The 117,204-nt window shown below is 38.1% G+C and overlaps 2 protein-coding genes across 4 annotated transcripts; both read right to left on the bottom strand.

The window, feature by feature from the left end:
* Positions 1-5,677: 5,677 nt before the first annotated feature.
* Positions 5,678-66,488, bottom strand: LOC131427269 (arrestin domain-containing protein 4). Its single transcript, XM_058590292.1, has 5 exons — positions 66,125-66,488; positions 33,169-33,506; positions 32,925-33,107; positions 32,679-32,864; positions 5,678-6,823 (listed from the first exon to the last, which is right to left on the bottom strand). The coding sequence occupies exons 1-5, from the start codon at positions 66,243-66,245 to the stop codon at positions 6,626-6,628; spliced, it is 1,026 nt and encodes a 341-aa protein (XP_058446275.1). The 5' UTR covers positions 66,246-66,488; the 3' UTR covers positions 5,678-6,625.
* A 1,896-nt stretch (positions 66,489-68,384) lies between these two features.
* On the bottom strand, positions 68,385-111,293 carry LOC131427880 (protein ELYS). Of its 3 annotated transcripts, none has more exons than XM_058591439.1 (10): positions 111,061-111,293; positions 110,887-111,007; positions 110,533-110,831; positions 109,673-110,479; positions 109,089-109,616; positions 108,569-109,034; positions 98,377-98,488; positions 96,219-98,320; positions 68,585-70,518; positions 68,385-68,526 (listed from the first exon to the last, which is right to left on the bottom strand). In XM_058591439.1, the coding sequence occupies exons 1-10, from the start codon at positions 111,167-111,169 to the stop codon at positions 68,477-68,479; spliced, it is 6,528 nt and encodes a 2,175-aa protein (XP_058447422.1). In that variant the 5' UTR covers positions 111,170-111,293; the 3' UTR covers positions 68,385-68,476. The 3 variants fall into 3 exon arrangements, with proteins under 3 accessions (XP_058447422.1, XP_058447423.1, XP_058447424.1); XM_058591440.1 differs by having other exon boundaries at positions 111,100-111,293; XM_058591441.1 differs by lacking the exon at positions 111,061-111,293 and having other exon boundaries at positions 110,533-110,691; positions 110,883-110,998.
* Positions 111,294-117,204: the final 5,911 nt, after the last annotated feature.

The raw sequence follows: 117,204 nt of genomic DNA, 5'->3' as shown, positions 1-117,204 counted from the left end.
GATTATGAGTCAGTGTACACCAGATGCCCAAAAGTGCCTGAGCGGATGGTAATACTGTCAAGGATCAACCGTAGACAACTAAATGAGAACATGCTGTAGTAATACTTATGGCACAGACTAACAGACAGGACACTGAAATTAGATTCTTCAATCATTTTAACGGTAATTTCGAACAAGGATGGCTTTTATCGTATCAAAGAACGTTCAATCTTCACTCTTCACACGATTCAATCAGTGCCATCAAAGAGAAATGGAAAACATCGCAACAACAAACACCCGGTATGGCTCATTTAACATAGAATAGCCACCAGTGCGAGAGTGAATTTCTCTCGATGACATTTCTGAGAATCAAAGGTTAGCACGCCGCTGTGGAGATCCTCTCTGAAGCAACAAACGGTCGCTTATTCTCGTTTCGCGATCCGATTCTATACAGACAGTTGATAATTGCGATAGAATCATTTCACTATTGCCGCTTATTCTAACTATGTGCATATAACCTTTGTATAAGTTGTGTCTATGAAAATGTATGTGAATGCTCCACACAAGGGTTTTGAAATATTGCAACCTAGTATGAGAAACATCAAGATGAACCATCGATTCGATTTTCTGCGATAATTGTCAACTTGCGATTCTCTCTTGGCAAATTCCACACAGCAACGATCATTATCAGACTGTATATTTTTTCATGGGCCGTGAAATACTCAGAGTATGAAGTGGAGCGAAGAAATGTAGAAAAATTCTCTCGCGGTTCATGTATTGAGAGACTCGAGTTCTTATAGCATCTTCTACCGGATTTAAAATGTTGTATACAATATAGATAGCAATATAGAACAATTGAATAGAACACTAGAATTAAGGTAAAGCAAAATATAAACTAAAACCAAAGGTAAGAGAACCAACATGAATAAATAATAGAAACTGTTAAGTAATAATATAATTTCCTCATATTGAAAGAGGCGTTTATATGGCGCGCATGCGCTAATTCGCCCTGATGCAAATTAACGGGAATGAAACACATTTTGGACAGGGCTGTAAAGCTGATTGGATCTCTTTCCCCACCAAAATGCGATATAAGGATAAGGAAACTATTATTATTATTATTATTAAGATATTCATTGATTTATCTCCGTAAAAATACATTGGATTATTAACTGTTATGTTTGTAGTATTTCTTAAAGTCCAAAATGTATCACCTCCCCGTTAGTTTGTATCAGGCCGAATTAGCGTATACGCGCCATATAAACGCCTCTTTCAATTTGAGGAAATTATATTGTTACCCAACAGTTTTTATTATTTATTCATGTTAGTTTTCTTTCCTTCGGTCATAGTTTATATCTTGTTTTACCTTAATTCTGGTGATTCTATGCAACTGTGTTTAGTAAGTGTATTTTGTTGCCATTCTACTTTATTTTCTCTCCGTACTTTTACTGGCATGTTATCTTGTTTCCCTAAATGTAAAAGTTAGTTGTATGCAGTGGTGCTTTTGTTCCTACCAATAATCCATTTCGTGTCCTAGATAGTATTCAAATTATTTTCTAATTTTTCAGCTCTAATTTTCTAATTTTTCAGCTTTCGTTTGCTCAGTCATCCATTTCCACAAAAAAAATGAAAAGGAGACAAAAAAGGCGTTTGGGTAATGTCAGAGACATAACTGGATGTCGTTAATACGAAAAAACTTACACGCTCCCATCACTTTTCCGAATATGAGTTAGTTGATTGATTGTATGAATTGTGCAAGCTTACATCTTTTTCACTAATAAAGTTTGAAGCGATGCACCTACATTAAAGTACAGATTAGTTACATTAAACAGCTACTTCTATATATTCCAAACTTGAACAATTCATTTTAATTTGCTAATATAGGAGGCTATGTACGATAAATTTGTAGTTTATTTTTATTGAAGCTATGAAGTTCGAAGATATCTGATTCTTCTCGAAATTTCAGTACGAGACAATTGCAATGGCCTAGTCTGAAATGTATCGACGATCATCGGTATGCAAGAGTCATTCTAATAATAATAATAGTAATAATGATAGTAATAATAATAATAATAATAATAATACAGATTAACCTGTATATATGGCAACCCTGTTTCGCATGGCATATTTTCACTCGACCCTATACTAGTATAAAGATGTGTTCAACATCATCACTTTCGCTTTCGCATTGCCGTTCGTAATTGAATGTGTTAGTGACGATACAAATCTACCGGTTTTCGGTACCATCGTGCGGTTCTCGTACGTTCAGAGTAGCTGCTTTAACTTGAATGACGCTATTTCTCACATCACATTTCATTTTATACCTGCTAGTGGCAACGGTGGACGGACGTCCCCTTTGTTAAAATATCGCAGAATAGAGAGTTAGCAGAGCGGCAGCTAGTAATACTGAATTGGCTGTCTAGCTGTTAACAGCATCTTGTGGATTTTTTACGCAGAAACACGCACACAGGAGGAACAGTTAAAGGCAAGGTAAAGTCCCAATCAAATCGTGCTGGTCTGCAGTTCCCAGTTGGCAAAATCCATTGTCTGCTCCGGAAGGGAAACTACGCAGAGCGTGTCGGTGCCGGTGCACCGGTCTATCTGGCGGCAGTGATGGAGTACTTGGCTGCCGAAGTGTTGGAATTGGCCGGTAATGCTGCCCGTGACAACAAGAACACGAAAATCATCCCTCGCCATCTGCAGCTGGTCGCCATCTGCAGCTGGTCGACGAGGAGTTGAAAACCCCTTCCTTTTCAGGACGACCACATCACTGTGATAAAGAAATATTTAGGATTGCTTTAAGTTTAGCCAGTTCTGATACGCCTGGAAGGTAGAATGCGCAAATCAAGTCGAAACATTTGTTCATCTCTTTCATTTGTTCAATTTGTTCAACTCTGTTTCGCACGGCATATTTGTATACTAGTATAAAGATCTGTTCAAAATCATCACTTTCGCTTTCGCATTGCCGTTCGTAATTGAATGTGTTAGTGACGGTGCAAATTAATTTAATTTCCATCTTGATGAATCTTTTGGTAGGAAATATTGAGATCTGAGATGGTTCTCGTGTGTGTCTTGTTTCGGCAATGGGCCTTGCTGGACTTTTTGGCTGCCTTTCTACCGATTTTCGGTGTCATTGTGCTGACGGTGTCTCGTGCATTCAGATCGGGAAACAGTGAGACGACAGGTCCTCGATGTTGCTCTCGTGTGTCTTCTTTCGGGAACAGTTGATCAGCAAATGGTAGGCAAAATGAACCACTCAACTTTTATATGGATGCTCTTGTATAGATGCAGACGTCTCGCGTTCTGATTGGCTGGTGCTGTCATGAGTTAAATCAAACAGATTTTTCAATAGTGTACTATTGAAAAACTTCAATGTTGTTGCAATACACGTTCAAGTGGAAAATTTTCGATTCTATTGGTATATAAATCCTTCTACAGATCACTGAGCTATGAGCTTTCAAAATACGAGAAAGGCAAACGCGCCTTATGAATTATCCTCTTTGATACTCGTTTATACCAAACATTTCAGAAAAGTTTAGTTTTGTATTATTTTAGATTATGTCACACAACTAAAAATTTTATAATAAAATTGTGATCATATTTCCGATGGCATGTAGCAAGAATTATGTTGATTCATTAGATACAACAGGAGATATTCACGATCAAAAACTTATCACTCTCCCAGAGGGTAAATTTTGAAAAGGCGCCCCATAGTAAAGTAAGTCGTATTCACGACAAAAGTATTAGTGGTTTTTTTTAATGACATCTTTGTAAGGCCGCTCATCATGGTTTGACGGAACTGAGAATATGCGTTTTTATTTAAATGATATTAACACTATTTTCTGCCTTTCTCTATAGAAAGGTATTAGAATTGCTGGAAAAACCGACTTTCGAACGGAGCCTCGGAGACCCATAGTGTTGTATACCATTCGACTCAGTTCGACAAGATCGGAAAATGTCTGTGTGTGTGTGTATGTGTGATTTTAACAAACTTGGGCTCGTTTGAAAGCGACTGTCGGGCCATTGATCAAGTTCGAAGATCAAATGGCTGTGACTTTTGGTTCCAGAGATATGATTGTATAAGTGACGTAACCGACAAAACACATTGATTTTTACCTCTCTTATATATAAGGGTGCCAAAATTTTGGGATCACCTCTATTTTCGTTGAGCTCTTGTGCTCAAAAGTTTAAGCACCTCGAAAAAAGCCTTCATGCAAAATTTGAGCTAAATCGGACATGCGTAAGGGGTGCTACCCGGTGGTAAAGGTTTGACAATTTTCGATCTTGAAAAAGCATGAAATTTCCAAAATCGAAAATTTTTTTTGATGCCGAAACTCTTAAAACCGCATGAAACATCGAAATTTAGTGTTATCTCAAAAAAAAAAATTTTTTCGAGATGACACTAAATCTCGACGTTTCATGCAATTCTAAGCCTTTTGGCATCAAAATTTTTTTTTCGATTTCGAAAATTTCATGGTGATTTTTCAAGATATATGAAAACTCCACTAAGTGGACTAAGAAGGCTTTTTTTAGATTAGCACCACTGTTCTCATACAAATAGGCAACGCAAATGTCTAGCACTAGTTTGGAAAAATGATGCTGACTGTGTGACATAAACACTGAAGCATGCTTTTGTGAACTACTCGAATCAATCTGAATCAATTGGTGTCAAAATTGGTATCCGAAATTATTTAATAAAAGTATGAAATATATTTTCATGAGACTATTAAGAAAAAAGAGAAAGGCATTATCACACCACTTGGTGGATTAAGAAGGGTTTTTAATTTTTATTATTTTTCAAAATTATGTTAGTAATATTGAAATACTAACATAATATGTAGTAAATTATGAGTATTACTACAGCATGTTCTCATGTCGTTATCTTCGGTTGATCCTTGACGGTGTTACCATCCGTTCAGGCACTTTTGGACATCGGGTGTATACTGACTCACAATCGAAATGTATCACAACCAATTTCTATCTCTTCTAATGGTCGATCGTTAGTCCTGAGCTGAAACGGTAGCCTTCATTACCGTTCTTGCATGCACTTACTTATACATTTCACTCACACATCATCTCACCCATCAGGTCACAAACGACACATCCTCACAAAATAAACTGGATGAACATCATTTCACAGTTATCAGTAGTTTACTCACATCTTCATTATATATTGTTTTACTCTACTTCACAATATTACATATCATTCCACAGTATTCTATGGTACACAAACTACCAATAAACATCAAAGATGAACTTGATGTACCGTTCAACTGTTTCGTTATCGTGAGAAATCTGACTTGGGTACGTTCATTTTATTTAATTTCCACTTCATACTGGTAATAAGGGCCGGTAGTATGAAAATGAAACATAGAAAAGAGCTCAGCTAAGCCCTACCAGCCTCTTCAACCCCGAATGTTGGAGCGTAATGCAATCAACATCTTATCCAAATTGTTTCATATCTCATTCGATAAACTCAATAATTAAACTAAAAGTTTTAACACATATTTATATTGAATTGTAACAATAATTAATCGTATTTGATTATGTTTGCAATACCGTCAAGTCCACCAACCATGGGAGGGACAATATCATTTGCAGACTTTATATATTGAAATATATATACAAATACTTTTCATTTTCTTCTATAGTTCCGAGCAAAATCAGGGAAAGAATAAATGTATGATGGAAATATATATAGAGTTTTACTTATTTATTGGGTTATTTTCATTATCAAATATATTCACGAATTTCACCTTAATTCGAACAAGTGTTTGGAGCACCTTTTCAGATTTCGTTGAATCACTTCATACATGTAGAGGCATACCTGGTTTTTCCAAAATTGATCAAGACTGTCTTTCGAAAGGGCTCCAACTTTGTTCTTTACCGATTGGATTTAAATGGAAGTAATGGGTAAACGACATAGCCTACGAAAATGTATTGTGTGGGTGAGTTTCTCTACATTTTCGAGTGATAATTGTGAACAAATAAAGCAAAGTTAAGTCTTACAATTACATTCCTTTTGTAGAATTTACCCTTTCTTTTTCAACAGACTTCGCAGTCGATTCATAGCGTACAGAATCATTGCATGGCTAGTACTATGATCCTATTGACACTAACAATCCTTCCAGGTCGGCACTCGAACATACGACAACTGGCTTGTAAGACCAGCGCCCTAAGCATTGAATCGCCAACCCGGGCACGATATTGAAAAATAAGAAACATTAAATTTTACACTGAAACAAATCGAGTTTAATAATTGAAATACGATGTACCAAAAATACCATTTTTAATTTGGATTAAATTTTGACTCCAGTTGGGCAATGCAAGGGAAACAAGTTTTCTACCCAAAACTGTTTTTGAAACTTTTGCAGTTGGCACTTTTTGAAAAACAAAATATAGTAACTTGTTTTCTGTGACAAAGTGACAACATTTGTTGGAATTGAAGCGAAATTCGTTACACTTTATTCATTTATGTTTACAGAACACTTACTTAAAATACTTTACGCGCATTAAACTGATTACATGTGCATATGGCACTAGTTTAAGTTAGTTTCGCCCGAAATATAAACTACAAAATGCATAACACTATGTACTAATCTATCACTTAAAAAATTGAAAATACTAAATCTCGTGCCGGTGAAATTTATTTAAGATCAGCTTTATCGTGCAACCAAGGTCTGAAAATTGGTAGTGTCGATGGGTAGTGCGTTTCCGGTTTGAAGACAGTTTCAGCCCATTCATTGGTGTCCTCTCCGTCACCAGTCTTAAATGGATATGTTCCAAGCGTAATTGGCAATTGTAGTTTAACTTGTTTTTCAAGTGATTTTGGCTCGATCAAAAACTGAAATTGAAAAAAAATCTTAATAAATAATCAACCAGATAATAACATATTATAATCAAACATAATCTTATGAACTACACGTTGACTCAAAAAGTTTTAAAATCATGATACCTAAGTAGGGTGGAAAAAAATTGGCTATGACAAGATTGCATTTAGATCTGATATATTTAAATGATACCTGAATATAAGTTTTTGCTTGAAGGGCAATGTGCATTATGATGATCGTTACATTGCCAGTTATGTTAACATGCAACTAGTTTGATGTGCTGTTCTACTTAGAATTTATTAGGTCTGTTAAGACAAATAAGATGAGATTGTTAGTTGACGAAAGAGTAAATCTTTCAACTCTAACTTTGTCCACCGATCATCGACTTCGGAATGGTTTTCAAGGAAAATAGAGCTTCATCATTGCTACTGCACAGTTCGAATGTTTTCAGTAACGCTGCTTCAGTCTGCTTACGCTTCAGATTCCCGATAATCCGCGTGGTTGCAAGGCAAACTGATTCGGTCCACCTAGTGATGTGATGATGCATTTCATATAAATGTATTTTGGAAATCTGAACATAACCATAAATGTATCTTTATGTAAAACCACTAAATAGGCATAATATTCCAAAGCAGTTCTTTCCTTTGTTGCTTGCTCAATCTTCTTAAGCAACAATTTATGCATTTTAGTTAATCATATCAATCTATGCATATTCTGACTCATTTCAGGAAGATCAAACAAGTGACATTGGGAAAACCTTCCTTCGAAAAATCTTCTTACCACCAGTGCTGGCTGAGATTGATATTAGGGCAGGACTATCATTTCTGATCAGTGTTGCACACTTGTCACCTAGTCAAATATCTCCGCTGAGTATGGGGAAATTTTCATTCCTTTCAATATCACTACAGTAATATTCTGTAAATACACACATGATTATGAATGATCATTCTCACGATTATCAGCCATGCAGCGATTTACACTAGCAGATGATGATATTCAGATGTCGGAAGTCCAGTACGCAATAGCAATATGTGATGCAAATACAGCGAAACAACAATACATTCTGAATATGGTTTATAGAGACAAAGAACTTTGTTTTAATTCTAGGGTTGATCTTTATTAACTTCATTAAACGCTATTTAGCATAACTTTGGTTTATAGAAGTAACAAGAGTGCAGAGTTTTGCACAGCACTTGAACCAGCCCTCTACTGAGAAGCCTGTTAGCTACGATAGCACTTGGTACAACACTCTTCCACCCACCATATTGAATATCAGCGTTTTCAGTGAAAATCTCTGCATGACTAATAATAGTGAGAATGTTTTTGAATGATTATCATTTCATTATCACGTGTGAGTATATGGATCATCACTTCTTGTCCACTACTGATACTTTTTAATGTGGAACACATTTTTGTTTTCTATATAACGGTGCAAACTGGAAACTCAAGAAAAATACACGTAGAAATGTGGTCAGGTTTTGAACAATTACAGATCAGTCAATTTTGTGTCAATGATTAATATTATGTCACCATTTGATTGGAAATATTTCTACGTATTGATTTGATTGTTCATAGCCATGTATTTTTAATTTTATATCATTGAAATGTTGATTAATAGCTAGCAGTGCCCTATTTTGGCTGCAAAAAATCTCCGGCATACCGGATTTCCCTGCCATAGTCGACGGTTTTGAAGGAGTAAGCGATATATCAAAGGGAAAGCAGCGCTCTGATTGGTCAATCGAAGCAAAAACAAAGCTGTTGGAAGCACGCGAATCTACAAATAGAAGCGAAATTATAGCTAACGTTTCAGTCTTATGCGTAGCTTGCTAGAGGTAGGTTGTTGCTACACAGCAAGATAAAAAGTGCCATAAACGATTTGAAGCTTTTATTGGTATGCTCTGATCTTGTGTCATGCAAGATTGGATTAAATATCGATATCCGTATCGCAAGCATGTACAAACATTTAATTGTATACATTTGGGCTATTGATGTAATTTCGTTGGCTACAAAACAAATACAAATCACGATAGAGTCTATATTCTGGGTTCGCGTGTTCGGTGTTGACTCCTAATAAGGATCAATCTAAGCAGACTCTTGTGTACTTGCGGATTCAAAAGTTTGACGATTAATTGAAAATGTCAATCATTGGAAATTTTGGTTGCCTTGTTCCACATCAACGGCTCGAACAACCCCATGGGGCTGATCCTTGTAGTTTTTTGAGTTTCATTGAATTTTAGGATGATTACGACATTCTGTTCAGTTAAGTTTTCATAAAAAGACATTGACATAAATTAGTTTTAATAAGAAAAGGTTTGGTTGGAAAACTTTATTTCCTTAGTATTATTAAAAAAACACAATTACCCATATTGAGACAAAATTTGACGTTTTTTTGCAAATCATGATACAGAAAAAATCGCACACTACTCTATCTTGAGTTTATCTTTGGTAGCAGAGCTACCATGTTCACTGATTTTCCAAAGCATTTTACGCTCATCGATTTTACGTCACCGAGCACATTTACCCATGGTTTTGAATAATTCACAGAATTATAAAATATGTATATAACATTTTCTTACAGTTTACTAGAATTTTGCATTTGTCTTTATTGACCATTTCACAAATTGTGAAAAAAATTTTTAAAGAAATTTCAAATTGGCAATACTGTTGCACCGTATTGCCAATTTGAAATCTCAGTTACAAGTATGCGAAATGAAATTAGAACAATCACCAGATACGATCATCTTCTGTGATTTCTATGTTTCTGGTGATCACCGCTTGATCACCAAGACTTCATAATCACTTATCACCGTACATGATTCCACCCCTGATGCCCCAGAGGACAAATTTAATTTCACTTAAACAACACCATAATTGACATATTAGACGAAAATTGGAAACAACTCTACGATCTTCGAATTTTAATTTATTGGGTGGGTTGGAACTAACTTCCACCAAGCGACTATCTTAATAATTTTAGACTATTAACAAATCACGATTCAGGGTTTTAGATACAAGGAATAATATTGTTAACAGAATATTTCCGCTGATTTGTAAAACAAGTCTAGTTTAAATGTTTATTATTTTGGATAGCGCCGGATTGCAGAATCGGGGTGAAGAACTCTTATGGCCTCGTTGAGAGCTGCATTCCAAAATATTCGATTTTGGTAAGAAGAGCTGTTTGTCATATCCAACTGTTATCGATTCTGGATCGAAAATAATATGCATAGGTAATAGGTAATCAGTTGAAAATGTTAGTTCCTTTCGGCAACTGTCAAGCCTCTACAGAAATATAGCACATCAAGATACTACAATTACCTGAAAATACGGAATTTTAAAGTTTCTAGATGAGCGGGCCACTAAAAACAACTAATTTGCCTAATTGCGGCTCGTTGTCTGTGCCGACTCAGCAAGATGCGAATCCACGTCGCGCGGGCGAAACAATACGATGGTACGAACTCTGAGCCAAGCACTCAAACACTAATCGTTTAGTGACATCTAGTTCAATAATCGACTCAAAACTAGAGAACAACGATCATCGACGACTAGTGCTGGCTAGGTTGCAGTACTTCGCCCACCCAGGAAGTAATTATTTAACTACAATCCAAATAACCTACAATTAAAAAAGTGCGGCCTAGAGCCCCCACCCCAGGATGACTTTCCTATATTACTCCCCAGCAGTTCTACACCCTCGTTCATACAGAACGGAGATGAAATCGACACACACGTTCTACTGTTACGAGCTATCAACATCGCGAGGAACCCCGAAGACGACATCAGGACATGTGTACAAGAAACTATGATTAATAAAAAATCTAGGCTACGGATACCCAGTCGAGATCATCCCGCACCCGACTCACAACAAAGTCTAAATAGTAAACAACGACATCAATACAATTCCCATATCATCAGAAGAAATGCTAAAAGAATTAAAGAGCCAAAATGTAACAGAAGTACGAAGGAAAACCGAACTTGTCAACAACAAACCTACTAATACCCCCGTCATTTAACAGAACCAAGTTACAAAAAAATTATAGGGTTGTATGCAAGACACGACCGAGCACAATTACATTAAAAATTAAACAATTCAGAGATTGTTATAACAAAAACAAAAATAAAGATGATGGTGGATGTACTACACTAAAATTAGCACCTTAATCTAGTGTAAGTGCTTAGATTGTTTGCGAATGATTGATTAATGTACTCTTTGAATGATTGACCAATCTATTCTTTCATAATATTTAGTTTTTTACGCTTCCCACATTTTTGTCTTGTAAAGATTTTAAAATATATCCTTCAACTGGAAGTAAATGATGATGATTTCAAAGCTAGATCAATTTTAGATACGTAAAACCGTAGATATAAACCTGGACAAAAAAAACGGTTTAATATTATGACGATAACTTTCGAGAAAGAGAATTTTCATCGAGAAATGTTGAATCTATAACCGTGAACCAGTAAACTTAGTAATAGTGTAGTTCGATTGATCCTTCGTTGAAAAGCGTTGATAATCTTTGGAAAGTGTCGGTAAATACTATGGTAACAATCCAAGGAAGAAAACACGTGAAACAGTCCGCACAAAATATGTTGTTCCTTCCATTTATTCTCACATTCGCATACTAAGAACTATTGAAGACGCAGCAAAGTTTCGCAATTTCGTTCACATTTAAACTTGATAATCACATGAATGAACATTGTCATAGTTACAAAGCGTGTAGCGATCAGAAGCTTGTTGTTTTGATGCACATAATAATTGAACTGAAACCTAACTGAGTTCATCGGTTCCTATTCAAATTTTTAATTGATCAGACCATGTCAGTTTCTAACCATTCAGTTAGATTACACGATTGTTGTTCGGTTCAATAATAGTACTTATGGACGAATACTAAAAGATAATTGTGTCTTTGCCATATTTAATGAAAAATAAGTATCTATGGTTATCTTCACATCACAACTTTGAATTGACACCGTCGACAAACGAATTTATTTTTAAGCGTACAATATCGAAGTAATGTTTTCGAATCGAGTTGAATGTGGCAAATTGATCAACAAATCACCGAGATACAAGCGAATTGGATGCCGGTTAACCAATCTATCGTCGAAAATTTTGAACTGACCTGTTAGTCCCCGGAACATCAATATCCATTGAAGAGTCCGATCGCACGTTTCGTGGTTTGATTAATATTTATGTAGAAATCTGTTATCAAATCTGAGAAATTCTATATGTTTAAAGTTCTATATTTATTGATAATTGATTGAAAATTGATTCTATAAGTCTATTTGAGGGTAATCATGTTTTACCACTTAAATCAAATCTGTATGTGAACTGGTAATTCCATTCGAGTATATAGGACAGTTTCAAATCATACGTTTGATGACAACACATTAATAATCATTTTGTTATCCATATTTGTAAGGTTTTACTACCTGCATTCGTTCAACCTCAAGGAAATAGAAAAACTCGTGCAAAAATTGCTAAATACATAGGATATGTCAAAAAAAACCACTATCACACTATCTCGTGGTGAACACATTGATTCGATTCTTCAATGGTTAAATGATATTTAATATACTCAAGTGAACACGGTGTGCAGCATACAGCAGAAAATTACACCGACACACAAAACAAAAGCGACAATCCAGCTAGCGAACGCAAATACTTTACAATCCAGTCATCACCTCACTGGACAACATTGTTCACAGGTAAGCACCTACTAAGCAAAAAAATATTATCCAGCATATATTTACAGATTCCTCTTTGTGCGAAACTTCATACTACACAGTGCGATGCGGTATTTGCTTATGCATTACGCAAAGCCTCCCTATGTCGAACGAAGCAGATCTGCTACTAAATAAAAATCAACGTACGAAACCGTCGTTCGTGCACGAAAAATCAAGAGGATGACATCATTGGCTGTGTTTGGTTCGTGAAAACATAGATCGATTCTAACCAATTTTTCAATGGTATGCTATTGAAATATATTGCCATACATGTTTAAGTTAAATGTTCTCGGATCGATTGGTGGTTATGTTATATAAATCCATCTAGAAATGACTGAGTTATTATCGTTCAAAATTATGACAGCAAAAGGTTACGCGGCTTTTTTTTAGCTTTTAATTGACACCCGGGCCCGTATAGTGAATAGTAAGGTATTTTTAATGCCAAAATACATAGGATTAATCAGAGTAATCAGAAGAAAATCTACCTGCACTGCAGTGAGGAGCACGGAACATTCCGTGAAAACCCCTACCGATTTGAATCTTGAAGAAAAGTGGATGAGATCTTGAAGAAAAGAGGATGAGATCCTCTTTGCAGTTTATGATCATTATACCCCATATTTTCGAAATCGGATACAGATGACCGGAATAGCCAAAGTTGGTTCGTTTGCCACCTACAAATTGGAACAGTTTTACACAACCTAGACTTCTCTATTTCGATTGAACCAATTAAACGAAATCTAACAAACGAAGCGAACCTACGTTTCTGTTACTTTTGCATGTGTAAGTCTAGCTAAACAGCATTAATCAGCAACATAAAACATGTAGTAGAATTATTATTATTATTATTAAAAATTTCACAGTAGCTTTTGAGACAATATAAATTTAAATTTAAACCAAGATTTGTGAAAATCGTTTCAAGCGTTACTGAGAAATCGAAGTGAGTTCTACTTTTGGAGTTTTTCTTCAGTATTGTCGAATAACATGCCCACAACAAACTAACAAGTTTTGCAAACTAGAAGAATTTATCAGACAGTTTTATGGGATTTATTCCTGTTTTTGACCATCGTTTGTGAAAAAATACTCATGAAATTGGTGATTTTTCACTTATCACACTTTAGTTCCGAGACCGGAGGTCGCATCCGGACAAAATGTTCTAGAAATTTTAGGAAACTATAAGACCTTTCATTTGAATATAAATTTGTAAAAAACGATTCAGCCTACTTCGAGAGAATTTAGTGACATTAATTTCACATTTTTGGTGCATATGACCTTGTAATTTCGAAGCCGGGAGTAAGATCCAAATGAAATTCAGGAACTTTTTATATGGGCCATAAGACGTTTCATTTGAATATAAGTTTGTGAAAATCGATTCAACCTGGTTTTGAAAAGTGAGTGACATTATTTTCACATATTTGGTGCATATCAACCTGTAATTCCGGAACTATAAGTCGGATCCAAATGAAATTCAGGAACTTTGTATGGGACCATAATACTTTTCATTTGATTTGATTCTAAGTTTGTGAAAATCGGTTCAGATATCTCCGAGAAAAATGAGTGACAATATTTGTCACACACATACATACACAGACAGCTGAATCGAATGGTATATGAGATTCGGCCCTCCGGACCTCGGTTTAAAAGTCGGTTTTTGCAGTGATTGTATAGCCTTTCTATGTGAGAAATATAAGAACTGTTAGGACATGATTATTTAAAACTGCGTTTGCATATAAATTTCAGCGAATTGAAGTTGTGACTACTTATTACTACTTATTATATACTCTAGTAGTGTTTTGATCGTACTTTCAAACTTTGTTGAAATTGTTTCCACATTTTTAAGATATTGATACTTCATTATGTGGTATTTTGCTATTGAACTATTAAAAAACTTTTTAGTTTGTAAACTAAAAATACTCAACCTTTGACAAAAATGTGTATATAGATTTACAATATAATTGTGGAACATTTGAAAATTCTCAAAATTCATTGAAGAAAGCTTCAATGGAAAAGCTTTTTTTTATTTATTTATACCCGACTTTAACCTAGTTGCGGTCGTTCGCCGGGCAAGATGAAAAAACTTGATTTTGGGGCTATAACTAGGGGAATGTGCCACTTGAGCCAATTAGTTCTGATTCCTGATGCATGTCTTCGACATGTTTTCTTGTTCGAACACTTTCCTAAAGACAAAAATTCTCTATCTCGTATTGTATCCAAAATAATTTTAACTCACTTGTAGGGGATTGATGGCAACTTTGATTATATTAAAAGAAGCGGACTATTCTAAACAGAAATCCTTCTAAAGACATGAAAGCACCTAAATCAACCCCTGAAGCACAAATAAAAAACGCGTGTTTCGACATACGACCATACCATCAGCATCCGGATCTTTACACAAACTGACACTTCAGTCTTCTTCGGCATAGCTTTTCTATCCGTTTACACCGTGCTGTGAATCTACCAGTTTAACCTCGAATCCCAATCAAAATCTTATACAATGTCATGGACGTCTGTCACGACGAGGTTAGAAATTTGAAGAATGTCGTGGAAATCCGTCGCGACGAGGTTAGAAATAAAACAATCCTTCAGCGTTGTTCAATCTAGCTGTAAGCTGTAAATTTATTCCTAATTATTTTGAATTTTGTTTAATTTCAAGAAACTTACATTTTGGGATTTATTTGAGGTGACCATGGAAGTGAGCCACATATGGCAACAAGGAAACCGCCTACCCTCCCACTCCACCATCCGTTACTTTCCTCTGCTCTTAGCATTGAATACATTTTTTCTACGCGTAGGGGCAAATATGTTGCATGGATTTGCTACTGCAATTTGTAAACTATCAACTACGAAGAAAGACTTGTGCAAAATTTTTGCGGAATATCATTATTTTCAGAATATTATTATTTTACACACATTTCAACATTCCAACTGGTTTTATAACTCAATGGCATAAGCAATCTATATGACACACAAATCACCTTTTTCGTCACCGATAAACTTATCCTTTGATCTAAAAATTGTATTAGAAAACCTTTGGCAAACTCCAATTTGTGATTTTGAAACTTTCCAAAAATTCGCAACATAAAGTTTGGCGGCGTGCTTTAGTGTTGGTAATACCAATAAATAAACAAGCAGTTCAAGTATTGCATTTTCTTTTCAAAATGCCTTGTCCATCTAAACAACAAAAAGCAGCGCTAATTCGCGAAAATCGAATGAAAAATAGATGGAAAACGCTGATAGAGTGTGTTTCGGATAGTTAGTACGTGCGGGACTCATCAGTTCAACCAATTGAAGGACTGCTAGAAGTACCGGTTCAAAACAATTGTAGGGAACTTTGAAACTCTACTTTGCAACCTATAATTTAGTGTCAATAAGTAAAGTTCTAAAATATTTACGCTAATATATGAATTTGTAGCTTCAAAATTTTCTGATAACTTTACTTTTACTTTTACCTTTTGCTTTATAGTGTATGTAAAATGTCAAGAAGCAAATATAGGCAAACAGTAAACTATCTCCTTTGGCACATTCATAATATTCTTTTGGTTGCATAATGATTGAAAATTAAAGAATGACTCAACATTTTTCTGATAGGTGATTTGAATAGTTTCAATGTTAACATTTTTTTCTTGTAGTTGTATTCGTTTATGTAGAAAAATATCATTACTTTATCCCTCTATACTCACAAATATTATTACGATATGATAAAGTATTGTTTCACCAATACTTTTACATTTATTTTCTCTGGCTTCTAACCATGGTCACCTTAACTAACAAATATAAGAGCACGAAATTATAAAATTTAATGAAACTGTAGCAATTAAATTTCAACGATTGTGTGGCCTCGTTTCATACTTGTGTCCTAAATGAGTCGTTGGTATTACTGGTTTTAACAGAAACGTTGTCATCAATCACTACCAGGGGGCGTTTGCTTCCCCATCAATTTCATCTGTTGTGTTGTTATATTTTTTACTTAATGTAATTTCGAGATTAACGAATTAATTACGCTAGCAGGATAATCTTGTTTTGAGTTGAATTTTTAAAGTTTATATTTTTAAATATTTAAAAAATGTAAAAATGTCCTAAAATAGTTTTCTCTTAAGAGCAAATTCAGCAGCTGCAAGATTCATATGGGCGATCTATAATAGAACTAAAACTTGAACAAACGTATTCCCAGCCAGCCGTTTTAGTATTATTTATTCGAACAGTTCTACTGTCAAATTTAAAACTAATATACACTGCCGTTTTATTTTTTTGTATTTTTGAAACACGAGTAAAACGCTGACGGTGCTGCCAGTTTTTCATGTTATAATTTCCAGATTCAAATTTTAAAACTGACATAAATTATGTATCTAGAACTGGAATACTCCTGAAGGTTTAATGAAAAATGAAAGCAGTTCGAGACTGCATTAATTTTCGGAAACCGCAAAGATTGGACTGGATCTCTACCTCTGGACCTCAGGATAATAAGTTGATTAGGTGAGTTGAAGGATCTTTAAATGATCCTTAAAGGACTCTTAAGGTCCGTATCTAAGTGCAGTGAAACAAGATAACTGGCGACGAGGATAAACGAATAGTGCTAATTACAGCGCCGTACGACGGTATATTTTTTCTCTTTTTTTCGACGGAAAAGCTAATTTGTGTGACGAGGTGACGATTTAAATGAAATTAATAGTGAAAGGAAGCCATTTCACGTGGTTTGGTCATGCGTGGTCGATTGAATTCATCTCCAACAATAGGTTTAGCGTGGTTTGGGTGCAAAAGTGCAGTGGCGCCATTTTGAAATTTTCGTTTTTGGTATTTGTGAGTGTTGAGTAAGTGGTATAGGGTAACCAGCAAATTGCGAACAATATGAAAAGCCTACAAAAATCTTTTGTTCATATGAAAACAATTTGGCCGTGCTTTGTTAAAGAAACAAAGGAAAGTATGAACAATAATTTGAAAAGCCTTTTCTAAAAAAACCTTTTTTCATATGAAATCAATTTTACTGTTCGAAGTCGTAGATTTGTTAAAACTACAAAGAATCATTTTTTTACAAAATATCGTTTATATATTTATTATTCCAATTGAAATTTTATTATATATCGGAGTAATTGAAGTTTTATTTCTTTATTTTTTAATCCGGTTTATCAACAAATGCGAGGGCGTATAAATTGAAGGATTCTGGTTGAAAAATTTTATAAAAAAGAAGGCAAAGGCGCTTGAATTCCGGTTGATTATTACGAGCAAAAGGAGGCAAAGGCTCTCGTGGATTTTTTTAAACAAAACTGATACTGATTAACACAAATAAGTAATACAGGACGCGTGGGGTTAGTTAACCTGTTTTGTCGTGAATACGACTTACTTTACTATGGGGCGCCTTTTCAAAATTAGCCATATGGAAGAATGGGCAGAGCTTAATCGTGAATATCTCGACTTGTAATAATGGCAGCAACATAATTCTTTCACTATTTCATCAAAAACATGATCCGAAATTTAGGATAATATTGTGAACAGTATGAAATCACCACAAACAACTCAAAAATGAGGTTTTCTCAAAATTTCAAAACAACGCGGAATCTTCAGTTGGGCAAGAAAAGAATCAATCTCCGATCTTCAGTTGGGCAAGAAAAGAATCAAAAAAGAAAAAGTTAAAACGTTCATCTAGTGCTGGACCCGCCGACGGCATTCCATCCGTGGTGATAAGATATTGTTCTAATGGTTTGTTGGTTCCACTATCCAACATTTTCAATTGCTCTTTGCGTTCTGGACTTTTTCCTGAAATATGGAATGTGTTGTGTGTGTTGTGTCCTATGTGTTGCCAATTAACAAAAGTATCCAAATGTAATGTGAACCTTTAAGACTAAATCTCCTCACACATCCCAGACCATGTAATATGAATATTTAAGACTAAATCTTCCACACACCCCAGACCACACGCACTTAACAAAAACCCTTAAAAGCACCCTTCCACGAAAACCTAGAAACCTACATAAAATAAAAACATTACCTACATGAAGCCAACTAAAATGTCAGCACTTGCACTTTTCAGTGACCCAGCGAAAAACGCCGTGGTCGTAAAATTCGACTACAGAAACAAGGAAGCATCAAGTTTCAAATTGTTATGTCATCGAAAACAGAACACAAAATAAAATAGCCTGGTCACGTCCCTCTTCTACACGTCCCTCATGTCCCACCGACGACCACAATCGATACCGGTCAGCACGACCTAGAATGACAGTAACTCAGCAATACACACACACACACACACACACACACACACACACACACACACACACACACACACACACACACACACACACACACACACACACACTAATTCAAACCGACACTCACGAGAATAATCCAACATGCTATCGCCCTCTCCTCTCCATATCACACCCGCTCACGCTCTTCAAGAAGCTCACTATTCAACTCCCAAACGACTTTACTTTCTCTCTTACCCACAAAATATACAATGGCCGACACGACACAACGAGTCCCATTGGTTAAACCCGATGTACATTGCGCGTTCTAACTCCTCCTTCCGGATCTACTCAGAGATCCTAACTGTTAGAAATAATTAGCTAGGCTAGGAGAGGATGGACTATATAAGTGAATGAATCTCTGATAATAAAGCAATTTTTGGTGAATAACCGACCAAATAGAGTGTTTAAAATGTTTACACAATTACCGTAGAATTGCTGCTTTGTGCGCTGTATCGAAGTTGTTTGGAATTATATTGATTCAAACCAAAGTTCAACTTCCACAAACCTACACTTTAATAAACTACACTTCTTTCATCACACGTTCTTTACAAGCACAACTAACACATGGATCAATAATTCCCGAGACTAAAGCAGAGATGGCGCTCGTAATAAACCAGTAACCACGTCTTTCTAGAGTACTAACCTTTGCTTGAAACGGGTCAAAATTTTAAGTCGATCCGACCAGAAACAGCTGAGTTATCGAGGTTGGAGTAAAGTCGTTTTGTAGTTTGTTTAAAAAATGGAAAAAACGAGTTTCGTGTTTTGATAAAACATTGTTTTAATGGGTAAAAACACCGTGCAAGCGAAACAATGGATTGAAAAATGTTATCCGGACTCTTGTCCATCAAAAGCAACGATTTGTCGGTGGTTCGCCGAATTTAAACGTGGTCGTACCGACACAAATGACGCGGAACGCTCGGGTAGACCTGTGGAAGCCGTTACTCCGAAAAATGTGAGTGAACTTAAAAAAATTATAAAGAAAGATCGTAAAGTGAAGCTCCGTGAGATTGCTGAGATGACACAGAAATCATATTGAAGTGTATTTTCTATCCTTCATGAAAAAATGAGCATTAAAAAGGTTTTTTTCCAAGTGGGTGCCGCGATTGCTTTCGATGGAACAAAAACAGCAACGAGTCGATTATTCAGAAAGCAGTTTATCAAAAAAAAAAAACGTTGGAACCATTGATCACCCTAAAAGGTGATTATGTTGATGAATAAAAAAAAAATTTGCAAAAAAAAAGTTGTTTCCATTGTATTCAAGTTCGATTATAATATTTCACAAACTGTTCTCAAATGCATATCGTCTGTTATGGACTTGGGTGTTCTTCTGGATTCCAAGTTAAATTTTAAGAAGCGCATAGAGTCCACTATCTCCAAAGCCTCGAAGCTATTAGGATTTATTTTCCGCGTTACTAAAGAATTCTCTGATGTACATTGCTTGAAGGCTCTGTATTGCGCTTTAGTTCGTTCAACTCTCGAATATGCTACTGTTATCTGGTCACCTTATTACCAACACGATATCCAACGCATTAAAGCGATTCAATGCAAATTTGTTCGATTCGCTATCCGACGTCTTCCATGGAGATATCCTTCTAACTTAGCGAGTTACCATGTCCGCTGCGAACTGATTGGTCTCGATTTATTATCTGTTCGTCGCGATGTTTGTAAGGCTAGTTTTGTGGCAGACCTACTTCAGTCGCGAATCGTGCAATCGTTTCTCATGTTATTGTCTGATTAGATTTATTTACTGTAGAAGCACTAGATTTAGGGAAATGTATAATTTGGATGACTGTAATCTGTTGATGCAAGTGGTCTTTTCCCTGCTCCAGAGTAAAATCCGACAACACGAGAAGGCGCTGTCTCAGTAAACAAAAGCTAAACAGGAGGCGATAAATAATTGAAACTGAAACTAAAAAGAATCAATCAGATCATCCTGATGTGGTCCACAATAAAATTCTTCTTACCGAGAAAGAAAAGCTTGCCGAGCAAGAATATGTTGAAGCAAAATAATTGTCGTCGCAGAAATCTGTTCAACTTCCTTCAAAACCACAAAATTGTAAGCAATTTTATATTCACTGTTACATTTTCCGTACATCAGAGAGTTTATATTAACTAAGGACATGAAAAATGAAATCGTTCTCATGAGGTTTCTCAAAGTGACGTGCTGTAAGCGGACTTATTCATTGAGTTTATATCACAAACTTTTGCAGATTTTTAGATTATAATCAAGTGGATTTTCGAGTTCTGCAGTAAGTATCACCTGCATAAAAATAATGGTGTAAACGCTTCGCTCGAATATCGCGCGTTTTAGTTTTCAACTTCGCAGATTTTTCGTAACAACCCTGCTAGTACTACGATCCTATTGAAATGAAGAATCCTAGGTTGGGGCTCGAACATGCGACAGCTGGCTTGTAAGACGCATTAAAACCGCACAAGTTGGCATACTAAAAAAAGCTCATAGCTTTGAAAGTACACATAAAAAACCTTTTTGCCTTTCTCACCAGGCCTTATGCACGCGCGCTCTTTATTTTGCGCTGAGACGAATTAATTCTCATTCTCATAAGACAACCACGCGCATGCGACGTACTTTTGCCGCTCTCAAGAGAACTCTGTGGCACATTTACGTACCGCACCAGAAACTGATGCACGCTTCGTTGTATAGTCTCATCGCATTCTGCCAAGAGCGAGGCTCAAGCGCTCTCGTCGCATGAGATAGCGCGGCGCGCTCGTTCCATGTGATCTACGAGCGGTTTGTACGATATTTTCATCCTCTTCATCTCTTCCTTTAGGATAGGACACAAGTCGCACGAACCGCTCTAGGCACGAAAAAATAATTATAACAGCAGCTTTTACTATGGCTCACATATCACACGCACGACACGCGACACACACATTATCGGTGCGCTCTCGCTGTCGCATTTGTGCACGCATGAGCATTCGGAAGGCCTATTTCTCACATAGAAAGGTTATGCAATCACTTGAAAAACCGACTAGTTAAAATTGGCCCGGAGGACCAAGTGTCATATACCGTTCGACTCAGTTCATCGACTCTCTCTCTCTCTCTCTCTGTGTGTGTGTGTATGTGTATGTATGTGTGTCAAATAATCTCACTTGGTTTCCTGGAGATGACTGAACCGATTTTGAGAAATTCAAATTAGATTCAAATGAAAGGTCTCGTGGTCCCATTGGGAATTCCTGAATTTCATCCGGATCCGACTTGCGGTTCCGGAAATAGTGGTCATATATACCAAAATGGATCTCACTCACTTTTCTCAGCGATGGTTTGACCGATTTCCACTAGATTCAAATGAAAAGTCCTCCGGCCTCATATGGGATTCCTGAATTTCATCCGGATCCGACTTCCAGTTCCGGAGTTATAGGGTAAAGTGTGTTCAATATTGTACACCGTCACTTAAACTGGCGGAACAAAAACCGTAAAAAATGTTATAAACTGGACTCCAAACAGTTATTCCCAATCTTAGGGTCAATTGAAAGGTCTTATGGTCCTACCAAAAATTACTGCAATCAATTTCGGATGCAATAAACATTTAAGTCGTAATTAAGAGTGCGTACTTGTAGTGTTTGTATGTCATGTTAGTTGGTGGCCGTACGAACCGACTTTGATTATACCGGTTCTCGGGTTCCGGTGCCGGAAGTGCATATAATAGTGAACCCAGTCACGTACCCAGAGGGGGGGCCCGAGAGGCCCAGGCCCCTCCCGAAATCAAAAACATATAATTATTTAGAATGTCTCAGATATGTGTTACAGAAATAACAAGACAGTAAACGTAATGAAATGTAATACAATATCGGTTCCAGTGAAAAAAGTTAAAGTGTATGTTAAAAACAGCCGTAAAAATCACACCGAGAATTAGGTACATAAGCAGTAACATTATTTTGTAATCTTTGGGCCCCTCCCGAAATGAAATCCTGGGTACGGGCCTGAGTGAACCCCGTTCGTTTTCTTAAGGATGACCTACGCAATCAAAGCACTGTTTTATTCTGTATGTTATACTAGTTAATGCACAAACAATCTCTTGGTTTCTTTCAAAATCGAAGAGAAAAATTTTGAATAGAATATCACAATATTATATGTACATGAGAAAGGCATCATTACACCACTAGGTGGATTAAAACAGGTTTTAATCCATCTAGTGGTGTAATGATGTCTTTCTCATATTACTCGTTGTGTGGTTCCAGACCACAACTAAACTAAATGGAAATGTACTGGTTGCTAATGATCGCGGACATGTGGTAATGTCACTTCAATCCGCGATCATTAGCAACCAGCACATTTCCATCATAGCAATCATTTGTGACCCTAATTAATTTATTGGACATAATTAAGGTAGGAACTTTTTCGTGTCAGTCAGATTGTGTTGGAAAGGACCAAACTAGGAACTTTGAAAACACACACTCGTATTTCCAAAAATATCACTAGTAGCTTTTGTCAGGATTTTTTTTTCAATCTAGAACAAAAACAAGAAACTTTCTTTGGGTATGAAGTAACATAACCCCTTGTATTTTGTAAACAGCTATGTCAAGTTAATAAGATTTCTTCTTTTTTTGCATCGTCGCACTAAATTATCAAACACACTTTACCCCATATATCTGGAACCGGGAGTCGGACCCGAATTAAAATAAACTGCAAGATTTTCTAATTTACATTTCATTTTCACCTGAAAAATATAGATTTAAATGTGGCAAGCCTGCACGCTATAAGAAATGCAAGCTTGCTCGCTATAGCCCTATAATTCCGGAACCGGAAGTCGGATCTGGATGAAATTGCACAGTATATTTTAAGACAATCAGAGCTTTAATTTGAATCATGATTCGTGTTAATAGTTTTAACCGTTGCTGAGAAATCGAAGTGAGTTCCGTTTTTAAATCGGTGCCTTCGGAAGCGGAAACCGAGGACTAGTTGTCCCAAAGTAGTTTATTTAACAAACAAAATCTGCCAACTAGATGAATTAAGGAGTAAGTTTTATAAGAATATGCACCTCGTTTCACCATCGCTTGTGAAAAAATGCTCATGAAATTGAAAATACAAAGAAAAATATTAACGATTTTTCAAAAGTGTTAGACCCTACCCGCACCTTAATGACGATGACCACTTTTCCTCCTTTGGTAATTGTACTAAATTGGGTAATCAATTGCGTTCCGCAGTTTTGTTGTCATTCAAAAATGGCGACCAGCGGATCGGTTGTTTACAAAACGCCTTTGTCGAATCTTTGTGAACTAATCACGCTTCGGGCTCGATTTGTTTGTAGATGGATGATCACGATCGCAGTTCACACATTTGACTCCGATGTCTTTTGGCAGGCTTTAGTTGTTATTGTGGGGCTCGAACAATTTCATGCAACTACTTTTGATGTGGTAATGTGTGTAAAATATTCTGTGTGTAAAATATTCTGCTTTCATCTGTTACAGGCATGCCCTCGGCATCTTGTAGCTTAAGCAGTGTGGCTTCAAACTTATATTACTAAATTATTAAAACTGTTACATGCAGTAATGCACTGCTTTGTAGTTGTTTAATCCAGAACATAACCGCCATTATTCTGAATAACGTCGTATCGATTTTACGATCGTATTTCATTTGTATTCCTAATAACGCTAGCAAAATCAAAGGTAGGTAGGATTCGATCGAACCACCTCAATACGTCGTTATCAGAACAAGGGCGAACGTGGGAAGGTAGGTGATAGGAATTAAAGCGAGAAAGTCGTAGTAGTTTTTCGTCTATCCACAGTAAGTGATACATGAGGAATATGAAACCATTTTCATTAAGGTACATACAGAATTTTGATGTTTATTATTTCATTTCGAATTTGCATATTTCAGTGGATCGTAATACTATGAGCTCCGTTCCTGGCCTTTTGAAGTGCCGAATCGCTAAATCTTTGATATTTAACACTGTTCGGTGCCTTTTTCTCGAATGCTCGAATATTGTTTGTATGTACACTTGTTTGGTACGAAGTTCGAACTGCAAACGGTGCACTAATTGCAGATTTGCACTAAACCGCTAATTTGCAGTTTTCCTCTATCTATAGAAAGGATATATGATAGCTGGGAAACCGACTTTTGACAGGAGCCACAGATTTGTATGTGTTCCTTTTCATATCTTTTTTCTACACGCTCATTTATCTCGGAGATGGTTTAACCGATCTCAACAAATTAGGTTCGTTTGAAAGCAACGATTGTACTGTGGATCAAGTTCGAAGATCAAGTGGCTGACATTTACGCTTCTGTAGACATGGCGTAGAAGTGTCAAATCTGCACTTTTCCTGTACGCTCAATTTCAGCTATCTCCGAGAAAAGTTAGTGCACATATTTTCATTATTTTGTACACATAACTCCGAAACCGGAAACCTCTCATTTGATATCTCCGAGAAAAGTGAGTGCAACAGAATATTACATACACACAGACATTTTGCGTATTCGACGAACTGATTCGAATGGTATTTGACACACGGCCCTCCGGGCCTCGATTCAAAATTCTGTTTCCACAGTTGTAGTATAACCATTCTTTATGAGAAAGGCAAAACAACACAATGATACTTACGACTTACTTTACTATGGGGCGCCTTTTCCAAATTTACCTTCTGAGAGAGTGATAAGTTTTTGATCGTGAATATCTCTTGTTGTGTCTAACGAATCAACATAATTTTTGCTACATGCAATCGGAAATGTGATCACAATTTCATGATAAAATTTTCAGTTGTTTGACATAATCTCAAATAATTCAAAATTAAACTTTTCTTAAATGTTTGGTATAAACAAGTATCAAAGAGGATAATTCATAAGGCGCGTTTGCCTTTCTCGTAGTTTGAAAGCTCATAGCTCAGTGATCTGTAGAAGGATTTATATAATCTAACTACCAATAGAATCGAAATTTCTCAACTTAAGCGTGTATAGAAAAAGCATTGAAGTAATTCAATAGTACAATATTGAAGAACCTGTCTCATTTGACCCATGTCAACACCAGCCAATCAGAATGCGTTCTGAGGAAGAGAACAAAATATCTGCTGCTGTACAACAAATCGTTCGAGAAAAATGTTCCGAACAGTGCTTAATATCGTAGTGAGTTCCACAATTTGGTCCTTCTGAAAGGCAGGAATGAATCTCGCACAGCATCCTGATCCTTTCTTTCAATGAAATGCAAATCCAAAATGAAATAATCGACAATAAAATTCTACATGCTGCTATTTTTATAGACGTTATGATCGCCCATTAGTGAAAAAACTACAAACAAAATCACGTAAAAAGAAACCTCTTAACAAAAATTGGATCAGTGTGGATGGTATCGCCACTGCGAGCAGATGTACTGTGTGTCGTTTGCAAAACTAGTTTCGCTTCCGACAAGAGCGATTACGTCACAGCTGCCAGTTGTTTGCATTGGCGAAAATACAACGAAAAGAGGAAAACGGTGGAGAGCATCACACAAAATCAGCCGTTCTAATGGCTCTAAAAGTTTTCTAAAGAACTTTTAGGATTTCTTGCTCGCAAATCGAAGGTAAAAATCCTCAGTTTAGTATAAATCTAGAACAGTTTGATTAGACTTGTGCACTTTTCGCTTTGTGAAATTCTCACAGTAATCGAGATCAAGTGAAGCCTTCTTTGTTTTTGCGAAAAATGTGAAAAGGGGGAATGCTTGCATAATTCATACAATTGATGAACTAACTGATATTCGGAAATGTTATGAAACATGTCAGTTGTTTTCGTATTCACGATATCCAGTTATGTCTCTGGCATTACGTTAAAAAGAAACGTTTAACAAATGTTCAAACATTATATCAAACACTGATAATTCGCACGTTCAAAATTTCAACACCAATTTTTGTTTTATTATTGTAAAAATCCATTACCAACATCTACAATCTCCTCTGCGAAACAAGAGGTGTTTGTGCTTTTCAAGTAATATTGTTCCACACCAAAGTCGATAAATTTTACCTTAGATAATCAAACCACACTTCCGATACATATGTGTATGTATTATCCGCTTTACGAGCACGAAAGCATGCACAAACAAATTCAAGTTGCTCGGATAGGATCACATTCATGTATAGCAATACCTTTATGAATTGCATGAATTTTACATATAAGAACAAACATGTATGACATTTTGTAAAGCGGCTTTCGATTAATTCACAGAACATGTCGACAAGTCTTTTTCATTGATTTTATGAAACTACAAGGATCAGCCCCATGGGATTGTTCGAGCACTTGATGTGGAACAAGGCAACCAAAATTTCTAATGATCTACAATCAAACAGTTCAATCAATCGTCACACTTTTGAATCCGCAATTGCACGAGAGTCTGCTTATGTCGTTTTCGTTTTTAAATTTCACTACACCGGCGTAGCGAAAGCTGCACTGAAACCGTTTATCAATTGCACTACACCAGTGCTATACTTATTCTGCACCGATACCACTGATGTACCACTCATCAAAAGTTCGGTGTAGCTCTGTGCAATGGAATCGTTTTTTTTAGTCATGGGTAACTGTTTATGTTTTCATCATTTTTATTCGTTTATTCATGCCATGGTGTAGCACTGCACCGGTGTAGTACAGTTTAAAAACGAAAACGACATTAGATTGATCTTGATTCGGAACCAACACCGAAAATTGTATGTTTTATAACCGACGAAATTACACCAATATCCCAAATGTATGCAATTATATCTTTTCACATACTTGCGATACGATTTTGATAGTTTCTCTTCGCCAAGCTTGTGTTCAAGTTTTGTATGCAAGCAGTTATTTTTATAGTGTTAAGTTTCTTTACCATTCTGCGATTTCGGTTGAAGCGATAAACTTTTTTCATCATCAATTGAGTTCATCTTATATAAATTAAAAATTAATCTTGAGCATTCATTTACCCTGGGAAGTCGTCAATATCTCAGGCGAAACGACATTACATGGAATTTCATCAGAGCTTGCATGACACAAGATCAGAGCATACCAATTAAAGCTTCAAATCGTTTTATGGCACTTTTTGTCTTGCTGTCTAGCAACAACCTACCTCTAACATGCTACGCGTAGGACTGAAACGTTAGCTTTTGTTTTTTTTGTGTGTATTACATCAACATTTTTCAGTACAAGTGTTTTGACCCTTTGGCCTTTCATCTTTGTTGTTCATACGATTCGTTATTAATATTAGGTGTTTTAGTTACTCTTGTTTTACATACTAATGTTTAATCATAATATTTATTTTAATTATTTATAAAATGTCTACCTACTTATAACTATCCCTAACCTAATACGTACAAATTTTGAATTATTTGTATTTCAGAGATTGAGCACCTCTCTTCAAATTTCGTGCAGTATTGTTCGAATTTTTGTTCTAGTATATCCAGTGAGGCAATCTCATGTACTTCACTAGTCCTTGTCCAAGGGGGTAGATTTAGAATCATCTTTAAGATCTTACTTTGAATGCGTTGAAGCCTAAGTTTGTGTGTTCGTGCACAACCCCGCCAAACAGGGACTGCGTATTCAATTGCGGGGTAGATGATTTGTTTATAGACAGCCATCTGATTCTTCAGGCATAGTTTAGATGTTCTACAAATCAGCGGATACAGAGACCTAATGAGTATGCTGCATTTTTGAACGATTTTGTCAACATGTGACCTAAATATCAGATGTCTGTCAAAGGTGAGTGCTAGATAGATAACTTCATCGGACCATTGAATGACCTCATCACCGAATCGTATTCTGCATTCGTCTGATGGAACAAGTTTTGGAGATCTTGAATGCGGAAACAAGATGACCTGAGTTTTTGCTGCATTGATCACAATTTTCCAGCTTGTAAAATATTCCGTTAAAGCGTCCAGACCTGTCTGTAGTTTATTTTTCAGAGCATTAATGACACGACCTTTGTAAAGAATGGCAGTATCATCAGCAAATTGTGACAGAACACCACCACCTGGAAGAGGTGGGATGTCTGATGTGAAAATGTTGTATAGAATGGGACCTAGGATACTTCCCTGGGGTACACCAGCAGGAATAGTAAATCTTTCTGAAAGTGCATTATTCAGAGAAACCTGGAATGCTCTATCTGCAAGATAATTTTTGATAATTTTAATAAGATACATGGGAAAATTATACCGATGCAGTTTGAACACCAGTCCATCGTGCCACACATTATCGAATGCCTTTTCAATATGCAATATTGCCATGGCAGTCGTTTTGGACACTGATTTGTTTTGCTGGATGACGTTGTTAACCCTTGTGAGCTGGTGGATGGTGGATCTTCCTTTCCGGAACCCAAACTGTTCTTCCAGAAATATATCCTGTTCATCTGCAAAAGCAAGAATTCGCCTTTGTATTGACTTTTCAAACAGCTTGGATAGGGCAGAGAGTAAGCTGATGGGCCGATAGCTCTTGGAAAAGGAAGGATCTTTCTTCGGTTTCAAAACTGGGATAACTTTAGCTAACTTCCACATTGAAGGGAAGTAACCAAGCTCCCAGCACCTGTTAAAAAGTTTAGCTAAGAAGACAAATGAGCGAATACTCAAATGTTTCAGCTCAATGTTGAATGTGTTGTCGAAACCGGGGGCCTTCATATTTTTGGATTTTTTTCACAAAAGCCATCAGCTCATTCGCAGTGACTCTACTTTCCTCAGGAACCAAGCTGTCTGATTGGTCAACCTCAGCTACGCTATCAGCAACGGCTCTTTCATATGGACTAACAATGTTGAGTCCTAAATTGTGAGAACACACAAACTGCTGGCCTAGCGCATTTGCCTTCTCTACTGGTGTGATTAAAGGTATTCCTTCAGCTGCGTCCTGGGGTGACATCAGAGGAGGAATAGGCTTCGGTTTTTTCTTAAGCACCTTCGTTAAGGACCAGAGGGGCTTTGAATGTGGGAGAATTTCTCGAAGCTTTTGCTGGAAGTTCCTGTTGCGAAGCTCAGATATCCGTTCCTGGATTATCCTAGTTAAGTTGTTATAAGTAGTCTTCCTATCTAGGATGCCAGTTCGTTGATACTGCCTCCGGTAGATATTCCGAAGTCGGATGAGTTTCTTGGTGACACTGTCGATTTGAAGAGAGGAACTCGGCATATGTTGTACTGGAACCGTCCTATCACGAGCGACTGTGATTGAATGCTGGAAGGAAGATAGGGCTGCATCGATTTCCATCGGGGAATCAAGTGGCAAATCGATATTAATAAGTTGGTCGGCGATTTGTTGAAATTGGATCCAATCGGTGCGATAATAGTTCCTCCGTGGTTGAATAGGCACTGTTTCTGGTGAAGATCCCAACGTCAATATTACTGGAAAGTGGTCAGAAGAGAGCTCGTAGAAGACAACCGGAGAGCTGTCTATGGCGATGTTGCTGATGAATATATCCAAAATGGAATGAATTCTCGATCTGGAAAGTCGCGTTGGTTGATCCGGAGCGAAGATGTTGTATTGTCCAGCTTCGTAATCTTCGGCAAGTACGAATCCGTTTCGATTCTGTCTTCTGTTTCCCCACAGCTCATGCCGTGCGTTCAGGTCCCCAGCAATGATGAATTTGTTCTGTCGTCGAGTGAGCATAGCCAGATCTCGCTTCAATGATGCACACGTACCATCTCGAAGATTGGTTTGTTTGGGGCAGTACGCTGCAATGATGATGATGGGTCCCATCGTCGTTGTAATCTCAATTCCGATGGCTTCTATGAGTTGCAATTTAAAGGCTGACAGAAGCCTGTGCTGAATGGATCGTTTAATGGCAATGGCAACTCCCCCTCCTCTGGTAGTTGCCCTGTCGAGCCTGTGAATCCTGTAATTGGAAATAAAAATAGAAATTTCAGGTTTAAGATGAGTTTCAGTTAAAATAGCAATATCGGCATTCTTCTCTTGAAGAAAGTCGGACAATTCAGCAGTTTTGCTCCTGAGTGAGCAAGCATTCCAATTTACTATAACCAACTCATTATATTGCATATTCAATGATGAATTTGCCTAAGGCGTTGATTTGATCTAACCGCGTTCTGCAGTTACGTAGTTTTGTTGTCATTGTTTCAAAAATGACGATCAGTTGTTCAGCAGAAAATAAAACACCAGAGTCATCCTTTGCTTGTGGTTGATTATTGTCCCATCCAGGAGGGATTTTTGAGGAAGATTCTTTTTGTGATCCAGCGGCTGAATCTTTTGGATTGCTGCGAGGAAGTGGCGGCAAATTCGGAATATCCCTCTTCGGTGGGAGCCGTGGGAAATTAACTTCATCCTTCTGTGGAACATTCTTGCGCGTTGATTGTTTACGGGACGCCTGTTGTCGAATTTTTGTGAACTCAGCACGTTTGGGACACGATTTGCTAGTAGATGGATGGTCGCCATCACAGTTCACACATTTTACAGCGATATCATCTAGTAGGCAATCGTTGGTATTGTGTGGTTCGGCACATTTTCCGCACCGACTTTTCATGTGGCAATTCCTCGCTCCATGGCCGTAGTTCAAACAGTTCGTGCACTGTGTGACATCCCGATGTACCGGTTTATACTTTTGCCATTCGATGATTATGTGAAATAACGATTTAATCGTTTTCAGTTGACTCATGGTGATGGAGCCCTTCTCCAGGTGAATCAGGTACAGTTGATCTCTAAACTTTTTGTCGGTATTATGTCGCTTCATTTTAAATACCATCAAAGGCTTTAGTCCAGCCTCTGACAGTGCCTGCTTTAGTTCGGCTTCCATCATGTCGGGTAGTCCTCGAAGTACAACCTTCATAGTTTTGTTGGCGGCAATATCGTGTGTGAAGTATTCCGCTTTTGTCTGCTTCAGATAGCATTCCACTCCTTTGTAGTGGTTCAAAGCCGGAACAGTTATTTTGTAGCCTTCAGTACATAAACGGATTGTTGCCTGTAGTCCTATGCTGATCAGTGTGTTGAAATCCGAGCGTAGAGTTGGTGGAAAGCCCTTCAGGTAGAAAGGCGGCATTTTTTCCTTCTTCTGCAGTTCCTCTTCGACATCTACTGGCAGATCAGCATATTGGTTTTTACTCAGCAAACGGTCGTTTACCTGTACATCACTTGGCTTCAGACGCTTAGCATCCTTTGGATCCTTCTCGGATCTATGGCGGTTTTTACCCATAGCTTGGGTAGGTAGACAACTGCGAATAAAAAATAAAACAAAATCGAAATTAGTCGTAGTAGGTTATTCGTCTATCCACATCGAGTGTTAGATGACGAATGTGAAACGTTAGCTATAATTCCGCTTCTATTTATAGATTCGCGTGCTTCCAACAGCTTCGCTTTTGCATCGATTGACCAATCAGAGCGATGCTTTCCCTTCGATACATCGCTCACTCCTTCGAAACCGTCGTCTATGGCAGGGAAATTCGATATACCGGAGATTTTAAGCAGACAAAATAGGACACTGCTCTCCACTAATCGAAATTTCAATCATTTATAATTGAAAATACGTGGCTTGATACATTCAAATCGAATCTTAGAAATATGTCCAATCAAATAAAGTAATAATATTAATAATTGATACAAAATATACTGAACTGTAAGTGTTTAAAACCTGACCACATTTCTACGTGTATTTTTCCTTGAGTTTCTGAATTGCACCCTTATATAGCAAATAAAAATGTGCACCACATCAAAAATACGGTCTGATTTTATGAAAATACGGCCTGAACACAAGGCGAAACCTTTAATATTGTTTTCTTTTTAAATTTCAGTTTAAAATTGGGATTTGCATCAAATTGATACAAAACTCCGATTCGGAATAAGTAATAAACGTGATATTGATAACAATCTTGAAACCTATTCCTTTGGTTTAGTGAAATATTTGAAGAAAACAATAAGACAGGGAAAAAGTTATTTAAAAATCAAATCTGGAGTATTTTCGTAACGCTCTCGATGTGTGTTTTGAAAATGCTCCCTGGTATGTATAGCAAAGAAAAATGTGAAAGGATTTCGGCTTACACAAACATCATATTGTATCCTTATTAAGTGACATCCTCGTAGGTTGGTTGGTGGGAGCGGTGGGACGTATAATGACTCATTTTGCCAATCATCTCTACATCCTGGGCGAATTTTCCCACGAGCGATTACTGCTAATTCTCGTTTTTCCGTTTGTACCAATTTGTCATGAGCAAAGTATTGTATGGTCTTTTAAAAATAAGAAAGATGATTTTTTTTGGATGAATTCAACAATACTATTACATTTACCTCAGTTAGTGCCGCCTTCGTACTTTTAATGGTAACGTTGCTTGAATTTATCACGGCAGCTGTGATCATTATAGATTCACCAGGTACGTACCCACCTCTATCTAAAATTATCTTGCACTTCACATAACCTCCTCCCACACAAGTTACTCCTAGATTATGTTCGATATTACATTTGAAAGGGTCCTATAGAGTAGAAAAAAGAATCCAGAATATCACGAAATAAAATTATCAAACATTTACTTACCGCTAAGTAGGGTTGTTCAGTGTTCAGATTAATTGGATTCATAACAATAAAGACCTGATGATTTTTGTGTATCAATCCCGACGGTTCACGAAGAGCCGCTTTGCAATAATATTGAACCCAACCGTAACGACCCAGGAAGGTTGAAGGTAAATCCACTGGTAAACCTAGTTTGAATGGAAAGCTATGTATTCCGGGTGAAAGAACGGTTGGTCCTTGATGTTCGCTATCACCCAACAATCGCATCCTAAAGTCTATGTAGTTCTCCTTGTCATAAAAGCGGTTATGTCGACCAGATCTCACACGCACTACACACTCACCCACGACATGAAAATGTAAACCTTGAAAGAAAATATACAGTAGATTGAATTAATACTTCGAAATCAAGAATCTAGAATTGCTGGAAAACCCGACTTTCGAACGGAGCCTCGGAGATCCATAGTCTTATATACAATTCGACTCAGTTCGACGAGATCGAAAAATCTCTCTCTCTCTCTCTGTGAGTGTGTGTTTTTCTATAGGAAAAATTGTAAACTTACTTATATTGTGTAATGGGGAAGGAACTTATATAATAACTTACTAACTAATACAGAGAGCAAATCGATTCAATTGAAGATAGCATCGATTTTTGTCGGAATTTGCTTATAATATTATGTGACATTACATCTAATGTGATCCTTGAGAGTAAGTTTTTTGTGCTACGTAAAATATTGCAAGACCTTGAATGTGCTTACCAATAATGTAGCGAACATTACAACAAGCGAAATAAATAATATGCAACAGAATGAAAACAATTGTGAAATTGAGGAATTACGAAATTTTGCTTCCGCACAAACTAGTTTTTATTCAAGTTTCGATGTTTTTATACGATTTTGCCATCATACTTTAAACGATGGTTTAAATTTTTGTTGAATCCGAAAATATGCAGTATTTTTTGGTAGGACCATAAGATCTTTCATTTGACCCTAAGATTGAAAATATCGGTTCTGCAATCTCTGAGAAAAGTGAGTAAGATCCATTTTTGAGCATATGACTGTTATGTAACACTTCTCTAAATGTGTCCACCTTGTTGATTACATGTTCGAAAAAATCAAATCTAATTGCACGTATTGTGATTAGTGTGTATTGATCGAAAAGTCGATCAATACACAATATAAAAACATCAATAAACAGAGGCAGGTCCTCTTTCTTTTATAAACTTTCAACAAGTGTGTTTCGCTAGTGAGAACTCATCCGAGTAGGGAAAGTGATATAAGATAATATTTTACAAGTGGCGACGAGGGATAATTTGGAACCGGCGTGACTAAAGATACTGTGAAGTACGGATTCCCGGGAGCAGTAAATCGTCTCCGGCGGAGATTTTCTGGCGTTTTTTTTTATAAACAATACTACCGGCTCCGGGAAATTGAAAATTGTGAGTACAGTAAGCGAAAAGCACATTTTTTACGCCATTTTGAAAGCAAAATTGCTTCCATTTTTTTTTACAAAAGCGGTCATTCATTTTGTTCTAATACACTAACACAAAAGGTTTTTTGTTTTAATTGTTAAAAAAAAGAACTTTTGTTTTAATTGTTTTCTAATACTTTTTTTTATGAGTTTCTTTCTCTTCGGTTGGAGTAATTCATCCATCCAATTATATCTTGGTACGCGCAAAAAAATTGTGGAAATTCCTCATTTCTAGTGAAAAGGAATTACCAAGGAAAAGGAATTATCAAGGCAAAAGAGTTATTAGGGAAAAGTTCTACTGGTTCGATTGCAATCAATCGGTGAATCGTTTTGTTTTCCTTTTATTTAAAAAAAAATTACATAAACTATATTTCAATTTCGGGTTGACATATTTTTTTTTAATTTTATTTATTTTTGCCCATTATACTTACAAAAAACGATCCGAAAGTAGTGCAAATATATAAATTTAATTAAAGTGCAAATTATTAATACGTTAACAGAGAAATTGCTTTTTCAAGTTTATTTCAAGGTTAGTGAATGGTTTGGTGGCAAAAATTGTTCTGATATTTTTTTTCTTTTGGATTTTTATATTTTTTTCTCGCGGTTGTTTTTTATTGAATTTTTTTAAATTTTTGGAGATATTGCTGTGATAAATTTTTGAATTTACGATTCAATTTTGAAAAGATGTCTCAAAGTTTTGCTTCCACAATGGAACCTTTTAAAAAAGGTACATCGTTCACTCATTGGGTGGAACGATTAGAATTTGTATTCATTGCAAATAAGATTCCAGAAGATGACCGTAAGGCCCATTTTATTACATTGGTGGGTCCGTACGTGTACTCGGAACTCAAGCTTTTGTTTCCGACTGGTAGTTTGGCAGCTGTACCGTTAGCTACCATGATAGATAAATTGAAAATGAGATTAGACAAAACTGCCTCTGGTGTTTGCCAAAAAATTTCTTTTAACCAGCGTACTCAGAACGCTGATGAGTCGGCGGAAGATTTTTTATTAGCATTGAAACTTCAGGCTGAGCTGTGTGCCTACGGTGCGTTGAAGGATACGGCAATACGAGATCGTTTGCTGGCTGGTTTGAAAGACGTTATGCTTAAGCAAAGAATTCTAAGCGAAGCTGATCAAACCCTTGAGTCGGCGGAGAATATTATACAGACCTGGGAAGCGGCAAAAAACAATGTTACAACTTTATCTTCTGTACCATTTTCTATTCACAATGTCGTTACTATGGCTTCAAATGGTAATACAAAAAGAAAAGCTATAGGTAAACTGGCAGCGGCATATAATGCTACAAATAATCCGATTCCTCAGAAACAAAATAGCAGATTACCTGTAAAAGATAGACTAGGGTTTAGGCCATACGGAAATTCTCGATATCAAAAGCATTTTGGATATAATAGATATCAACAGAAAAATACTTGGAAACCAAATAGCAATTTTAAGCCGGCAGACTTTCGAGAGAGCTTTGAAACTAGAATTTGCGATTTTTGTGGGTTAAAAGGACATTTGAAGAAACGATGCTTTAGGTTGAAAAATATGAAGAAAGAGGCCGTCAAGCTGGTGGAACAAATGAAACCCGGAACGACAGGTACGCGCACGCAGAATATTACAGAATTGATGAACCGTATGAGGACCGAGGAGTCTGACAGCGATGATTCAGACGAAGGTAATTTGGAATGCATGAATGTGACATCGATTAACAAAATAAATGAACCATGTTTGGTAAAGGTGAATGTAGAGAATAAACATCTGGAAATGGAGTTAGTACAAATGAGTTACACAGACTCACAAATATAGAACCATTAGATGTAATGTCACATAATATTATAAGCAAATTCCGACAAAAATCGTTGCAATCTTCAATTGAATCGATTCGCTCTCTGTGTTAGTTAGTAAGTAAGTATATAAGTTCCTTTTCCCCATTACACAATACAAGTAGGTTTAGAATTTTCCCTACACAAAAATCTCAGAATTGCGGAAGCAAATATATATATATATATATATATATATATATATATATATATATATATATATATATATATATATATATATATATATATATATATATATATATGTATTTATATATATATATATATATATATATATATATATATATATATATATATATATATATATATATATATATATATATATATATATATATATATATATATATATATATATATATATATATATATATATGTGTACATATATATTGGGGCTGAAGTCACCACTTGTGGCTGAACACCCAATTTAAATCTTAATAATTTAATTTTAACTCATATTACAATAAATAGTTTTTTTTTTTTTAAGAAAAAACTGGAAATGGAGGTTGACTGTGGTTCCTCCGTTTCTGTAATTAGTAAAACACAGTATTTTTCTCTTTTTAATAAACCTTTACAAAAATCCTCTAAACAATTGATTGTTGTCAATGGCGCGAAGCTGATAATAGCTGTAGAGGTTAAAGTCAAAGTTGACTTTAGCGAAAAACATGAGAATTTGAAACTATTAGTACTAAATTGCAAAATTTGTTTCATTCCTCTTTTTGGCAGACCATGGTTGGATGCCTTCATTCCAAACTGGAGAACATTTTTCTCAAATTTTTCAAAAATTAATAATCTTTCTGAAATTAGCAGTGACATAATTGTCTCTGAAATAAAACAAAAGTTTGGAAATTTATTTAAAAAAGATTTTTCTTTACCAATTCTTGTTTATGAGGCTGATTTGGAGCTGAAATCAGATATACCAATTTTTAAAAAAGCATATGACGTTCCCTATTGTTTAAGGGATAAAGTTTTAGAGTATTTAAATAAGCTGGAGAGAGAGAAAGTAATTACTCTTATTCAAACCAGTCAACGGGCTTCTCCAGTAGTAGTGATAGCAAAGAAAAATAATGAAATCAGACTTGTAATAGATTGCAAGGTATCTGTTAATAAGGTTATAATTCCAAATACTTACCCATTGTCTACAGCTCAAGATTTATTTGCTGGTTCAGCAGGTTGTAAGGTTTTTTGCGCATTAGATTTAGAAGGCGCATATACCCAGTTATCACTCTCTAAGAAATCATGAAAATTCATGGTAATAAATACTATAAAGGGTTTATTTTCTTACAATAGACTGCCACAAGGGGCATCATCTAGTGCGTCCATCTTCCAGCAAGTAATGGACCAAGTATTAAAGGGTTTAGAATATGTTTTTTGTTATTTGGACGATGTGCTTGTTGTAGGAGATAGTGTGGAAGATTACAAACAAAAACTTTTCGTTGTTTTAAAAAGACTTGCTGAAGCTAATATTAAAGTTAATTTTGAAAAGTGTAAATTTTTTGTTACAGAACTTCAATATCTAGGCCATATAATAAGTAAAGACGGGTTAATGCCTTGTCCGGAAAAGATTACTACTTTACAGAAGGCTATAATTCCAAAGAATGTTACAGAATTAAAGTCCTTTTTAGGACTTATAAATTATTGTAATAAATTTATTCCACATCTGTCTTCAAAGCTGTACCATTTATACAATCTTTTGAAGAATAATGTTAAATATATTTGGGATAGTAATTGTGACAAAGCTTTTGAGGAAAGTAAACAGTCTTTGTTAGGGGCTAATATTTTGGAGTTTTATGACCCTTTGAAGCCTATAGCAGTAGTTTCTGATGCTTCAGGGTACGGTTTAGGAGGAGTAATTGCTCATATTATTGACGAAGTTGAGAAACCGATTTGTTTCACTTCATTTTCTTTAAATTCAGCACAGAAGAGCTATCCAATTTTACTTTTAGAAGCTTTAGCTTTGGTGTCCACAATTGAAAAGTTTCATAAATACCTTTATGGGATTTTTTTTTCTGTTTATACTGATCATAAGCCTCTGGTGGGAATACTTGGGAAGGAAGGTAAACATTCAATTTATGTTACTAGATTACAGAAATACATTTTAGAACTTTCCATTTATAACTTTGAAATTAAATATAGACCCTCTGCCCAAATGGGAAACGCGGATTTTTGCTCCAGATTCCCTTTAGAGCAATTGGTTCCAAGTGATTATGATAAAGAAATTATCAAAAGTATCAATTTTGGGCAAGAATTGCCAATTGATCATAGCAAGATTGCTTCTCAGACAAAGAACGATAAATTTCTGCAACAAATTATTGATTATATGAAACGTGGTTGGCCAAAACGAATTGACAAGCGCTTTGCAAACATATTTTCAAATCAGCATGATTTAGAATTGTTTGACGAGTGCTTACTTTATCAAGACAGGGTAATGGTGCCAAAATCGCTGCAAAGCGAGCTTTTAAAACTATTTCATGCTAACCACGGGGGTGTAGTTAAAATGAAGCAACTTGCAAGACGATTTATTTATTGGGTTGGTATAAATGGAGACATTGAAAAGTTTGTCTCAAATTGTGATGCATGCAACGACATGGCGATAATACTAAAACAAAAGATACAATCCAAATGGATTCCTACTACTAGACCTTTTAGTCGTATACACATTGATTTCTTTTATTTCCAACATCACACCTTCCTACTCTTGGTGGATAGTTTCTCAAAGTGGGTGGAAATTGAGTGGATGAAGAGAGGCACAGATACAGGCCAAGTTTTGAAAAAGATAGTAGCATATTTTGCTCGCTATGGATTGCCTGATGTTCTAGTTTCAGACGGTGGTCCTCCATTCAACTCACAAGTTTTTACAAAATTTCTTGAGAAGCAGGGTATCAAAGTATATAAGAGTCCTCCGTATAACCCGACAAGTAATGGTCAAGCCGAGAGACTTGTAAGGACGGTTAAAGAGGTGTTGAAAAAGTTTTTGCTTGAACCAGATATAAGTGAGTTGGATCTAAAAGACCAGATAAATTTATTTTTATTTAATTTTCGTAATTGCATGACTAGCGATGGGCGATTCCCGTCAGAGAAAATTTTCTCCTTTACACCTAAGACGCTAATTGATTTAATCCATCCAAGAAAAACATATAAACACTATTTAACACCACTAACATCGCATGTACCACAGGAAAAACCAAATGACGTGGTTATGTCAAAGGCAAATTCTGCTATTCATGTAGCAAGTCCTTTGGATAATCTGATGGCTGGAGATGAGGTGTGGTACAAAAACCACAATCCTCATAACCACGCCCGATGGATTAAGGCAACATTTCTAAGACAAGAAACATAGCTAAGAAAAGTGATTATATATGAATATATGACCACTATATCCTGTGCTTCCGGAACCGGAGACCGAGAACCAGGGTAGCCGGAATCGGTTTGTTTAGTTGCTCACTGATAATGACTACCGATTTGTGTAGTTTTGAGTCCAGTTTAGAAAAAAATGCGTGTTTTGTTTCGCCGGTTTAAGTGACGGTGTACAATATTTAACACACTTTTCGCTATAACTCCGGAACCGGAAGTCGGATCCGGATGAAATTTAGGACCACGAGACCTCTCATTTGAATCTAAGTTTGTCTAAATCGGTTCAGCCATCTCCGAGAAAACATAGTGAGATTATTGGACACATATTCACTGCTGAACTGAGTCGAATGTTATATGATACTTGGCCCTCCGGGCCAATTTTTACTAGTCAAGTGATTGCATTACCTTTCTATATGAGAAGGCAAAACTAATGGCATGATACAAGAATAGCGTGGGACAAAATAAAATGATACATAATGAACATGTAGATAAACTACTAATATCTGTCAAACGATGTTCATCCAGCTCATTTTGTGAGGTTACACCATTTTCGAGCAAAACCGAATACGTTTAATTTAGTACAGTAGTCATTTCAGCTCTAGTAGTCATCTCATATACGAAAATCATTAGGTAGAGTGAGATCTGCTGTCTATGCTAGATAGATTGATCTCAAGGTTGAAACGAGAATAGGCGTATTTGTTGTGAGCTTTTGTGTCGTTATAACGGCAGTATTTTCAAACTATTTCTTGCGGTATTGCTTTTTAGAACCGAAACAAAAATATTGTATCCGATTTTATCGCAATTCATTGATTGAAAGTCGAGTAATCGGCAAAATAATATTGCGACTGATTAGATGACTATTGGTATTATAGCCCTACACATAAAGAAATTATGAATTTTACAGGTGACATCATTCTACACACGGTACAATTCATAACTACGTAATTTCCATTCGTACATAATTTTATAGGCTCCGAGTGTAATTTCCACTCGGCTACTAAGGATTTATATGTGTCAATTATTCATTAGGCAGATATGGGCTTCTGTGATTCAGTCGAATAACTGGAGTGCTTTGTGCTCTAATGTCGCGCTGTTGCTATCGATATTTTGTTTTTTATTTCATTTCAAGCCATGTAGTTTCCAAATCACACAATTTGACATATTCTTGAATATTGGGTGTAGTCGGGTTTGCTTGAGCTTGAGCTTGAGCGGCCACCCCTGGTTGCTACTCCGTTACTGATACCTTCAATGTGTAACAATCCTTTCGGTTAATTGTGGAATAAAATTTCATTCAAATGGCTGCCTCGGTTGGTCTTGCCGTACGCCATACGGTCGGTCCAGCTTTTTAGTACATTTTCGATTGTATGCAGCTTTATTTCAGCTATGGCTGCACGAATGTTGTCCTTCAAGGCTTGAATTGTCTCTGGTTTGTCCACATAACACTTATCTTTGACAGCCTCCCAAAGATAATAGTCTAACGGCGTCAAATCACAGCTGCGAGGCGGCCAAACGACATTCGAATTTCGACTGATAATTCGATCTTCGAAGACTGTGCGCAGAAGATCTATCGTAGCGTTGGCTGTGTGGCACGAAGCGCCGTCTTGTTGAAACCAAATAGTGTCCAAGTCTTCCTCTTCAAGTAACGCGAAAAACCAATCGCTAATCATGGCGCGGTAGCGCTCGCCATTAACCGTGACGGCGACTCCTGCCTCATTTTCGAAGAAAAATGGCCCAATGATGCCGCCAGACCAAAATCCGCACCAAACCGCCACTCTCTGAGGATGCATCGGCTTCTCCATGGTAACGTGCGGGTTTTCCGTCCCCCAGATGCGACAATTTTAATAATAACATACCCGCCAAGATGAAAATGTACCTTATCCGAGAAGATGATTTTCATACGTAATTTTCGCACACATTCCGCAACATTACCATGATTTTCAAAGTAAAACTGCACTATTTTCACGCGTTCTCAAGCGTATACACAAGCATTTTCGTTCAGCGGAAGGATAAAACTAAGTTTCTGTCAAATCAGAAGTGTCGAAATAACCGCTAGTTAAAAAAAGTTAGATGGCGGACCCTGTACTACTGCACACTCCACAAGTGTCACGGGAGAAGGATATTTGTTAGTAAAAATGTCAGTTATTGCAGTATTCGCGCGCGACTCAGTATGTTCCGGTTTCAAGATGCTCGGGTGCACCACTAAACTCACTGACTTCCCGAGTGAACGATTCAACAATATTCGATACTGAAATTCCGGGAAGTCTTGATTCATTGTTCTTATTCTTGAAAACTGAAAGAAAATTTAAAATATGATCGCGTAACAAACAGAAATTTCCTTATTTTTTTCTAAATGGAATGATCCAGACAAAATAGTCGATTCACTATAGTGATATATTCTAAAAATTATCAAATCTTTTTTAAATCAACAAACAAATGTTTATAGATTTCACGCGCGTCTTGTTTTTAATTATTTATTAAAATTTTTAATAGGTTGGGCAACCGGCTGCCGAGAAAAAATATTAATTTATCAAACAAACAAGTATTTTTTTACTACTTATTCAATATACCAATGTATGTTATCTCTGTTATTAACCTTGTAATATGAAAGGATTTACGCAATAGTTGACTTTTACCATTCAATTAAAAAAGTGAAGAAAAAAAACAGAAAACAAAAAAACTTCTGCAATTGTCGCCTTTTACGACATGGAAGCAGGAACCCAGTAGATCTATTCTTGGCTTATTTTTTCCGCCGGATTCCACACGGCATCTAGGCTGGTTCTGTCCGGATAAAGCTAATAAGTACTATCAATCTCCTAGTGGACCCCAGCCCCTATAAAGGGCGTAGCCGGGTTTGCATATAAAAACTGCCTCCAAACAGAAAAATATGACACTCCATTTATGTGCACCTTATAAGATGTAAAACCACAAGAATGTCTAACTGTGTAGTTTAGCTTAGCTTAGTTGAACATCCGTGAAATAAAATGTTGAACCAAATTCATGATAGTTGAGAGTAGTAGATCATGCTCAACGTGCTAAATAAACTGATTTAGAGCATGAAATAATCAATAACGTAGAAGTCACACTTGTTGATACTAGTGACCGAGGAATTCTCCACAAGTGTCACAGGTTGGAGTGGCCAGAAGCGGCGGAACAGATTTCACCCACGTTGAAGGAAGGGAAGTAAAATAAACGCATTTCCAGGTGTGGAATGCCACACCCAGACATTTTCCCGGTTTGGAGTTCAGTATACTCCCAATAGGGCTTCTGCCGCCTTTGAGAGTGGTGTTGGTGGGGCGATGACACGATCAGAATCTATCTTGGTAGAATGGTAGATAATTCAAACAAAACGCACGCGGGGCCAGCTGGCTCGTTTTAATAAGAAGCGGAAAATGGGAAAAGTTCCATCCCCAGAATCATAGTAGCTCTCAAACGAGCCTAGACTTGGTAAAATTGGTTAACACATATCCGAGAAAATTGAGGGAAGAGAAAAATCTCTGAACAGAGCACACACAGACATTTTCCGATCCCATCGAGGTAAGTCGAATGGTACATAATACTATTGTTTTCCGAGTCTCCGTTCAGAAGTCGGTTTTACCAGCAATGTCTTTCTATTCTTTCTACAGAGAAAGACGTAACGCTCATACAATTTACACGATGTTTCGTCACCTATGCTACTTTGTCACCCACATTAAGGGGAAAGGCTCCTTGCAAGTGTATAGGTAATGTCAATAATATGTACGTAAAAACATGTTCCATCACTTTTTTCCGGATTTGATCAGATAAAACTATCATATGGTTGAAAATGAAACAAATCAGTCCTTTGTGCTTATAATTACAATTCTAGAAAAGTAGAAACTTTGAACGAAACCTTTCACATTTTGCTGTAAACTGCTAGTGAAAAATAATTTAGTTTCAGTTTCCTTGCACTACCACACATTCCATCAGTAACTAACATATTTCCATATGGATTTTCTCTCGCATATTTTGCTTCAAAATAAAGGTTTATATGTTTTTTATTAAAATTCCAGCGAAATTGAAACATTTGCTCGAAGAATTTAAAGTCAATAAATATGGTATGTTGTTGAAAAACTCTTTATTCTTTCGGAAAACTACTTTTTCACAAAACATGTTCAATTTTGTTTATTTTGTATAGCGCAATCCACAACAGATGCACTGAAGCAGTGTAGCTGAACTTTTTAATATGTAATAACAAATCAAAAAACTAAGACTGTATATGGAAAATTGCAATCATCGATGAAATATTGATAAAAATTTATATCTCAATATGAAACAATGCTTTACATTTGTTTGAGCATATAATAAAAAAATAGAATGTTTGAAATTAAATTAAACGCGTCTTTGATAAACTGGTTGCACTGAACATACAAATTCGGTGGAATCAGCAGAAGTAGTACCGGCTGCATCACATGAGTGTAAGTGTCCCATGCTGTAATGGAAAAAAGTATCGTATGACCAAAGTTATCAGCTGGTAGCTGCACCTTTCTTGTCAAATTATTCTGAACGATTTTCTTCAGGTGTAAGATCATACACGAACCTGTTTATATATAAATTTAGCGATGAACAAACTGACCGCTCGTGATAGAGTAAAATGAAAAATGTGGGACGGGAATAATTTTTAATGTTATTGCGTATATCATATATTCAAAACAGGGGCCTTACATCAACATGCTAGAATACGTAATTGAATATTATTGGCCCAAGGTGAATATTGCGAAATTTATCAACATTTTTTCCAAGAAATAATCTACAATATTCTTTTTTCTTCAGAACAATATCTACGTCTATTGTGGTCGTCAAATGGTGAGAAAACTAAGTCCTCACAAGTTCCTATCTTATGCCTCCCCGTGTGTCTATGATGACATTTGGTCAACAGAACGGCGTCGACTGGGTGCTATCGCCTTCTGCGTTAGTAGCAGAATGAGAGGGTGCGAAATGGCTTGTAGTTTCAAGCCCATCCTAAAGTGCAATATTTATCATAGTATTTTGCAACATGTGATTCTGTTGTTTGTTGCATTATTTGTTATATATACGGATTTTCACTTGTATGCTTTACACAGCTTTTTTAAAATGTTTGCACTAGCTTGGATGTCTGTTCTCTGTTATATTATATTATATCATGTTATATTATGTTGTATTATATTATATTGTATTGTATTATTATTTTTTTATATTATTTTATATTATATTGTATTATGCTCAAGTATATCGACAACGGGGAGGGACAGGGAGTGCATCAGGGTATGTTACAAGTGAATGACTGGATGATGGAGTGGATTGCCAACCTGATTCACGCGGGGGAAGCTTTGTGTTTCTCCCTGAGGTCTGAAATGAGTAAGACGCACCCTTCTAACAAACAAACCATCGGGCGGGTTTAGGCTGGTACAGCGAAATTCTTTATTATATGGCCGGATGTTCTTGCTGGAAGGCACCGGGTCCTCAAAACCCATTTTGGCCTTCTTAACAGTAATTATATGAAGGCTATCTGATAATCAAATTCGGATCTACTGTAAGTCTACCCGCATACACTGGTAATGACTTGAACGGTGGCTTCACACATACATACATACATACATTGATCTGTCATTTAGTAATACTGAATTCGTTGGCTCTATAAGTGATTCTAATAATTCTCCTCTGGGGCAGTTTTCGTCGATTCCACAATCTGTTGTATGCATTAAAATCTCCTGCTAATATGGACGGTTCATTGTTATTTTCAATTAGGTTTATTGAGGTTTGCAGTTGCTGTTTAATGTCGTTGTTATTTATTGGAAGCGGTGGAATGTAAATGGAGTATATTTATCTGTTTGGGCTGGTATTGATGGTTTCTATCGCTATAGCTTCTATTGGTAGTAAGTTCAGCATAATATTTTTTTAATGTGATTTTCGTCTAGATTAATAGTCCCACTTCTCCATATAATTTAGGTCGTGATTTTATTTAACAATTATAACCTGGAAATTTATAGATTTCTCCTGGTTTTAACCATATTTCGCTTAGTAGTGCTATGTCTACATCTTCCTTTTCAAGAAATGGTGCAGGCCTAACAAGCAGCCCGGAAAATACATGTTACCTACAATCAAGACAGAAATACGACTCAGAATAATCGGCAAAGACCTAGGCGATGAACCAAGGACTACGATTGGAAGCTTGGCACATGGAACTGCAAATCGCTTGGCTTCCCAGGATACGAGCGAATGCTGCATGATGAGATTCAAATCCGCGGCTTCGATGTCGTAGCACTGCAGGAACTTTGTTGGATGAGACAGAAGGTGTGGAAAAGTGGGCATCGAGCGGCTACTTTAACCAACATTCTAGGAACGGGATTTGTAGTGTTGGGCTAGCGCGTGATTGGGTGCCAATGAGTGATAGGTTGTGCTTATTGAAGATCAAGTGCCTCTTCTCCAATTACAGCTTCGAAAGTTGATGATTTGATTGACTGCCCACATGAGATGACGAGAAAGAAACATTTTGCGCGCAGCTGGAACGAATCTACGACAGCTGTTCACGGCGGGATGTAAAACTCATCATCGGTGACATGAATGCTCAGGTTGGCCGGGAGGAAATGTACAGGCCTGTGATCGGCCTGGAATGATAGTCCAGAGCACCTTCTTTCCACGAAAAGATATCCACAAAGCCACCTGGAGATCACCTGATCAACATACGGAAAATCAAATCGACCATGTTCTCATCGATGGCGATTCTTCTCCGACGTCATCAACGTCCGTACTTACTGCAGTGCCAATATTGATTCTGACCACTATCTTGTCGCGGTTTGTATGCGTCTAAAACTATCGACAATGTACACTCGTCGCATAGGAACGTCTAGACTCCATCTCGAGCAGTTACGTAGCGTTCGTACTGCGGAAGAATACGCGCATCAACTAGAGCTAGTGCTACCAAAGGAAGAGCAGCTTGGCCCGGCGACTCTTGAAGACGGTTGGAGGAATATAAGGTCCGCCGTAAGTAGCACTGCTGCAACCGTACTAGATGCAAGGTTATCGAAACGAGGAAATTAATTGTTTGATGGCGAATGTCAGCAGTTGATCGAATAGAAAAATGCAACACCGCACGAGAGCGAACGAAAAACGATACAGGCAGACGCAGAACATACAGAACTCTGTTTTCCGGAGGAAAAAGCGCAACCAGGAAGACCAAGATCGCGAACAAGCTATATCGTGCAAATACACACGGAATGAGAAGGTAAACCGCTCTTGTAAAGGCTACACGTCACAGGCCGAAATGTGCAGAGATACCAGTGGTAACCTTCTCACGAATGATCGACAGATGGAAGTAGTACTATGACGAGCATCTGAATGGTGAAGCACAAGATACAAAGAACGAAACAGGAATTAATCTGGGTGCACGCCCAGCATCTGACCTGTCAGAGATAATTGTGTGTATGTGTGCATGTATGTAACAAAAATATGCTCTCACTTTTTTCGGAGATGGCTGAACCGATTTTCACAAACTAAGATTCAAATGAAAGGTCTCATGGCCTGCTATTGAATTTCATCCCAATCCGACTTCCGGTTCCGGAGATAAAGGACAAACTTAGATTCAAATGAAAGGTCTAATGGTGCTATAGACTGCTATTGAATTTCATTTGGATCCGACTTCCGGTTCCGGAGTTACATGGTAATATGTGAAAATAAGAGAAAAAGTGTGCACTCAATTTTCTCGGAAACGGCTGAACCGATTTTCACAAACTAAGATTAAAATGAAAGGTCTTATAGTATCCTAAAAAAATTTAGAACATTTTATCCGGATCCGACTTCCGGTTCCGGAACTAAAGGGTGATAAGTGGAAAATTACCTATCTCATTAGTATCTTTTTACGAACGATTGTCAAAAACATATGATAAGAGCGACCGAAAGAATAAACGAATGTCATTGAATTAAAATTTATTTAAAAAATATGCAATTTTCACAGCTGGTAGTGCAGTAATTCCGTTCCAGTTGTGTAGTGATGTCAATAATAATAACAATAATAGTAATAATAATACTAATAATAATAATAATAATAATAATAATAATAATAATAATAATAATAATAATAATAATAATAATCCTAATTATGCTGCTAATTCATGCTGTTTAGCTTGACCTACATATGCAGAAGTAACAGAAACGATGGTTCGCTTCGTTTGTTAGATTTCGTTTAATTGATTTAATCGAAATAGAGCATGAGATAGTAAGTCTAGGTTTAACTAGGTTTAAAACTGTTCTAATTTGTAGGTCATATTTGTTGCTGACAAACAAACTTCGGCTATTCCGGGCATCTGAATCCGGTTTCGGAAGAATTGAAAATAGTGATTAAAAACTGCAAAAAGGATCCCACTTGCTTTCCTTCAAGATGGCCAAAACGATATTCACAAACTAATAGGTTCAAAGGAAAAGTCTTACGGTTTCATACGGAATTCCTAAATTTGTTGTAGATAATTCCTCCGGTTCCAGAACTACAGAGTAAACAGGATTTGTAGAGTTTGTTAGATTAAGTCCGAACAAACTTTCCTATTTCTATTCAATGAACAGTTGTTTCAGCGAATTCCACACTTATATTTTTGATGTTATGAGTACTATGAGAAAGGCATCACTATACCACTAGGTGGATTAAAACAGGTTTTTTTATTTCTCTTGATCTGATTTTTGTCCCTGCTGTTCTAGTTCTTCCTGGTTTTCAAGCTCCCGTTTCGAGTCAGTCTTTTTCGTTCCTTTTCGACGTTTTTTTTTTAGTTTTCGGTTGTTAGCGTCACTATTGTCATGTTCAAGACATTTCTGTTGTAAGTTCAGTTTCCTTTTTTCCAACAATAATGATGTTTTCCTATTTTTCGGGTCCTCACCTCCCATTTACAAGCCCTGCCTTAGCGCAATTGTTGTGCTGATGAGAGATAGAAGCAAAATTCATTCAGAATCGGCTGTTGCACTGAAGTCCGCACCGATTCGGATTTCATACTGAATTCAACTAGGAATTCTTAATGAAAATTTTTCGCCCATTCGGATTTGATTTTGAATTTATTCCGAACTGACAATTTTGGCGATCTCGTGAGCAATGCGGAGGATTAATTCTACTTAAAAATTAGAACAAAATATTAGTGCGACAATCACACAAAACAATTACAATAATTTATTATAAATACAATTTTTTCTTTGCCATTAAAATAAGGTTTGTAGGTTATCTGGATTAAAAGTTATTCGACATTAATCATACACATTTAAACCGACGTCACGATCTGACACTTTGAGGAAAAGTAGGCATAAAAAGTGTCCATAAGCGATTTACTGTCAGCTACCAAACTCAGCTGTTTCTGGTCGGATCGACCTTAAATTTTGACCCGTTTCAAGCAAAGGTTAGTACTCTAGAAAGACGTGGTTACTGGTTTACTACGAGCGCCATCTCTGCTTTAGTCTCGGGACTTATTGATCCACGTGTTAACTGTTCTGCGAATAGTTTAAACTTTTAGTCAAAATTTGAAATTTCGATATTTATTTTCTAAAAAGTAGTTGAGTTTCATTCAACAGACGAACCATTCCAAAATTCGACAAATAGAAAGTTTGTTTAGCACTGAAAAAACGTTAATAAATAGTATGATAAGTGCAATACAGTAAGTAAAAGAACAAGTTATATTTATTACATTTACTTCAATTGATAGCTCTCGTTGGGGCAAATTATGGTTTATTCATATACTAAATTGTTTTGTTTTGAAGCATTTATTTATTTATTAAACAACCTGATATTGTACATTTCTATCACGGTTACAATTTTTCAAATCAAGAAATTGTAGTACTTAATTCAGAAATGTTGGTGAAATTCTGGAACTATCATTAAGATTAATTCGTTCAGTTCTGCGTGCACATTTCACACATATCTATATAAATAGGGATTTTTATAAAAACAAAATGTTCTAATCCGAGTTAGTACCAGCTTGCGTATTTACAGTTTATTTTATCGTACAGTGTATAACGAGAAATATTCCATATTTTTTTAGTTATTTGGTTCAGTGTACTGATTGAGAAAACTGTTATATGTGCATTAAAAAAATTGTAGTGTATTAGTAATCTTTTTTCCACCGCATTTTACTGTGATGTCTCTCGTGAATCGCAAGAGTGATCCATATTGATATATAGTATATTTGGATAGAATGAAATTAATAGTATGATTTTTATCATATATTCAAAGCCGGGGCCTTACATCAACATGCTAGAATGCGCAATTTAATATTATTGGCCCAAGGTGAACATTATAAAGTTTATCAATATTTTTTTCAAGAAATAATGTATAATATTCTTTTTGCTCAGAACAATACCTACGACTATTGTTACCTATAAACTTCACCTTTATCACTTAAAATTTAACTTTGATTGTGTCCATTGATATCCATACTACACATGGCAAGTGCGAATAATTGTACCATCTTCAATTTTTGTGATGTGGGTGTTTAGGTATCAGGAATCAGAACAAATTGGCTCAAATGGCACGTTCCCCTTGATATTTGGAGATTTGTGCATTGAGATTAGAACAAAATATTAGTGGGTGTTTAGGTAACGAATATTAGGTAACGAGTGATTACCTCAAAATTTAAGTAAATGTAAGTTTACCCAAAATGTTATGCCATAACAAAGCACACTACCCATTTTTTACGATCAAGTCAAAGTTTGAGTAGATAACGACCTACTCGACAATGAGAGATTTCTTCTAAAAAATTAGGTAAAATTGATTGATATACGTATCAAACATGAAGAACGTAATATACAAATTTCTAACACAAGGAAACTTTGTTTACACTTGATCCTTAATGCAGAAATAAGTTTGGAAAATTGATATATTGAAGTTGTTAAAACTATAATTATTCGATGATATGTACTAATAATCTACCGAAATTTCTAGCTTCTGACAAAACAATGATAGCAATGATACATTCCCTCGAGTCTTGACTCACACCTGCAGATTCACTTGGTCACCGGCAGATTCAGTGTCGCTGCTTTATTTGTGTGAGCGGCACAGTGTGTCGGTATACCCAAGACAAACTGCTAGTGGAAGATCAGTGCCTACAACACCAAGCTCGAAGCTTTGAAACTTTGCAAAAGAAGTTTTGTAGGCGAGACGCATTAGTAGATTTGACATTCAAAGCAAAACCGAGCGGTAAAAAATCCGATTTGTGACGAAGTTTCTTAAAGTTTTCATTTATACGAGAAAATTAATTCGCAACTAATTATGAGAAAACTTTATATGGTTATTTCCTTATTTTCCTTATAATACATTTTGGTGAGGAAAGGATTTCAATCAGCTTTTCAGTCCTGTCCAAAATGTTTTCCCTCCCCGTTAGTTTGTATCATGCCGAATAAGTGCATGCGCGCCATATAAACATCTCTTTCAATATAAGGAAATTATATTACCCAACAGTTTTTATAATTTATTTGTGTTGGTTTGGGCATAGTTTATGTCTTGTTTCACCATAATTCCAGTGGTTCTATTCAACTGTGTTTCGTAAGGGTCTTTTGTTGTCATTCTAATTTATTTCCATTCAGTACTTTTGCTGATATGTTATTTTATTTCCTTAAATGTAAAAGTTAGTTTTATGCAGTGGTGTTTTTATTCTTACTAATATTCCATTTCGTGTCTTAGATAGTGGTAATTAAATTATTTTCTAGTTTTTTAGCTCCATATCCATCATATTTTCGTATTGTTTTTGCTATTCTAGAATTTCTTATTCCTCGTTGTTCGTAATACTTTTTGTATATTGTTTGTTCATAATGTTTCATGTGCTCAGTCATTCATTTCCACAAAAAAAAAATGAAAAGGGGACAAAAAAGGATTAGTGTTTTTGCCTTTCTCATATAGAAAGGCTATGCAATACTTGTTTTTCAATGACATCTTTGTGGCCGTTCATCATGGTTTGACGGATAAGAACTGAGGACATACGTTTTTATTTAAATGATATTACCAATTGGGTTTTAATTTTTAATATTTTTCAACATTATGTTAGTATTTCTATATATGTAATAAAATATTAGTATTACTACAGCATGTTCACATCTCGTTATCTTCGATTGATCCTTCACAGTGTTACCATCCGCTCCGGCACTTCTGAACATCTGGTGTACACTGAATCACAATCGAAATGTATCACGACCAATTTTATACAACGAATCCAAGGGCACGGCATAATGTATATTGTACACACAAAAACACATACATACAAACAGGCACACACATGATTAATGGATTTGAGATGATTTGGTCGACCGTTAGTCCTGAGCTAAAACGGTGGCCTTTATTACCGTTGTTGCATGCATTTTATCTTACATTGCACTCACACATCATCTCACTATCAGGTCCCAAACGACACATCCTCAAAAAATAAACTGGATGAACATCGTTTGATAGCTATCAGTGGTTTGATCATTGGTTCAATAATTGTTAATTTATTCTATTTTACAATATTCTATCTCATTCCATGGTACACAAACCACCAATAAACGTCAGAGATGGACTCGATTTACCGTTCATTTGTTGTCATCGTGTGAAACCCAATTGGGATACGTTCACTTCACTTAATTTTCACTTCACACTGGTAATAAGGACCGGTAGTATGAAAATGAAACATAAGAAAGAGCACCGACCTCTCCAACACCGGAAGTTGGACTGTAATGCAATCAACATCTTATTCAAGTCGTTCCATATTTTATTCATTTAATCCAATAATGAAGCTGAAAGCTGTAACACAAATCTTTATCAAATTGTAACACTAATCAAGCCCACCAACCATGGGAGGGCGAAAACATTATATAGTTATTGACATTAAATGTTAACAGTTTAATAAAAAAAAGGACAGGTGTGTAATGTCAGAGACATAACTGGATATCGTAAATACGAATAAAACTGGCACTCTTTCTTTATACTTCCGAATATCAATTAGTTGATCGATTGTGTTAATTGTGCAAGTTTTGCCCTTTTACACTACTAGAATTTGAAACGATACACCCAAACTACAGTACAGATTAGTTACATCAAACATTCTGCAACACAAATATTACAAAATAACCAGTTAGTCTTTATGATTGGTGGTTTTGGAAAGAACCTCTTATTAAGGCGTGCGTGAAGGGCCAAATTGTATAATTTTCTAAGATATTAAACACTGATTGTATATAAACGATTTTGAACACTGTTGCGAATTTAGAACTGTGAAAATTGCAAAAAAACTGATCATATTATCTTAGATAAGCACTGCACTGCTAATTTTAATTTTTGATTTACAAAGAAGCAATCTTTATAGTTCTTTAGGTAACATTTAAAGCCATTAGAAAGGCTGATTTTGCATAATGTTCCACATTGTTGTCCATTTCCCGTTGTATGCAAACGGCCACCAACAGGATGATGTAATCGATCTTCTTCGAAGGGAAACTGGCTCTGCGACCTGAGCGTTTGAGGTTTTGTACAACGCAAAAGGTCTGCTTTCATTGACGACTGCTCCACCTGACGGCTGAAGTCCAAATGAAAGCACGACCTAAGCGTTTGAGGCTTTATACCACGCAAAAGGTCAGCTTTCATTGACGACTGCTCCACCTGACGACTGAAGTCCAAATGAGAGTTGCGACCTGAGCGTTTGAGGATTTTAACCACGCAGAAGGTGCACTCTCCGAAGCTGCTAGTCCCACGACGTCTGCTTCCATCCAACGCACAAGAAGAAATGATCGATTTTCGCATAAATTTTTTTTTTGCATAAATATCTGTTTATTAATCTTATTTTTATGTATTACATCAACATTTTACAGTACAAGTGTTTTGACCCTTTGGCCTTTCATCTTTGTTGTTCATACCATTCGTTAATAATATTAGGTGTTTTAGTTACTCTTGTTTTACATACTAATGTTTAATCATAATATTTATTTTAATTATTTATAAAATGTCTACCTACTTATAACTATCCCTAACCTAATACGTACAAATTTTGAATTATTTGTATTTCAGAGATTGAGCACCTCTCTTCAAATTTCGTGCAGTATTGTTCGAATTTTTGTTCTAGTATATCCAGTGAGGCCATCTCATGTACTTCACTAGTTCTTGTCCAAGGGGGTAGATTTAGAATCATCTTTAAGATCTTACTTTGAATGCGCTGAAGCCTAAGTTTGTGTGTTCGTGCACAGCCCCGCCAAACAGGGACTGCGTATTCAATTGCGGGGTAGATGATTTGTTTATAGACAGCCATCTGATTCTTCAGGAATAGTTTAGATGTTCTACAAATCAGCGGATACAGAGACCTAATGAGTATGCTGCATTTTTGAATGATTTTGTCAACATGTGACCTGAATATCAGATGTCTGTCAAAGGTGAGTCCTAGATAGATAACTTCATCGGACCATTAAATGACCTCATCACCGAATCGTATTCTGCATTCGTCTGATGGAACAAGTTTTGGAGATCTTGAATGTGGAAACAAGATGACCTGAGTTTTTGCTGCATTGATCACAATTTTCCAGCTTGTAAAATATTCCGTTAAAGCATCCAGACCTGTCTGTAGTTTATTCTTCAGAGCATTAATGACACGACCTTTGTAAAGAATGGCAGTATCATCAGCAAATTGTGACAGAACACCACCACCTGGAAGAGGTGGGATGTCTGATGTGAAAATGTTGTATAGAATGGGACCTAGGATACTTCCCTGGGGTACACCAGCAGGAATAGTAAATCTTTCTGAAAGTGCATTATTCAGAGAAACCTGGAATGCTCTATCTGCAAGATAATTTTTGATAATTTTAATAAGATACATGGGAAAATTATACCGATGCAGTTTGAACACCAGGCCATCGTGCCACACATTATCGAATGCCTTTTCAATATCCAATATTGCCATGGCAGTCGTTTTGGACACTGATTTGTTTTGCTGGATGACGTTGTTAACCCTTGTGAGTTGGTGGATGGTGGATCTTCCTTTCCGAAACCCAAACTGTTCTTCTAGAAATATATCCTGTTCATCTGCGAAAGCAAGAATTCGCCTTTGTATTGACTTTTCAAACAGCTTGGATAGGGCAGAGAGTAAGCTGATGAGCCGATAGCTCTTGGAAAAGGAAGGATCTTTCCCCGGTTTCAAAACTGGGATAACTTTAGCTAACTTCCACATTGAAGGGAAGTAACCAAGCTCCCAGCACCTGTTAAAAATTTTAGCTAAGAAGACAAATGAGCGAATACTCAAATGTTTCAGCTCAATGTTGAATGTGTTGTCGAAACCGGGGGCCTTCATATTTTTGGATTTTTTCACAAAAGCCATCAGCTCATTCGCAGTGACTCTACTTTCCTCAGGAACCAAGCTGTCTGATTGGTCAACCTCAGCTACGCTATCAGCAACGGCTCTTTCATATGGACTAACAATGTTAAGTCCTAAATTGTGAGAACACACAAACTGCTGGCCTAGCGCATTTGCTTTCTCTACTGGTGTGATTAAAGGTATTCCTTCAGCTGCGTCCTGGGGTGACATCAGAGCAGGAATAGGCTTCGGTTTTTTCTTAAGCACCTTCGTTAAGGACCAGAAGGGCTTTGAATGTGGGAGAATTTCTCGAAGCTTTTTCTGGAAGTTCCTGTTGCGAAGCTCAGATATCCTTTCCTGGATTATCCTAGTTAAGTTGTTATAAGTAGTCTTCCTATCTAGAATGCCAGTTCGTTGATACTGCCTCCGGTAGATATTCCGAAGTCGGATGAGTTTCTTGGTAACACTGTCGATTTGAAGAGAGGAACTCGGCATATGTTGTACTGGAACCGTCCTGTCACGAGCGACTGTGATTGAATGATGGAAGGAAGATAGGGCTGCATCGATTTCCATCAGGGAATCAAGTGGCAAATCGATATTAATAAGTTGGATGGCGGTATGTTGAAATTGGACCCAATCGGTGCGATAATAGTTCCTCCGAGGTTGAATAGGCACTGTTTCTGGTGAAGATCCCAACGTCAATATTACAGGAAAGTGGTCAGAAGAGAGCTCGTTGAAGACAACCGGAGACCTGTCTATGGCGATGTTGCTGATGAATATATCCAAAATGGAATGAACTCCCGATCTGGAAAGTCGCGTTGGTTGATCCGGTGCGAAGATGTTGTATTGTCCAGCTTCACAGCTCATGCCGTGCGTTCAGGTCCCCAGCAATGATGAATTTGTTCTGTCGTCGAGTGAGCATAGCAAGATCTCGCTTCAATGATGCACACGCACCATCTCGAAGATTGGTTTGTTTGGGGCAGTATGCTGCAATGATGATGATGGGTCCCATCGTCGTTGTAATCTCAATTCCGATGGCTTCTATGAGTTGCAATTTAAAGGCTGACAGAAGCCTGTGCTGAATGGATCGTTTAATGGCAACTCCCCCTCCTCTGGTAGTTGTCCTGTCGAGCCTGTGAATCCTGTAATTGGAAATAGAAATTTCAGGTTTAAGATGAGTTAAATAGCAATATCGGCATTCTTCTCTTGAAGAAATTCGGACAATTCAGCAGTTTTGCTCCTGAGTGAGCAAGCATTCCAATTTACTCATTATATTGCATATTCGATGATGAATTTGCCTAAGGCGTTGATTTGATCTAACCGCGTTCTGCAGTTTCGTAGTTTTGTTGTCATTGTTTCAAAAATGATGATCAGTTGTTCAGCAGAGAATAAGTCACCAGAGTCATCCTTTGCTTGTGGTTGATTATTGCCCCATCCAGGAGGGATTTTTGAGGAAGATTCTTTTTGTGATCCAGCGGCTGAATCTTTTGGATTGCTGCAAGGAAGTGGCGGCAAATTCGGAATATCCCTCTTCGGTGGGAGCCGTGGGAAATTAACTTCATCCTTCTGTGGAACATTCTTGCGCGTTGATTGTTTACGGGACGCCTGTTGTCGAATTTTTGTGAACTCAGCACGTTTGGGACACGATTTCCTAGTGCTAGTGCTAGTAGATGGTCACTAGTGCTAGTAGATGGTCACCATCACAGTTCACACATTTTACAGCAATGTCATCTAGTAGGCAATCGTTGGTATTGTGTGGTTCGGCACATTTCCCGCACTGACTTTTCATGTGGGAATTCCTCGCTCCATGGCCGTTGTTCAAACAGTTCGTGCACTGTGTGACATCCCGATGTACCGGTTTATACTTTTGCCATTCGATGATTATGTGAAATAACGATATAATCGTTTTCAGTTGACTCATGGTGATGGAGCCCTTCTCCAGATTAACCAAGTAGAGTTGATCTCGATACTTTTTGTCCGTATTATGTCGCTTCATTTTAAACACCATCAAAGGCTTTAGTCCAGCCTCCGACAGTGCCTGCTTTAGGTCGGCTTCCATCATGTCGGGTAGTCCTCGAAGTACAACCTTCATAGGTTTGTTGGCGGCAATATCGTGTGTGAAGTATTCTGCTTTTGTCTGCTTCAGGTACAATTCCACTCCTTTGTAGTGGTTCAAAGCCGGAACAGTTATTTTGTAGCCTTCAGTACATAAACGGATTGTTGCCTGTAGTCCTTTGCTGATCAGTGTGTTGAAATCCGAGCGTAGAGTTGGTGGGAAGCCCTTCAGGTAGAAAGGCGGCATTTTTTCCTTCTTCTGCAGTTCCTCTTCGACATCAATTGGCAGATCAGCATATTGGTTTTTACTCAGCAAACGGTCGTTTACCTGTACATCACTTGGCTTCAGACGCTTAGCATCCTTTGGATACTTCTCGGATCTATGGCGCGTTTTACCCGTAGCTTGGGTAGGTAGACAACTGCGAATAGAAAATAAAACAAAATCGAAATTTCCTGAGTCAAGGTCACGCTGAAGCACAACGAAGGAGTGAAGGAGCAACTCACCTAACAGCTTACCGTGACATACTGTTAAGTATTTTCTCAAACTTTTTCTTTCAACTTTTACTATTCATATATTTTCTTTTCATTTTATTTCTTTCTTTCTCATTTCAAGTGCGGGAGACTTCTTTACTCCCGCACTTTAAATATGAATATTGATGACAGTGGGGGTGTCTCGGAGGAGGGCGAAGCTGAACGAATGAACGAAGAACATTTAGAGGCTGAGTTTGCTTCCGAGATGCCATCTACCCCTCCTATACCATCTCCCCCTCCGATACCATCTCCCTCTCCGATGCCATCTCCCTCTCCGATGCCTCCATCTCCCTCTAAGATATTGCCTGCCCGCCAAAAAGTTTACCAAGACGATGGCTCGGGGGGTCCGTGGGTGGTATACTTCCGGCCCAAATTAAAGTCTCTCAGAGTTTTAAATATTGCTCGGGACCTGGAAAAACATTACTCGGCAATAAAAACAATAGATAAGGTTTCGCCAAACAAGTTACGCGTTGTTGTGTCCGATCTGAAGCAAGCAAACGCGATTGCTACCAGCGAGTTGTTCACGAAGGAGTACCGCGTGTACGTCCCGTCTCATGTGGTGGAGATCGACGGTGTGGTCCGTGACGAAAGTCTGACAATCGAAGATCTGATGAAGGACGGGGTAGGCCGTTTCAAAAACCCCGACCTTCATCCAGTGAAAATTTTGGAGTGCAAGCAATTGCACTCCAAATCGATAGATGGTAAATTTTACCAATCGGACTCATTTCGCGTGACTTTTGCCGGATCTGCACTTCCAAATTATTTGGTAGTGAGTGGAGTTCGTCTACCTGTTCGGCTGTATGTACCGCGGGTAATGCATTGTACAAGCTGCAAACAGTTAGGTCATACGGCAACCTATTGTTGCAACAAACTGCGATGCGGCAAATGCGGAGAGGCCCATGAGGACGATCTCTGCAGAAGAGCAGTGGAAAAGTGTTGCTACTGCGGGGAGAATCCTCATGATCTTTCGGTGTGCCCTACGTACATACAGCGTGCGGAGAAATTGAAGCGATCCGTGAAAGAACGTTCCAAACGTTCTTATGCGGAAATCTTAAAAAGAACCACTCCATCGACCCCTGAGAACCCGTTTGCAATCTTGCCAGTTGAAGAGGATACCTCTGACGACCCAGGCGAAGGACCTTCCTACACACAGGTTGAAGGAAGCAGGAAAAGACAAAATCTGGCTTCTCCCAAGCTTCCTCGTAAAGGCCTCAGACTGTCCTCTTCGTCACAAAAGAACCAAACGGAAACAAAAAGTGCTGACTCAAAACCGAAGCAAACACCTCCTGGGTTCAAAAAACTTAGGGATGATAAGGAGTACCCAGCACTTCCTGGGGCATCAAAAAACCCGAATGACCCCAAAGCACAACCAGAAAATCCAACAAACGCTGGATTATTGAAATTTTCTGATATCGTGGACTGGATATTAACAGCCTTCAATATTACTGATCCTCTGAAAAGCTTCCTAACTGCTCTACTGCCAACAGTAAGGACATTTTTAAAACAGTTGACTGAACAATGGCCCCTCCTTGCAGCGATCGTATCTTTTGATGGATAATTTACCACTGAGAATCGAAGATATGATCATTGTGCTTCAGTGGAATTGCAGAAGTATCATCCCAAAACTTGATTCTTTCAAACACTTAATACATACTCATAATTGCGATGTATTCTCCTTGAGTGAAACTTGGCTTACTTCTAACATCAACCTCGACTTCCATAATTTTAACATAATCCGCCTGGACCGAGAAGACTCTTATGGAGGGGTACTTTTAGGGATTAAAAAGTGCTATTCATTTTATCGTATTAACCTCCCCTCGACACCGGGAATTGAAGTTGTTGCTTGCCAAATTAATATTAAAGGCAAAGATCTATGTATAGCTTCTATCTACATTCCTCCCAGAGTCTCGATAGGGCATCGTCGGCTTGCAGACATCATAGAACTTCTTCCTTCACCGCGGCTGGTTTTAGGGGACTTTAACTCGCATGGTACAGGATGGGGCTGCTTATATGATGATAATCGTTCTTCGTTAATCCAAGATCTGTGTGACAACTTCAATTTGACAATTCTAAACACGGGAGAAATGACACGGAACCCTAGACCGCCAGCACAACCAAGTGCGCTGGATTTATCCCTTTGCTCGACTTCGCTACAGTTAGATTGCAAGTGGAAGGTAATCTGTGATCCTCACGGTAGCGATCACTTGCCGATCATAGTTTCTATCACCAACCGTGGAAGACCATCGGAAACAATCAATGTTTCGTACGATTTCACACGAAACATTGATTGGAAACGTTACGCGAGCTCGATATCTGAGAAACTAGAAACATCACAGGAGCTTCCTCCGGAGGAAGAGTATACATTTTTGGCTAGCTTGATTCTTGACACCGCAATTCAAGCTCAGACGAAACGAGTACCTAGCGCGCAAACTAGTATGCGTTCTCCCAACCCATGGTGGGACAAAGAGTGCTCAGAGCTGAAAACGAAAAAAGCTTCAGCCTTCATCTCGTTTAGAAAGAACGGAACTCCAGATAATTATCGGAAATACGCGGCGTTAGAATTTCAAATGAAAAGTCTTATTAAAGCTAAGAAACGCGGTTACTGGCGAAGGTTTGTTGACGGATTAACGAGAGAAACAGCAATGAGCACTCTTTGGAATACGGCCCGTCGCATGCGCAATCGAAATCACGCGAACGAAAGCGAGGAATATTCTAACCGCTGGATATTTGATTTCGCTAAGGGGCTGTCCATAAAAGACGTCACGCTTTTTTTGACGATTTTTGACTCCCCATCCCCCCTTTGTCACAAATTGTCACAGAAGCAAAGACCCCCCTTCCCCTCTATGTCACGTGTCACGAATTCAAAATAAATAAAATTCATCTCAATATGTATGACAAATCATACAAATATGAGGGAAAAATCGATTTATTACATGCTGTCATTAGATTAAAAAATATCCCTAAAACTACAAAATCATCGGAATTATTTTATTAATATCAATTATATAAATTAACAAAAGTATTTGGTTGGAATTTATGAAACATTTAAATCATCTGTTTTAGTCCTCCTAGGGCTACACAGATATATTATTGTTTTAAGTAAAGGATAATATTTCCGTAGTGTAGCTTACAGGGCTGAGAAAATAAAGACCAAAACCTCATCAAAACAAGATCACTGCCGGAGAATCTTTTACTGAAAAAATTGTCAGTGCACATCTTAAGTTAAACCGTTTGAACATATAAGGCAAAATTTATAAATTTCGCTAATTTACTCGCTCCTCCGTGCACTTTTGCTGATCACAGCAGAAATGATTTCCTGCATCACTCATTTCCGAATTTACAAGAAAAAGCTTTTATATCTACAAATACACGTTTTCCTATAGAATGTAAACGTTTATTGTGGAGATTTTTTCAGAAAATAGGGCAAAGCAGTAATATAATTAGGTATTTCAAAAATGCGCTCATTGAAAATATTGGACGTCACATTCCGAAAACCTCCCCCCCTCCCCCCAGTCACAAAAGGTCACGTTTTATGAAACACCCCCCTCCCCCATGCGGCGTGACGTCTTTTATGGACAGCCCCTAAGAAAGTATGTCCTGATTCTGTTCCGGAACAGAAGATATCCCGCGTCGCGACATTGAATACAAACGAAACACCGTTTTCGATGGTAGAGTTCTCACTTGCGCTCTTGTCGTGTAACAATAGAGCCCCGGGGTTAGACAGAATTAAATTCAACTTGTTGAAAAATCTGCCCGACTCTGCCAAAAGGCGCTTGTTGAATTTATTCAACAAGTTCCTCGAGGGTAATATTGTCCCACACGAATGGAGAGAAGTGAGAGTTATTACTATTCAAAAACCTGGAAAACCAGCCTCCGATCACAATTCGTATCGGCCGATTGCTATGCTTTCCTGTATCCGGAAATTGTTGGAGAAAATGATTCTCTTCCGTCTAGACAATTGGGTCGAAACAAATGGATTGCTTTCAGGTACACAATTTGGGTTCCGCAGGGGCAAAGGAACGAACGATTGTCTAGCGTTGCTCTCAACAGAAATTCAAATGGCATTTGCTCGTAAAGAACAAATGGCATCAGTTTTCCTCGACATCAAGGGGGCATTCGATTCAGTTTCCATTAACGTTCTATCTGAGAAGTTGCATCAGCATGGTCTTTCACCAGTTTTGAACAACTTTTTATATAATCTATTGTCCGAGAAACACATGCATTTTGAGCATGGTGATTTGACGACAAAGCGATTCAGTTACATGGGTCTTCCTCAGGGCTCATGCTTAAGCCCCCTTTTATACAACTTTTACGTAAATAACATTGATGAATGTATCAACACATCTTGCACGCTAAGACAACTTGCCGACGACAGTGTTGTGTCCATTATAGGACCCAAAGCTGCCGATCTCCAAGGACCATTGCAAGATACCCTCGACAACTTGTCGACATGGGCTTTTCAAATGGGTATCGAGTTCTCTACGGAGAAAACTGAGCTGGTTGTATTTTCAAGGAAGCGAGAACCTGCGCAATTACAGCTTCAACTAGGGGGTGAAACCATAGCTCAGGTTTTCACATTTAAATATCTCGGGGTCTGGTTCGATTCCAAAGGTACCTGGGGATGTCACATTAGGTATTTGAAACGAAAATGCCTACAGAGAATCAATTTCCTTCGTACAATAACCGGAACTTGGTGGGGCTCTCACCCAGGAGATCTGATCAGGTTGTACAAAACGACGATATTGTCAGTAATGGAATATGGATGTTTCTGTTTCCGCTCCGCTACGAATATTCATTTCATTAAACTGGAAAGAATTCAGTATCGTTGTTTACGTATTGCCTTGGGTTGCATGCAATCAACCCATACGATGAGTCTTGAAGTGCTGGCGGGCGTCTTACCGTTGAAAAACAGGTTCTGGGATCTCTCATATCGACTGCTAATCCGATGCGACATTTTGAATCCGATGGTGATAGAAAACTTTGAAAAGCTCGTCGAGCTTAATTCACAAACCCGTTTTATGTCCTTGTATTTTGACTACATGGCTCAGAATATAAATCCTTCTTCGTTTGTTCCCAATCGTGTTCATTTTGTGGATACTTCTAATTCTACTGTGTTTTTCGACACATCCATGAAAGAGGAAATTCGTGGAATCCCGGATCCTGTACGCCCTCAAGAGATCCCAAAAATTTTTAATAATAAATTTAAAGAAGTCGACTGTAATAAAATGTTTTACACTGACGGATCATATCTAGACGGGTCCACTGGCTTCGGTATATTCAATGTAAATTTCACCGCTTCCTATAAACTCAGTGATCCAGCTTCAGTTTACGTCGCAGAACTAGCTGCAATTCAGTATACCCTTGAGATCATTGACACTCTGCCCACAGATCACTACTTCATTGTATCGGACAGTCTCAGTTCCATTGAGGCTCTCCGTTCAGTGAAGCCTGGAAAGCACTCACCGTATTTCCTGGGGAAAATACGGGAACAATTGAGTGCTTTATCTGCAAAATCATACCAGATTACCTTGGTTTGGGTCCCCTCACATTGTTCCATACGGGGCAATGAGAGGGCGGACTCGTTAGCCAAGGTGGGCGCACTAGAAGGTGATATCTATGAAAGACCAATCTGCTTCAATGAATTTTTCAGTTGCTGTCGTCAGAAAACTCTAGCCAGCTGGCAGAATACATGGAATAGTGGAACTCTGGGACGATGGTTACACTCAATAGTCCCACAGGTATCGACGAAAGCTTGGTTCCGGGGGTTAGACGTGAGCCGAGACTTTATTCGTGTAATGTCAAGGCTCATGTCTAATCATTATATGTTCAGCGCGCATCTCCGTCGTGTGGGGCTCGCTGAGAGTGGTGTCTGCGTTTGCGGTGAGGGTTATCATGACATCGAACATGTTGTTTGGACATGTGTCGAGTATTGTGATGCCAGGTCCCAACTCATAGGTTCCCTTCGGGCCCGAGGTATACCACCCTTCGTACCAGTCCGCGACGTCTTGGCAACTCGAAATCTTCCTTATATGACTCTCATCTATAACTTCTTGAAAACTATCAATGCTCAAATTTAGTGCTCTCCCTATCTCTTTCTCGTCTAGAGCTCTACCGCACTCTTCTTTACGTTGCTGGAAGTATGGCCTGTGTAAACGATGCTTCGGAGCATGCACCTGCCTTGAACTGACTGAGTTGCTGGAAGCTACCCGAAAACGTCACATCAACGTCAGAACACACCAACGAAGCATCCCAATCCAGAATAATCTCTTCATTGCTACAAGCTGAAAAACATGAAGATTCATCGAACGCAAAATGTGTCTAAAAGATGTATGCCACAAACCAATGATGTATTCAAATTTTAATTCAATACTGTGTAGGTCCCACCCTCCCTATGTCCCCTTACTAACTGGGGAGTATGCCGCCCCGTAATACGGCATCCCTTTCTCTCCCCCTAACAACAAGACAATCGGCCACGTTAAGCTAAAGCAAATGAGCCTAATAAAAATTTTATTTGAAAAAAAAAAATCGAAATTATTCGTAGTAGGTTATTCGTCTATCCACATCGAGTGTTAGATGACAAATTGACGCTATTTTTCACATCACATTTCATTTTATGCCTGCTACTGGTAACGGTGTAGGGACCTTCCCTTCGCAGAATGGGAAACAGTGAGACGATATAAAAGAGAGAGTTAGTATAGCAGCAGCCAGTAATACTAAATTGGCTGTCGAGCTGTTAACAGCATTTGTGGAATTTTTACGCAGAAACACGCACACAGGAGGAAGAGTTAAGGGCAAGGCAAAGTCCCACTCGAACCGTGCTGGTCTGCAGTTCCCAGTTGGCAAAAACATCACTTTCGCTTTCGCATTGCCGTTCGTAATTGAATGTGTTAGTGACGGTGCAAATTAATTTAGCTTCCATCTTGATGAATCTTTTGGTGAAAAATATTGAGATCTGATATGGTGTTCGTGTGTCTTGTTTCAGCAATGGGCCTTGCTGGACTTTTTGGCTGCCTTTCTACCGATTTTCGGTGTCATTGTGCGTCATTGCGTCTCGTGCATTCAGATCGGGAAACAGTGAGACGACAGGTCCTCGATGTTGCTCTCGCGTGTCTTGTTTCGGGAACAGTTGCTCAGCAAATGGTAGGAAAAATAAACCACTCAATTTTTATATGAATGCTCTTGTATAGATTCAGACATCTCGCGTTCTGATTGGTTGGTGCTTTCATGGGTTAAATCAAAAAGGTTTTCGATAGTTTACTATTGAAAAACTTCAATGTTGTTGCAATACACGTTCAAGTTAAAAATTTTTGATTCTATTGGTAGTTAAATTATATAAATCCTTCTACAGATCACTGAGCTATGAGCTTTCAAAATACGAGAAAGGCAAACGCGCCTTATGAATTATCTTCTTTGATACTCGTTTATACCAAACATTTCAGAAAAGTTTAATTTTGAACTATTTGGGAATATGTCACAGAACTGAAAATTTTATTATAAAATTGTGATCATATTTCCGATTGCGTGTAGCAAGAATTATGTTGATTTATTAGATATAACATGAGATATTCACGATCAAAAACTTATCACTCTCTCAGAGGGTAAATTTTGAAAAGGCGTCGTATTCACTACAAAACACATCTAAGCTAAGTTAAAAATAATCTAGTCTTGCATCTTAGTTTATCTACACATGAAATATTAAAACAAATCGCTTTGGTTATGCATTGAAATGAAAAAGCATAATAAATTGAAGTGCTGTTTACATATGAATCGATCGTGCAAATTTTTATCAGTGTAGGGTGAGATGAAAACGGCGATGGACTTTTTTATATTCAATCTAATTTGTTTGCTTATTACTTTTTTGCGTTTATATATATAGGATTATAGCCAAATTTACCTGCATCACTCCTCCTAAATCTAAGTATGTTGAAGATTTGGAAAAAAGAGAAATCAAATGAAAATACAAAAACCTCGATTGATTGTTAAAATGTCGATTATTGCTTAAAATATGAACATGTAAGCGTGGCTTAAGATATGTAGCATTTGATATCTAATGAAATCGTACGGAATATAGTTTACGGAATCTTGCTCCGCTTCGTTCTGAAGTGACATCTTTTTTCCATGTTACTTTTCACTCTGTCATTCGTTCAGGAACGATACAAGCAAAACTGAAAGGCAATATATGTTTAATGAATAAGGGGCATAGGCGATTATCCAATCATGAGTTGAAGGTCGCTAAATTTTGTTTCTATATGCGATACAAGGTGCTGTTTGAATAGGGGACAATAACACAATTATAGTTATTTAAATGTTTCATTATAGTGGATGAGTCAGAAAGAATGAAACACTTGTTTACAACTGCATTCAATTTGAACATAAGCGACGAACTTGATCGCTTAATCATAGTATGGAAGTACTAGGCTAGTGTCATTACGAGTGTTTTTGAGATTAAATAAAAATATTTTCATTATTTCATACCTAATACTGGGGTGTTTTCTTGCAAGTCGAGCAGTACTCTTCCTGATAAAAATTGACCAGGAAAATATAATAGTGATGAATTATCGAACAGGATGAGGAATTTCAACAGTTTTCTTGGCATGATTCAATTTACCAGTCTGCCTTGCTCCAAAGATATTATCGCATCACTTAAAACAACAATTCTTAATATCACGATCGCAAAGGTATCATTGTGAATCATTTAATAACACTTTTAACAAAATTATATTGATAAATTTATGCACATATTTTTAGCACAGTATCAGTAAAACTAAAAAAAAAACATCAAGGTTTACGATTCAGGAAACTAGAATTGAAAATTGATCGTGCTCCAGGCAGAGTTACCATATTCACAGATCTTTCTGTAAATTTTTTATCTATTTTTCCACACAGATTCTGTGTCACAGAACACAGATTTTACCAAAATTCACAGATTTTTACAGATTTTTGAAAATATTTCATAAAAATGGAAGATTTTGAAAATGTTTTTTACAGATTTTTACAGATTATGATCAAAAGTGTGGAACACATTTGGTGCACCGATTTTTCAAGATGAAACACAGATTTTAAAATGGCAACGCTGGTTCCAGTACATGATACTACACGCAGAAAAATATCGGTACCTAAAACAGCAAAAAGATTAGTTGCCCATTAAATTGAAAACTATATTTGATTAAAACCGAAATATCGCAGATTCTAATAAAATATGCTTGTTATATGTTTTTTTTCGAATAAATGTTAGATGTTTACATAAATTAGTTCAATCAAATCAGGATTGCTATTGTTACTATATGAAAAAATTGTAAGAATCGCCCAGAATTCATTTATTTTCACAATATTTTTTCTCTGCGTTTATAAAGTTGAGTTTTGTGATCAGAGTTGCCAGTATTCCAGATTCATCAGTATGTCAGATTTTTCTTATTGAGCAATTTGACGTCTCTGTTTCACACACATTTGCATTGAGTGCGGGGGTAGAAGATGCTACAAGAACTCGAGTCTCTCAATGCATGAACCGCGAGAGAATTTTTCTACATTTCTACGCTCCACTTCATACTCTGCGTATTTCATGTCCCTTAAAAAATTTACAGTCTGTTATGCCCCGTTTACACTTCTGCTGGCTGCCAGCATACTGGTGTCAGTGTCCTGCCCTCTTAGGAAAAAAAGTTCAACTGTGGTCCAAGGATCCAAAGTATTAGACCAACGAAGGACCACCGTTGAACGTTTTTTTTTTCTAAGAGGGCAGTACACTGACACCAGCATACTGGCAGCCAGCAGAAGTGTAAACGGGGCAATAATGATCGTTGCTGTGTGGACATTCCCACGAGAGAATCGCAAGTTGACAATTATCGCAGAAAATCGAATCGATGATTCAACTTGATGATTGTCATACTAGGTTGCAATATTTCAAAACCCTTGTGTGGAGCATGACATTTTCATAGACACAACTTATACAAAGATTATATGCACATAGTTAGAATAAGCGGCAATAGTAAAATGATTCTATCGCAATTATCAACTGCCTGTATAGAATCGGATCGCGAAACGAGAATAAGCGTCATCGTCATCAAGAGAAATTCGCTTTCGCACTGGTGTCTATTCTACGTTAAATGAGTCATGCCGGGTTTTTGTTGTTGCGATGATATCCGTCTCTTTTTGATGGCACTGATTCATTCGTGTGAAGAGTTGTTGTTGAGCGTTCTTTGATACAATAAAAGCCATCCTTGTTAAAGAGATTATTATCTGGGCACTACTCCAACTACAGGCTTAATGAAATGACTAACTAACAGAACACAGTATCTGTACTGATTGCAACGAAACAGCAATATTAATCAAATATACTACAAACAAGATTGCTAACTTCTTCAAAATGAGCCAGTTTTCTTCGAAAAATCAAAAGCGCTTTTAAAGGTAAACAAGCAAGAATCTTCAGTTTACTTGTCATTATGATACAAGTCAGAAGAATGAAAGTTCACCCGACACAAAACAAAATCGCTGGCAATATACGCCCTTATTCTGAATAACGACGTATTGATTTTTCGATCGAATGTGGTTCGATCGAATCATAGCTACCTTTGATTTTGCTAGCGTTATGGGGAATACAAATGAAATACGAGCGAAAAAACGATACGACGTTATTAAGAATAAGGGCGAATATAGTCTGTGCCGTTCCCCTTGTTACTGCTGTCAACAGTGGTGGCGCATAAGAGAAGAAGAAAGGGAGAAATCAAATAAAAGAATACGATTTATTAACAGAATACGACAAAGATGACTAACGTTTATTAAAAATAGAAACATGGAGAAGATGTATTACGATTAATGTAAACCACACGTCGCCTAGTTCTTTCTAGATCTACCACGACGACGACCTGTTTTGATAACTTCGCCTACAAAAAAAAATCATTGGTATTCAATTCACAATATGAGCATTTCAGCCTATCTTACCTCCCTCTTCAGAAATTGTTTCTAACATAGGTTTCTTAATCGGACTTTCACTTTGATCTGTATCGATACTTTCTATGTCACTACTGTCACGCTTCGATATAGAAGACCTAGTGGATCGGCCACCAGCGGTTCCTGAATTTGTTTTTTGCCGAACATTTTGCGATTTAGCACGCGACTTCTGACTAGTCTTAGATCGTGTAGACCGCTTCGAAACATCACTTATGTTAGATATAACCGATTCCGGTTCACTATCGTTATCATCTTGTAGAACAGCATGACAAATATCTTCGGATATTGTGCTCATTTTGCGGACTACATCTAGCGATTTTTCAATTATAGCCGATTGATGCCGAGTGAGTCGACGATTTGATGTGTATGCGGCAAAAGATTCCTCCTCAAATGTGTTACCGGATGTTGAAGGTCTCATTAACGCAATTTCAGTCGACTGCTCTGGTTCCATCGATGATCTTCGTGCTGCAAATTGACGTGTGCTACGACGACTACTCGTGCTGACCACGGATTTATCAGACTTCGAGTCATCAACTACACTATTATTAGCATCTTCTAATGATACGTTTTTGGGTTCGACAATAGCAATTGTTTCAGCCATTTGTGGTTTCCTATTGACGGGAGTGCTTGTTAAAAGTTCTTTGGCTAACGACAAGGCTCTTTTTGATCGTCTTGGGGTGAGCGGTGTACTTTCTGGAGTTGCCAGATTAATCATCGATGAATGCCTTCTACTTTTACCTGAAGGAGTACAGGGTGATTCTTTTGCAACTGATGAAGCTCTCGTGTGTCGTGCGATTGGAGTAGATTGGTGTTCTCCTATTCTTTCCATTGCTGACATACGTCTAGTTCGAACATTACTTCTAGGTGTAGAAGTAGAAGCTTCGCCACTATCCGTAGATCTCCTTCTTTGCTTACTTGGAGTTTTTTGTAAACTATTACTATCGTTTGAATGTTTAGAAGTTAACCGATCATAAATTTGCATAACAGAATTTTCTTTTACATTTTGTGAATCAGAAACATCATTATTTGTAAGATGATCATTTCGCGAAGCTTCATTTGTTGGACCGGTTGACAAGTTAAGCACGACAGCGTCATCGCTTTCATCACTTTTGCTATTTTTTCGGTTAGCCTCATGGGCCTCATCTGGTTTCACGGATAAATTCATGGCTGGAACGTCTACCTCATGTGCATTTTTTGGTTTTCCCAAGAATTTATCATCTTTCTGCAAACTGAATGATTCCTCTCTTGCAGAAGAAACTAACGCAATATCTGCACACATTGACGAGGGATCTAAACGTTCATTTGCAGTCAACGTCGAGTTTCTGAGTCTACTTGTTGAAGGTTCTGGAGTGGTCTCGCGTGTTTCTGCTTCTTGTTGTATTGTCAAGTCCTCGGCCTGGTGGTCTTTAGTACTTTGATTAGAAACATTATTTATATCTTCAAGTGACATTTGTTCCTGTAAAATCACTGCTGGACGCACTTCAAGACTTCCCGTATTCGAAGTTGAAGAAGTTGTTGTCGAAACGTGTGTTTCAATTGACTTTACAGTTTCTTTTTCACTTTCATGTTGTTCCATGAGCATTTCCGGAACAGTATCGGAATAAAAATCAACATAATGTGTGTTAGTACTTGGACCGGCGCTAAGCATTATTCTTTCGTAAGCTGTATGTTCCACGTTTGTATTTTTTTCGGGGTCTTCAACCGGATCATCTGTTCCATCTGCAATGTCACTAACGGCAAGAGCTTCTTCTCCATTGCTTTCGGAACTGCTAGATATGTTTATAACACTTTCCATAGGGACAACATTTATGGATGGGTCGGTATTCCTAGAATCTTCGTCGACTTCTGAATCAATCTCAATCTGATGCCGGGAAACATACAGTTCTTCAAAAGATTCAACGCTGTTGTCCTCTTCCGCACATTTTCTGCAACAAATAAATAATAATTTTAAATAGTAGTCATAGACACGAGCAAGTAACAAAATAAAAACAACAAAATAATCCGTGACACAACAAAACATAAGTCCACCAAAGCGGTAAGCCGTGTGGCATCCGGCGGAAGTTTTTCAACCAAGAATTGATCCACAGGTTTCATGTTCCATGTCGTGAAAGACCACCAAAACGGGAGCTTGCAAGTAAAAGTATATTTCCGTGAGGATGGCTGAACGGCCGCAGTAGTTTAAATAACGAAGTCGTAAACGTAACATTTGCCGGCTTTGTCCTTGCGGAGTTCAAAATTGTCTGTCTATTTGAAGGCACAGAAAAAAAGTATGTCTATTTTCCAGCATACTTTCCACAAAACCGGTCTTTGCCGATTAACTCTGCGTCTCACCTAAACATTGAAGGAGAGCGCGGATATCGCATCAGTGGATATAAGCTCTCACTTATATTCTTACTCTCGTACAGCTTACATGTAACAAGACTACGTAGATACCACAAGTGGCGAGAATAAAACAAAACTGGAAAGCGTTCGTTCTGGGCAATTTAGTCTTCGGTGTGAAAAAAAAGCTTTCGCTAGTAAAATCACTGTGACAAGTATTAGAAAAAGGCATGTAAAAAGGGAAGATTATTGAAAATGTGGTGTTTGATTGTTCTGCCAATTTGCAAAATTATTTTCGAACATAAAAAAAGCTCCCGATATTCAGGTGTTTTCGTTTTTAATTTGCACTACACTGAAAATCATTTTTACCCTTTTTTTAGAAGAAATCACTCATTGTCGAGCTCTTCTATAAGCTACCCAAAATTAGGTCGTTATCTACTCAAACTTTGACTTGATCGTGAAAAATGGGTAGCGTGCTTTGTTATGGCATAACACTTACATTTACCTAAATTTTGAGGTCATCACTCGTTACCTAAAATTGGGGAGATGCACTTTAGTTTATTTTGGGTAGGTTTAGACCCAAAATTTGGTAGCGGCTGGTAAAAGTGCACACAAAGGCATGAATAAACTGAATAAACGAACAAAAATGGTGAACACATAAGCGGCCCTTACATGAGAATCATTAATGACATTTTTAATGATTACTAAATTAAAGACGAGTTAATTAATTTTAAGTAAAGACACTTTTAATGATCGTGTAAGGGCCGCTATAAACAGCTACACCGAACTTGAGTGCTATACACCAGTGGAATTAATGCAGAGAAAGTCCTTCTAAGAAAGAAAAAAACGTCCACCAACGGAAGTCCCCCAATCCAATGAATGTCCAATAAATCGTTCAACGGGAGGCCGATTCGGGACTTTCGTTTGCCGATTTTGAAACAGACCATTGAACCGGGCGCCATACTGTGTGTGTGTGTGTGTGTGTGTGTGTGTGTGTGTGTGTGTGTGTGTGTGTGTGTGTGTGTGTGTGTGTGTGTGTGTGTGTGTGTGTGTGTGTGTGTGTGTGTGTGTGTGTGTGTGTGTGTGTGTGTGTGTGTGTGTGTGTGTGTGTGTGTGTGTGTGTGTGTGTGTGTGTGTGTGTGACAAATAATGTCACTCAATTTTCTGTGAGATGTCTGAACCGATTTTCACAAACTTAGATCCAAATGAAAGGTTTTAAGATCCCAAACAAAGTTCCTGAGTTTCATTTGGATCCGACTTCCGTTTCCGGAATTACAGGGTGATATGCACAAAAAAAATGACAAAAATCACACTCGTTTCTCAGAGATAGTTGAATCGATTTCGCAAACTTAGATTCGAATGAAAGGTCTTATGGCCTCATACAATACGGTTCCGGAATTACAAGAAAACATGTGCAAATTTATTGTAAAATGCGCACTAATTTTTTCGGAAATTTTTCAACCGATTTTCACAAACTAAGAAGCAAATAATTCCGGTTCCGGTATTACAGCGCGATTAGTGAACATTTTCAATTTCATTAGCATTTTTTCACAAGCGATGGCGAAATGAGATGCACATTTTTAAAAAAATTAGTGCTTAATTCATCTAGTTGGCAGATCTTGTTAGCTAGTGAGTAAGTAACTCACTTCGATTTCTCAGCAAAGGTTAAATAGATTTTCACGAATCATGATTCAAGTTAAAACTCTTATTGCTTTGAAGGATACTGTGCAATTTCATCCAGATCCGACTTCCGATTCCGAAATTATAGGGTGATGAGCTTGAGCTTGAGCGACCACCCCTGGTTGCTACTCCGTTACTGATCGGGATTAGCTTAAATTGTACAGGGAGTTTCTAGATGATCCGACCTGGGACTGGTAAATCATCCTTCAATGTACATCTTCTGTCCCAGAATTCATCGATCAGTACCGGCCCTGGTCAGGCCCGAACGTAGATCGTCTAAGGAATGGGAAGGGATGTTAGTCCAACACTTGTTGTTACTAGAGGCCGTATATACTACTGCGCACTCCACAAGTGTCACGCGAGCAGGATATTTGTTAGTAAAAAATTTAGTATTGGTTTCGCGCGCGACTCAATATGGTCCGGTTTCAAGATGCTCGGATGCACCACTAAACTCACTGACTTCCCGAGTGAACGTTTCAACAATATCCTATATTGAAGTCCCGGGAAGTCTTGATTCACAGCTTTTTTTCGAAGAAACTAAAGAAAAATTTGCTATACTATCGCGTAAAGAATAAAAACCTCCTTATTTTTTTTATAAATGCAATTACGTGATACAAAATAAACGAGTGAATAGGATTTAGACAAAATAGTTGATTCATTGCATTGACATATCCTAAACAGTTGTTATTAAATCATTTTAAATCACCAAATAAAGGTAAACAGATTCCACGCGCGTCTTGATTCTGTATTATTTCCGCTTTATTATTTTAGTTATTTATTAAAATTATTAAATGGTTATATTGGTTGACTACCGAGAAAAATAATAATTTATTGTTTGAAATATTAATATCAAGTGTTTTTTACTATGTATTCAATATACCGATATATGTTATCTCTGTTATTAACTTTGTAATATCAACGGATTTGTGCAATAGTTGATTTTTATCATTCAATTTATAATCCTGAAAGACAATCAATAACATGGAAAAAGAAAACATTCTATATAAAACTTTTCTCCGTAGCTAGACGGAAATTGATAGGTTGAATGAAGAGATAGTTTAGTAAAATAGAGTCATCAGAAGTGAAATATTGAAAATATCTGATAACTGAAAGGAAAAAGAAACTCCTGCAATTGTCGCCTTTTACGACATGGAAGCAGAAACCCAGTGGATCTATTCTTGGTTCTTTTTTTTTCGCCGGATTCCACACGGCATCTAGGCTGGTACTGTCCGGAGAGAGCTAATAGGTACTATCAATCTCCTAGTGTACCACAGCCCCTTCCGAAATTATAGGGCGATGAGTGTCAAAACATTCAAATCGTCATCAGGGCTGGCAATAATCAACTCCGCACTTCATCATCACTGGGTTCAGCTCACCTGCAAATCGGTTTCAGAAGCATCACTGAGCGAGTTGAGTAACTGGGTAACCATTTGTGTAGAGAAAACATCGTCTCAACATCGTAGTGTCAAGCAATCAGCAGATGAGCGCTGAGTGCACGTCAAATATTAGAACCCACTGAGAGACGATTTGTGAGTTGTGATTTGATGTGTTGTACATTAACACATTGAATCAGATTCTTATAACACTGTCTCGCTTGTATTCCCCATCCACCAGAGTTGCCATGGGCGGCCAACGTTCGAATCGATGCCATTTGAATCCAATTCTCAACACATTTTCTCGTATGCTGGAAAACGCATTCGGTTCAGTAGCCAGTTGTGTTTGGCTCGAGACATAAAATTCAATCGTTTATGGTATACGCTATCACGCTACGGTTCGACTTTTGTTTTTGTACATTAATGCTCGTGCTCGTTTTGAGTACCAGCAAAAACAAAACCGAACTTCTGGGTTGTGTTGGCAACTCTGTGGTTTAAGCATACACTCACCGCTATAGCTCGGTACGGTGATGCCAAACTCAGTACTCACTTTTTCAAACTAGGAATGAGAGTTAGATACTATGGAATCAAAACTGAGAACCATCAATGCCATCATAATTCGATGTCAGCGGTCATGAGGTGAGCTGATGAATAGAAAAATTCGAGCCTCATGAGCGAGTTTTTGCCATTCTTGATCGTCATTCAAAACGACGATGCAAGACTAGTAGCGGCTTTGCTCCGTTCGCAGCGTGCTTGTTCAATTTCGTTTAGCGTGCAGGGTTACAAGATTAAAATTTATATTTTTCAGGTGAAAAAAATATAAATAACTAATTCTTTTATTCAATTTGTACCTACTTGTTAGTGTTGTTACAAGATCATGATAACGATGCTTTTATATAAAAGTACACTTATTGCCTTTCTCATGCAGAAAGTTTATGCAATCACTTGAAAAATTGGCCCAGAGGGCTGGCTCTATATCATTCGACACAGCTCATCGAGGTGAGCAATGTATGTGTCTGTGCGTGTATGTGTGTGAGTGCGTGTATGTCTCGTAGCCCCATAAGTTAATATTGAATTTCACACCGTCATTTAGAGCGACTATGTAAAAATGTGTAAAATTCTTCTTGATTTGGCCTAAAACTAGCTCAATTTGTAGGCTATATTAGTTACTTACTAAAAGAACCGACTTCGGCTATACTGGTTACAAGTTCCCGGTTCAAGAAGTACCGGAAATAGTGGTCAAAAAGTTTAAATCAAGACTCACTCACTTCTCTGAGGTTGCTGTTTAATTTCATCCGGGTCCGACTTCGGGTTCATTTGGTGCGACGATGCAAAATAAAAAAAACCTTTTTTAATTCACCTAGTGGTGTAATGATGCCTTTCTCATATTGTTTATATTTTCAAAAACATCAGATTCCGGCAAGTTTCTTTTTTTTAAAAACTTGAAAAAAAATCAAAAACTTTCTTCGGTATAAACTACCATCGCCTTTTCAATTTGTGAACAGTTATATCAAGTAAATGAAGATTTGAATGTGGCAACACTGCACGCTATACAAAATTGAACAACGCTGTTTGCTAGGCGGGTGCGTTTTCTTCTTCCGTACCTGCACATACCGATTTTGCATTTTTTTGTATGACAGATTGAAAGCTTTGATACTCATTGCCTTATAATTTCGGAACCGGAAGTGGGATCTGGATGAAAGTGCACAATATCTTCTAAGACACTGAGAGCTTTAATTGAATCGTTGAACCAATTTTCACAAACTCATATTCAAATGAAAGGTCTTATGGTCCCATAGATCGCTCTTGAAGTTTATCCCGATTCGACTTCCGGCTTCGGAACTACAGGGATATGCACAAAAAATGAAAATAAATGTCACTTACTTTTCTCAGAATACTTACAAACTTAGCTTCAAACGGAAGGTTTTATAGTCCCATATATATAATAAAATAAAATTCAATAGCGGAATTTTATTATGATCCGATTTCCGGTTCCGGAACCTCAAGTGACGAACGATTCATTTTCCCAAACATCAAAACGAGTGGGAAATGTTGCCATTTTGGAATTGTTGCCGGTTGTAAGATTTAAATTTTCTCGATATACATCTTTAGTGTTGAATTTGTTTTCGGATTCCGGTTCGTTTTTTTTTCGAATCACGAGTTCCGTTGCCGTTAGTTGGTATGAATAATTAATGTCGATAATCCTGGAAATCGCTACAAGTTACTGGCCTTAATATATTTCTGAATCGTTTGCAACGATCGGTCTTATTTGCAAAGTACGCTTCTGAGGAGCGAAATATCAACTGTATGAATTGTTTATTTGATTTAAATTAGGTATTAAGTTTACCTACATTGCAGTCCAGACCACTGTCACTCATTCGAATAAAATGCTTACCGGTGGACAAAGACCCGTTGTAACATTCTTGTTCAAGTTGAAAGGATCGTACAGGATTCCTAATTGTATTCTTCCCAGCTAATCTCTCAACAATATCGAGTAGTTAATAATGGCTGTGGTTTAGGCAAGGACGAGTCCAAGTAAAGTGTTGGTTTGATTATGTTACAGTGTGCTGGTATTAGAGTCTTCATGAGACACAGATGCCCTGAGTATAATTTTCTATCTCGTTATCTGAACATCCTTCCTCTCACAAAATAATTCATACCAAGCCACTATGCTGAAGATTGAATATTCAGTTTTCGACTGACTGATGATTGGCTTTTAACGGTCAAATGTTTCTCAGAGTTTCCAATGACTTTGGGCCACATAAACTGTTGCATATCATTCATTTAATTCGTGTCAAATTAATACTGGGTAAGAATTCTTAGTTACACTTAAATATTATATGTAGTAGCAGGAGCACAGAATAAGTGATGGCGATTTGGCGATCTCAGAAAATACTGCAAACAAACTGCTAGCTACTCGAGAGAAATCAACTCCTGCACTCCTGCTACTTCTACAAATTCAAATTCCTGCTAAATAACTTTTAGTTGGGTTTAATCGAAATATTCGAAACAGTCTGGATGAAAAATAAATATATCATGATTAATATTCCGCATGGAATATTTTGAACATGTTTGCAAATTTAGACCATAATAAAAAGTTTTATGGTCTGCCGTTGACTTTTTTTATGTCACTTCGGGTTCTAGAACAACAGGGCAAGTGTGTTTAAAATGTATTCCGCCATGTAGAGCAAAATGCAAAAAAAAGACAAACTTCTGTAAACTTGCCTTAAAGCTTTTTATAAATTATATAGGTTGTGCTATATGCTTAAACAACTTTCCTTGTTCAAAATTCAAAGCTTTTTTTTTCTTAGTAACATTTATGAAAACATGAGTTATATGAGAAAAGCATCATTACACCACATTATGTGGGTTAAAACAGTTTTTTTACAATAATCTGTGCTTTCGCGCATTTCGTGAGTATTAGTCCTTTCATCCCAAAGTATTAAAGGCTTTCTGAAAACTACAACCTCATTATATTTAATTGATAAGGGTCAACAATCAACAATCAACAGCACAACAATTGGGTCTTCTTAGAATAGCCCTGCCTGCTAAATATACCAGTCGAACAAATAAAGACCGTGTTTCCTAAAATTAAGAGTATCAAATTAAGCTTATTTATTGACATAAATATTCCTCCAATCATACAGTTACTACGCAGGTGCCCTATCTCACTCTTGCAAAAAGTTTAAACTAAGTTGTATGAGCTTTTTGATCGGGATATTATAGAAAAGGTGACGCGACCCACCCCTTAGTACCTATTCTCGAAGACAATGGTGATCTTCGTTTATGCATAGATATGCGACGAGGTAATCTGGCAATACATACGTCAAGCCACCCCGGGAGTATTTTATGATTTGATACCAAAATTCAATAACGCGAAATATTTCACAACTCTTGATTATAACGAATTGGGGTCTCTACCTAATATAAACGATTATTATTCGGAGTAAACAGTGGTCCAAAGTTGCTTCAAAATGTAATGGAGAGTATTTTGTCAGAATGTCCAAACACTGTTGTATTGATTGATGATATTGTGATTTTCGGTTCTACACAAGAAGAACATGATGCTGCCGTCAGAAAAACTCTGAGTGGAGTTACGCTGAACGATCATGAATGCAAATTCAAACAAACCAAAGTACGTCACAATTAGGAGTGACTAAAACAGAGGAAAAACAAAAAAGTTCTTAGGATTAGTTACTTATGTAACAAGACTTATTCCAAATTAGCTACAGTAACCAGTTCTTTGCGAAACAAACGGTTTGCCATTCGTTTGGAATGAAGAACAGCAGAATTCTTTTAACTAATTGAAACAAATTATTGGTTCGGTGAGTAACTTGGGTTATTGCAACCCAAATGATCGAGCTTTGGTTGTAACTGATGCATCGGGTGTAGGACTAGGAGCAGTACTGGTTGAATCCAGAGATGATAAGCCCGGGATCATATGTTGCGCCTCTAAAACTCTTTCAGATGCCATTAATACCTGTGAAACATGTGAAGGCTTCCAACTAGAGCAAATTCCTGATACACCTCGACCAATGATGAAACGCTCTATGCCAGAGAAACCATGGATTGATATTACGATAAATTTTCTCGGTTATATGTCTACCGGGGAATATTGATTGGTGATAATAGATTATGGGATGCACAAAATCACTGTTAACGAGACTATCGAACACCTTAGAGAAATATTCAAAACTTGGGGACATCCTGGATCGAATAACGTTAGACAATGCAAAGCATTTTATTTGATTTTGGAGATTTCTGTGAATTGCTGAAATATATATGAGACATGTGATTTACGGAGATTGGAAAGCAGAACTGAATAACTTCTTGGATTTATACAGCAACACTTCTCATGAGATCATCGGTAAAGCACCCAGCGAGCATCTCCAAAATCGATCAAAGCTACCACACATCGACCATTCGACAACAGCACCTCCCAATCCGGATTGATTTCAGGGACAGGAATTGGGGAAAGAAAACTTCAGGAACCTAATTCAAACCTAATTCAAGAGGTGTAGATGATACTTGTCCCGGGTTGGCGGTTCAATGCATAGGGCGCTGGTCTTATAAACCAGTTGTCGTATGTTCGAGCCCCGACCTGGAAGGATTCGTAATGTCAGTAGAATCGTAGCACCAGCCATGCAATGGTTCTGTACACTCTGAATCGGCTGCGAAGTCTGTTGAAACAGAAGGTCAAATTCCGCTACAGGAATGTAGTACCAAGGCTTTAGATGATACTGTTCGTAGGAGAAACGTGACAATGCAAAACAAGCTTTCTACCGATTTATCTAAAGAGAAAATCACAGTTTTAGACAGGCAAGGTATAAATGTAACAGTACATGCTAAGGATTCCGGACGGCAGTATTATAGGAACAATTCACATTTGAGAATATTATCGCGTGAAATGTCAGTGACGAGCCCAGTGTTGCCATTAGTTGAGTACGACCATGTTGCCAGAGGATTATTCCATTTGCCCCAACATCTCCCTCCTAGAGCGCCAGGGTTGACGTACACTTGGTGTAACTGCCGTAACAGTCTCAGAAGTAGATGTGGTTGTAGCGGTTGACGACATATCTGGTAATTGCTGTTGACTGTCTGAAGTCTCAGGGAACGACGGTGACAACGACGGGGTTCTGACAGTGTCACTGGTTAAAGCTGCTTTCGGTGTTACTTCAGATCGAGGGGTACTCGTTGTTGTTGTTGTTGTTGGTAATTCCCAGGCATCGAGCAGGATACTTAATGGTAACTGTTGTGTCGTAGTCTGCAGGCTTGTTCCGGATGCATTAGCGGAATGTGTTCGATTCCGAAGCTAGTTGATATGGCACCGAACAAGACGATGACCTTCTCCCAGAACGTTGTACATCACTCGACCAACTTTCTCGATGACGGTATCCGGAATCCATTTCCAAGTATTTTTAGCATAAACCTTCACGAACACGGCATTTCCTTAGTTCAGGGACCGTGAAGCTACTTGCTGGCGCTTAAGCGATTCTTACGTACAGTTCGGTGGAGGACGTAGAAGTTCCAAACACGTTCTTAGGCGTCGACCGAACATCACCTCCGATGGTGACAAACCATTCGGTGCTGATTAATTTGGTGTATTTCGATACGTTAGCAGAAATGTATCCAATGCAGCGTTCATTGATCCACTCCCTTCTTGAATTTTATTAATCGCACGCTTGAAAGTATCGACGAACCGTTCAACCTGACCGTTTGATTGAGGGTGAAACGGTGCGGTAGTGACATGATCGATACCGTTTTCAGCACAAAACTGCTTGAACTCAATACTGGTGAACTGGGTACCGTTGTCGGATACTAGCTTCTCTGGCATTCCCAGGCGTGCAAATAGGCCATGAAGAATGTTGATCGTTGCTATACTTGTGATTCGCCGTGTCTGTACAATTTCAGGCCACTTGGAGTAGGAATCGACGACTAGGAGAAAATATTCAACATAGATGGGTTCGGCATAGTCAACATGGACCCGCTGCCAGGGAGACGATGATTTTGGTCAGGGTACTGGTGGAATACGCGCTGGTGATTTGGCGGCTGCAGCGCAATGCACACACGTTCGTACGTATTCTGCAATTTCAACGTCCAGTGATGGCCAGAACACGTAGCTTCGTGCCACTGCTTTCATTCGTCCGATTCCTGGATGGCCTAGGTGAATTTGGTTGAGACATTGCTTGCGAAGCAGCGAAGGTATTACCAGACGATCGTTGTATAGAATGCACCCTTGCACTGTTGTAAGAGAATCTCGTTGATTGAAATAACGTTGAAGCTCGCGATCTACGTTGGCTGGTAATGCATTCGGCCAGCCCTCTTGAATGAATCGGTAAACCTTGCTGAGGACCGGATCCCTGTGAGTTCTGTCTCGTACTGTTCTGAAACTGAGAGGTAAAACGTCGACGGATTCGGAAACTACCTGACGTCATTTTCAAGTGTCATTGCTGCTATGACATAATCTTCATCGAGCTTTACATGGCGGTTGATTAGCCTTGACAGTATATCAGCATGCCCGCACTTGTCTGTAGCCACATACTCTATTTCAAACTCGTACATAAGTAGTGTGAGAGCCAGCGCTGTAGACGGCTTGCAGTGTATACTGGAATACCCTTGATTAAGCCAAAGATGCGTAGGAGCGGTGCGTGATCTGTTTGCAACCGAAATTTGCGACCAAACAGCATGCGATGGAATTTTGTAATCGCAAATATGATGGCAAGTCCTTCTCGATCGATCTGGCTGTAGTTGCGCTCAGCGGGTGCTAGCGCTCTAGAAGCATGCTGAACAACCTTGACTGAACCATCCGGAAAATGATGACTAATGGTCGCTCCAAGGCCAATCGATGACGCATCCGCAGAGACTATGATCTCCAGAGAAGGGTTGTAATGTGTTAAAAGCAGGTCAGACGAAAGAATTTGCTTGAATGTATTAAATTCACGATCGCATTCGGATGTCCATTTGAAGCAGGTAGATGTTTTCAGAAGTTCGTCGAGGGTTTAACGAAGAGAACGCATATTCGAAACAAAACGAAAAGCCCACTCCGAGTAGTCGATAGGTGAGATGATATTTAATCTTTCCAGACGGTCGAGCTCTTCGTCGACAGAGCGGTACATTGAATATGCAACTGGTCGCTTTGGACGAAACACTGTTATCTGGTTCGGTTTGAGATCTAGTTTCACCTTTGTCTTAAGGCAGCGGCCAAGTGTTGAGCTGAACACGGTATTCATCGGGACCGTGTCAAACTGGAACAATTCGATCAAGTCCAGTCCCAAAATATGTAGGTTTTGATTCACAACAAATAAAACACTATTTTTGGTCAAACCGTTCACTGTGATCATGCAATCAAACTCTGACAGTAGTTTAAGAGGATCACCTGATGCTGCTTTAGCACACACCGTTGGGAGTCTTGCTAATGGGTTTTCGAGCCTGTTCCAGGTCTCAAGTGACACAACACTAATGTCTGATGCGGTGTCGAACTGTAATTTCACTGATACACCATTAAATTCAACTGTCACAAATTTTCTGCGTTCGTTTATTGAGTTCACTTTTACTATTTTGGTATCCACTTTCACACTGTTTGTTTTCCTCTTTTCTTTTTTTCGAAGACGGCTTTGCTGTGCGACAATAGCCTTCTTTATGCCCGTAGCGATTGCAATCCGAACATTGATGAGTTTGGTATTGACGATAGCGAGTATAATGCATAGCACCGCACTTCGAACAAGGGCTTGGTAGTACTTTGTTACCTGTGTAGAATGATGCTCGCTTTTCATCGCGTTGCTTCGGAAATCGCTGCTGAGAACAACGAAATAATTGTTCCTGATTTTTCCGAGGAATTTCTTAAGTTGTTGCTGAAACCGCTGCTTCTTCCTTATGGCATTGATCGAGCTTCCAGCATTTTCGATCATGGCAGTATCATGCCGAAAAGTTAGAAGTCGTTGATATTCAGCTGATAACTGTTCTAGCGTGACGTCGGTCCTTTTTTCGATTCGAGTGAGCAACCTTGTACGGATTTCGCTGTCGGCCTCGTCTTTCAAACCGCAAACAAAGACTAAACATTTAAACTGCTCTTCCGTCATTTTGCCTAACTCGAATCCTACGCAACATTTATTAAATCGGCAACCATACGATACGTAATCCTCGGTGGGACCTTTAACAAGCTGTAGACAACGATAGCGCTTACTGACGGTAGATTCCGTTGAGGCAAATAAATTTCCGAGCTTGCTGATTGTTTCATCGAAAGTAAAATCACTAGCAGTTTACGGCAAAATAAAGTTGTGATAGCGCTCATGTTCCGAAATTCCAAGCTTTCGCATTGATAGCCTCACTCTTTTAGGTTCATCTAACCTCTCTGCGTCTTTCGAGAATAAATCTTCATAACGTGAAGCCATTCGTTGAGTACGACCATGTTGCCAGTGAATTATTCCATTTGCCCCAACACTAACGAAATGGATTCCTTCCTCACAACGTGCCCACAAACCATCAAGATTTAGCGCATAGAATAATGTTTTATTATTATTATTATTATTATTATATAACCAATTAAAGATGATCTAATAAACTATTAGCTTGATAAATAAGGGGATGTTATAGATCGGTATCACCCTGTTGATTTACGATCAACTCTGCGTCTCACATAAACATTGAAGGAGACGCGGATATCGCATCAGTGGATATGAGCTCTCAGTTATATTCTCGGACAGCTTACATGTAACAAGACTACGTAGGTACCATAGCTAGTAAATTCAAAAAGCAAAGTCTTGGCATTACATTCCTTTTGTGGAATTTGGCCCTCTGTTTCAATAGACTTCGCAGCCGATTCTTAGTGTACAGAATCATTGCATGGCTAGTACTATGGATCCTACTGACACTAAGAATCCTTCCAGGTCGGGGCTCGAACATACGACAACTGGCTTATAAGACCAGCGTCCTATGCATTGAACCGCCAACCCGGGACAGCTAGTAAATTCATTTCTATTTATTTGGTCTCGTACAATACTTAGTTGTTTAAAATGTTAGTTCATCACTCTGCAAACCGCAGTGATATTCGAAATGATCTTTTTTTCTTTCTTGAACATTGACAATTTCGATTCGTTTGTTGATTCTGCAAAGCAAATCGCTTGTTGAAATGTCTACGCAATTTACTCAAGTATTCGAGATTCAAACTGTAGCATCTTAATCCTACATAAGCCTCGTGATGTAGATGGATGATGCAAATGTGATTCCACGTGCCATTGAAACATTCGGATGCTGGAAATTTTCAGTCATCAATTTCACCAGACTTTTTCCGCAATTACGTATCCAGGTTTTTGTGTTTTTTTAATAGATTTTTTTTATTTCGGCTCCTTTGCGCTTTGGCTTAACGTGGCTTATTTGTTTTTATTGCTGGATCTCGTTGTCATCTTTTTTCTGAGAGGAGAGGCATTATCATTACTATCCAGCGAATGAAGGGGGAGCAGTGGTTCGCTATTGACGCTGCCGCCCATTGATACGGTGACACTGTTGTTGTTGATGACTGGCACAGATGTTCTAGGGTTGTTTGGGATTGGTGTAAAGGAAGCATCGTTGTCCTTTGGTGTAGTTGTTTTCTTGTCCAGTTTATCACATGGCTAATAACAGTGAACAGCTCTTTGACAAAAATATTAACATATAGCCATCTGATTGACATAGGTAACAAATGATTTGCACGGAACCTTTGTATCCTGGCCGAAATTCACATAAGAAGGTATAGCCTTCTTCAAATGCATGCGTAACAAATTTACGTCATTTAGAATACCGGGGAAACAGTTCTTCCACACTTCTTTTTCTATGGAAAGAATCTCCGTACTGAAACATAGTTCTGCGAATATAAGGATCAGAGACACTTGAGGGTAGATCATACTCACTTCTATAGAACTATCTTCCATATACACTGGTATGTTGTACTTGATGTTTTCACGATCTACGTATTGCATTCCAACTCTTTATAAAACTGGATGTAAAAAACATTATTTGTCTTTTTGCATTGAAGTAAACCTTTAATATTAAGATGCATTTACTCTTTGAGCAAACCTTCAAGTTACCATATCTAAGGTCGACTTTTGCACAGCCTGAAGTCAACAATAATTGTATTCTTTCGTATTGACTGTTGCAGCTTTTGTTCATTTGGTTAACTTATTTCGATATTGTTGCGTTTGTATACAGTGTCCCTCTCTGAGCAGCCTAGATAGCCGTGTAGTGTCGGTAGCGGTTTCCCAACTGGCTAAGAATAACGCTACGGTCCACCTGTACCGGTGGTATAAGTCCACCAAACAGGTAAGCCGTGTGGCATCCGGCGGAATTATTTTTTTACCAAGAATTGATCCACTGGTTTCCTGTTCCATGTCGTAAAAGGCCACAAAAATAGGAACTCCTAAGTCAAGGTGTATTTCCGTGCCGATGGCTGAATGGCTGCAGGAGGTTAAACAATGCAGTCGTGAACGGAATATCTTGGGATTTTCCCTTACTGTGTTAAGCGAAGCTCTGGCACAGTGGACGACTTCTTTCTTCGCAACTCGTGGGATTTAAATGATTAAAACATTTAAAAAAATCCTTACATGGTTCGCTATAGGCGATTATAAGCCAATATATTTGGTTTCTTCTAGTTGTTGTACGATAAGTGCTGGAGGTGGAGTGTTCGTTACTCTGATTGATAATGGTTAGAGTGGCACAAATCAATCTTCAGCATAAACGTACAGCAACTATGAATCTATCCAGACTTCTGCAAGAAGGTAAAGCTTCTATAGTTTTGGTTCAAGAACTATATTTCCAAAAGGGAAACTTCTACGTTGGAAAATTGTTAAACCTTCGCCAAGCGATGACTTCAAAAAGGTTGTATCATACTGCTGCAAAAGTGATTTACCGCTTGTAATCGGCAGTGACATAAATACTCACCATATCATTTGGGGCAGCACAGATATAAATTCGAGAGGCTCTGATATGATGGAATTTGTGAGCAGTACAAACCTGCACATAGTCAATACAGGAAACCGTCCAACTTTTGCGAGAGCTGGAAGAGAGGAGGTTTTGGACGTAACTCTCTGCTCTCATAGAATTGCGCATGAGTTGGTGAATTGGCTCGTCTCCGATGAGCTCGAACCTTCGTTGTCTGAGTACATCTTCTTTGATCATTCAAACGTTAAATTTGATATTATCACATATCGTAATCCCAAATCTACAAACTGGGACCTCTATGAAGAGGGCTTGGCGACTAGATTTTACGGGTACCAACCAACAATTGAAACCCCAATTGATTTCGAAAATGTTGTCGACGAGACAAATTCACTCATAGTTGCAGCATATGAAGAGGCTTGTCCACTTCGGATTGTGTGAGCTACTAGAGGAACTCCTTGGTGGAATGCTGAACTTGCTAGACTAAGGAAACTATGCAGAAGAGCTTGGAACCACCGACGCAGAGATGGGTCGGAGGCATTCGTGTCGGCTCGAAGGGCTTACAAAAATGCTCTTCGATCGTCTGAGCGAAGTGGTTGGAAAATCCTCTGCACAAATGTCTCTAGTCTCAACGAGGCTAGCAGATTAAATAAGTTACTTTCGAAGTCTAAGGACTTTAATGTCATTTTCTTAAGAACTTCAGATGGTGAACACTTGTCTGAAGAAGGTGATGTACTTCACTATCTTTTTAACACTCACTTTCCAGGATGTATGGATCCATCACCGACAGCTCTTCCCGAGACTTTTCAGGTAGTTACGATTCTTGGGCCCTTGCTCGAAGCGTTGTGACGATTGAATCGGTCAAATGGGCAGTTGAGAGTTTTGCTCCGTACAAGTCTCCTGGAAAGGATGGAGTTTTCCCATTGTTACTGCAGAAAGGGTATGAACATTTCAAACATGTTTTGAAGAAAATACTTACTTTTAGTCTTGCGATATTCCAATATTCCATATATTCCAAGAGCTTGGCAGGAAATAATTGTCAAATTTATTCCCAAAGGCGGTCGCGACACTTATGAGGAAGCGAAGAGTTTCAGGCCTATCAGTCTAAGCTCATTTCTTCTTAAAACAGTGGAACGCATAGTAGATCACTATATCAGGAATGTTAGTTTGGGCGTGCATCCGCTACATGGAATGCAACATGCTTACCAGCGTGGAAAGTCCACTACAACCCTGTTACATGATGTTGTGTACAACATTGAAAAAGCTTTCTCACAAAAGCAATCTTGCTTGGGAGTTTTCCTAGATATTCAAGGTGCCTTTGATAACGTGTCTTTCAATTCAATTCTGGAAGCAGCCCGTGGTCATGGCATACCTTCAAGTATCACAAATTGGATACACGCAATGCTTAGCAATCGACTTCTTTGTTCATCGCTTCGGCAAGCAGAGATTAGAAAACTGAGTGTCTGTGGGTGTCCTCAAGGTGGTGTACTATCCCCACTTTTATGGAACCTAGTCGCTGATGGTTTGTTAAGGAAACTTAATAACCTTGGATTTCCGACTTATGGTTTTGCCGACGATTATCATATATTGATGACCGGTATAAGCATTAACACTCTCTTTGATTTAATGCAGCAAGCCCTGCGATCTGTTGAACAATGGTGTTGCCAGGTTGGATTATCTGTAAATCCGGGCAAAACATCAATGGTGCTTTTCACTCATCGTAGGATAATTACAGGAGCTCGTCCGTTGCAGTTCTTTGGTTCAGAGGTGACTGTGGTCGATCAAGTTAAATACGTCGGGGTTATTCTTGACTCGAAACTGAATTGGTCTGCTCACATTGACTTCAGAATTAAAAGAGCTTGCATGGCTTTCGGCCAATGCAGACGAGCTTTTGGAAAATCATGGGGACTCAAACCCAGATATATTCATTGGATCTATACAACTATTGTTAGACCAATTTTAGCATATGGATGTCTTGTATGGTAGCAGAAAGGAGAAGTCGCGACAGTTCAGTCAAAGCTAAATCATCTCCAAAGGATGGCCCTAATGGCGATGACAGGAGCATTCACGACAACTCCTACTGCTGCTCTAGAGGCGCTACTGTGTATTAAACCACTACATGTGTTCCTAAAACAAGAAGCATTATCTTGTGCATACCGTCTTAGGGTTACAGGGCTTTGGAACAGTAACCCATTAGATTATGCTACCAGCCACACTCGCTTGTGGTCTCAAATGGTTACGTGGGATGAGTATTTACTCGCTCCTAGTGACCTAACGCTCACATGCAGTTTTCCTTTCAAAACATTCAATGTGAGATATCCAGAGATGGCATTTCACCAGAGTTATACACGCTAGAGTCAGATTTTTGCCACACCAAAGATGAAAAAAACGAAGCACCGCACAAAGAGGAAAGCGCACTTCTCAGTGTCGAATAGACAGCATTTGAGTGTGTGCTTGTGGTTAAAGCAGCTGGCGCGAGTGAAACACATTCTCTTCGCATGAATCGCTCACACGCGCTTTCGTCTAAATACACCCAAGTGACCACTGGCGCGTGATTGTGAGCGAACACTTCTGTGAACTTCAATTAATAGAGAGTAGATCTGGCCTTGCTATGAAAAATTTGCAAGGAAAACCGAAAATTTTACGATAAATTGTTTTATTTTGCTGATTTTGCGTGTCCACGCTTCATCTACGAAAACCATACAGCAGAGTGCTCACCGGCGTGTACACCTCTGTGAAAGTATCTGCATCCTCCTCAGAGAATTTATTAGCTAATGCTCTAGCACTTTGGTGCGATTCAGTGGAAGAGGTAAAAGGAAATAAACAAACGCACTCATGATGCGTGCACACTTACACAACAGCGGTGTATAAATGTGAAAGAGAAGAGCTCTCGTTGAAGTTGTCAGTGCGAGGGGAGAAATTTTGCTTGCTCTTCGTCACACAGAGGAGATAGACATCTCTGGAGATATCCTCTTCGTGAGGAATGGTTGTTTGGTTGTCTGGAACGACAACTTGATGAACACATAGTTTGTTATACGGACGGTTCTCTGTTGAATGGTCGTGCTGGTGCTGGTGTCTACTGTCGTGAAATGAGGCTGGAGCAGTCTCATTCACTTGGTAGATACTGTACTGTGTTCCAAGCAGAAATCTACGCGATTCTGTGTGGAGTACAATCGGCACTTCAGCAGAGGATCTGTGGTAAACGAATTTATTTTTGTTCCGACAGACAGGCAGCCTTTAAAGCACTCAGTTCGAATGACTCACGGTCGAATCTAGTGATCGCATGTCGAACTCAAATTGAAGACCTCAGTATTTCAAATGCTGTTTACTTCTTATGAGTACCCGGCCATTCTGGTATTACTGGAAATGAATGGGCTGATGAGTTGACTAGAGCTGGTGCAACGAATGATTTCGTTGGTCCTGAACCAGCTTTACCACTTTCAACTAGTTGGATAAAGCACAAGATTCGTTCTTGGGCTGCATCCAAACATGCCAGCTACTGGCGCAGCTTGCAAACTTGCGCTCAGACAAAAGCATTTCTACCAGATTTAAATCTGAAAATGTCAAAGTATCTACTGCATTTCTCCAAGCATCATTGCAGTATTCTGGTCAGAGCTCTGACTGGACATTGCAAACTCAATTATCACATGGCTACTATTCAACGTGCTGAGTATTATTCGTGTGATTTGTGTGAATGCGATTATGGTACTTCATATCATCTGATATGTAACTGTCCCGCATTGACGCAGCTACGTATCCGGGTTTTTGGTTCTCCATACATGGTTGAGTCTGTGTATGCGGAGCTAAAATTGAAGGATATTCTCTCGTTTCTCACCCAATGTGGTAAGGAGCTATAGTCAGAAGGGTTCATCGTTCTTCCTGGAGTGAATGAATACTTTCTGTATTCACCTTAAATAGGGTTTAGCAGATTGTTTGGCATCCTTTGGGGGGTACCGAATTTACTTCTGCTCGTACATACTGCGAATCGTTCTGCATTCTTCCGGGAGTGCAGAATGGTGTCGCTTTTGTAAGATCTCTAAATCCTCTCGGGGGTTGGAGGTTTTATTAACAGCAGACTGTTCGGGACCTCGTAGAGGTTCAGAATTTACTTCTGCTTTTATGTGTTTTTGTGTCGTCAATTTTTCCCATCCTCCTAGTCCAACCCTTACCATTTCCTTTCAATCCTTCCCTCTTATATATCGGGAAAATGATGCTAAAAACAAATTGATGGCAAGGCACAAATCTCCAAATATCAAGGGGAACGTGCCATTTGAGCCAATTTGTTCTGATTCCTGATTGTGTACAGTGGATCATAATATAAGCTATAGGCAGTAAAATAAGTAAACGAAATTAATAGAAAATAAGTATAAAATGGATTAGCATGTAATAGCACCAGTGAATCTCTCACTCGATAAGCAAGAAAACAACACTATCTTGAATGTGACAACAGTCATTGCATCTTCCGGCAGTGTGTGGCGCTACCAAGTGCGAACAGTTTACGAGAAAAAAAACTAGATTGGCGAAGTTGATTTTAGCGGCTGTCACCACACGGTAAGCAGATAATCAGTGCAGCAATTATTAAACGCAAGATGGGTCATGTGTATGATTGTTAGATTCTGCACTTGCCATACGAGTTACGAAACGCTAAGCCAATAGAAGATCAGTTGCAATCTCACATCGATCATCGTCGGCAAATCCCCGGCTAGAAAGCAAACGGGTTTTTCATTCTCAGAACGGAAGCAACTCGTCGAAGCGCGAACGGAAAAATCCCTCAATAGAGGGCTCTACTTCGGACCGCTCTTTCGAATCTCTCTTGGATTCATCGCACCGGGACAAGGCCGCACAGTCAAACACTGTGACCGACGGGTTGAACTTCAAGCAAGATTGCGAAGTTAAGTTCAGTTACGACCATTGCGGAAGTACTGAAGAACTGAAGTACGAGGAATAAGAGCGGAATTGTGGTGCATGAAATAAGATCGGTGAAGAAGTGAAAGGGCCTAGAAAGTAAAAATTTGTACAGATAGGAAGAGTAGAGAAAGAATGCGTAGAGCTGGCAAGTATGAAGAAAGAAAGTAGGAATGTGGAGAAAGGAGGAAGAAAGCAGTGTCGTGTGAGGGTTATGGCGAGGGCTGATGACGGAATACAACTGCATAAAATGACACAGCGACTTTGTTTGATTTGTTTGAGCAAGCCTGGAGAAACAATATCGTTCTATTTTTCACTACACAATATTGTACTTGGTTTCTGCCGTCCCGAACTTAAGCACTTTAGTTTTATCGATTGACATGGATGAGATGTGTAAGCGAACTGAGGTTTTTGGCTCTCCATACATGATTGAATCTGTGAATGGGAAGCTAAAATTAAAGGATGTTCTATCGTTTCTCACACAATGTGGTAAAGAGCTATAGTCAGAGGGGTTCATCCTTCTTCCTCGAGTGAATTAATCCTTGCTGTAGTGACCTTAAAAGGTTTTATCAGATTGTTTGACATCCCCTTTTCTGCTCAAATATAGCAAATCGTTCTGCAATTTTGCAAGAATGCAGATTGGTGTCGCTTTTATAGAATCTCTAAATCCTTTCGAGGGTTGGAGGTTTTCAAAATGAGCATTTCATTTTCTCTGCATCACTTGCAATACAATTCTTTTTTACTTTTTTTTCCACATTCCCTTTCCATCAGGGAAATGATATGAACACATCGCAAGGAAGAATCCTCCAAACAACCAGGGGACCAATTTGTTCTGATTTCTGATTCCTAGCAAAACATTTTGTTACGAAATTTTTTCTACAGACTATGCGGCCGATTATCAATTTTTTTTATAATTAATTTATTTAGGTATAATCAACAGACACAATATGGTTCTAATGATAATTTCTAGTAATATACAAAAAATGTTCATATATCCTACTGCGTGATAGATTGAAGTCGAATCCTAATGAAACGCGATTGAATGATCTCTGCAAGCCAATAATAGCATTGTTAGCACCGTAGTTAGTTCGTCGCAAAGAAGTCGAAGAAATGCATTGTTGCGAAGAGCACGGGGTCGGACGTTGACAATAATTTCGCGGAGCAAAGCAGGGCAGTCAATCTTATCGGTCAAAACATCTGCTATCAATAAAGCACGTGCAACATCTCGACGACCTTGTAATGTATCGAGACCGATTAGTAAACCGCGACTTTCCTAGCTTCAGGAATCATGAATCAGAACAAATTGGCTCAAATGGCACGTTCTCCTTGATATTTGGAGATTTGTGCCTTGCCATCAATTTGTTTTAGCATCATTTTCCCGATATATAAGAGGGAAGGATTGAAAGGAAATGGTAAGGGTTGGACTTGGAGGATGGGAAAAATTGACGACACAAAAACACATAAAAGCAGAAGTAAATTCTGCACCCCTAAGGGATGCTGAACAATCTGCTGGGAATCACATTTAGTGGAAGCAGAAGTAAATTCTGAACCTCTACGAGGTCCCGAACAGTCTGCTGTTAATAAAACCTCCAACCTCCGAGAGGATTTAGAGATCTTACGAAGGCGACACCATTCTGCACTCCCGGAAGAATGCAGAACGATTCGCAGTATGTACGAGCAGAAGTAAATTCGGTACCCCCTAAAGGATACCAAACAATCTGCTAAACCCAATTTAAGGTGAATACAGAAAGGATTCATTCACTCCAGGAAGAACGATGAACCCTATCTGACTACAGCTTCTTACCACATTGGGTGAGAAACAAGAGAATATCCTTTAATTTTAGCTCCGCATACACAGACTCAACCATGTATGGAGAACCAAAAACCCGAATACGTAGTTGCGTCAATGCGGGACAGTTACATATCAGATGATATGAAGTACCAAAATGGCATTCACACAAATGACACGAATAATACTTAGCACGTTGAATAGTAGCCATGTGATAATTGAGTTTGCAATGTCCAGTCAGAGCTCTGACCAGAATACTGCAATGAAGTTTGGAAAAATGCAGTAGACACTTTGAAATTTTCAGATTTAAAGCTGGTAAAAATGCTTTTGTCTGAGCGCAAGTTTGCAAGCTGCGCCAGTAGCTGGCATGTTTGGATGCAGCCTAAGAACGAATCTTGTGCTTTATCCAACTAGTTGAAAGTGGTAAAGCTGGTTCAGGACCAACTAAATCATTCGTTGCACCAGCTCTAGCCAACTCATCAGCCCATTCATTTCCAGTAATACCAGAATGGCCGGGTACCCATAAGAAGTAAACAGCATTTGAAATACTGAGGTCTTCAATTTGAGTTCGACATGCGATCACTAGATTCGACCGTGAGTCATTCGAACTGAGTGCTTTTAAGGCTGCCTGTCTGTCGGAACAAAAATAAATTCGTTTACCACAGATCCTCTGCTGAAGTGCCGATTGTACTCCACACAGAATCGCGTAGATTTCTGCTTGGAACACAGTACAGTATCTACCAAGTGAATGAGACTGTTCCAGCCTCATTTCACGACAGTAGACACCAGCACGAACATTGAACAGAGAACCGTCCGTATAACAAACTATGTGTTCATCAAGTTGTCGTTCCAGACAACTAGGCAACCATTCCTCATGAAGAGGATAGCTCACATTGAATGTTTTGAAAGGAAAACTGCATGCGAGAGTTAGGTCACTAGGAGCGAGTAAATACTCATCCCACGTAATCATTTGAGACCACAAGCGAGTGTGGCTGGTAGCATAATCTAATGGGTTACTGTTCCAAAGCCCTGTAACCTTAAGGAGGTATGCACAAGATAATGCTTCTTGTTTTAGGAACACATGTAGTGGTTTAATGCACAGTAGCGCCTCTAGAGCAGCAGTAGGAGTTGTCGTGAATGCTCCTGTCATCGCCATTAGGGCCATCCTTTGGAGATGATTTAGCTTTGACTGAACTGTCGCGACTTCTCTTTTCTGCCACCATACAAGACATCCATATGTTAAAATTGGTCTAACAAGTTGTGTAGATCTAATGAATGTATCTGGGTTTGAGTCCCCATGATTTTCCAAAAGCTCGTCTGCATTGGCCGAAAGCCATGCAAGCTCGTTTAATCCTGAAGTCAATGTGAGCAGACCAATTTAGTTTTGAATCAAGAATAACTCCGACGTATTTAACTTGATCGACCACAGTGACCTCTGAACCGAAGAACTGTATCGGACGAGCTCCTGTGATTATCCTACGATGAGTGAAAAGCACCATTGATGTTTTGCCCGGATTTACAGATAATCCAACCTGACAACACCATTGTTCAACAGATCGCAGGGCTTGCTGCATTAAATCAAAGAGAGTGTTAATGCTTATACCGGTCATCAATATATGATAATCGTCGGCAAAACCATAAGTCGAAAATCCAACGTTATTAAGTTTCCTTAACAAACCATCAGCGACTAGGTTCCATAAAAGTGGGGATAGTACACCACCTTGAGGACACCCACAGACACTTAGCTTTTCAATCTCTGCTTGCCGAAGCGATGAACAAAGAAATCGATTACTAAGCATTGCGTGTATCCAATTTGTGATACTTGAAGGTATGCCATGACCACGGGCTGCTTCCAGAATTGAATTGAAAGATACGTTATCAAATACCTTCAATATCTAGGAAAACTCCCAAGCAAGATTGCTTTTGTGAGAAAGCTTTTTCAATGTTGTACACAACATCATGTAACAGAATTGTAGTGGATATGAGAGAAACATCGAGAGCACTATTTGCAAGTATGCATGCTCGAGGCATTTCACGTGGATTAGTCATACCGTTCTTGATGAAGGCAACAAAGACTAGGTTTAACAAATTTCCAACGTAGAAGTTTCCCTTTTGAAAATATGGAACCAAAGCTATAGAAGCTTTACCTTCTTGCAGAAGTCTGGATAGATTTATAGTTGCTGTACGTTTATGCTGGAGATTGATTTGTGCTACTCTAACCATTATCAATTAGAGTAATGAACACTCCATCTCTAGCACTTATCGTACAACAACTAGAAGAAACCAAATATATTGGCTTATAATCGCCTATAGCGAACCATGTAAGGATTTTTTTAAATGTTTTAATCATTTAAATCCCACGAGTTGCGAAGAAAGAAGTCGTCCACTGTGCCAGAGCTTCGCTTAACACAGTAAGGGAAAACCCCAAGATATTCCGTTCACGACTGCATCATTTAACCTCCTGCAGCCATTCAGTCATCGGCACGGAAATACACCTTGACTTAGGAGTTCCTATTTTTGTGGTCTTTTACAACATGGAACAGGAAACCAGTGGATCAATTCTTGGTAAAAAATAATTCCGCCGGATGCCACACGGCTTACCTGTTTGGTGGACTTATACCAACGGCACAGGTGGACCGTAGTGTTATTCTTAGCCAGTTGGGAAACCGCTACCGACACTACACGGCTATCTAGGCTGCTCAGAGAGGGAAGTTGACATTGATGGTCAACCGCGACTTTCGTAGTTTAGTAGTTGGTGAGGATTGTTCCACGGTAAGCGCCGTAGAGCGAAGCGAAAGAATCTGCGTTGTATCGATTCGATTTTATGAGCTCCGTTTTTGTAGTGAGCAATACAGAGATTTTAAACAGCACACGTCTGTAAAATTACAGTAAAATTTAAATGTTACAGACAAATTACAAATCCTAAGTTGCGAGAAGCTTTAGGAATGACATAGCTGATGTGTTTCTTGAATGTCAGTTGCTCATCGAGAAAGAAACCAAGGTCTTTAACGTTCTGACTATCGGGGATCCTTCCAGAAAGCAATCAAAATGAAATGGCTCTTTCTTCTTTGAGAACGTGATGGTCGAGCATTTGTGTACTTTACATCACTCGGCGAAGCTCAACAACTGTCGTTGTAGAAAACTTGCATCTACTGGGCTTCGAATGTAATAATAGATCCTAACGTCATCGGCAAACGATAGACGAGAGCCCTATAGAGTAAAGTTGACGTCGTTGAAGTACAGACGAAGCGATAAACTCATTGGAAACGTGATCGCCGATTTTCACCGCTAAACTGATCCATAAGATGTGATTGCAGCCATCGAAGGATGTTACACACATACATTGCTCAGCTCGATGAGCTGAGTCGAATGGTATATGACACTTATATATATGGTATATATTTTCACTACTCGGTTTTTCAAGTGATTGCATAACCTTTCTATATGAAAAAGGCAAAAATGAGCCATTGTCCGGACCTTGTGTCGGTTTTCCTTTAATAACTTTTTCTACAAATGTCGGAAATAACACATGTACCGTTTTTTTAGATTCTATAGGGAGATGTCTGATAAAACTTTGCATAGTCTCACCCCATATTGTTCGTAAGTCGGAAGAACGTCAAGCGAAAATGATATTTATTACAAAATCTAGAAAAGATCGAAAGCATTGTGATACGTTTGGAAAAGATGTCTCTTTGTAGCGAGGGCCTGTGGGCCAAAAACGTTCTGGTTGACTGGCAGCGATTGACTTATGATCGAGTCCAGTAGAGGATACTCCCTTTGGTACAAATGCATAGAGAAACAAATGTAGAACATCAAGTGATGAGTACTGATTAAAGGTAAATTCAAAACGGCTTACCCCATTTAATGTTAAATTATTAAATGTTATTTAAATTGCTCGACGCAGACGACGAGATATGTATAAAAATATGAACTTTCACGATTCTATCCTAACAAATAGTTTCACAATAAACTATTGCTGGCTCCGGTATAAGTTCATGCAAAATAATTCTACAGCATTCCAATACAGATCTCAAAAATTTATTTCTATTTTGTCTACGTAGTTCTTTTCAAAACGTGAGAGTATCAAATTCATTAAAAATGTCATGTCACGGCATAGTAACTTAGGTGAACAAATTTAAAAAAAACTTACTCAAAACAAGATTCCGCCTCCGATTCTAAGATTTCGATATCTTCCATTTCCTTGTCGTCTGTTGCCACTTGATCTTCAGGATAATTAGTTGCATGCTCAAGGTGTACAGTACTACCATATTCTCTAGCAGTACGTTGTTCATCATTATCATCACTCTCTGAAACTAAAACGGCGATTTCTTCCGTATGAGATGTTCCAGCGTTAGATTCATCGATTTTCAAATTGTTCTGACAATCCTGTTCTATTAGGTGAGCCGGTAAAACATCACGATTTACTGTATTCAAACAGGCTACTTCAAGCGATCTACGTGCATTGACTTCTAACACTAACCGTCCTAGTGGTAAGTGTTTACTATTTTTTAAATCTACAAGCTGTACTACATTATCCTGTTTGGATGAAACATGTTTTTCTTCTTCGATCTTATCTTCAAGAACTTCGTTTTGTATTTGTTCGTTCGATCCCAGTGGTAAGTGTTTACCATTTTCTAAATCTACAAGCTGTATTACACTATCCTGTTTGGATGAAACAGACTTTTCCTCTTCGATCGTATCTTCAAGAACTTCGTGTTGCACATGTTTGTTTGATGAATCATCATCAGGATCCTCAATAATTATTGCAATGTTATTCTCAATAGGTGTTATTGAGCGGGAAATTCCATGAATTGACGGTCGCCTGTTTGGTGCATCAGTGTTAATTCTTTTAATATCCGAACACGAATCGTCATCCATCACCAAAATGGAACCATCAGGTGAAAAAAACACATCATTCGATAATATTGAATCATTTAGTATATCTGGTCTTAAAATCTTCGTTGATTCTGTCAATTCAACTTGTGTTTTTTCGACAATTGGTGACTCCGGTAGATCAAATCGTAAAATTTTTTCATCAAGATCACACGTGTTCTGTGTTATTGAACTAACGGCTACTGGTGATAAACTTTTCTGATTTATAAAACTTTGCAGAGATGCAGTGGATTTCAGAATACCGTGCCGTGTATATGAACTGACGCTTTCCGGTGAGGGAGGATTGTACGGTTGCATTTTTTGCACTACTGGTGTGGCGAGCTGTGCCGACGGAGAACGACTGATTGATTTCTCTGGTTCACTTCCAGTATTCCTATTGCCGAAATTATAATTGGGTTTCATCGGTCGAAATTCAGTCAATAGATGTTTGGGTACAATAAAAGACGTCGACAATGGTGTTTTAGTTTCAAGTTTTCTTCGCTTCGAGGGTTTCTCGAAGTCGGAAAATATATTGCTGGTAATCTTTTCAGAATTACACGCGAAATTATCATCATCGGGTCTTCTTTTGGGAACCTTAGAATCGAATTTAATCGGATAACAAACATCACTACTTTTTGTTTGATCGCGAAAATGAAAAATACCTAAGCCTGGCTTCTCTAGGAACGGCTGAGCATGTTCTAATGGTTCGGCAGCTTCTTTTATGGCTACAATGGATTTATGATAAATACGTCCCCGGAAATTTGCTCTACCGCGTATCAATCGGGAGCTCAAAGTTTCAGTAAACGTCTTTTTCGGTGGTTTTAATTCCCTCTGTTCAGCATACGCCAAATATGATAAATGCTGTGTAGTTGGTTCTAAGGCCGCATGGTAAAGGTTTAATGCTTCCTTAGGAGCTTCTGTATTCATCTCATTTGGCTGTTTTTTCACAAGTTTATCAACCATATGTACTGCTTCGACGAAATCCAGCTTCTGTAATAAATGTATGAAATGCACATTTTCGGCCATTGGCTGACTAGTCCTGGTTAAGTATTCACGTAGTATACGAGTTTCTTCTTCGGACAATGCTAGATCTAGCAATACCTCATATTTTGACGACTTCAACGTACCTTCGTAAAAACAACGGAGTAGATTAGTGTCGTGCTTAGAACGTTGTAATCTGAATGCTTCCGATATTAAATTATTCTCCAATAACGTTTTCAATTCGAGGAAAGGCGACAACGGTGTTCCCGGCATACGAAGTGCACGCAATGCCAAATGTGGAGCATCATATCGTAGCAGAGCTGTGATAAGAAACTCCCGTTGCCAGTAAGGATATTGTTCTGTTTGCGATATTGGAGATAGCAGCTCTTCAATTGCTCCCTGAAACGACGAAAAATTAAAAAAAAACGCAAAAATATTGAAGCAAGTCTACCTACGTTAATGTTACCATGATCCAAAAGCCAGAAAGCTTGCGTGCGTTTAATAATTGCAGAGTTCAACTTGAAAACAGCCGGAAACTTTATTAGATTTTGCACTATTTCACCGTACCTGTATGAATAGAAAGAAAAATCCATGAAACTAACAGTACGAAAATACATTTTTATGTGGCTTGATAAATTTTCATTAGATCTAATGAACTAGCAGTTGTACTAGCACTGCAAGAAAAATTCGACTTGCGTCAGAAAGTTGTGTTAGACATGACGACTCAGAATTCGCAAGAAACTAATTTTACTGTACACGTCAAATTTTGGACACCAAAATAATAGCAGCAAAAATATTTACACATAATTCAATTAATCCGGACATATACCATTCGAATCAGTTCGTCGAGAACGCAAAATGTCTATGTGCACTTACTTTTCTCAGAGATGGCTGAACTGATTTTCGAAACTAATGACAGAAATTATCCTAATAAAAAATGTTTAATGATACTGTGTCTATGACAAGAGAAAGGTATTATCACATCACTAGGTGGATTGAGAGGCCCGAGTGTCATATATCATTCAACGCAGTTCGTCGAGTGCGCGAAATTTTTGGGTGTACTAACTTCTCTCGGAGATGTCTGGACCTATTTTCACAAACTTAGATACAAATGAAAGATTTTGTGGTCCCATACAAAATTCCAATTCCAAATGTAATTTGGATCCGACTTCCGGCTCCGGAAATATGGGGTAAAATGTGCAAAAATTGTTGAAATAAGCGAATAAACTTTTCTCGGAAATGGTTAAACCGATTTTTACAAATTTTGATTCAAATGAAAGGTATTGTGATCCTAGAACTTCCTGAATTTTGTTTGAATCTGACTTCCGGGGTGGAATCATGTAAGGTGATTATCACCAAGTGATTATCACTTTTGAAAATTTGGAATCATGTAAGGTGATAATCACCAAGTTCTGTCACCACTGCTGAAAGGCTAACATCACTATCAAACGTTGGCATTACGTAAGGTGATAGTCACCACGATTTAATCACCTTCATGTCCAAATGGAGGTGATAGCAATTTAGTTATCACTTTCAGTAGTGATTTGATTTCTTGAGAAGTGGCTTTATAAATTATTGTCCGTTTTTAAGCCACTGATACAAACATAACCTACCAATATTGGTCGGAGAGGATAATTTTTTAAAATAAAATTGGTACTGATATTGTGTCAAAATTTAATACCAAAATGAAAAGTAACTTAGTTTATTTAGTTTAAAGAATTCCTAGAATGAACGGTAGTATTTATCAATTAAATCAATCCATTTATGTTGTAATTATTATTTGAAGGAATATCATTGGGGTATTCGTGGAGTCAAAGATAAATTGCTTTCTGCAAAAGTGATAAGTTTATGAATGTAGACATCTCCTGTTGCACATAAAGTAACACCATAACAAATCTATGCTAACATTTTCAGTAGAATTAGATGGCCGAGACTTAGTGTGCGATAAATCAGTCTCGTTCAATTGAACGAGTAAAAAAAATTAAACTGCGATCTTAATTTTCTTCTTGTGAGTTAAACTAAATAAAGCAATATTTTTGGACAATTAGTTGCTGCTAATCATAGTGGATATTCGTAATACCGGTGGGAAAAATTTCATTCGAGTGGAATGCCATCCGTTGTGAGATATCGAGAAGATCTAACAATTCGTGTCATTTCAAAGCAAGCAAATTTATCCCAAAGAACTGACTGTGACATTGATTTCCATTGAAAAATAAAAATCGGCACTAAATTAAACCAACAAGTGAATTTTTTATTTGTTTGCGCAGTTTGCCATACTCGCGAGGTAATTTTTTTCAACGTTACTCTTCGATCCATACAAATCATCATTGATAAACATGACTCGAATTAATGAAAAGGATTGAAAACTGTAGGAATAAAAATTTAGATTTTTAAATATTATATGGGTATACGCCACTTTCATATGTTACTCCTCCTAATATCAACGGTATACGCCACATTCATATTTTACTCCTGAAAAATCGACGTTTCTTGACAGGTGATAAATGGAGTGAAGTTGGCTCAATCTCCGATGATGGTGATAGTAAAAGTGATCACCTTCGGTGATTCCAAACATTCTGGTGATCACCTCTTTATCACCAGGAGGTGATAGTCACTTATCACCTTACATGATTCCACCCCCGGTTTCGGTGTTATGGGGTAAAATGTGCAAAAAACGAAAATATGCGTACTAATTTTTCTTAGAAGTGTGACCGATTTTTACAAACTTAGTTTTAAATGAATGGTCTCTTGAAACTTCTGGATTTTACTTGAATCCGACATCCGGTTTCGGAATTATAAGGTGATTAGTGTAAAAATTCACTAATTTAAATGAATGGTCCTATGGTTCTATACAAAACTTTAAAATTTCATCTTGCTCCGACTTCCTGTTCCAGAATTATAGAGTAAAGTGTGTTAAAAATTTCACTTAAAGGGGCAAAACAAAAATTTTAAAAGAATTCTAAGCCGGCCTCAAAACTACTCCGTTCGATATTCAGTATTAGTAGACGGTCAAACAAACTGATTTTGGCTATCCTGGCTACCGGTTTCCGATTCCGGAAGCACCAGAAATAGTGGTCATATTTTCCCAAATGGATCTCGCTCACTTTTATTGACCGATTTTCACAAACTTGGATTCAAACGAAAGGTCCTGTGGTCCCAAACGGAATCCCCGAATTTCATCCGGATCCGACTCCCGGTTCCTAAATTTTAGGGTAAAGTGTGTTAAAAATTGTATACCGTCACTTAAGGGGACTAACGAAAAACGTTAAAAAATTTCTAATTCGACATCAAAATTACTTCAATCGGTAGTCATTATCAGTAACCGACCAAACAAAGCGATTCCGATTATTCTTTTAATAACCAGAGAAAATTATTTCGAAGAATACCACAGTATTATATATGATAGTATGATCGATATGAGAAAGGCGTCACTAGGTGGTGAATTAAAACAGGTTTTTTTTGTTAATTCGAGCAACTTTTATATGGTAACCGTGTGTGTGTAAAATATTGTGGTTAAGCAACATTGGTCTTCGAAATACAACCAACGTTGAGTTCAACCACATATTTACTCATTTCTCTAGTGTATGTGATTTTTTAAAGAAAAATTAAACGAAGAATGCGGATCTTATTGGATATCTTTTGGGGTGAATACGTAACTTGATTATAGGTTTTTCTTTTCAAAATTTATCATTTGGTAGCTCTATAAGGTTTTAATCGAGAATACCTCGAGTTGTGCCAAAATTATCAATATCATTCTTATTCGATGGAATAGGAAATATGATCAAAAATCTTTGATTAAAGTTTGAGATAACCATAAATAACTCAAAAATGGTGTTTTCACAATTTTTTGGAGTCAAGGAAAAAAAGCAAGGCGCTTGCTTGCCTTACTGCCTTGCCATAAGCAAACATAATTTATTTGAAAGTATAGAAGAATTAAAACATGACTCTATTATTTTGTAGTACGTTTATTGGAGCGTGATTTTATTTATTGAAGAATGAGCTTATTTTAAGGGTTAGAAAAATCGAGTAACTGTGATCTGCCCGGGGTTAGTAAAATGAAACTTGGAAAGTGTTGCAATTCTTTTGCTTTCTCTTTGTTATTAACTACATATTCGGGGTACTCCTCACTCGAATCGCGCCAGTCAGCCCATTGTTTCAGTCGTGCCGCTTCTACGATACCGTCATAAGGTAATTGAGAGATTTGCCCATTTTCAATATTTCTAATGACGTATAAATCATCGGGTAAAACCTTGTGAACACGATATGGACCTTTGAAATTGGGAATAAACTTTTTATCCGTACCTGTTGTCGTGTCAACGTTCCGTATTACAACGAACCGCGTTGATTGGCTTCAAACAGTAACATACAAGGAGAATAACGAGTCAAAAGTTTAGACCAATTTGGAGTGCTGAATGGGTTATGATACCTTAGCAAGCATTGATTTGAGGACTCTGTTCACTCGGTCGATGTTTTCATCCAATACATATGAACCAAATTCCAATGATGTGAAACAAGTACCTAGATCGATAATAATCTTCCTAGACCGACTGTAATATTCGAAATATGTATCGAGAGACGAACAGATTTTTTTGGTACTAGTTGTGTTTACTGCATATAAATTAAAATGATTCATAAAGGCATCAACTATTGTGAGTTGATTGGAAACCAATAATGCAATTTTATCTGATCAATACACTTCGTAATTCCTAAATGACATATTTTTCGTGTGTCTCCCTTATCACATTCGTCACCATTTCTTTTGGGACATACAGCAACACCCTGTCATCGGCCTGGCGGTAAACTAATCCATCCTAAAGCAAAAGTTTTTAACCGGAACTTTACCTAGCTCTTCCTTAATCTTAACAATGTTTTCATCTTTGTTTTGAGTGATTTGTAGTTGAAAAGCAATATCATCAGGACTCACTCCTGAAACTAACTGGACGGAATTACTCGATGTGTGTATAGAAACGGATGGATGATATCGGCTTAAAGTGTCAACATGATTCATCAGTTTACCACTGCGGTGATAAATGGTGTAGTGATAATTCTCGAGTTCGATGGCCCATCGCGCTATTTTGTGATTAACACTCTTTCTGTTTAAAGTCATAGCCGAGAATTACAGTCTGAACTGAATTCTTTCCAAATTTATACGAAACTTGCGCAACGAATATATAATAGCCAGAGCTTCTAGCTCGAAGCTATGGTATCGAGAATCGGGAGGTGTTCTACGGTGCGAAAAGTAACCTATTGGATGGAATTTACGATCATCTTGTTGCTGGAAAAGAATTCCTCCGTAACCTTCCGAACTCGTGTCGCAGTGTAGTTACAGAAATTAATACCATCAGCCTGCCCAAAACTATCAGACTGGCATTTGATACAAGAGGTGGGAGAATTAGAGTCTTTAGAGTTATACGATCTAAACATACAATGTAGTACTTCACCTGAAATTTTTATTTTATTTTATATTTCCACTTCTGGTGAGGACAAGTAATTCTAAATTTTACTAAAAACTAACAGCCCAGTTACAAAGAATGAACAATAAAGTGGTCTGGTACAACGTAAATTTTCAATATGTGTGATCGATTGCGATATGTAATGAGTCCCGGAATGACTCCGTAGAAACATAAAGGGGAATTACTTCTGTATCCGGAAATTCTTCTCTCTTAGGTATCGAGTTCTTTGGCACTGACGATTTCTGAATTGATTAGGCTTCCCGTAACGAAAACAGAAAGGAAAACATTAGGAGGCTGCACATTTTTTTTAGAGGAGAATGCAACACTTACTATGTTCATCTCCGAAAGGACTCCGCTTAGTTCGTCGTTAACGGAATCTTCTAGCGGTATGTGCAATTTCTTTAATTGTGTATTGTCATGTACAATTTCTTTGATCGATGCCACCTGGTCTTTGCTGTGAGGCGCTGGGCTTGGGACAATCCTTGATTTTATGCTAAGTGGAAGCGCAACGGAAACACGAGCCGATTTCCCGACGTAACTAACGACAGTCTGCCGAGAAGTGTCCTGTACCGGAACAATTTAAGCAACGTACACTAGAAACGGAAACTTTTATCGGAAATGGCTCTGCCTTGATGGTCTTCAATTTAGCACTAGATGTCGACGAAGACGGAACGGGATACATTTCTCTGAGTTGCGTGTAGCGCCGCGCCAACTGCTTCAGATATGCAATGTCTCTGGTAGGATACATCACTGCATCCATCAATTATGAACTGCACTGTCTGCATCTCGTCGATGTCTGCTCTAGCGGCGATTTCTTGCATCTTCAATATGTAGCCCATAACGGAAGTTTTCGTCGAATCGTAGGTAGTCTTTCGCAGTTTGTCAATTACCTCTGTCACCGAGTACATATAACCGAATTAGCCAAAAAATGGTCACGGAACTGTTTATACGTCGTAGATTTGTCTATACGCAAGAACCGCTTCCGTACCAGAACCCATCATTCGTCGGATACATCTCAGCTTGAAAAAATCGTGTCCGTTCACTGCATCGCAAGCTCTTTCAAAGTCGGTAATCCATTCATTAGCATCTTAGGAATCACTGCTGGAAAACTTTGCAATCCCGTACTTGACGTCCAGGAAATCCGGTTGTCTGCATAAAGCAGCATCACATGCCGCCAACTCTCGACGCAAATCCGATATCTGCTTTCGTTTTTCCTAAATACGGATTCCCGCATATAATTGATCCTCTCTGCCCGATAATTCGTTATCAGTAGGAACGTCTGGAAGATTTCCTCGATGTAGTTGGCTTCCATACAGAATCTGCAGATGTTGAACTGTGGCCGTATTCGGAAACTCGATATACAATAATCGAGAGATAATCAATGATAGAGTGCCAGTCTGGCTTCTTAGTGCTTTTCTCGATCATGTTACACTTGCTTCCTAGTTCTCTCTCACACACACTCTCTCGACCGGAACTAGTATCTCAGAATTGTGTTACATTGGTAGGTTCAGTGCGACCAAATCTATGTTTTACTTTGTTATTTAAAGTTCAATACAAAGACTACTACAACTCGGCCATTCTGACTATCAGGGCCGCCGAAAGGGGGAAGTGGGATTCGCTCCGGACCCGGACTTTTTCAGGGGACCCGGAAATTCGAAGATTTGAAAATGTCTTACTTTTGTATTGCTCATAATCAAATCATCCATGGACTTTTTTTTTGCTCGTTCAATACTTCAAGGTACAGTAAAGAAGTTTTTTTTGCTCACTAAACGAAGGGAGCCCGTATCGAAATCCTCCCGGGCCCGTTTGTTTTTCTCGGCGACCCTGCTGACTATTCATCGTCCAGATCATCCAATCACACAGCACTAACTTATTCAAGGGTATAACTTATTCTAAGGGTTAGAAAGATCGTTTACCCGCGATCTGCTCGAAGCGATCTACAGAAGCTTTGATAACTTTTCATCTGTCAAATAATAATTTTCAGATCTAGACTAGTCTAGACTAAGGCAACCCCACCTAAATTTTCACACAGTTTCTACTGATTTCCCTTCAGTACTTTCCTGTTTTAGGGTGGGATTTCCTCGACATCACTGGGAGTACGATGCGGTGTCTAAGTCTAATATCAATGCTCTCAAAGTCTAATATCAATGTATTGTTTGATACGTACAGTTAAAAATTTGGTCGGAACAGTTATTTTGAGTGAAAGCGCTGGTGTGGCAAGTGTGTGTTTAGTAGTGAGAGTGCTATTTAATGAACAATGTTGATTCGCAAAACTAAAGTGGCGGAAACTGAGAATTTACCACCCCAAATTTTAACGATTTTAGCCGTTCGAAGCGCCGTCTGCATATAATTGTCGGTGTTATCAGATTTCTATGGAATGTGTAAAAATTTACAAATCAATCGTGTTGTTCAAGCTGGTCTACAATTCTACAATTGGTCTGGAGCAAACCCATCCGCGAGTGTTTATTTTATTTTATTTTTATTTTTTCTTTCTTATAATGCCTTATTATATTTCTCTAGAGTATTGAAAATCAGCTTTTATTGAGATCATATTGTTTACCAAAACATATCCGGATCTCTTTCCCTCCCTACTAACACATCTCATATCCCGTGATGCTCGTGGAGATACAGTGGTACCCGCGGTCTCTAGAAACAACGAGTATCGGACTAACATTCCTTCATTTTCCTCGGTAGCACAGCCTTTGGTCGTAGCCGGCGTCGTTATTGATCATTTAATGAAAAGTAAGGAGTGAGAGGATATGTACAGTGAAAATGACAGAAGGAAATCGTGCTTACCAACACGCATATTGTCAGGAAATCGTGCTTACTTTGGACTGCGCAGGACGCTTCGATCGAGCAAAATTCGCCGTCGTACGAAGTTAACTATCTACAAAACGCTGATTAGACCGGTTATCCTCTACGGGCACGAGTCCTGGATAATGCTTGCGGAGGATCAACGCGCACTAGGTATTTTTGAACGGAAGGTGTTGCGAGCCATCTTCGGCGGAGTGCGGATGGAAGACGATACGTGGAGAAGGCGAATGAACCATGAACTACACAAGTTGCTGGGAGGACCAACCCTCGTCCAAACGGCTAAGGTCGGGCGGTTACGGTGGGCCGGTCATGTTGTTAGAATGTCGAAGAACAACCCGGTTAAAATGATGATGATCCGACCGGTATAAGAAGGAGAGGCGCGCAGCGGGCAAGATGGATCGATCAAATTGAGGACGACCTGCGAACCCTTCGTAGCTACCGTGCTGGCGGCGAACAGCCATGAACCGAGATGAATGGAGACGCCTCCTGTATACAGCAGAGACCCGCGTGGTCTACGACTGAAAGAGTAAGTAAGTTTCATTTTCTTTGTTCATTGTACATTTCCACTCATTCGGTCAAGCACGAAGTGCAACTTCGAGCGATCTACTTCAGCTCAGCTCAGTTCTCCTCTTAGTACTTTCCTGTTTTTTTTTTCGATGATTTCTAGCGGTAACGAATCACCTAGAAGCAACAGCAAGAATGTTTTTTTTTCTCGCGAACAACTCACAATTCATTACTCATAAACCAGCATCATCTCTATACTTCATCAACCCTGCACTTCATAAAATATCGAAATCTAATAATTTTCTATCAAAAGAAACTTTCTTATTCACCCTAATAATATTCGAAATGTTTCCCAGATTGGCAGTTCAAGGCGTTGGTCTTACAAGCCAGCTGTCATATGTTCGAGGTCCGATCTGGAAGGATTCAGGATCGAACATATTGATCGTAGTACTAGTACATTAGAAATCCGACTACGAAGTCAGCTGAAACAGAAATGCCAAATACCACAAAATTTGCTGTAATCCCAAGACTTTGTTTTGCTTATGTTTCCAAAAATGATCAATTTTCGTTGATGATTAACACTATGTATCCACAAAAAGCTTAAATACGTGATTTTAAATCCCCATTAACATTCCCTTTGATCCAATAATCATGAGATTCGACCATTTCATGCAATTTCATGTGTAAGTTTTATAAGCAAGTTCGCACTGAAGATGAATGAATGAATTATACCGTTCTCGTTTTTTAACCTACACGCGGGCGACTCTGACTCAGAGTAAAACGAACACGTGGAACGCGCCCTAAACAGCTCATAAAAAAAGAAAAAAAAAAACTCGCAAACATGTCGTGTGGCGACCCGAGAAAATTTTCAGAGCGAAACTACGCGATTGGAGTCCGATCTAGAGCAACCCCAGGTTGGCAAAACAAACACCTCAAAAATTGTTTAGGCGATTCTGGGTCAGCTTTCGAGCTGCCCTGATCAATAAACGAAAACGGTATTAGTTACACTAAGAATGTGTGCAACATTGCGTGCCACTTGACCCGATTAATTGCGGAATTCGATTTCGTACACGCGGTAAAGAAAACGAAAACCAACACCGATGCTCGGGTTTGAAAACACAAGCGAATCAATCGGCACCGAGCAAACATGAGCACGAGTTTTCGACCGTGTTGAAGAAACCATAATCACAGTGCAAATATTTGTTACCGATGGGTGATTTTTATACGGTGCTGAAATTGAGACAAATCACTTGAGAAAATTTAAGAATTTCAATGAATTGAAGTTTATTTGCAAAGACCTGCATCGAAATTTCATGCTTTGCCGGGAAAGGTAACAGCCCGGCATTGCAGTTATATTGAGGTGTACTACCGTTCCAAGCATATTTGTCCCATATATATGAGAAATTTAATTGGAGACAATTATATTATATGAATTTTCATATATAACTCCTCCTAGTGGTGTAATGCTTGCTACCAACTTTGGCAATACCGGTTTTCAGTTCCTTCACTCATTTTTCTCAGATATAACAGAGTCGATTTTCACCAACTTACACTGAAAGGTCTTATAGTACAACAGATTATTATTGATTCTTATTCGGACCCGACTTCCGGTTCCGGAACTAGCGAGTGAATTGTGCTTAAAATTCCAATCCGTCACTTAGAGCAAAGGATTCTGTCAAGTTTGCAAGATTTTTTGACAGGATCATCTAGATATTTATGAAAATATAAGTAATATGCGAAACTCATCATCACACCACTAGGTGAATTAAAACAGGTCTTTTCAACTTCGGTCACTATTTTCGAGAACGCATAGAAATTTGTATAAGTAGCTACCTTAAATTTTGAATATTTAGGAATATAATTATAGTTTCCTTACCTTCCATCGCACATAACAGCAGTCATATCCATAAAAGTGTAACACAACAAAACATATTTCGTTTCAATGTTAATATTTTGAATAAGTAATGATCGTAACAGGTTTTGCATCGAATTTGGCGGATATACACCGGATGCATTGTTTTCAATCCAAGCTTTCTTTAATGTTTCACCAAGAAATTCGCGTTCAATGAAACTGTCAATGAAGAGATATTTACAACTTTGCTCTTCCATACTGCGTTGATCACCCATTTCTGGTCGTTTATCATTGAGCATAGTCCTTTGAGAAGCGTAATACGAACGAATTGCTTGATATGGAAATGGCACGAGTAAAAATTCATCCGATAAATTAACACCATCAACGTTTCCTTCCGGTAATAATCCAACATTCAACAACCACTGAACTACTTCTTGATAATCGGCTGCTAGTTTAACTGATTTTGCTTGTGATATTAGGTTTTTATAGACTGAAATTGAATACATTAATAACAATCACTTGTGACAGCGTTTTATAAACTTACTCTTGTCCGGAATGTACTGCTTGCATTGAACAAGAATAATGTCATACAGTTTGGAAAGCTGTCTAAGTTGTTTTGCACAATGTTGAAGCATTTTTTGGGTCCCACAATCAATTCGACGCCCAGAAAGATCGAATAGCGGCACACACATTGTATTGCTTATTGCTTTCAATGATTTGGCGCGACTCCAAACCCAGTCGGTTAGGGTAGAAAGGGAAACTCCTTCTCTCGGGTCATGCCCTAAATGGCTTCCATCTGCCCAGTTTAGTGCACATTGTCGTAATAAAGAGTAACAATTATACTCCAATGCAACCGAGAGCAAAAATTCTCTCTGTATGTCTTGAGATGCGTCTATAGAAAAATTACTGTCAATAAACTGTGGTACTAGTGCTGCTCGTAACATAACTGTATAAAATCGAATTGGATCTATAAGACAACTTGATCCATTCTGCTCAAAATTTTCTAAAATTTTGTTTTGGAGGCCAGTCCAATGGTGGCGACTGCATTCTACGTTGTTCAATATAAGTATATCTGTAATATAAGTAAATTAATAATCACACAGATCTAATTATATTCCAATTACCTACCAAAACTCATCGAATTTGGATAGAAATGTTCTTCCGGTCGATGAATCGAACTAAAGGGTATGAGGGATTCTTTAACTAAACATACATTTGTAGCGACATCCTTCACATTAAAGACAACAGTATGGTTTAGGTCATGCCTCCAATCACAAGTAAATGGCATTTCCGCTTTATACCACTGATTCAAATCAAATACCAAAATGTTGGTAGATTTATCTGAAGTAATCCAACTCAACGCACATAACGTTAGCACTTCCTCTTCCTGGCTTACACTTTTCATGATAGACTGTATTCCAATGGGAAAGCTACCTTTATCATAACATAGTATGTTCAAACGAGGACTGCATGATATAAAACGCTCATATACGTTTCCCCTTCTATCGCCATATTTCTCTTCGTACATTAAAGTATGCATAATTGCGAAAGCACCATTAACTCCGGCATGAAATACCCAAACATAAACGCAGGCCTTTGGGTCATCTGTTGGTTCCAGTAAGTTTATACTAATGATAGGAGTGTTATCGTGAGGCGGCTGAGCAATATGAATGATGTGCAAATCAATCAGATCATATATAACCATTTGACCGTTAGCATAACCTACAGCAATTGCTTTTAGAGAAGTAAGATCGACTATAGTAGTTACTGGAACTTGTTCTTCTTCTACAGTTTCCAATTGCAAACCAAAATAAATTCCGCGTTGACAAACAAGTGTGTGATTAATTGAAGTTTGTTCTACATCTGCAGTGGAAAACTCAATGTGACATTGATTTTTTTGTAAATTATTCATAGATAATTGATGACCGAATACCACTAAAATAAATAAATCAACTAAATATACCAACGAAACATATCAATTTACTCACAATCTTCGTTATGTCTCAAGCAAGCATCCACCAACCAAACCTTTCCAGATGCCGTACCAATAGCCAAACATTCATCGAAAGATGATATTCGACCTCTGACGTAAGATGCCTTGCAGATGGGTTGTACATAACATAGCTGTTCATTAACATCAATACGCCCTAAAATACGCACCCTTTGAAAGTTTAATACAATAACTATGCCATGATCGTGTTGCAGTTGAATTCCTACTACTAACAAGCATGGGCTACATCCTTCGATTTGCATTTCTTGTACATTGCAAATTGTACAATTTTTAGTTCTGTTAGAGAAAAACATACAAAATCAAAAAAGATATTCAATATATCCATACCTACTTAATATCGTAATCAAAACTGTAAGAAAGCTGCTTCTCTCCAGTCCTGGTACAAAACACTTCCAAATACGATCCTTTAGATTTCCAAGCAAGCGCTCCATCTCTGAGAAATCCACCGATATCTAAAACCAAATGTTAAAAATAATAATGCTCTTTACACAATTACCATTCTTACTAATCTGTGTGTTGGATTCTTCCGAGCACTCATTATTACCACTTTCTTGCAGATCTGTTTTGATGTTTACAACATTTTTTAACTGCAGAGAAATCTCGCTTGACCACATCACGATTTGCGCCGGCTTAGATTAGAAATGAATCCTAAACATTAATATTACAGAGAATAATGAAACTTTTCAGTTTGGTTCGAAACAACACACAAAAACACAAAGCGGCTTGTAAACAGAGTTGCCAATGCTCAACACGCTATTTGTGACTACTCGTGGCAGTGCTGCCAACTATACCGATTTATTGGGATTTATACGATTTATACCGATTTTTTGACTCGATACCAGATTTGCAGATTTGTTTGAAAATCTGCGGATTTCGTACATAGTGCTGCAGACATTTTTTTGCTGTGCAGACTTTTGAAAATCAAGTTTGACGCAGACTTTCGTTCGTCAAAATTTACAGACTGTTGAAAATGTCGCGACCTTTTTTCGTCGCGACTTTTGCAGCCCTGACTGAAGATATTTGAATTTTTTACCTGGCATCTCTGCACGATTGGCTTATTGTCGCAAAACTGAAATGTAGAGGCGCTGCTTGTTTAGAGATGATACGACGACACGACCTGCCACTCGGTTATCAAAACTGTATCGCAAATTGAACTACCCCTCAGTAACTGGTAATGTCAAAATGAAATCTCCTGAAAAACTATTCAAACTGGCAACACAAGTTGATGAATAACAGTTACCAAAACCATGGTTACTGCATATTGAAGACTTGAGGAATGTAAACAAAATAAGCTGCCACAGGTGGAAGATCCTTATTTCGCGGCAAAGTTGTCGGTTTCACATAACATTTCAATATCCGTTGATACTTGTTAAATAATTCAAAGTAATCAGTCTTCAGATCAGATCTGTGACGTGAGTTTTAAAATTTTAGCATACTAAATAAATGAGTTTTAAAATGTTGGCAAACTGCAAGAGTCATTGAATCCGTCATAATAAATCTTATTATCAATCTAATGATTTAGTACCGAAATATGAATGACAAAGCTGAGTCAATCCGGTGTATCAGTACTACTCTACGAGATGCAATTGCACTTCATATGCAGATGCGAATACACTTATAAATAGAATTCATGTTTAATTTACTTTAAATAAATTTATAATTGGTTCCCAAGCAGAATATAGGCCGTAACTTGATGATTATATAGAATGAAGCCTGTCTATCGTAGCACTACATTTAGTGTCAGATTTGGAAATTGTTCTGGTCGGCGCGAATACAAAAAGAACGTTGTAACCTTCACTTGATAGATGAATGTATCATTTAATATTAAAATTCGTTCATGATCAACTTTTGAACGTGGGCTCAGGTGCAGGATAATTCTCTAATTCATGATAAATTATATATTAATTATTTTTAATTATTATTAATTCATTCCTCATACCTAGCGTATTGTGAAATCGTCTAACTTTGTCGTATTTAATAATTAAATTTTTCAGGGGTACCAGTCCCCGGCCGATAGCTCGCGGTGTCTCGTGCAACTTTCACAATCTTAGTTTCTGAGTTCTTTTAATTTTACGCTGATGGCACAAAAATTAAATTAAAAAACTATTTCAAAACATTCTCGACTGGTTTGTTTATTTATTATGGGGCTCCTTGGTAACTAGTTCGTAGCAACTTAAACAGTGTTGCTCAAGAAGATTATTTTGATCGTCATCAAGGGGTCGCTATATTTTTGGTAACTGGCGGTAAATCGCTCACGAACACTTTTCATTGCGATTTTTCTTCGAAGTGCCTGGTCGTGTCGTCGGATGATACTTTCAGCAAGAGCTGTCAAATCGGTAGGAAAATTTCTAATTACTCCACCTTTTCAACGATTTCTTTTGAAAACGGGCAAATTCATTTCAAAAATCATAGTAGAAGTTGAAGAAAAAGATTTTACTCTGAGGTGGTAATGTTGATCTTAGTTCATTGTGCGAAATCTACCGTTTAATCAGAATAGAGCATTAAACTTATTCTGATACCATTTTTCAAATGCCTGGAAATAACAAATAAAGTATCCAAAATAAATAATACTCGATCGTTATACATTCTTGTAATCAACATTACACTGGTTTCTGTTTAAAAAAATGTTGATCCGAAAAAACCTAACCTTACCAAATTTCACATCATTTCTGAAGATGTTGCATGTTTAATCGTAGTTTACGCTAAAAAAAAGTAGTAGTAATCACTTCGAGATCGATTTTCTTCTACTCCGAGTATACTTTTATTGCTGATATCTATTTGTACTATTGAATAAACGATAAAAATGTTGCAAATCACTACTGCCGATATGAAAATTTCCGAAAGAATCCTCCTTTTCTTGGTTTCATTTTTCATTGGCAAGTATCGCTACCGCTAAATCAGCTTGTAAGAAAAACGATTATTCACGTGTTGTCATCAAACATATGATTTCAAATTGTCTAATACTCTTGACAATCTCGGATGAAATTTGAAATTTTTAGTTCACATACAGATTTGATTTAGATGATCAAACTTGAGTAAAGTCATAAAACTTTCGATAATAACTTATCAATTAATCTCAAAATCCAACCAAAAAACCTATTTTAATCCACCTAGTGGTGTAATGATGCCTTTCTCATATTACTCATTACATCATATATATAATCGTGAAATTCGCAAAAACAACTGTTTATTGAATAGAAATAGGATAATTTGTTCGGATCTAATCTCACAAACTCTATAAAACCTGTTTACCCTGTAGTTCCGGAACCGAAAGTAGTATCCACAACAAATGAAGGAATTCCGTATGAAACTGTAAGACTTTTCTTTTGAACCTATAAGTTTGTGAAAATCGATTTGGCCATCTCCAAGAAAAGTGAGTGAGATCCTTTTTGTAGTTTTTGATCACTATTTCCAATTCTTCCGAAACCGGATTCAGATAAACGGAATAGCCGAACCTAGTTCGTATACTACCAACAAATATGACCTACAAATTGGAACAGCTTTGAACCGACGACACGACCAGACACTCCGAAGAAAAATCAGCAATAAAACTGTTATGATATGTATTTGATTATTACACTTAAGTTAACTAAATTACTCTGAGACTGTAGAGACAACTAAATAGAACAATAAAGCTGGCAACGAGGCCATTGTATTTTAGGACACAGAACATCTGAAAACATGGTGTCAGAAGTAAACCTTTTACATTAAAAATAATTGTGCGAATATAATACGGAAAATTATTGTAAAGTAATTAATCGGTAGCGGAATTACGACGGAGTACGGAAATATCGGAAACTCGGAGGTGCAAGGTTTCGCTGGTTAGAAAGCACCAGGAGAGGACACCGACATTAGCACGAGGATTTCGTCAGAAGAAGCGATATTGCACAGCGTACTGAGCACAGGAAAAATGCGTCAGTAGTGGTATTTAAAAAAGTCATGGCAGAAGTCCCACCGGCAGAACAAATACCAGCAGCAAATATGAGTGTGTTGGGAGTCCGACCACCAAATGCACTAAATATAGGTAGTGAACATTTAGCGGAAGAGTTTCGGGATTTTCGACAGTTATGGGAGATTTTCGTGCTGGCAGCAGAAATTGATAACAAACCGGATCCAGTGAAAGTAGCGTTACTAAAAAATTTTTTGGGATTAGATGCAGTGAAATTGCTGAATACACTGTTACCAGTGGGAGGACAAATAACACCGGTGGAGATCTTCACTGCTTTAGAAGCATATTGTTTACCGCAAATAAACGAAACGTATGAGAGATTCGTTTTTAACTCGGCGAAACAAGATGATACAGAAGACATAAATCAATTTGTAAGCAGACTGCGAAAATTAGCAGAGACGTGTAATTTCGGGAACTTGAAAGAGGCATTGATCAGAGACCGGATCGTAATCGGGATACAATCCGATGAAGCAAGAAAAGCGTTGTTGAAAACAAGGAATTTAAGTCTAGCAGACGCAATCGATGTTTGTCGTTCACAAAAGTTGGTGGAAAACCGAATGGCGACTATATGTGTGAAGCAAGAACCAGCCGACGTTGATACGAATTCCGAGATAATTGCAAAAGTACGGATGGAAAATTCGAATTGGGAGAAACGAGCATGCAAATACTGTGGACGAAAGGACCACAAACCAGGTGATCGTGACTGTTGTCCGGCCAATAACGCAAAGTGTCGAAACTGTGGAAAACTGAATCATTTCGCGAAAGTGTGCCATGCTAAAAAGAACGGTGATGGAAAAGAAGAACGAAAAATAGTTCACGGCAAGCAGAAGTGGTCGGCAAAAGTCAAGACAATTGATGAACAAAGTGGAGACAGTGATGACTCCGAATTGATATCGACGGTGGAAAATGTTAATGTGGTAGAGAAGAAAATTTGTACCGAAATAAAATTTTCATATGGGAAAGCTGATCCAAAAACGGTGCAATGTCAGGTGGACACAGGTGCATCTTGTAATGTAATAACGCTTAACCAGCTGGAGAAGTTGATGGGCAAAACAGTAAAACTTGAGACGAGTTTTACCAAACTGAAGGGTTTCGGAGGCAATATGATACAAGCGATTGGGTTAGTGATTCTACGACACCATAGCAATAATAAGCGATACAGAGTAGCATTCCAGGTACTGGAGCTTCCAGATGGAGTGTTAAAAATGCCACTCTTAGGCTTTAAAACGTGCATCGCATTGGGAATAGTGAGTGTGCAAGAGATCAATATGTGTGATAACGGATTGGAAAAACAAAAGCGCATAATTAATTCAGAAGCGGAAGAAATTGTGAAGGGATTTGAAGATATATTTAGCGGGGATGGAAAATTCGAAGGCAAAGTGGACATAGAAATGACTGACACTGTGCCGAAACAGCAAGAATCAAGAAGAGTACCAGCGACGACACGACCAGACACTCCGAAGAAAATTCAGCAATAAAACTGTTCGCTAACGATTCACCGTCAGTTACCACAAATCTAGCGACCCCTTGTAAATGATAAAAATAATCTTCTCGAGCAACACTGTTTAAGTTGCTATGGACTAGTTACCAAGGAACCCCAAAACAAATAAACATGTTTTGAAAGCGGTGGAATAGTTCTATTAGTGTTAAACTTTGTCCAAATTAAGCAGAAATGCATTTAAATGAACTCGATTTTCAGAATTTAATCGAAACTATGGCTGAAACCAACGAACGAGGACTATGATCTGCTTCCAGCGATTCATCCGTACACTTCAACCGCTAGCTTTTCTGGGCAATAGGATTCGGTGTAATATGCCGGTGTCAAAATTGTTGATTGATTGCGCAGCAGTGGAAACAGTATTTCACCTTGTTGGCCACTATTCGAGGATTACTAGTGGAACTCCACAAAGAAATCATTTTACCGTACGTTATGCAGGTACCGCAGAGAACTAGCCTCGCTCAGCTCGTTGTCGGTCATTTCCATGTCTTCCTTCTCACACAACGGTTTCAAGTCAAGACCTGAATTTTGAACTTGGCTTTATAAAAGACATAACTCATACTCCTATATTTTTACATTCCGCTCGAGTCAGGTAAATCCATTAAAATGTTCCGTAATATCATAACCGATCTGAAATTTATTTTGTTTACATTCATCTTGCCTTCGATATGCAGTAACCAAGGTTATGGTGACTGTTATTCAAAATCAATAAATATATCAACTTGTGCTGCCAGTTTAAAAAAATTCACTAGCGTTTTCGATTTGACATTTCCAGTTACTGAGGGGTAGTTAAATTTACGATACAGTTTTGATAGACGAGTGGCAGGTCGTGTCGTCGGTACCAGTGTTGTTAAGAGACAAACTGGAGTGTGAATTGAACGATCTTGAAAAAAGAGGGATTATAAAAAATGTAAACCAACCGACAGATTGGACGAGTAATATTGTGGTGGTAATGAGAAAGGAAAAAGTGCGAATTTGCCTCGATCCAGTGCAGCTCAATCAAGCAATTAAGCGACCAAGATTTCAAATGACGACCTTAGAAGAAATATTACCGGATCTACACGGTGCGAAGGTGTTTTCAATCTTTGATGTACGAAACGGTTTCTGGCATGTTGAGCTCAACGATAAGAGCAGTAACCCACATTATCGAAATGACGGAATGAGCAATGAAATCTTACTCGACTGCATGATTTTTTAGTGCT

The sequence above is a fragment of the Malaya genurostris genome, chromosome 2, assembly GCF_030247185.1.
Source record: "Malaya genurostris strain Urasoe2022 chromosome 2, Malgen_1.1, whole genome shotgun sequence".
In the NCBI taxonomy this organism is placed as follows: Eukaryota; Metazoa; Arthropoda; class Insecta; order Diptera; family Culicidae; genus Malaya; species Malaya genurostris.
Note: the sequence above shows the minus strand (reverse complement) of the source record. Positions and strands in the feature narration are given on the sequence as shown.

Bases quoted from the DNA above. Each gene is read 5' to 3' on its own strand.
- LOC131427269 (XM_058590292.1), bottom strand. From the start codon at position 66,245: ATGCCAAGAAAACTGTTGAAATTCCTCATCCTGTTCGATAATTCATCA. The intron at 33,507-66,124 runs GTATGAAATAAT...TTTTCTTTCAAG, and splicing joins AGAAAACACCCCAGTATTAG to GTTTACATTTTCATGTCGTG. The intron at 32,865-32,924 runs GTAAATGTAATA...TATTTTTAAAAG, and splicing joins CGAAGGCGGCACTAACTGAG to ACCATACAATACTTTGCTCA.
- LOC131427880 (XM_058591439.1), bottom strand. From the start codon at position 111,169: ATGTGGTCAAGCGAGATTTCTCTGCAGTTAAAAAATGTTGTAAACATC. The intron at 111,008-111,060 runs GTAAGAATGGTA...ATTTGGTTTTAG, and splicing joins AGAATCCAACACACAGATTA to ATATCGGTGGATTTCTCAGA. The intron at 109,035-109,088 runs GTAAGTTTATAA...ATTCAATTTCAG, and splicing joins GCAGTACATTCCGGACAAGA to TCTATAAAAACCTAATATCA.